Source organism: Hakea prostrata, chromosome 5 (genome assembly GCF_041222555.1).
Source record: "Hakea prostrata isolate BN-2017 chromosome 5, UWA_Hpros_2, whole genome shotgun sequence".
Classification (NCBI taxonomy): domain Eukaryota; kingdom Viridiplantae; phylum Streptophyta; class Magnoliopsida; order Proteales; family Proteaceae; genus Hakea; species Hakea prostrata.
In genome coordinates, this window is record NC_142604.1 from 24,257,318 (window position 1) to 24,401,496 (window position 144,179).

The 144,179-nt window shown below is 40.0% G+C and overlaps 1 protein-coding gene across 1 annotated transcript; it reads right to left on the reverse strand.

Annotated features, from left to right (window-relative positions):
• Positions 1 to 4,834: 4,834 nt before the first annotated feature.
• SMC3 (structural maintenance of chromosome 3) lies at positions 4,835 to 73,438 on the reverse strand. Its single transcript, XM_089155130.1, has 28 exons — positions 72,902 to 73,438; positions 72,735 to 72,824; positions 72,513 to 72,614; positions 72,084 to 72,260; positions 71,874 to 72,004; positions 71,017 to 71,095; positions 70,780 to 70,937; positions 70,626 to 70,701; positions 70,283 to 70,411; positions 70,060 to 70,204; positions 59,697 to 59,827; positions 59,353 to 59,505; positions 59,078 to 59,267; positions 47,436 to 47,569; positions 29,995 to 30,153; positions 8,436 to 8,744; positions 8,170 to 8,346; positions 7,360 to 7,443; positions 7,075 to 7,284; positions 6,908 to 6,997; positions 6,693 to 6,814; positions 6,451 to 6,606; positions 6,225 to 6,332; positions 6,059 to 6,119; positions 5,741 to 5,875; positions 5,526 to 5,613; positions 5,377 to 5,449; positions 4,835 to 5,291 (listed from the first exon to the last, which is right to left on the reverse strand). Exons 1-28 carry the CDS (start codon positions 73,055 to 73,057, stop codon positions 5,171 to 5,173), a joined length of 3,744 nt encoding a protein of 1,247 aa, XP_089011256.1. The 5' UTR covers positions 73,058 to 73,438; the 3' UTR covers positions 4,835 to 5,170.
• Between the last annotated feature and the right edge of the window lie 70,741 nt (positions 73,439 to 144,179).

Below are 144,179 nucleotides of genomic sequence, written 5' to 3' on the forward strand. Positions count from 1 at the left end.
CCATCGTCACTTTGTTGAATCTCTTTGAGAAACTCTCGATCGATTCGTTCTTTCCTTGTTTGACGATAAACAAGGTTTCTTCCGTTTTCTTGACCTGTATCCCACCTGGAATCGCCCTATGAATTGGCGCGCCAATTCGTCAAAGTTTACGATCCTTCCCGAGGGGAGGTTAGAAAACCACTTTTGTGCCGCTCCAGCTAGAGATGAACCAAAAACCCGCATAAAATTTCATCGAATTACCCGAAACGCCATGGTCTTTTGGTAATAGCCGATGTGAGCTGTTGGATCTCCGGAGCCATCGAATGTTGAGAAGGTAGGCAAACGAAAGTTATGGGGAAACCGATATCCCGCAACCGGCTCAAAGCAAAAGGAGTCTTCCGAATGACCGAGTAAATATCCTCGATTATTCTTCCCTTAGCCAACTCGCCCTAACTTCTCATTGATGTTGGCCAATTCTTGACCAATCTGGGTTGGGTGATCTTCAGCAATACGATCACGACCTCGATTAACACGATCATCACATGCTACTCGATCATCACGAACAGCCCGTCCTTCACGAACGTTTCTCTCGTCACGAATCGCTCGATCATCACAAACGGTTCTTCGACGGTGGGTGAGTGAGTTCTTACCCCTGTATCCAACCTTGTATTTGAATCAGTTGTACTCTCTTGCGGTCTGTCGAACCGATCGCCTCGCCTTGGTTGATCATCAATCCTCCGAAGTCCTCGGTCTCCTTCACGGAAATTCTGATCAACATTCCGATCTTCAGCCATTCTCTGGTCACGTGGCAATGCACGTCTCCCTGAATCGAGTTGATCAGGTTCTTGTGGTAAAACCACTCGTCCGGTGAGCACGCGGAGTGCTTGGCTCACCTCCAAGAGTTGAATCTTTACCTGATCCAATTGATCTTGGATTGTATCGGGGAGGAAGATTACGTCCTCCCCGGCCATCATCCACCTCGATAGGATTTTGGCTTTCTGGGGAATATCTGGATTATTCACCCCGGGTATCTGAACACCGGAATTGCGTTGTGCAGCGGCTGCTGCGGCTGCTAATCTAGTCACCATGGCTTTTTCAAGTCTTTCCCACAGACGGCGCCAAATGATGCGTCCAAAATCTGCTCAGCCCTTGGATCTTCACGTGATGTCCTGCAAAACGAAAGCGTCAGATGTGGCCCGACCGGCTGGGGTCGGGAGTCCACCTCCGAAGGCTAAGTCGATTGATGAACTTAATCACAAACGGCTCTGCTAGAAGCACGAGCTAATGAATGAAGAAACGGGAAAGGTGATCTAGATAGCGGGGACGCCGATAGTTTTGATCTATCAGTATGTATCTGAACCAGAGTCTCAGATAGTATTCTTTTTGATCGATTGATCCCTCCCTCACCTTGTATGGTAGTGAGGTTTATATAGAGTGTACCTTCGAATCTCCTTCGTTGGATGCACTCGAGCCTTCTTCGGGTAGTCGTTGGATCTTATGAATGAGATCCGTTGAGCGATAGACTTCTACTAGTTTGGGCTAGTAGAGGACTCCTGAGATAACCGTTAGGTTATGCGATAGTTATCCCTTTGATGATGATTATCCGCAGCCGTCAGTTTGAGTCTGCTGTCATCAGGGTGATTACCCTAATCCATAAGTAAGATTAGGGCACGCTTGCAGCCGAATAATCTTTCTTCTTCAGCAAGCCATCTTCTGGATCCGGTTCGCTCGGGAGCGATTCGGTTTTCTCCGTCTCGACCGGGGTCGAGGGTCGGACCAGGTATGAACCCGGTCTGATCATAAACTCTCCATATCACCAGCATACATATATAGAGTTAGAAGCATACTTGCATATATTGTTTAATATCATTGCATATATGTTGCCTGTGAATGCATGTGAAGATGCTTATTGTGTTTGGATTACTTGTTAAGTTCTTTTGAGCTTACCCTTTAAGGAACTTGTTTTTAGATGACATTGCAGGACCGAAAGAGAACTTGTGCCCCAATTCAGAGGACCTTTCCATATATGGTACAGCTCTGGATGTCCTTGGACAAGGTAATGAACAGCGAGGCAGCCAACACTCAGATTTGGACTGCGTTGATGGCTCCCATTGACGGGCAGCCGCCATCATCTTGTTCGTCGATGGGATCGTGCGCTAGATGCTAATCTGAAGCTTCAAGAGCATAACCCAAAGGTGAAGAAAATGAAGACTGAAGAAGAAGAAGATCCGACTGAAGATGTTGATTAGACTTCTCTTGTTTCTTCTATACTTTTATTTTACTTGTATTAGCTTAGGGCTTTGCTTTAGATTTTGATCTACCTTCTGCATATGTTTGTGGATTATATTTCCACTATACTCTACAGTTGTCTTTTGATTTGGTATCGTGTTATTCCGCACTCTGATATTCTTTAGTGATCCTTCTGAGATCCTTTCTTGACTTTTAGTAATAAATACTTGAATATAATGATTTGTTCTTGCTTTTGATTATGTTATTGTGCTAAATGGATATGATCGTTCCTACACTTGATCTTCGGGGCTGTGGATCACACACTCGGGTATTCCAGATAGGGTACCGGCTGGGTGGATGTGACACCTACAAACATCAAGGATTCCGGGTCAAGGTTAGGGTTATGCTGGGGCTGGATTTCACATTCTCCCCCCCCCCCTTAAAAGAAATTTCGTCTTTAAAATTGAAAGCGTACCTAAGCTTCCAAAAAGATGAGGAAACCTCTCCTTCAAGTCTTCTTCCTTCTCCAATGAAGCTTCTTCAAGGGTGTGATTCTTCCACCAATCTTTACCAAAGGAATGGTACGATTCCGCAACTGTTTGTCCATCTTGTCTAGGATTCCGGCTGCTCTTCATCATAGGAAAGATCAGCACTAAGTCCTTCAGGTGCTTGATGTAGTATGTGTTCCGGATTCTCTATGTACTTCCGAAGCATCGACACATGAAACACATTATGAACTCCAGCAAGAGATGGGGGGTAAGGCCAAATGGTATGCGACGGGTCCAACCTTCTCAAGAATCTCGAAAGGTCCAATGAAGTGAGGGCTCAGCTTTCATTTCACATTGAATCTCATCACACCCTTCATAGGTGATACCTTTAGGAAAACTTTCTCTCCAATATGAACTTCCAAATCGGTCCTTCTTTTATCCGCATAGGATTTTTGTCTTGACTGAGCAGACTTAATCATTTCCCTATTCATATCAACCATCGCACTTGTAGCTTCAATCATTTTCGGACCCAAGATTTTTCTTTCTTTGGTCTTAGTCCAATACAAAGGTGTCCTACAAGTGTTACCATACAAAGCCTTGAATGAAGCCATGGCTATTGTCGCTTGATAACTGTTGTTATAGGCAAACTCAACCAAAGCTAAGTGTTCATCCTAATTGCCACCCATATCCACAACACAAGATCTAAGCATGTCTTCCAAAATTTGGATTGTCTGCTCAAATTGTCCGTCAGACTGTGGATGATGAGCTGTACTCAGATTCAACTGGGTTCCCAAGGCTTTTTGCAAACTATTCCAAAACCTTGAGGTGAACCTAGGATCACGATCAGAAACAATACTTACTGGCACTCCGTGTAGACGCATCACATTGTCCACATAAGGCCTAGCTAGCTTATCCAAAGTATGAGTGATCTTCATAGGAATGAAATGGGCTGAATTGGTCAACCTATCAACGATGACCCATATAGTATCATTGCCTTTACTTGTCCGGGGCAAGCTAGTCAGGAAGTCCATAGAAATATCTTCCCACTTCCAACTAGAAATAGGAAGGGGCTGAAGTAATTCAAACGGAGGTTAACGAACGGCTTTCACACGCTGACAAGTCTTACACTTGGCCACAAAATCTTCCACATTGACTAGGTGTATCAACTCACTGTCTAATTCCCCTTTTACCCACATGAGATCTTCACTATTACGTGAATCCAAATTGTGCTAAAATCAATTGAATAATGGCCAAGTATTTAAAGCATTGAGAACAGGGCAAGGGAACATGAGAAGAAATTAACAAATTGTATTAAAAATAAATAAATTAATCATGAGAACGAGAGGATCCATCTACCCTCTGATAAATGAAAACTAGAACATTTTTATTACATTAAATCAAAATAGGCAAATGCATACAAAAAAGAGAAGAAACTTCCCTAAACAGGATTCTAAGAGGTCGCTCCCCAATCCTTCCATTCTCCGCAGTTCAAACCCCCAAATTGGGCCAAAGTCTTCTTATTTATAGAGTGTTCTAGGGCAATCAGACAAAATATGAGTCAAAAGCCCTAAATTCTAATTTTTGCCCAGTCAACAGGGCTGAATACCATAGGTTCTGGAGTGCACTTTTAAGTGTTGCGGTCAATCCAGGTAACTGCGTGATCGACGAGCCAATGCTGATTACCTAGGCTGCTGTGATGTGTATTTCTACAGGATATTGGCTACGGTTGATGGCTGGTTAAACCAGCCTGGTTTATTTTAATCCCCGATCATTATAAAAGTATAGTCCTCAACTTAGTTGGACTCAGCTTGAGTCCCGATCTCTTCTTCTCTACTTGGCAACAATACCTCTCTCTTCTTGAAATTCTACCAAAGGTATGACAGCTATACCGTTCTACCCAAAATTCAGCATTGATCTTGCTCCCATAGGCTGGCCTACAAGAAACAATCCCTACCATCAACCCCAGACCAGCTGAACAGGTGACCCTTAAAACCATCTCGCTATATACCTGAAAAAACTAGGGAAGCGCATTAGGGGTAATGGTTAAATTGCTCTCAGACAATTTATCAGATATAATCAGCTCATTCCCAAATCTCATGTTTCGAATAACCCCGGCGGCATCATAATGTTTATCCATAAGAAACTGCCTTCTTAAACACGCTTTTAAAAATTGTAAACACAAATACGAGAAACAAGTATATAACTTAATTACTAGAATTAGTTAAAAGGGGCCGCTGATGCTGTTCAACAGCTTACACATCGTCTTTTGGGGTTTTGAGTTGTACAAGTGTTGAGAAGTCCTAGAAATTACAATTTCGTTGAACATAAATTAAGCAGATGTAAGCACATACGCTGCATTAGATGTGCCTGGTTGCTAAATAGCCTCACATTTACATGGCCTAGACAGGTATTTCTCTGGTTCGCATACACCAAGAATATTTATATTGCATGTCACAGCAGTTAAAATTACAAAATCAAGCCACCTTCTCAGAAACCACGAAACTCCCTGGGTTAATGGTGATGCTCTTGGTGCAGTTATCAGTTTTATAAATGCCAACAAGTCGATCCGCCAACTCAAACATATTGTTCCTCAGACTGCAAACAGCACAAAAAGAACTGAAATAATAAGGAAAAATAAACATAAACATCTGTAAGTAATCCATGATTATGGCTCCATTACCTGATAATGATGAATTGTGCATCTTTTGTTCGGTCTCTCACGTAATGGCCTACGATGGAAACATTTTTGAAATCTGCAAGACCGTAAAACAAGTGAACAAAAAGGAAGTGAGCAAATTCAAAAGTAGTAGCTAAAGAGTAATTAAGTACCTAGGGCAGCATCAATCTCATCCATCACATAAAGTGGTGTTGGTTTGTAGTGATGCAGTGCAAACACCAGAGCTAATGAGCTGAGTGTCTACAAAAATAAAATCAGTCAGTCATGCTAAAACCATTAAAAAAAATAGTAATGCATCCCAATATATAGAAACTAAGAGGTACACTAGGTATAAATGAGTATGCTCTTCATTTGATGATTAACAAACCTTCTCCCCACCAGATAGATTTGCAATGTTTTTCCAGCTCTTTTTTGGAGGTCTGACGCTAAAAACAACACCCTCTGAAAAAGGATCCAGAGAGTCAACTAGCTCCAACTCTGCATCCCCTCCTAGTGTGATCATCTGCAGCAATCACATAATTCAAACTCATCAATCCGAACTAAATCATACCAGCAGGAAAATGAATACTCTTCAAAGCACTAATCTTCACAAATGGTAACAAATTCATTTTGGATTGTCAGTGAGCAATTTACCAATGAGAATTAATTAGGCGCATTAACATGCTAGGTAACGCATTTCACAAACCTGATACATTTCCTTCAATTTCAAGGATATAGCGTTGAATCCTGCCATGAACTCGTCCAATCTAAAGTCATGACAAATTTTATGAGATGAGAATTAGTTAAAGAACAGCGACTAGAGCAATGTAAACACGTTAGACATGCTAAAGAATCAATTATAGAGAGGATACCTTATTTTCCTCAATTCATCATATTGCTTCTTTAGATCATCTCGCTGTTGAGTCACTGTATTCAACTCCACAACACGCTCAGTGTACAGAGAAGCTTTTTGCCGGTACCTATGATAATAATAGTATAGGGCATATTCAACCAAAAGGGCAATTAGTTTATGCAATCTGAACAAACTGGAGACAGTATCCTACATGAAAAGAAGCATACAGAAGGGTAAGTGCATACTCTGAGATACAATCAAGATTTGGAGACATTTCCTTAAGTTGTGCTTCAAGCAATGCTACAATTTCCAGGCCCTTTTCCAAGTCACAATCCTCAGTTAATGTCCCATCCATCAGTGTTGCTTGCACAATTTCATGATCTATGCCATCTCTTTGAATTCTGCAACCACAAAATGCTATAAAATACCATTCCTGCAAAATATGGTTCCAACCCTGACATGGAATTCTCCACTCGAGAGTGCTTACTGCTCCAAATGTTTTGTGATTTCACTTTGCAGATCATCAAGCTTTTTCTTGTACCCTTTCCCTTTCATTTCCTGGTCTTTTAGAAGCTTCTTTATATCTTGAAGTTTATAATCAATATCTACCTGGACCATCACCATGATAGGTTACTTGAAAGCAGAAGAGAGAAGTGGCAAGATCAAGAGACGTAAAATGGAAAATCTGCTGGTTATTCAAACCTCTAATGTCCGCAAGTCATCCACAATTTTTTTCAGGTTGTGATAGTCTGTTTTTGCTTTGTCCAGTACATCTTTATGTTGATTGATGAGCTGCATATTATAGAAATCATTAATAGAATAAATAAGCAGCTCAATCATGTAACTCACATTGATGTCTGTTAAGCAACCTCTTGTGTTTTTTTGTAATTCTCTTGTACAGCAAATGCTTTCTGTTCTGTCTCTTTGAAAGTAGCAAGCAGTTTTTCCTTCTCCTCAACTAGTTTTTCTTTTTCTTTTGTTGAATCTTCAATCCCTTTTTTCAACTTCTTCACCATTTTCTGACCTGTAACCATTTGAACTTTGTGACGGTTGATCTCCGTGCTGCTTTTATCAATATCCTGAAGAGTGACACTGTTACTATGAAATTCTTTTTGGAGGGTCTAGAATTGGTTAGGTTGTGTATATATACTTACAGACTGAATTTTGTTGACCTTTAACTTTTGCAATTTCAATCTTTCACCACCGGCATTTTCTATTTTCCTCTGAAGCTCAGAAGCCTGGAAGGCATTATAATACATTTTTGTTAATTATTAAATATTAAGTAAAATTACAAGTAACAAAATACTGTATCTGAAAGGCTGAAGTTCTATATAATCTGTTTAAATAACTGACAAATAGAAAAAGACATCAGTGACTTCGTAATAGTATCACTAGGTTGTATCACTAGGTTGAATCAAGGAAAAAGGTTGGAATGTTTGGTCAGCAGCTAACATTGTGAAAAACACCAACCCAGGTACTTAGAAATAGGGACAATATGCATGTTGGGATGGATGAGTAGTAAAACTAGAAATGATATAATAAAGAACACACATTTGAGGCAAATTCAAAATAGTTACATACATGATAAGTTGCAAGAAGACCATTTTAGGTCACACAGGCATGCAATGAAATAAAACTGAATTAACGACTGAAGAGATATGGTTCAGATTGAGGAACTAAAAGAGGGCAGGACTGTGAGAGAAAACAGATATGGATTGGGGCGGGCTACTCGCATAGATTTCAATCAACTTGAATGGAAAACACGGGATTCAAGTGGTCAACGCCATTCAATTGAAACAAGGTTTCTCAACCTGAATCAGTCAAGCATAAATCATTGTTGTTCATGGTTGAGAAAACAAAGACAACAATAACCCATTACATTCAGTCAGGCATTCTTTACCTGGATTTCATCAAAGCAATCCCAATGCATGATGATGAACTAAATTTTACAGTCACGTACTCACCTTCTCCTTTAGCTGTTTAGATCCCTCAGTAAGTCTCCTAAGCTCCATTTCTTCCATAGATATAATGTTGTTTAGCATCTCAACTCTATCAAGCTCATCCTGTCTTGGTTGTGATGCAGATTTTAGAGATCCTAGTTGCTTTTCTATGTAACTGTATTGAGCATTCAAACTCTCCACCTGTTAAAAATGAAGATTTCAAATTCTCCAAGGTCTAAGTATAAATTTTTTTAACACGAGCATAGTATAAAGCAGTACTTATTTTTCACCTCTTTGTGGCCTTTTGCTAACTCCATTTCCAAATGAGAAGTTGTTTTCTCTGCTTGCCGATACAGCATCACTGCATCAGCAATCCTTTGGCGTATGCTAGATAGCTGATCAACCAGCTCAGCAAGATCCTTCTCAGCATTTGAAATGGCTTCTCCTGAAACACTGACAGCTCGAATAGATGTCCCCATCCTACCACCACGTGGCTTGTTTCCCCCACCACTCATTGTCCCAGACTTTTCAAAGAGAGCACCATCAAGTGTCACCACACGTCGAAACTCATTGTTTCCACCATATGCAATTCTTGTTGCCTGACGAATGAATCAGAAGAAAATTGTTAATACCACCAAATTGTTACTGACGAACAGGCAAGTAAAATAAACTTGAAGCACTGAGGTAGATAGTTCACAGTAAAGTAAAGCAATCAACCTTATAATCACTGAGCACTACATCAATTTGAAGTCAGCAAGTAGATTGAACAGTTGGCACATAAGTAACTGCAGTAGGCAATGTAAAACTAAGATAAAAAATGACAGTCCCATTACCCACAAACAGAGAACTAGAAGCATGGCCAGAATTAGGCACTTAAGTGTCAAAAAGCCAACCAGTATTCAGAAATATGATCAACCTGACTTAGAATGAAGCTTGTAATAGTGACCAATAAAGCTGCAAGTTTCACTCCATTCCAACATCTGGATTGAAAGTTATGGAAGTGGACTGAAAATAGAAAATTGGTGGTTTACGTAGGAATTCAAGTATTGGGGGGATGGTGGATGGATGTTTCAACCAATTAAATTCAGTCGCACCAACCTGTTTTGATGGAGGAGCAGTAGCGTGCATACATCAGTAGCTTGGGAGTGAAATAATCTCAGTTTGATGGTCTCAACAACAGCAGCAGTAACTCAGGAATAGTAGCAGTGGGCTTTGAAAACGAGAATAAAACAAGAATAGGTTGATTTAGCTCCCAACAGGAAGTCTCCTTCAGCCCTAGGATTAAGCAGTCAACTGCAAGGTTTCCTAGATGCTAGATGTTTAGCACTTGCAACAAGGCCCTAGCCCTTCTAAGCACTCATGCAAGAGGCAAGAATATAAAACCAAAGCAAAGATTCAAATAGTCAGTTCATTAAAATCCAGTTGTAGTGGGGGCTGAGTACAGCCTTACATACCATAGAGCTGTGGTACTTGCTCTCTGAGTTTCATAAAATTTACAAATCCTAACAATAGAAACAAACTTTAAAAATAGGATTTATAACTAAGCCACATGCATGAATACTAAAATAGAAACTAACTATATAACCAAGATGCGAAATTTTGGTTATCTAGGACAGTACCGAGATGACAGAAATTCCAAAATTTCAGTGGAAATTTGAGTTAAATTTCAGAATCTTTTATTCAGACCTCGACCTTTTTTATAGAGGGTAAAGACTGCCGCGAAATTTCAGAAATTTCGCCGAGATCAAGTCGATTTTTCAAACTTCTCGATTTCATTGCATATTTTGTTTCACCAAGTACCGATATAGTGAAATTTCGCCAAAATGTTGTATTATGTATATAAAAACTGTTAGGAAATATTCCCAACCAAGATCCCAAGGATTGTGCTGCCATTGACTAGTGCCAGCTTAAGATCCCAAGGGATCTTTCCTTGCCTCTTTTATGTGCTTTATTTTTCGTATTTTTGGCCTTTACAAGGCTGCCTTGTATCTACTTAACAAAATATAGCCTCTCTTCTGGCTGCTTCTTCACTTCTTCTTCTCTCCCTCTCTTTGTCTTCCTATTTCTATTCTCTGCCATTCAATTGACATGGTATGAGAGCCCTCTATAGTGGTCAATCTTAAGCAAATTCCTACTTTTCCAGCCTTTTTTTCATTTCCTTTCCTCTGCTGGTCAAGCCAAGATCCCTATCTACCAACCCACACTGCAGGACTTCAGCAGAAGGGGTGATTTTTCACCCCCCCGGGCCATTGTCTGCATTTGTTGGTCTGTGCACAATGTTGTAAATATGTTCTCAGCAATTAAAGCAGATTCCCATGGTTGTTCATGATGCATTTGATGATGTGATAGCAGGATGATACTATGGATCTTAGAAGATCGGTTTTTGGTGGTTGCATGACTTGTCAGTAGTTCCAAGTTTTTTTTTTTTTTTTGACAGGTACTTTTCAGAGCTTATTCTGATTTTTCTGGTAAAATTTCTGACCACATCTTGAAGAACAGAGTTTGGTTTTGACAGGGGTTGTATCCTCTTCTATAAAATTACTGGCAAAAAACTTGATGGTGTTGATAACTATCAACAGCGACATAGGATTGTAAAACTTAGGCTCACCGGCAGGGATCAGCAGGCCCACCTAAGAGTGATTTTGCGTGTATTACAGTTGATGCCCGTATTGTTGGACAAATATCAAATTCTCCGGAAAATCATATACCCGGGTTTGATGACCCATATTGATACAGTTAAAAAATTATGGACTAATTAGAAGTTTTATATTTTGGCATAATTAGCCCGATTCTAGGTGTCTCGATATTTTTACAGATCTGAGATAAAGGGGGTGATCCAGCATCCAGTACTTTGCTGATTATAAACAAACATATGAATATTTGAATTCCTTGCTGGCCATAAAATGTAATGTGAAAAAGATGCAGCAGCAAAGAGAGCAATTGGCAGTTAATTCCTGTATGGCCTTAATCAGTCTTCATGGGCATGGCTCAGCAGGTTCACTGATGTAGTACTTCACTTTGGGCGATCTCAGTGCAGCAGTGATCACTAAGTGTTCAATCGGCATTCACATGGAAGGAAGATTTTCTTGATCATCTATGTTGATGGCATTATTGCAGGTGCAAATTCTGTTGGAAAGATGCATTGAAGACATATCTCCAACAAAAGTTTCAGATGAAAGATTTCGAAAAAATTGAAATATTTTTTGGGTGTAGAAGTTGCTTAGTCTACAAAGGAGTAATCCTTTCTCAACGAACGTATGTTTTGCATTTACTAACTGAGACCAGAATGCTTGGATTGAAGACTCTAAATTCTCCGAGGGATTAGAATGTGAAGTTTGTTGCTGAGGAGAACAATTTAAGGATCCTCAAAGATATAGAAGATTGGTGGGTAATTGAATTACCTAACAAAGGCTCAGATGGACATTGCTTTCTCCGTTAATGTGATGAGCCAGATTCGTTCCTTTCCCAAGAAATCACACTAGGAGGCAATTACATGTATTCTTCACTATTTCAAGAAAGCACCAAGGAAAAGAATTGTTTATCAAAACCATGGACATAGCACAGTGGAAGGTTTCTCCGATGCTGACTAGGCAGGGTCTCTAGTGGACAAGAGATCAACCTCTGGATACTGTACTTTTCTAGGATGCAATCTGGTCTCCTGGAAAAGCAAAAAATCAGACTGTTGTTACTCATTTCAGTGCAGAATTGCAGTATAGGGCTATGGCACTATTGACTTGTGAGGTGATGTGGTTACGGCAACTTCTCTTTGCATTGCGCTTCAAGGCTTCAACTCCTATGATACTATGGTGTGACAACCAAGTTGCAATTCATATTACTTCTAATACTATGCTTCATAAGAGGATGAAGCATGTTGATGTCAATTGTCATTTTATCAGAGAAAAGATGCAAGGTGAACTGGTTACTCCTAGTCATGGTAGAACTGATGAAGAGACAGCTGATATTTTCACTAAGCCTCTGGGGATTGGGAGAATTGAATATATTTGTAACAAGCTAGGCACTCTCAACATATATGCTCCAATCTAAAGGGGAGCGTTAGAGAATATTCTCGAGATCCCTAGGGATCTCACAAGTTAGTGCCAACTTGATCTCCCCTTAACTCTTTTATGTGCTTTTTTGGTATTTTTGACCTCAATAAGATTGCCTTGTATCCACCTTAATACAATACAATATAGTCTCTTTTCTAGTTGCTGCTTCTCTTCTCTTCCTCTCTTCCATTTCCTATTTCTATTCATTGCCATTCAATGACAACAACTTAGGAATCAATTAGAATAGAAACTAAGTATAATATAATAGACAATGAAAACATGGAGAAAAGAGATGGAGAAGAAGAGAAACAGGGAAGAACACCCAGAATATATATATATATATATATATATATATATAGCCTTTTATAAAGGGAAAGCTACCAACAATAGTATGAAGAATGAGATCCCTTGAGATTCTCGAGATCCCTTAGCGCCAGTGCAATCTTGAGTCAAGAATATTCTTTCTAATACTCCTCCCTCAAGATGGAGTATGTATATTGAGCAAGTTCAGCTTGCTATAAATGTAATAAATTCTCCCAATTCCCAAAGACAGTGAAAATATCAGCTGGTTGTTCACTAGTTTTGACAAGACTAGAAGGACCCAATCCATTTTGTATCCTCTCTCTGACAAAATGACAATTGACCTCACTATGCGTTGTCCTCTCGTGAAACATAGGATTAGAAGCAATATGGATTGTAGCCTGATTATCACAATACAATTGCGAAGGAGTTGGAACCTTCAAACCCAATTTAGAAAGAAGTCATTGTAACCACATCATCTAACAAGTCAAAAGTGTCATGATTTTATACTCTGATACTAGAGCAAGCAAAAATAGCATGCTTTTACTTCTCCAAGAGACAAGAATGCCTCCTACTAAAGTACAATATACAATAGATGGCCTTCTGTCCATTGGAGTTCCAGCCCAGTTAGCATAAAAAGAAATCCTTACGAACCTGCTATGCCCATGGCTCTAATAAACGATTACTTTCCCTGGTACTACTTTCATGAGATAGCGAGGAATACATATAACTACCTCCCAATGTGATGTCTAGGGAAAGGAACTAGCCCACCACACTAACTGGGGAAGCAATGTCTGGCCATGTTAATGTTAAGTACTTCGACTTACCCACCAGTCTTATGATCTTTGAGGATCCTCAAATAGTTCTCCTCCTTCTGAAACTAGCTTCTGATCAATAGGAGAGTCCAAAGGCTTCAATCCAAGCAATCCCATCTCAATGAGTAAATCCAGGACATACTTCCATTGAGAAAGGAACACTCCCTTTTTGGACAGGGCAACTTTGACACAAAATATTTTAATTTTTAGAAGTCCTTAGTCTGAAGCTTTTGTTAGAGAGTGCATCTATTCCAATAGAATCATCACCTGTAATAATGTTGTCATCAACATATACTATCATGAAAATCTTCCCAACATATGAAAGAAACACTTCCTTTAAAACTGGTTAACTTCCACACCTGAAAAATATTTTAATTTTCCCAGTCCAAAGTTTGAAAAATCTGTTGAAAAAGTCTTCAGTTCATCTATTCCAAAAAAATCATCACCTGTAATAATGTTGTCATCAATATATACTATCAAGAAAATCTTCCCTGCACATGAGAACCGATAAAAAGTTGAATGATCATTGTTGCACCTAGATAACCCAACGCTAGGTACTCCCTCACTAAACATGCCTACCCATCCATGTCTATGGAGATTGTTTAAGGCCATTAACTTGCGTACCAGCCCATTAGTCTCCCCCTGAGCAACAAACCTCGGAGGCTCTCCATGTATGCCTCCTGTGGAACGGTACCATGCAAGAAAGTATTCTTAACAACCAATTGCCCCAAGGTCCACTAATAAGTAGCTACTAGAGAAATCAAGAGTCTAACAGAGGAAAGCTTCACCTCAAAGAAAACATATTCAGATAGTTCACTCCATAAGTCTAGGAATTGCCCTTTGCAATCCATCTTGCCTTTAGTCAAGCAAAGGAACCATCAAGATTAACTTTGACAACAAATACCCAGCAACATTGCAGACTCCCCTAGGGGTCATGGAAAAAAGATCCTAGGTCTCATTCTACTTGACAGCAGGCAATTCTTCCATAGTTGTCGTCCATCCAGAATCAAATAATGTTTCTGCTACACTTAAGTAAGGGATGAGTATCAATAGTGAATAAATAGGATTTATAGGTAGGGGAAACAGAAGAATAAGAGACAAAGTAATGGGATGCCGAGTACAACTATGGACACCTTTTTGGGGAGCCATAGGTACATCAAGATCGAAAATGACTAGGGAAGGAGTATATGTAGTCAGATCATCAACCATGTATGACATGTTAGCATCAGTGAGTGTAGAGGAGCAACAATTGCGTGACACTTACTCATATACACCAGCATCTGAGCATCTGGAGCTTGTGTTGAAACTTCTAGTGAGGACTATAGAGATCATGTTTTGAGATCTCACTTAAGATCTCCCTACTTTGAGATAGTGAGTCGAGATCTCATACGTGATCTCCTTTTTAGTAAATATTGACCGAGATCTCGGTCCACTTAACCACTTCTAATGCCATCTCTCGAGCGAGACTTGTCTCGCTCTCTCTCACCTCCCAACTCGCTAAGACCTTCCAAACATCCAATTATGCCTTATTTTTTGTCGGATTGACATCGGATCTTGACCTGCAACAAGGCCATTTGAAGAAGTTCTTCAACCTAGGCCACATGGGCCCAAGCCTAAACTACAAAGAAAATCTTGAGGCCCAATATCATACAAGGCCTCTACAGCCCCAAAGGAGTCAGGGAGGAAGTTCGTCGGCAACAGAATGTGAAGCATGAGCTATACGCAACACTTTTATTATGATGGTTGTATTATTGTACGCTTGAGAGTCAAGAATGTGATGTTGTATCGTACTCATATGGATGGAATTCTATTGCTATTTAAGTTATTTGGTGTATCTTATCACTTGCTTTCATTTATATGTCCTAATGGTTCTATGTTTCATGTTTCATAACCTTGCATGTTCATTCCTACAACATTTCGATTTCAAACTTAGGGTCGAGTTAGAACTCATAACTAAGGTTGTTTACTCACAAATTTAAGCCCACCAACGTGGTCAGAAGGCCTAAATTAGGCTAACTCCCAAGTTTGAGCTCAACCTAAGGCTTAAAACCCCCCGAGATGGGACCTCAAGTATTGTCAAGTTGGTCCATTCAAAAATGCAAGATCTTGCTCGAGATCTCGCCATCTTGAGAGAGGTCACCCTTTTTTGAGGGGGCGAGATGGGTGTTGAGGCAAGTTCTTGAACGATGATGGAGATGACTGAACCATACAAATAGGGAGGTCACCATCAATTCGTTGGAAGAAACATAAGTGGAGAAGAATGGAGTAGAGCTCAAAGAAGGATATATTAGTAGTGACGAAATATTTTTGCAAATCTAGAGAATAACACTGATACCTTTTATGAGTTTGAGAATACCCAAGAAATATGCATTTCAACGCCTTAGGATCCAATTTGGATAACCTAAGATGATTATCCCAAATAAAGCAAGTCAACCCAAAGAGATGGAACAACGACAAATGTGGTATAAGGCAATAAGACAAATTAAGGGATACCTCCTAAAAAAACAGATGAAGCCATACTATAAGAAAGCATATAGTTAAAACAAGGCCATTCATATAGTTAAAACAAAACCATCCACACATTTTAGGAACCTTCATTTCAAAAATCAAGGACCAGATGACCTCCATCAAGTGTTGATTTTCCTCTTTACCAATACCATTTTGTTGTGGTGTGCTAGAACAAGAAGACTTATAAAGCATACATTTTTGCATGGTAAACTCAAAAGAGGGAGTAGAGAAGTACATATTAGCATTATCGCTACGTAGGTTCCCATATTCACATAAATATGAGTTTTGATTTCAAACACAAAAGCATAAATGTAGGAACTCAAAATGATTCTTCAGTAAATATAACCAAGTAACCCTGGAATGGTCACCAAAAAATGTCACAAAATATCCAAAGCCTAACTTTGAAGAAGGACCCGAACCATCAAAGGGTACTAATGCAAAAGGAAAAGCAAACCTATTGTTGACACTAGAGGATAACTCACACGGTGGAGCTTCCTAAACTAATATGACTCACACTCTAAACTCAATAAAGACTGAAAAGTAAAATCTAACTCCCTTAAACTATCCAAGGACGATGACTAAGGCAGCAATAAATTTAATAAGGAGAAGTAACATTGGCATAAACAACAGAAGGAGACTCAATATCCTCAAACAACTACAACCCTCATAACTGACATCCTCTACCAATCCACCTTTAGAATCAAGGGTTAAAGGTTATTGAACAACGAAAAGCATATATAAGCTTACTTACAGACACAAGATTGAATGGAAAATTAAGAAGGTAAAGAAATGATGTCAAGGACAATGTTTGGTCTGGTTGAACTATATTGGTGCCTTCAACTTTCACTAACGAAATATGAATGGAAGAAGCAAGTTGTGAAATATGAAATTTATTGTAGTAAGCAAGTTTTCCTCTGCCATGAATATCATCTTCCCTTCAGAAGGGCTCAACTAAGGTGAAGGCTCATAGTAGTTTGTTAAAACAAACACCACGAAATAGCGAATCAAAGACAAAACAAAAACGAAAACAAACAAAGATCTAACGTGGTTCACACACCGATGTGGTATACTACGTCCATGAGCAAAGAAGAAGAATTTTTACACTATGTAGAAGAAGAACAAAAGGAGATCTCACAACCAATCGCCAAGAACGGTGTTACAAGAAGTCTCACCCAAAACCCTAATCGAAAATCTCAGATCTCTCAATAATGTGGTAGGCGAACATAAGATACATATATATAGACTCCAATTGGGTAAACGGGTCATTCAAGTCGGCCACCAAAATATGTTGGTGCGGGTCCATCTTCCAAATTGGGTACAAGAATTTGGGTCAAAACATAACAAATCTCCACCTTGACCTGAATTCTCCCACAAAGTTAAATAATCTTCATCTTCTCCAAAAGCCTCTTCATGGGCTAAGCTCTAATGCGACCAACTCCAATCAAGTCCAAGCAATGCTTGAACTTGCTAGTACATAATGACTTTGTCAACATATCAGCTGGATTGTCTTCAGTACCAATCTTCAATATCTGGATATGGCCTTCAACAACTACCTCTCTGATATAGTGATATTGAACATCAATATGCTTGGTCCTCTCATGATACATCTGATCTCTAGTCAAGTGAATAGCACTCTGGCTATCACAATGGACAACAGTCACCTCCTGAACCATGTTGAGTTCTTCACACAAGTCTCTAAGCCAAATAGCTTCTTTAATTGCTTCAGTCACCGTTATATACTCTGCTTTTATAGTAGATAATGCAATTGTAGCCTGTAAAGTAGCCTTCCAACTGATCGCACAACCTCTCAAAGTAAACACATACCCTGTGAGTGACCTTCTTTTGTCAAGATCACCTACATAATTTGAGTCAACATAACTTGTCAACCTATCACCAATCCTCCCAAACTCCAAACACACACCAGAGGTCCCCTTCAGACACCTAAATATCCATTTCACTGCTTCCCAATAAGTTTTACGTAAATATGATAAGTATCTACTCACCACACTAACTGCTTGGGAAGTGTTACGTCAAATGCACACCATAGCATACATAATGGAACCAACTGCACTAGAATATGGAACACGTGACATATAATTCACCTCTTCATCTGTCTGAGGAGATAGAGTAACTGAAAGCCTAAAATGAGATGCAATTGGAGTACTAACAGGTTTTGCATCTTTCATAACAAAACGCTCCAAGACCTTCTCCATGTTTTTTTGTTGAGATAACCATAGCTTTCCTGCCTTTCTATCCCTTTTGATTTCCATACCAAGAATCTTTCTTCCTGCCCCCTAAGTCTTTCATCTCAAATGCAGTGCTTAACTATTGCTTCAACTTGATGATCACATCCATATCTTTAGCAGCAATCAACATATCAACAACATATAATAGCAAATATATGGATGAATCATCAAAAAGTCTTCTAAAGTAGACACAACAGTCACACTTGCACCTATTGTAACCCAAAGTAGCCATAACAGAATCAAACCTTTTATACAACTGTCTAGGAGACTGTTTCAAACCATATAACAACTTTTTCAACAGGCAAACGCGATCCTCCTTTCCTTCTATAATAAAACATTCAGGCTATTAGTTCACCATGCAAGAATGAAGTTTTCACATCAAGTTACTCCAATTCCAAATTATGTATAGCAATAAAAGCAAGCAAAACACGAATGGAACTATGCTTAACAACATGTGAAAACACACCATTAAAGCCAACACCTTGTACCTGACTATAACCTTTTGCAACCAATCGTGCCTTGTATCTAGTATCTCCATCACTTGTGGTGGATTCTTTCTTTATGTAGACCCATTTGCAGCCAACAATCTTCTTCCCTCTAAGCGGCTTAACAAGCTCCCGTGTTTGATTTTTATGAAGAGACTCAACCTCCTCATTCATGGCTAACAACCTCTTTGAAGAATCAACTAAAGAAATAGCTTTTGAATATGTTGTAAGTTCACTGTTGTCAATTGTATTTGACTTTCATCACTGTGAATATGGGTTTCTTTTCTAGGATTCAACATAGCAGGCTCATCAAAAGTTACATCTCTACTAATAATAAATGCTACTAATAATAAATTTAAGATTATATGGGTCAAGACACCATAACCTATATCCCTTAATCTCAGATCCATATCTAAGAAAAATACACTTTTTAGCCCTAGGTTCCAACTTTCCATCATTCATACGTGCAAAACCAGGACATCCAAAAACTTTTAAATTACTATAATCAGCAGGTTTACTTGACTATACCTCCTCAAGAGTTTTACACTCAATAATTGTGCAGGGAGACCTGTTCACCAACCATGCTATTGTGTTTACTACTTCCGCCCAAAACTCCTTGCCCAATCCTGCATTTAACAACATGCACTTTGCCTTTTCTAACAAGGTTATGTTCATACACTCTACAATTCCATTTTGTTGAGGTGTCTTCACAACTATATTGTATCTTACAATTCCCTTATTCCTGCAGAACTCATTGAAGTCTCCTTCATAATTGTTTGTTGTCAATCTTTTAATTTGCTTCCTAATCTGATTCTTAATCAAAATTTTCCATTGCTTGAAAGTAACAAATACTTCATTTTTGTGCTTCAAGAAGTAGACCCAAACCTTCCTAAAATAATCATCAATAAGGTAAGTAAATATCTGACACCAGCTCCCTTTAAAAGAACTTTGGATGGTTCCCACAAATCTGAATGGATGAATCCAGAGTTCCTTTGGTCCTGTTAATAGTTGTGAAACCCAGCCTTGACCCTAATCCGGAAACTCTATTTATTGTAGGTCCACTGACCCGAAGTAAGGCAAGAAGTCATCTTTGGGCCATTTCTGTTGAAGACTTGATGGCTGGATTGGAATCCATGAGTGTTGATGCTAGTGTCCCAATGGTGGAAAATGCACCCGGATGAAGATTGGATTAGTTGATGGTCTTGGAGTGGTCTCTGTATTGATTCAAAGGCATTTCTAACTCCTAGGTATGTCACTCTAGAGGTGTGCAAAACCCCTTGATGTTTGGACTTGATCTGAGCCTTCAATTCCCTGTTTTGAAGTTGATGTCTTGATTGGTCGACTCATTGGTCGATTGGACCAATCGACCAATTGATTTTGTTTTTGAAATTTGAATCCTGTCTCTTCTATTTAAGTCTAATCTCGGGAATACTCCGCCTCCTCTGCCTCCTAAGCCTCTGGAACGAGTTAGAACCCTAATCTAACCCATTCCCTTGCATTCTCTGTTGATCTCTTACAAAGACTTGAAGAATTCTTCATCTTTCTACGGCAAAGGTATGATCTCACTCACTCTCTCTTCTATCTCTGATTTTCTTTCTTTTATTCTGTTTTCATTAAGATCAGAAAGGTGATGAAGCATTCTTGTAATCATCAATTCTCTGATCTCACCATATTCTTTAAGACTCATGATCATCATCATGATCTTAACCTCAGCCAGTGGAATCTTTGAAAACCCTAACCCTAATTCTTTGAAACCCTAACCTGTGTGATTGTCTGGAGAACTTTTGGTAACCTACCTTGTGAAAGGGAAATCCTTTTTGGGTGACCTTGTGTTAACCTAAAACTTAATCATCTTTACTTTCCTGTTTTGATTTGTCTTTGTTCATTCAGATCTCACAATTAATTGTCCAGGGAGCCAAAAGGGTGAAACCCTAATTCTCTTGGATTAAACCCAGGAATCCCCTAGTTGATCATGTTAACCCAATTATTATGTTTTCATTACTAGATCTGAATTCTTTCATATCCTAGTTCATTATCTTTAATCTTTTTATTTTCCCCTCCTAACCTATGTTAACCCTAATTAGGTTAACCTCATGATTTCTAGGTTGTAACTTGAGAACTTGTTTTGAGTTATGATTTGATATCCTCTATACCCTAAAATACTACCATGATAATTCCCCTCTTAATTGTACCCTTTTGAACCATCGAATTCGGTTCTGGATTCTCAAAATTCGGATTCTTGCAGCCATTATGCGCATTGGTCGACTGGTCCAGCAGACCAATCAATCGACAAATGAGTACAGCAACCTCAATCTTGGTCTGTTTCGATTGATTTATGATCTTTTCCTTTATGCATCTTTCCTAACATGTTGTGTACACTTGTTTAGGACTGTCTTCTCAGGTTTAGTCAAGATCATACTTGATTCTTTAAGATTCCATTCAAGTTAGAAGGTAAGGACAGTTGATTCCTTAACTACATAGATTGCTTGTTCTCTGGTTTCTACTTTGTGGAACTATGAGATTACTTACTGTTATTATAATTTAATTATGATCTCCTACTGTGGGAACAATAGCACTTGTTTATATCATTTTTTCATTATTTATGTTATATGAATTACTTATTACTGCTTAATCCAATGTTGCTTTTACATTCTCTTTTATATGATGAACTACTGGTTGTGTATGTCATGACTGATCTGAGAATGTGTTTGCTTAAGTTTGGTTTGGGATTGGGAAGTGTCCTTTTGACACTTCTGTCCTTGGACATCGGAGGAAATAGTATGGGATGTTCTCCAAAGATGCCCATCGACGCTTTCCCGAATCAATGATTGTCATACCTAGGGATGTCTAGTGGTGTTTGGCTAGGATACACCCCTGTTATATCAGACCCGATTCGGAAGGGTATTGAGACCGAACGACCCGTGGTAGCAATGGGGATTCACGGGCGCTCAAGACCGGTGAAATGATCCGTGAGAGGACGGGAATCACATTGTGGGGGCCATTCATTGGAGGGTTGCATATGGCTAGACTTGGGCTCATGGGCGTTCAAGACCGGTGAAATGATCCGTGAAGGGACATGAGAGCTTCCCGTTTACCATATGTGGATAACAAATAGGGTTGATGAGTCCGGTGAGTAATATCCGTGACTCTAGTGGAAAGGATACCGGAAAGGATCGCTCGGGCGAGGAATGGAAGTATCCGGACTCGAGTTGATGTAATCGAGTAGATGACTTGCATTGGGCTAGGCTTTTCCCCGACATGCGCCAAGACTTATGCCAAATGGTTGTGAGAGAGTGTGTTGACTTAACCCCCTGCCATGGTTTGTCCTGAGGGATGAAGGACCCATTACCAACCGGCTGCTCAAGACCGGTGAAATGATCCGTGAGAGAATCCAAGATATCTTAAATGGTTGAGGATGTGAGCGGACCTTCCCAAAGAAGTACGGTGCTATGACTTAAAGCATGTCTGCCATAGAGACCAGCATACATAGAGTTAGACGCATACATACATTACTTGTTTCATACTGCATTGCATCATGTTATGTTTTGCCACATGTTATCTATGATGTTATGGATTAACTACTTTACTGAGTTTCTTCGAAACTCATTCTTGTTGTATATTTCTTTTTGTTAGATTATCCTGCAGTCAGAATATTATGATGACGATGCAAGACAAAAGCACAAGGTGATGAAGCGTATTACACGCAAAGTGCTGGCAACGATCAAGATTACTTTGATGATCCCCCGACGGATCAAGCTGCGTACTACTTTTGAGAACGGCATAAAGTTAGAACGGATTCATTGGATTGATGAAGTCCATACCTATGAAGACGTTATCTATAAACTTGAAGACGCTTGATCTTAGTTTATTTCTTAGTACATTTGTTTCAGTTGTAATCCCTTTTGATTTTCATACTACGTTCCGCTATTTTGGTGAAGTGAGTTTCCGCCTCACTTCACTCCTTTTTTATATCATTGGATATCTGGTATCTTTCCGCACTCGATTATAACTGATTGTTCATTTCTTGTTTTGAACCTTGTTTATAATATTAAACCTTGATTTAATTCTGTTTATGATTATGTTATTGTGTATGTGGGAGGATGATTTCCTCGATACTTGATCTTCGGGGCTGTGGATCACACTCTCGGGTATGCCAGTTAGGGTACCGGCTGGGAGGATGTGACAATAGTAGTACTGAAACTAATTCTCTTCTATTTTTTGAACACAAAATCCTCACAGAACTCCATCTTTCCTGTACTCTGACCACACATTAGACACTTTTTGCTTAATACAGCCATCCCTCTTTCACTCCTATGGCCTAGTCTCATGTGCCATAATTTTGTAGTATCTGAATCAGAAATTGATGAAGTTATCGCAATGGATCTAGTTATTGTAGTACCCTGCAAGACATACAAATTACCAACCTTCATAACTCCACCTTCAACTGTGTATTTGCACCCATTTGTATCAAAGGTGCCTAAATTGATGAGATTTTTCTTCAACTAAGGAACATGCCAGACTTCAGTTAGAGTTCTGATAATACCATCATGTTCGGATATTTCCCTTCCCAATTGTATTACAAGGAGAATTATTCCCCATCAACACAACTCTACTTTGAAAAGATTTGTAAGTAAAGAACCACTCACGGTTAAGGCACATATGGTGGGAACACCTAGAATCAAGCTTCTTGTGATCTAACTCTGTCATTAGACACCGGTAGCATCTCAGAATCACTCCCATCTTCAGCAACACTAGCCTCTACAGAGGTTTCTTTCTTTGGTTGGTTTGCACCACCACTTGCTTTCTGGCTTGTTCGAAGCTTGTAGCATTCAGATTTGATATGCCCCTTTTTCTTGTAGTAGTTACGGGTCAAGCTTTAGTTCTTTGATTTTGACCTAGACATTTCTTTTCACTGTCCGAATTCCTCTCAGTAGTTCTACCCCTAACTGTCAAACCAACACCCTTAGATTTGGTTGATGTCAATTCATCATCAATTTTTTGTTTACTTAAAAGATTAGTTTTCACATCAACAATTGAGATTGTCTCTCTACTATAGATCATGGTGTCTCTAAAGTGCTTGTATGACGGACGCAGTGAACCTAACATAGTTGTTGCTACCCAAGTTTCCAATGTAAATTATAGCAGAATTTCTGAATATGGCTCAGCTTACTACAATAAGGACATATATAAGCAGCCCCTTTACCATGTGAGATAGTAATTTTCTAATAGGTTGCTACTGTTTCTGACCTCTTCCTGCCTTGTGGCAACTTCCACAACCAAAATTGCCACCACGACTTCCACTATTCCCAATGTTGGTGTCACTGATCTTATCATGTGATAAATAGGCTGAAATGTCAGTGGATGGTGTACATTAATCATATTCTCAAAACACGAGCAAACATATTAGTGAGGGATGCAATAGTTTCTCTCCACAAAATCTAAGATCCAACTGAGTCATAATTTGGTCTAAAACCACCAAGAAAACCCATAATTGTCAATTACTCTCTCTGTTGTTACATCTTTTCACATTAGATGTAATTGGCAATAGGGCATTCAAATCTTCATATAGGGCGAATGCAATGCCAAAGGCTACTACACAGCAGAGTCTGGAGGGCAATTATCCTATGCAATCTCACCCAAACAATTTTTCTTAGGAGGCTGTTTCGATGCCTTGACCCCAAGGCTACAACTGTGGTCCACCAACCGTTGCGCCAAGGCCTCGCCCCTCGTATTCAAATCTTCATCTGTACACTTCAAACCAAGAAAGTATTGGGTGATGAATCATCCCCTTCTCTCAGATTTGTAGAATTCTTAAGCCAACTCAAACTCAGGTTAAATTATACACCCAAAATACAAGACTTCTAAATAATCGCACAACCTTTTTACTGTATCAATACGAGTAACGAAATCAACAACATGATTTTCCAAAGAATTTAGCATTTGTCCAAGAATATGTGCATCAACATTAATCCATACAGAATCACTCTTAGATGGATCTTTTAGGTGAGCCTGTTGATCCCTACTATTAAGTGTGAGTTTTACAATCTTCTGCCATTAATGATAATTACCAACTCTGTCAAGCTCCTAGTCAGTAATTTTAGATGTTAATTGCCAGATTTTAGAAACTAATGCTAAAATAAAACTGGGTTTGCTTGTTAACTAAGCAACAAAAACAAAACAAAAAGATAACTAAATAAATAGAAACATAAGCCAAAATAGAAACAAATCTCCCAATGTAATATGTAGTTACCAAGGAAATAGAACAAAATTGGGCAGAATGCATTCAGATCTTATCCAATCTGGGGTGGACCCCACACAGTGTGGCTACCACTGAACTAATAAATCACTCATGTCTTAACGCTCCCCCTCAAGCTGGAGTGTACATATCCAAAGTGCTTGGATCTGTTAAAAACTTCATAATCTCGAGCATGAGTAGCAATAGAAAATAGCAATAAACACAGAGAGAACTTCACCTAAGAGATAACCAACAATAACACAAACAATCTTAATGTTGGACGAACCATCCAACAATGAGAATAATAGGCGGCAATAAACATAAACCATATCCACAAGCATAGCAGCAAAAATTATATCAGAGGTACTATCCAAATAATGCCAATAGTAGTTAGTAGCAATTGTCTCAAAAGTGTAGCACCTCCAATGGCTACATTGTGAGAGGTAGGTAGTAAGCAGGATTCTCCACATGAGAAGATAAAAATGGCAGCTCCAATATCCACAAAAGTAGATAAAAGGTGCAGCTCCAATGTCCCACAAGTAGATAAAAGTGCAGCTCCAATGTCCACACATAAGCTCTACGTAAGAAGGCAAGTAGTAGGTAGTCTGTCTCAATTCTGCTCAACTAAAGCCAAAAACAGAGCCTCAAGCAAAGCTCTCTACAAGACAAATATAGGTTACAATGAAACAAAAGGCAGTATAGGTTAGTACAAACCAAGTAGGTAGGTAAAAGGCAATATGAGTTACTATTGACCAAGTAGGTGAAAGGCAGTATCAATTAATACAGCCAAGTAAGTAGTTGTTATAAAATACCATCTTAAGATGAAAGTCTTGAGATAAAGAGTAAATCTTCAATCTCCCCCTCATGTGTAGCATTACACATGGGCATTAATGACCAACTCTCAAAAGAACTGACCAATAAAAGCCTGATATATTTTTAATCAACCCCACATAATGACTGTTGACGAAACTACCTTAGTTGGCCAAGATCTCCATGAAATTTTGGTCAACTAAGGGGTGGAAGTTGCCTAATATAATGTGTGGGCACTTTCTATTTTGGTGATTTCCTATTACTTTCTATTTTTCTTCTTACTTGATTGACAAGAAATCTTCTTAGAACAGTTTCCTTTTTTTGTAGATTTAAGAGATTCTATGCAATATGTATTTCTCTTTTTGCTGCAATCCAGTTTAGGAAAGTTCTCCTAAACTGGGATTGAATCTAGATTATAAATAAAGAAAACAGGGGAGAGCCAGAAACGTGCGTGCCCTCTCCCTCTTTTCCCTTTTTTCTTCGTCTCTCTTTCTAATTTCCCTTCTTCTCCCTGTTTCTAAGTTCCAGGAACTGTTACATGGAATCAGAGCCTTCAGTCTGATCCTGTCTCAGTTTCTGAAACTGCAGTTATGAGTAACCTTTTTTTATTTCCTTGCCTACCCTACTACCTACTGAGTAATGCCTAATCAGGCCATTATGATATAAAGGGATCAACCTTTTTTTTTCCAGTCTGATTAGTAATTATCTATCTCCGATGGAGTATAATTTTATGAAGACCATCCGAAGCCTGCACTTCTCCATGTTTCAGCCAGCTATGCAGCAATACGTGAGGGGTTTATCTACTACTCACAGGGACTATTCGATGCAAAAAGTTTCCTTCTATGATTTCCAGGCACCGGTTCTTCAACTGAGGTAACCTCTTTTATTGTCCTCCTCCACTGATTCAATGCAAAGTCAGGAGATGCCCTTGCTGCCCCTGGATCCCAGTTGATCATTCTAGTAAAGTCCCTGTGTTAGTGAAGTACTGCTTTTTTCCAAGCCTTAACTGCTGTTTTTGTTTTGTCCCTGCTGTTTTGCAAGTATACTGCTAGTTCCTTGCCTGTGTAAAGTTCCTAGTTGGTTCTGAAATTCTTCGGTATCATTCTTTTTTCCAGCTGGGTACTGGGACTATACTACTGTTGACATGTTCTGCTGGTTGCTGCGTTTCATCCCTTGATTTTCTCTGTTCCTTTTACATACTTGGTCAGATCAGCCCTGTAGTTATTAAATCCTACAGGTTCATAGGGTGCTCAGTGTTGCTGCTGATCTGTACTGCTAGCAAAACCCTGTTTCATCATGGCTGAACCTAAACCTACGGATACCCTACAAGTTCAGATCACCACAGTTAAGCTGAGTGGTGTCTCTAACTATTTATTATGGGCTCAGAATGTTGAGGCCTATGTCCACGCCAAGGGCAAACTCAAGTATATCAAGGAAGATCCACCTACACAAGACCTTAAGGATCCTAAATCTGTGGCTGCTTATGATGAATGGATGAGAGAAAATTCTCTTGTTAAAATTTGGTTGTGGAATAGTGTTGAGTCCTACATTGCTGCCGATGTAATGTTTCATACTTAAGCTAAGGGAGTGTGGGACGACCTCTATGAAAGCTACCCACAAGCTAAGAACATCTTTTGTACTTGTGATTGTATGAAAGGAGTTTTCCAGTCCTAAGGGGACAAATCTTTGAATGATGATTTCAGTGCTTTTAAGGGCCATCTTGAGGAACTAAAGGTTTACCAGCCTGTCACCACTAACCTTGAAAAACTTGAGCAATGGAGCAAGGTTTATGTTGCCAAATTTTGGCTGGACTTCATCCTGATTATCTGACAGTCAAAAGTCAATTACTTACTAGAGAGAGGGTGCCGTCACTTAATAACATCTTTTCTCGATTGAACCGGCTGGTCCCTAGCTGTTCTAAATCTTCGACTCCTATCCTTAAGGACTCTGCTATTGTGTCTCTGTAGGGTGTGGTGGACAGCAACTTGATAAGTCCACTAGCCAGTGCACCTTTAGGGGAAAGCCTGATCACACTATGGACACATGTTGGCCAAAGAACAGTAAACCAGACTGGGCTAATGAATCAGCAAACAAAATATTTACAGAGAACACTTGTGAACCCACTGGCATCTCAAGTCCCTCTAAATCTGAAGCAGAGTCTACTAGTTCCCCTGTTTCCCATGTGGATTATGACATGCTTCTTAAGCGACCACAGCAGCATGAAACCAATTCTGCCTCCACGTCAATTGCTACTTTAGCTCATACAGGTAATACTGCTCTTATCACATCTACATGCACTCCATGGATCTTTGATTCCTGTGCTTCCTTCTCTATGACTGATTGACTCGTAAGTCTCATCCAAGGTTGTCAAAGGGACCAAGGCGATGGAGGGCTTCCAAGGCGACAAAGCGCCAATAAAGCGACGACTAAGCAGTCAAAGTGTCTTGCTGTTAGTTTTTAGGCACTCAAGGCATTCTTTAACTTTTGTATTACACAAAATTCCTAGCATTTAAGTATGAAACATTTTGCAAACTTTTTTTATTCCTATAATCAATATATAACATTGAAAAATGAACAGTCATTAACTTCAAACATAACATCAAAGTCACAAATCAAAGTTCAAAGTTTAACAACCAAAGGAGTTCCGTGAGGAAGAAGAAACCTGTGAGAGAGCGAAAGTGATTTAGGTTAGGGTTCTGTTTTGTGAATTAGTGAGGAAGAGTGCTTAAGTTTCCAGGTTTTTTTTTTAACCCTGTCTTACTTTGATTTGATTCCAAGTATCATAGTCCTATAGTCAATGGGCAAAACTAACAAATAAAAACCTTTAGATTAGAATCAAATGCAATTATATTCCATACCATTGATATGGTATATTTTTTATAAAAAGATTTTAAAAAATAGAAACCAATAAAGTAGTTGCCTTGGCGACCAGCCCACCTGGATGCCTAGGCGATGCCTTGGGCAACAAAGTGAGGGTTGCTTTGCCATGGCTAAGACCGCCCAGATGCTTAGGCGCCTTGACAACTGTGGTCCCATTTATTTTCATCATTGACCAAGTGTACTAATTCATCTCCTGTTGTTCTGGCCGATGGCTCCTCCACCAAAGTACTTGGACGTGGAGCAGTCTCTCCTACACCTTCCATGCATTTACCTTCTACAATATTTGACCAAAAATGCCTTTGAACTTGCTTTCCGTTAGTCAACTCACTGAGACCCTTAACTATTCTATTACCCTTTTTCCATCTTATTGTGTTTTTCAGGATCTGGAGATGGGGAGGATGATTGGTGGAGGGCTTGAACAAGGTGGACTGCACTACTTAAACAATGTTGGACCTTCCACTGTGGCTGCTGCTCCACTTTAGTGGCATTTCTATCTTGGCTATCCCTCCTTGTCCAAATTACAACTTACGGTTCTGTTGCCGGTCTAAATCTCTTCAATGCGAAGCATGCAAACTGGGAAAGCATCATAGGGTGGCATTCCCTATTAGTAGTAAAGCTCGTAGCTCATCTTTATTTTCCTTAGAAAATTCTGACATTTGGGTTCCATGTCAAGTCAAAAATATGTTAGGTTTTCATTACTTTGTGAGGATGATCATTCCCATTTGGCATGTGTGTATTTATTAGAGGATCGATCAGTCTTTGTTTCTCTTTTTCAAAGCTTTTATAATGAAATAAAGACTCAATTTGATGCTTCTATTACAATTTTGCAGTCTAATAATGCCCTAGAATATGTACAAACTGAGATATCTGATTTTTGTTCATCCAAGGGCATGATACATCAAACTAGTTATTCCTATACCACCACCACCACCCAAAAAAAAAAATGAGGTGGCTGAATGTAAGAATAGACACCTTTTGGACATTGCTCACTCTCTTAAGTTTTATATCAAGGATTCAAAGAATTTTTGGTGTGATGCAATTCTTACTGCCTGTTTTTTGATTAATCGCATGCCTTCATCTGTGTTGAATAATGGAATACCATTTTCTATCTTGCATCCTAATACCCCTTTATTTTCCTTTCCACCAAGTATGTTTGAATGTATTTGTTTTGTCCATGTTCTACAACCTGGTTTAGATAAACTTTCACCCCGTGAAACAAAATGTATTTTCCATGCTTATTCACGGACTCAAAAAGGTTACGGATATTTTGACCCGATTTTGAACCCGCAGTTTTAAAACGACTTGGATTTCGAACAGATTTTACTACGTTTTTTCCCTTTCATTTTTCAGAACACTACCAGATTTCCAAATGAAATTGTGATTCTCTCATAAACAAGATCTTGCTGAATGTATAGAAAGTGCAGTCCAAAAACATGAACGAACTTGGATATAATTTAACAAACATGGTGTATATTTCAAGGAATAGCAGTGAATATTAAGTAATATCAAGAGATTCTAACCCACCTGATCCAGGTCTTTAGCCACAACTGTGTTCCCCATTGCAGCAAAGAATGCCAGCTTCATCCGATCATCCTGAACTTTGACCAGATCAAAAAGGCGTGGAACTCCCTCAGGTGTAGTAACTTTCTCCTTCAACTTGGATACATGATTCATTTGTTTTTCCTGGAAACGAAACAGAAATGAAGGTTTTAGCTCCGTGGGCACATCAATAGAAATATGAATGCCTCTAGGAAAATATTAGTTTACTGCTAATCGGCTCGCATTTGATGAAAGGTAGCATAATGCGCATGGTAGCAATTAGCACTAAGACAGCATATTCTTATTTTGAGCCACATGGGCAGGAGAAGTAGCCAATTAGAATTCAAATCCATTGGGTAGTAAATAAAGTCACCCTCTGATTCAGCCAAATGTTACATTTAGTACTCCAACTAAATATTGGCTGACATTCTATCTCACTTTCACCAATTACTCAGCTCTTAAACTGTTCTGCCTTATCTTGAGTTTTAAGCTACTTGTTCATGTTTCTTTCTGCCAATTTAAACTTTATTTACCTTAATTTTGACAGGTGACAGAGGGGCCCACTTGTATGCAAAACATGGGTGCCAATCAAGCTGCCATACCATAAATGTGTTTCTTCTACTGATGGCACAACAGCCAATGCTCTGTAAAAATCACCATTCAAACACACCCAGTTTGCTCTAGTTTTCAAGTGAAACGAATCAGTCATTTTCTTTTCTGGAGTTAATCAATTGCTAATTAGTGTCTTCTGGCTGTTAAAACTGGCACTCCTACATCCCCACACTCCTGCTCTCCACCCAACCCAGAAGAACCCCACCCCACCCCCCACCCCAAAAAAAAAGGGCCAGACTTTGACAAGCTTCTATTTATTATAAGCCACCAGAGTTTTGCTATATATCTTTCACATCTATTCAGAGTCTTTAGAATACATAATGCACATCTTGGAGCAGCCACAAAATACAGTAGCACCAAGCTTTATAATGTTGATTAACGATTACAATGGTCACCGACTCACAGAAACTAAGATATCAAGATTAAATACTATATTAATTCCTCTTCCCTCCTAAATAATACCTCAAATACAGAAATTCCCAACTTCAAACTTACATGAAAATTTTTAAAAAGAAAGAAAAACATTTATACCAAAAAACTTATATTAATCGTTTAATTGCCAAACTCCCTTCTGTGCATAAATAGTAACCAATAATCAACCAACTCTTAGCCGTTAAGTCTCTTAGAGCAGAATGTAAGAAGTACTACTGCATCTGGACAGAAAATGAAACAATATTCCAGTCACACTACGGTACTTACAAGCATAACTCGAAACTCAGTGAGATAGTATCTCAAGAATCTTGACCTTCTTGAGACAATATAATACAAGACACAGAAAATGCACAGTTTCGAATAACTTGCTAAATTTTCAAATATTTGTGGACTGTCAGTGAATCTTGAATATTTCAAGAATCTCGACCTTCTATACCATCATATTGTATTGTTGGACTCATGGTGGGAGATCTCGCGAGATCTCGACAAATGTAGTCCATCCACATCCTTTAAAACCCCCTATCTCGTGCGAGAGAGGCAGATCTCGCTTCTCTCTCACTGCAACTCTCAAAAATCAACCGAAAATTGATTTTTGGCTAGAATTTTTTGGGGATTCAACTAGACTTCAACTTCTAAAATCCTTAACACATCTACAACATCAGATTATCATCATTCAAGCCTATTTCAACTAGATCTTCAAAAAAGGTAAGATTTTTCACCAAATTTGAATTTTTTTCAAATAAAATGTTCTACAATGGGTGTGAGAGTCTAGTATAAATATATGTTGATCTACTAGCTTCGATCTACACTTTCATGGAAACAAATTTAATTTTCTGCTATTAATTTATTTTTAAAATTTTCGTATTTAAAATATATAATATCTAAAAAATTAAAAAATATAAAAAACTACTTATGATATGAATCTGATTATCACTTATGTTAAACTACATTGAGAGGGCTACAACCCCATGTAGTCATATTTTGATTATCATGCTTGCTGTATTTTTTTTATTTAAATAATTAAATAAACTAATTATGATGAAAAATAATATTTTATTAAAAATTTATCTTTTTTTTTAAATGATGCTCATAAGCCTCATATTATGTAGTTTATTTTAAAAATACAAGCATGTCTGTTTGAGCATTGTATATATGTTATCTTAGAACAAAGTGTGCATTTTGTTGTTTTATAAATTGTTTTTACATGTTTTTAATTATCTAAAAATTATTCTAATGATTATTCATCTATGTATTTTAGTGTTGTAGACTTGTGGCTTAAATGACAACTAGTGGGAGTGGTGGCACTGGCAGTGGGACTCAGGAAATTGCTTGGCAACATGGCGATCCACTAACTGCCGACAAGAAAAAATCCCTATGCAAGTATTGCCTCAAGACCTTGAATTCTGGTGGTTCAACAAGATTAAAACAACATTTGGTTGGTGGCTACAAAGATGTTGCCAAGTGTCCCAAGGTTCCTTATGAACTGCAAAAAGTAATTGCAGCAACTCTGAAGGGAGGGAGATGAGATGGCACAAAAGCAAATGGAATTTGAGGATACAGTGTTGTGTAGACCTTTTGTTGATGTTGATGAGGAGTCAGACGACAATAAGGAGAGGAGGAGGGTATGGGTATTAAGTCACAAGCCGAGTGGAGACAAATGAAGGCTGCAATGGAAGCTAGCAGACAATCCTTACAATTTGAGAATGTGAGGCAATATGAACAGACAAGAGGAGCAGGTGGTTCGGGGTCAAGGGCATCCATGCCACCTAGAAATAGCTTTCATGGAAGTGTGAGGACTGAAAGGAGGAGGAAGACTACATATTATGATGCCACATTTGACCAAGACCCCTCCCTCTTCAAGCATCAAGACACTTATCAAAGAAGCATTCCATATATGTTTGCTAGAGGTAAAGAAGGCAATAGGGGGAAGGAAGCTAGGCTGGCAATCAAAAAATTCATGCTTTACAACAACATTGCAGCCAATGTAGCCAAAACATCATATTATCAGGGGATGATCAATGCAGTTGCTAGGGTAAGTGTAGGGGTTTAAGGCTCAAAGGCTTGGAAAGTAATGAATAAATATTTACCAAAGGTGAAGTAGGAGATGGAGGAATAAATTGGTTCATTGAAGGAAAGATGGACAACATATGGTGTTACTGTGACGGCTAATGGATGCATTGGTCCTACTAGACAGTCTATCATTAATTTCATGTTGAGCTGCAATGGAAAGACATCCTTCCTTAAGTCAGTGGATGCCTCAAATAAAATCAAAGATGCTAACTACATTTACAAGCTTCCTAGGCAGGTGATCCTTGAGGTAGGGCCAAGCAATGTTGTCCAAATTGGCATAGATAACAGTGCTAACTTCAAGAAAGCTATTGAAATGTTGATGAAGAAGAAGAACAGCAAGATCCACTTCTTTTGGACACCATGTGCAGCACACTCGATTGATCTTATGTTGAAGGACTTGGGGAAGAGAAAGTCAATCAATGTTGTAGTTGAAAGGGTAGAAGGGTCAGTTATTTTATTTATAACCATTGTTATGTGCTAAAAATGATGAGGAACCATTGTAAGGGTGATCTAATCAGACCTGAATTGACTAGATTCGCCACCAACTATGTAGCTCTGAAAAGCTTCCAGAAGAAAGTGGTGGGTCTACGGCACATGTTTGCAAGTGAGGAGTGGTTTAATTGGCGTGGATCTAGCCATCCTGATGCAATAGTAGCCAAACAAACCATTGCTGATGATTCCTTTTGGAGGCAACTAAATAGGACAGTGGGCATTTTAGAGCCTATTGTGTTTGTTTTGAGGATGGTGGATTCAGAGAAGAATCACACAATGCCACACATATATGCTGCCCTCCAGCAAATGAAAGAGTTGGTTAGAGTTGCTGCCCCTAGCTCCTACAAATCCTATGAGAGGATCATCAATGATAAATGGGAGATGCACTTTATGCATCCTTTACACTTGGCTGGTGAGTCACTTTTCAGTCTTTAAGTTTTTGTTGTATACTTTGATTTACATTATTAATTTGTTATAAGTTATCTCATAATTTATAAACAAGTAAACAACCAAATCACTAACCAAATTTTTATTTCCACAATACAAGCTTACTACCTCAACCCAAAGTACCATTACAAGAATGATCTAGGCGTAATGTAAGGTTGATGAATGCGGAGCAAGACATGGTGGAGAAGCTTGTGCCAAATCCCATCATGCAAGGGACAATTAATGGAGAGGTGAGAACTTATTCAATTGTTTCTTCAACTTCTTGCATTAGTGCATATAAAGTATTAAAAGTACAATAATTGAAACACCTCTATCTCATTTGTTTACTAAATGTGGTCCGTTATAGACTAGAAACCATGCATGCAAACACTGACAAGTCAATTGGTGTACAGATCAGGGAGTTCAGGGATGCCTCTAGGAGTTTTGGAAAGCTTTATGTGGTTGTAACTAGGCAAAAAAATGATCCTGGTAAATAGTCCATTACTATAACTCTATAGGTGACAACTGATAAGTCCGTAAGACTATAACCTATAAGTTATATAAGTATTAAGATTTACTTGCTTAATGGATTATTATATTTGGTTATGCAGCTGACTGATGGGTTTTATATGGAACTAGTTCACCAACTCTCAGGGACATAACAATTAAAGTACTCTCACAGACTTGCTCATCCTCTGGTTGCGAGAGGAACTGGAGCACCTTCTCGCTCATCCATAGTAAGGTACAGAACATATTGGGGCATAAAAGGCTTGAGGACTTAGTGTATGTGCATTACAACATGAGGTTGAGAGTAGGGCACATACAAGATGATATAAAGGACGAAAATTGGGAACCGATTGAGTTAACTAATATGTTCCACAAGCCCCCCGCAGAGGATGAGGAAGATGATGTCATATATCAATGGGTTAGGGATCGAGGTGGCCCAGTGTTGGATGGGCCAGGAGGGCAGCTGGATTTTACCATTGCTGCTGCCATAGGCCCAGATGTTGTAGCTGACCACATGTCTTCTGATGAGGGTCAGGTTGTTGTAGTAGCATTAGCAGGACCAAGTGTACCATTTGTGGAACCACCTGGTCAACTTGAAACAGCTGCAGTGATGTCTAGTAGTGGGAATTCAGATGATGCCGATGATACCATCCCTCCAAGTTAGCCATCGAGTCATGGAGGCAGTCAAGTTGGTGGTGTTGCTGGTGAAAGTCAGGGTCAACAAAGGGAGTCACCTCCACCAGGTCCAAGTCATCTAACACATGTGAGCCACGGTTCCCCTGTTGCCCGGACTTATACTAGGAGTAGGAAGAGCAGATCAAACCAGGGACAAACGAATGATGGTGCAAGCATCATGGATCTTGAATTGAATATGGAAAGCATGAGCCTAAATCATGGTCACAGTGGTTCACAACAGCAGAGTTTGGCCAGTTGGCAATCATCGGAGTACATATACGGGGATCACAACACCTGTTCAGATTACGCTGGGTATTCTTCTTAAGGAGATCATGTTATTCCTCAAGACCTTGCACTTGGAGAGTACACATATGGGAGTGAAGGTGAGCTATTAACTGAAGGGTTTAGAAACCCCTACCTATATATTCAACAGCAACACGAACATCAAGAGCAACAATGGCTCTTTCACCCACCCACGATTGACGGTTACCCCAGATTGTTGTTCCTCCAGTATTCTAACATTAAGACATATCGATCCCATATAAACCAATATGTGACATGCTACAGTTGTAATGCCCCGCTTCTTTTTATATTATTATTTTATCATTGTGTTGGAATGTTTCAATCTTTAAGATTATTAAAGGATCATGGTGGTTGGATTATATGTCAACATGGTTTGTTTAATGGTTTAACCGATTGGTTCAAGTGTAATTAAACGATAGCTTAACTGGAACCGGATTTCAATATTTTGGGTGAGATCCGACATCACTTGTGGGTCCCACAACAGTAGAATTATACTAAACTGAAAACAAGAAAATGATCAACATAATTTTCTAAACCTGGAGGTATTAATATTTGCATCCCAAAATGGGCCCTGCATAAGAAAATAGAGCGGGCACGCAAACCTATAAACTAGGCCCATTAGTTAAGTGTGTGTGCGTGTGTGTATATATATTATATTATCCTATACGTAGAAAGAGAGAGGAGGAGGTGACACCTCCCTCTCTCTCTCTCCCACCTAACGTGGGTATTAAAAGAGAGAGATGTCACTTTAATAAAGAAAAGAGAGAGAGAAAAGAAGTGAGGTGTTAAAAGGAAAAAAAGAGAGAGAAAAAGAGAATAAGGGAAATGAATTAAAGAGAGGAGAGAGAGAATCTTAGAGTTAAATGTTACCTGTGTGTGTGGAAGTGAAGTGGAGAGTACAAAGTCAGAGAGAAGTGGAGTGGAGAGAGAAGAGCAAGAGAAGAGAGGAGAGAGAGTACAAAAGAAGTTAAAAGGAGAAAGACATAGGAATGAAATGCAAGAGGAATATTGAAATGGACAGGGTATTGTAATGCAATACTGAAATTGAATATAATAAAAAAAGAAATAAAATGTTAATGGCTTTTGTAAGTCCTAGTACTTAATGTACCCAAATGGGAAGGCATGAAGCAAAACTGAAAGTGGAAAGATAGATTAGACCGATGATGGCCTCCTGTGGAATGAGAACCTCTAAGACTAAGAATGAGACTAATGCCACTAGTGTGGTTTAGATTGAAGGGGTCCTCTCTACAGGCAGCGCTTAAGTCTGGTTTAATAAAGAAAAAGGAAAAGGAAAATGAAAAGAAAATTGGATTGCATAATGCTATATGACTTTGATGTGATAATGGATACATGATGAATTGTCTGACTTACTTACATGGTTGTCTATATTGCTTACTGGGCCGCAAAGCTCACTATTGTAAATGTTGACAAGTCCTCAGATATATAACAAGGGCAAGGGTGCTGCCACCCAACAACACCTTTAAAGTTGAAGATGAAAACACTTTTTCTTTTTGTGGCAACTGATGTTTGTTTAACTGAATTGTGGATGTATATATTTCCTTTGAGGCTGTATGTACTTAACTAGATACTGTTGAAAACTCAAAAGTAAACATAATAGGACTTTGGACTGTACACATATGTTTATGAGTCAAACTGTCAAACAGGTTGTCTGTTTTCGTCCTTGTAAATGTTTAATTTAGCATTGTTTTTAGTGGTTATAAACAGGTTGATAAAGAGAGGACTATCACATGCCCTAGTTAAATGTTCGTAAGGTGTGCCCCACCAAGCATATGAAAACTGGGATTGTGACAACAATGATGAGTTGACTTGGGAGTCATAGTGTCCACCGTTCAGAATCAGTTGATGCAGAATGTTGAGTGATACTATTGCAGTCTTGTGAACTTATGGATTATGATTTATGACTTACTAAAACTTCTTATGGTTGTAAAATTTTGAAAAATTTAAGTTCTTTGATAGTTTGATGTGTAATGTATTTGATACTTGATAGTTGACAACTTGAATCACTTAATATCTCATATCTCTACATTACATGTTGTTTAACATTGCATTTCACAGCATTTCGGTTTTACACATAGGGTTGGCTTAGAAGACTTAGGGTTATTTTCTCACAAATCCAAGGCCACCAATGTGTTCAAAAGGCCTTAAATAGGCTAAATACTAAGTTTCTGCCCAACCGGGGCCCTAAAACCCACCGAGATGGGCCACCGAGTTTATGCCAAAAAATTTGTATATCTCGACCGAGATCTCACCATCTTGGTAGAGATCTCGGTTTGAGATCTCGATTTTTTTAAGTGGCAAGATCTCGCTCTCCAGTGAGATCTCCCACCATGGCTAGACTTGGGAGTCGAGATGTGGAAGAGTACCATAATAAGGTTTCTAACTAATGTAGTTGTCCACTGTACTCAACCCACCATTTCAATCCAGGCAATTCCAATTAATTCCCTGGCTCCAATTAATACCCCAAACTCGTCTCTTCCTTCTTCTTCCCTCACCCAGCCCAACATTTCAACCCATTTTATACTTCTTACCCTCTGGCCCATTAAATTCTCAAAACCCACTTCAACCCACTGCTTTAACCCAAACCAACCCTCTTAATTCCAAAAACCCATCCCAGCCAATGATCTCCCCCCCTCTCCGTCCGTCCCTCTTATCCCTACATCTCAGCCTCCCTCCTTCTTTCCCCCCTTCAAACCCATTATATTCCCTCATACTCTTGCCTCCCTTTCTCCCCACTCCCTCCCAACCTCGCAGGAAATCCCACTCTTGTCTATTCTAAAGAAAGGCATCCTAGATTCTCCCCCCCCCCCCAAGGTTTAAAGTATCGATATCGAGTATCATATCTGTCAAGTGATTTTAACAGACGTATCGTCTTGTATCGAGTATTGTATCACTCTGGCTAATGTATTTTAGTGTAATTCAATGGAGAGACATATCAAGATGAATCGTATTAGTCTAGTCAAATATGGATATGTATCGGCTAGTATCGTATGGTATCATGGGATACTTTAAACCTTTCCCCCCTCTTTCCCATTGTTAGTGGTCTCATCTGGAATGCCATGTCCAAATTCTTTTGCTAAGAAAGTTGAAGTCAAGAATCTCCTTTAATCTTCCAAAGTTGGATTCTATGCTTTACTTAAAACCAAGATTGCCAAGGAAAAAATGGCAGAATTTGGTTCCTTCGGGATCCCTCCCTCCTCTCCATCTATCCCTGCTCAAACTTTCAATTCCTACAACTCGACATCTCACTTCCAAACTCTCAACCCCCTCACCCTTTCCATCATTTATGCCTTCAACCGCCCCTTTGAGTGGTTACCCCTCTAGAATCTCATCTCCTCCCTCTCTACCAATTTTGGGTCCCTCACTTGTGGTCTTGGAGGAGATTTCAATGTGATATACTCAAGCCTCGAGAAAGTGGGAGTAAACTCCCTCAATCTCCCCTCTGTAAATGCCCTTAATGATTGCCTTGATATGGGGAGGTCTAAAAAAAATGGGGGGGGGGGGGGGGGGAAGATTCTTGGATGAAACAAAAGATAAGGAAAATTTAGGGTTTTAGGATGGATCTTGGGTAGGATTTTGAAGATCTTGGCAACCTTTCTCAATTCTTTCTTTTTTTCTTTTTCTTCTTTCTTTTTTTTCTTTCTTCTCTTTTCTTTCTTTTATGTTTTCTTTTTTATTTTCCTTGCTGTTTTCTGGTTGCTGCAAAAAAAGGGAGAGAGGAGCCAAGAGAGAAATGAGGGACAGGGGGTGCTGCAAGGTTGTGGGGAGGTGGGAAAGGGAATCTAGGGGCCTATGAGGAGTGGGGGAGGAGAATTAGGGGGCTGCAATGGGAGGGGGTGGGGTTTCCTAGGTTGCACAAGAGAGGGAAAGGGAGGGGGAGGGTTGCGATGGAGGTAGGAGGTTAGGGAAGGGGCTGGTGGTGCTGGACTAACTTGGTGGAGCTGCTTTTGAAAGAGATGGCTGCTAATTCTTGAGGTAGATTGCTGCAATTGAAGGCAAGAAGCTTAACAATCCCCCTATGGCCCTCCCAAGAGAACCACGACTTGTTTCCCATAAGAATTCTTCAATCTTTATTCAACACAGACTGAATTTACAATGAAGAGAATGGCTTATTTATAGCCTTACATCAAGAAAGAAAGAACTTGACTCAAATTGGGAAATAGAATTCGATTCAACTAGGGACTTAGAAACTAACTCAACTAGGGTTTCTTTTATAAGTTAGGAGACCTCTTAGAATTAAAAAAAAACAGCCACATAAATAAAAACTTAAACTAAAAGACAATTATCCATAAAGAGTCCTACTTAAAAGAAAGACTCCCTATGACACAAGGACTCAAGAACTAACTCAAACTAGGACTTCAAGATTGAATCGAACTCAGACAAATAAAATAAGAATTCTGAAAATAAAATAATCATCTAATTAGGATTGGATAATGACTACATTGCCCCTACAGGGGTACCGCCAGCCCCAGATCTACCATCTTGGTTGGGCCTTGTTTCCCAAACCAAGGTTTGGCTAGGGGAGGGCCCTTCTTCACATCGTTGGTAGCCACCACATAGATAATAAACTTGACCATTTTCTAATTAATGATATTTGGCTATCCCTCTTTCATAACTTTGATGCTATAAACTCCAAATTATCCCTTTCATCTCCTTCAGCCCCAAGCTCTTCAAATTCTTTAGCATGGGAACCACCCACCACCTCTTCTCTCCCGCTGTCATCTCTACTTCCGCTAGACCCCTCTCCACCCCCACCCCCACCCCCTTGCCTTTGTTGCCAAGTCAAATCAGAACTTAAAGGTTGGAACTAATCCTCCTTTGGCAATATCTACTCCCAAAACCATTCTACCTGCACCACTCTCTCTCGCATCCAATTCAAACTTCATTCCAACATCTATGATCCCCTCCTTGCCATCGAGGAGACAAGGCTCACAGCCAAGTTGACCTACCTCCTTTATAAAGGGGAAAGCTTTTTGCCTATTTACAACGCTTGATCAAGGTTCAAACTAATTTCAAGTCCTCCAATCTTATCCACAAATCCCATTGTTGTCACCGACTCTATCCAAAGGATAAATGTAGACAGTCTCCCACTTCTTCCCTCTTTAATCCCTTCTTAACGTCCCCCACCGTACCCCCATCCCAATAAATATTTGCCCTCCTGCCCTCGGGAAACCCCTCCACGCCACTGATGTATCCAGCCCCCAGCCAGCCCAAAAGAGCCAAGAATGGGGCCAAGCCTATTTGGAAACTGGGCCAAACCAAGGGGGCCGAATTCTGTCCAGGGGTAGAACGGCCATTTTCCTACCCCTGGATCGAACTAATATTAGTTTGACCGATAACCAAACAGTTAATTTTATGAATTATGACTCCATAGATTTGAAATCTATAGATTTAAAATTTATAGATATTTGAAATCTCCAAACTCATGTAACTAAACAGGCCCTTAAAAAGTCCAGCTTCAGTAAATAGTTCCTATTTTAGTAGGGAATTCATTAGTTGAGTCATAAATAGGTAAGTCTGGGTTACTTGGGAACCAAGTTTCATTGTTTGAGTTTATCTAGGTTAAGTGGCTATAAATTGCCTTCAGATTGATTGAGCTCATGAAATCATGAATTGAAGAAAGACTTGATATAGTCATTGGGATCCCTGGGAGGGTGACCTATGCCGGGTTTTGAGCTTTGTTTCTACAATTTTCAAGTTCATTCTTCTTCAAGCACTCAAACAGCAATCCCAGCAACTACTACAAGCATTCCACTTCAGATCACTACAAGCTTTCATCCACAAGCAAGTTCAAAAGCTTCCCAAACCTTTTCCCTACATCTCCAGCCAATCCCCACCCCAACCTCAAGCCAACCTTAGCCCTTTCCCCTTCTCCTTCTTCTTTCCATCCTTTCAGATCCCACCCCAACTAGGATTCCCTCATTCCCTGCCCTAAAACCCTTCATTATACCTTTCTAGAGTCACCCAAACCTATAGAACCTAGCCCTAATCTTAAAATCCCCAAAGCAGCCCTAAAAGTGTTGAATCTCTGCACTTCATCTTCTACCTTGGGAAGTTACAAAATTTTAAAATTCCAGAAAACCCTAATTCCTTCACACCTCAACCCTTCTTTCCCTAAATCACTTACTAAACTGCAGATTATAGGCAATACTGGTTGTAAACTGCAGAGCACTGCCCCATTCCCCCAAACCCTAACCCTAGCCAAATCTCATACCAACTAGGATTTGAATTTTTGAATTTAAGTTTCAGACCTCAATTGACACTCCTAGCAGCTTTATTGGCCCCAATCCCCTTGGCCGAACCATCTAGAGGCCCTAATTGTGTGTTGGTTCTACTTTAAAAGATCCTGAAATCCAACCCTAAACCCTAGGCTGCATCAATTGTATCAGAGCTACAAGAACCGGCGGCAGACAGTACCATGGAAAACTTCTATGGCAGTCCCTCCGTCAATGTTATCTCAAAAGTCTTTTCAACAGACCAAGAAGAAGAAGATTGGAGGTGCCCCTTCTACACTAGAGTCCAATCAGGTGGTGCAAAGCATTGATAATGGTTGATAGTGGTAGTAGCTTTTATGTGGTGTATAAAGAATTTGTACCGAGGCTGATTTAAAAAGTGAGAGGCATCCCCAACCCCATAGAGTCACCCTTGTAAATAGTGAGGAATTAGAAGTCACTCAGGTGTCTCGTTCCCATCAGTCTCCATTCTTACTCAGAGGAGATATGGTGTGATGTAGTGTACATTGTCAAAGGTCAGAAGATTGTACTCTTACCCTTGAACCTACCCAAGAGATCAAGAAGAAGCAAACCCTCAAAACTATTCAAAAGGACTTCAATACCAGAATGCAACACTTCGTGGATCCTAAACCTAAAGGACCCAGTCAAGAGATCAACCAAGACACCACCACCAACTCCAAAGCCCCACAACTAGATGGTGAACCTTCTTCACCAATCCAACAGTTTCCTAAAGAAGAGGTTATAGAAGAGTCTCACAAGGTCATAGCATCTAAAGAAAGAGCTAAGGCACCCATTCCTCTAAGGGTTTCTTTACAGTATAGGAAGAGCAGTGCTGCCCACAGATATCAAGTCCATACCAGCACCACTCCCACGTGAGACCAAACCTCCCTTGGGCTTCATCTTCTTTCTTCAGAAGGATACTGCGAACCTCCTATGGGCTATAGCAGAGGTGATGATCAAAGTGCAAACAGAAAAGGGCTCCAAAGGCATCACCAATCATTCCACCCTTCCTCCTAGGGCTCCTAATACTCAGGCCTCTAGGATCGAAGACTATATTACCACTAGCCCAAGTAAACAAAGGTACTGTCAAAGAAAGGTGCAGGCAACAACACACCTATAGCTTCCTCCCCACTGTAAGATGCAAGGAAGGGTTCACACCAAAGACTTCCAGGTCATTAATCCATGAGAGCTAGAGAAGCACATTCATCAGGAGATGAATGTTTTTAAAAAGGGGAGAGTTGATACATTCAACCCCTAGCCAACCCAAAAGAGCAAAGAAGGGGGCCAAGCCCATTCAAAAGTTGGGCCAAAACAGGGGGCCTGAATTTTGTCCAGGGGTAGAACGGTCATTTTCCCACCCTGGATTGAACTAATATTAGTTTGACCGAGTCCATGTTATTTTTGAATTTTAATTGTTTTTATTTCCTTATTGGGAGTCTTAGTAGTAAAGTAATTTTGGTATTTGTCTGTTAGTGTGATAGGGATTTTATCCTAGAAAATCCAATTTTAGTAAGGATTCCTATTTAGTAGGGAATCCATTAGTTGAGTCCTAAATATGTAAGTCTTGTTTTTTTAGATTGATTGAGTTAATGAAATCATGAAGTGAAGAAAGACTTGATATAGTCATGGGATCTATGGGAGGGTGACCTGCAGCTGGATTTTGAGCTTTGTTTCTACAATTTTCAAGTTCCTTCTTTTTCTTCAAGCACTCAAACAGAAATCCCGACAACTATTACAAGCATTCCACTTCAAATCACTGCAAACTTTCATCCACAAGCAGTGTTATCAGAGTGTCCACCTAGGCGCGCCTAGGTGGCAAAGCGGTTTTTCAACCGTCTTGTTTTGAACCGCTTAGTTGACGTGCTGTTTTTTTCCCACTTTGTTGCCTTGTGCACCTTATTACCGCCTAGATGCTAAAGCAGCCACTTTTTTTACATTTTGTACATAATATTTTTTTCTTAACTTTTTTTTAAATCAAAATTTATTTTACAAAGCTGTATATAAATTTAATAGCTTAGTCATTCAATAATCGAGGCCCAAATTGCGAAGGACCCTCGTGCCCGTCAGCAACAGAATGTGAAGCATAAGTCATTCTCAACATCGAGAATCAATGAATCATTAACCGGACAATGGCTTGGAAATCGGAATAACGAGATCTATTAATTTATCGTGTAGGCTCTGTCAGTACATAATCATTGTTATGATGCTTGATGAGATGAACTTATGTTTGTGTTCTTTTTTGGATAATTTTTCATAATTATGATTCTTGAATGCTTTCCTTTTTGGATGAATGTGACAATTGAATGTTTGTTTAGTTTATTATAAAAAGTAGTTTAAAAGTAGTTGTATCGAAAAATTTTGACCCAACCGCTTTTGTTGCCTTATTGCTGCCTAGGCGGAGCCCCAATTGCTTTGGTCGCCTTGCCGCATTGACAACCTTGTCCACAAGTAAGTTCAAAATCTTCCTAAACATTCCCCCCCCCCATCTCCAGCCACTCCCCACCCCAACCTCAAGCCAACCTTAGCCCTTTCCCCTTCTCCTTCTTCCCACACTTTCAAATCCCACCCCAACTAGAATTGCCCAAACCTATAGAACCTAGTCCTATCTTAAAATCCCCAAAGCAGCCCTAAATTCTGGTGATCTGAATCTCTACACTTCATCTTCTTCCTTGGGATGTTACAGAATTTTGAAATTCCAGAAAACCCTAATCCCTTCACAACCCAACCCTTCTTTCCCTAAATCAGTTACTAAACTGCAGATTAGAGGCAATATCGGTTCAAAACTGGAGGGCACTGCCCCATTCCTCCAAACCCTAACCCTAGTCGAATCCCAGACCAACTAGGATTTGAATTTTTGAATTTGAGTTTGAAATCCTATTAAGTTTCAGATCTGAATTGACATTCCCAGAAGCTTTATTGGCTCCAATCCCCTTGGCCAAAACACCTAGAAACCCTAATCAGTGCTCATTCTTATTAAAGAGGATCCTAGATATCCAAACTTAAACCCTAGGTTGCATCAGCCACCCTCTCGAATGAGGAAATTCTTATTGTCATTCGCTCACCCAAGCCTAACAGAACCCTCGGCCCCGACGGTTTATTAAAGGTTTCTTCCTCACCTACAAGGACACCATCAAAGAGGACCAACCCATCGTAATCCAAAGCTTCTTCCTAAATCAAAATCAACTCTCACACATCAACCAAACCTTCCTCCATCTTCTCCACAAATTTTCTCGGGCATCCTTTATGATTGACTTTGTACCCATCTCCCTCTTCAACGAAAAAGGGCAAACCTCATGCTAAAGGCTTCTGCACAAGTAGAGTCCAAGGGAAATTTTCCTACATAGCCTTAGCTCAGCAAATTTTTGCTGACAGGCATTTTTGATGCCTTGACCTCAGGCTACAATTATGGTCAACCAACCAGTGCACCAAGACCCACCAATCATCTCCCTCAACTATCTCCTTTATAAATTCATGGCAAAAGTCTTTGCCAATTGGCTTCAGCTTCTCATCCCTCATCTTGTCAACCCAAATCAATTTGCTTCCATTTCTAGGAGAAGCATCTTTGACAACATTCTCCTCTACATTGAGATTCTGAAATGCTTCGAACTAAGGACAACTTTCCTACAACCTCCTCAAAATCGACCTTCACAAGCGCTCAACTCACTCTAATGGGACTTCCTTGTCAATGTCCTTAACTTTATGCATTATACACCCCCATTTTCTCTTACTGGATCCTCACGTACATATCCAACCCCACTTTATCTATCCCTATCAATGGTTACACTGTTGGCTTCTTTATTTCTAAAGGTGGCATCCGCCAAGGCTACTTGATCTCCTCCTATCTCTTCTCTCTTGCTATGGAAGTCATGTCCTTCAGCCTTCAAGCTAAAACTGAACTCCACCTAATTTCTCTGCTTCCTAAGTGCAAATTAACGAACCTCACCCACTTGGGCTTTATTGATGACCTCATGTATCTTCTATTAAGGAAAAAGCCTCCTCCATGTCCAAAATTTTGTCCTCCACACATCTCTTTAAATCTCTTTGAACCATGAAACCATAGATTTGAAATTCCATTTAATTTCAAACCCCTGGATTCATGTAACCAAACAGGCCCTTAACATCCACAAAATCAAAGAATCTAATATAGATGCCTTGTTTAAACTGATCTGGAGAATCTCCACAAAAGAAAACTCCATTTGGGTCAATTAGGTCCACTCTCGCCTCTTTAAGAGTGACTCTTTCTGGACCACATCCAGCCCCCCAATTCTTCCTAGACTCGAAGAGAACTCCTCTCTTCGCCCTCTAGCTATTCCCAAATATGCCTTCGAAATCATGGACGGATCCAACATATCCTTTGGGGTTGACCCTTGGGACCCTCTAAGTATCCTCTACTATGTGATAAGAGCTAAATAGGTATACACCTTGGGTATTCCTAAGCTATGCCTTCTCTCCCACTTCATCAATTCCGGATCCCCGTCCTCCGTGCCCCGTCTCTCATAAGCAAGACCTCATCTGGCCTTTCCTTCCCCCCACCCTCCTATAGACTAACTTATCTAGTTCCCTTCTAGGAATTTATCTTTCTTCACTTCTACCGCTTGGAACAATTTTTGCTCCCCCTCCCCCAGCCCTCTGGGCTAAGATTGCTTGGTTTGAAGGAAACATCCCCCATAAATCCTTCACTATATAGAAAACTTTCTCCAAATGCCTTTCCACCCAATCCATTCTTCTCCATCTCATCCTATATTTTTTGCAAGGATGCCAGAACCACTCCCCCACATCTTCTTTGCCCGATTGTTTTTAACCCATTTGGCTCCCTACTCTCACCTCCATTTGGCACAAAACCAGACATCCCTAGCCCTTTACTACTAAGAGTTGTGCTTTTGCCTCCACTTTTAGGGGATCTACAGTTAGTAATAGTATAGGAAAACTTTTGCTTGGAGCTTGTATCTCCCACATCTTGATGCAGCGCAACCTTTGCAGATGGACTCCCAATACCCATATCCTTATATCGATTTAGAAGCCATCTACAAGGATGTAACATCCAAACTCTTTCTCTTGTCTCCCAAACGTCTTGTAGATAACCCGAGGAACAAGCACATTGTTGTTACCTGGGGACTAGATACTTCTCTCTTGTATTCTCGTAAGTTTTCTTAGCTTGGGCCGTCCTCCCCCCTCTCCTCCCTCAGTTTCTCTTCGAGGTGTTTATATATATTATTTATTCGCCCAAAAAAATATACATTATGAACACTTCAATGTATCTTGTGGTTTGAAGTAAAATGTCCTTAACTATTTCTTAAGGAACTATATGCCTTTATAGATTTATTACAGGGTAATGCCTCATAGCACTCAAAGAAAGTGTAGAATAGGTAATTTTACTTTCAAAGTTCAACATTTATTACTAACCACAGATGTAAACCATCTAAATTAGATGCTTATTCTAGAATTGAATATTAAAATAAGTTTATTAAGCATCAACAGTCTTCCATTAGAGTTTCTAAGCCACCTTGGCCATTTGGCCACCAAAATATCATTCTAAAACCTAAAAAATCACAAAGAGATCTCAATTAACTTGAGCTTGTCGAGATGGCTGTTCAAGACACTTAAATGTTGCTAATCAATTCTTCTAATAACTGAAACTCTGAAATATATGATAGTTACCAATATCATGAAAGTTGCAACACCAAGATTCTTCCTCCGCAGTAGCTCCACGCATGCTTGTGCCGCACCAGTTGTTTGTACCACAACATAATCAAGTCCTGGGCATGCTGTTGATATAGCGGTATCATATTTGGCTGCATCAGAGGAGATCTCCAAATAGTAAGGCAACTAAAATACAAGATAATTTTGAAAGCCTACTTAACGTCAAAGAACAAACTAAGAAGACCATGATGAATCCACAAGAAACAGAGAAAGCTATCTAAGTTTCTTCAAATGCACAGAGTAAGAAGAAATACTTTGAATAAAGCTAATCAGCAGACAAAAAGATTATGTGAAATTTTGTATGCATTTTTTTGTCAAAGAATTAGAAAAAAAGAAAAGGACAAAAAGAGTTATGAATGGGAGATTCATTGCACAAAATGACTCTAGGGTTCCCATGTTATGTTTAGGATTTGCACACTAGAAGTGGTTAACACAATATTATTAAACCTAAACATGCATTTGTGTTTCAAATGTACAATAAACACCATTTTATTTCATAAAATGCAATTCAATGAACCATGAGATAGTCCAAATTCTTTTAAAATGAGAACTCAATCCCCACCACATGCTATAATGTCTCTAAAGTCAATGCTAGCAAAAACAAAGTTCCACTATATATATATATACACACACACACACACACACACATAACACAGAAATCACACTCGGAAAGGGTGGACAATTAGCTAGAGCAGCGGCTGCTGTAGCGAAAATGATTGCAAAAGAGGGTAAATCGGCCACATTAAAACTACCTTCTGGGGAGGTCCGTTTGATATCCAAAAACTGCTCAGCAACATTCGGACAGGTGGCTAATGTTGGGGTAAACCAGAAAAGTTTGGGTAGAGTCGGATCTAAGTGTTGGCTAGGCAAGCGTCCTGTAATAAGAGGAGTAGTTATGAACCCCGTAGACCATCCCCATGGGGGTGGTGAAAGGAGGGCCCCAATTGGTAGTAAAAAAACCACAACCCGTTGGGGTTTGCTATGGGGGGCTCAGAAATGGTTGAAGTAGTTGAATAGGAGGATCACTATGACTATAGCCCCTGGTAGATTTACCAAAGACGAAAAAGATTTATTTGATATTATTGATGACTGGTTGCGGAAGGACCGTTTCGTTTTTGTAGGTTGGTCCGGTCTATTGCTATTTCCTTGTACCTATTTCGCTTTAGGAGGTTGGTTCACAGGTACAACCTTTGTAACTTCATGGTATACGCATGGATTGGCCAGTTCCTACTTGGAAGGTTGCAATTTCTTAATCGCCGTAGTTTCTACTCCTGTTAATAGTTTAGCACATTCTCTATTGTTACTATGGGGTCCTGAAGCACAAGGGGATTTTACTCGTTGGTGTCAATTAGGTATATATGTATATATATATATATACACGCACTTGTGTGTGTGTGTGTGTGATTATTGTTGGCAACATCCCCAAAAGTAAGCAGGTCTTGGAATCAACTAGTATAGTTATGTTTCACTGTACAGATAGTAAGTTCCAAGTTGTGATAGACTTTACGCCTAAAATGGTTCTACAGTTTATTCTCCTACTGATCCTATTGGACACATTGATTTCCATCAACTATATGTGATGAGATCATTTCTAGAAAAACTTACAATTACATATTATGTGTTCATTATATTGCTCTTTTATTTGCAAATGCCTATAAGTACTACGATGCAGCCTCAACAGGATTGAGGAGCAATTCCAAGATTCCAAGTCAAAACCAGTGTAACAGGTCCCTTTCAAGTTCATTTCACATAATAGAAAAAAAATCGATCGAAATGGTCGAAATATTGGGCCGAAACAATACTTGCGCAGGTTATAAAATAACCTATTTCGACTCATTTTCAACCTACCGACCCATTTTCAACCTATCAAGCGATATCGCTAAGTATATTTCGACACCTTTTTGAGTTTTTTTTTTATTTCTCTTGCTTTCATCCCTCTTTACACCTAATTCTACAACTCTATTTCCTTCAAACACTAGATTTGATCCTCCATTTGTGAATTTTCTCAAATCTTGCAAGGTGAGTAATCAAATCCTCATTTTTTAATTTTTGTTTCATTTGTGCCTTAAATCATCTTAGATTGCTTCTAAATTTATGTATGTTTACTTTAGAGTGTTGATCTATGAATTTGTAGTGTCAAAATTAGTTTTTTATTCTTCCTACTATTTTTTTATTTTTCTGTTATTAAAAATTATTTACTAAATTATGTATATTGCTAAAAATGTATACGTATAGTACATGTATAAGCTTCAAATTAATGTATATGAGACTTGAGACACCATATTGTTGTGATGGTGTTGAATTAATTTTTTTTCTGTTAATTATGTAATTTTACTGTATTTAATATATATTTAAATAATTAAAAAATATTCAAATATTTAAATAAAAAAAACTAATTAATTTTTGTTTTAAATTTAAAAATAGCAGAGTATTAGTGGAAGCATGTATGCAATTTTTGGAGCATGTTGTGGATATTTTTAAGATAGTTAGTGTGTATTTTATATATTTTTAGATTATTTATATATTAAAAAAAATACTTATATGCTTATATACTTATATATATATTAAATTTAAAAATAGGAGGTTATTATTAGAAGCATGTATGTCATTTTTGTAGCATATTATGGAGCTTTTCAAGATAATTAGTGTGTATTTCTTATATCAAGCACTCTCTTTCAAAGATGTCAGACATAGCTTGGCAACACAGGAGGTCACTGACAGCTGATAGAAGGAAGGGCGAGTGTAATTATTGCAAGAAACAAATAGGAGGAGGTGGGGCCACTAGACTGAAGGTGCATCTAGATGCTGGAAATAGGGATGCAGTACGGTGCCCAAAGGTGCCCGTAGAGGTCAAGAGGGCAATGGCCTCATATATTAGTGGGGGAAAGCAAAAGAGAAAAGATAAGAGAACACAGAGGGAGGAGTTCGAGGATGCATGCTTAGATGACCTTCCAAATCCCGAGGATTATGGTCTAGATGAGCCAGGAGAGTATAGATGTGACCCTGATCCAGAGGCCGATCAAATCAGGAGGGCGATGATGATGAGTAGGGAGCAACAAGAGGGTTGATGACATGGGGAGGCAACAGAGGGTTGATGACATGAGGGTCTAGGTTGTGGGTCCTCTAGAGAGCCAGTAGGTATGAGAGGCACAGGCGGCTCCCAAGTTCCTATAAAGAGGACTCAGAGTGTGAGGCAAGAGGTTCCTATCCCACGGGCCCCTACAAGGAGTCCAGTTTCATCAGCACATTCTACATATCCGGATCTTGAGATTCTTCGCAATGATCCGGCCCTATTTGCGAGGCTTGGGCATAAATAGAGAAAGCTAAAGCACTTATATGGGAGTGTGAAGGAAAAAGTGGGGATGGCTTTCTCCAAATGGGCTTATTACCATAGTATTCCAGCACATACAGCCCAAGGGCCCTACTATAGAGATATGATTAAGGAGATAGGCTGGGAGTGGTGTACAGGGCCCCACTCCATATGAGATATATAATGTCTATTCGCCTAAGGATAAAGAAGACTTAAATGAGTATATTAAGGGATTAAAGCCCATGTGGAATCATTATGGAGTGACTGTGATGGCTGATGGTTGGATTGGTCCCATTAGATAGTCCATCATCAATTTTATGTTGAATTGTGATGGGAAGACAGTGTTCCTCAAGTCAGTAGATGCATCCAGTGATAAGAAGGATGCAAAATATATTCATAAATTATTAAAGTGGTGAAGGAGGTTGGAGTGGAAAATGTGATCCAAATTGTGACTAATAATGGCTCCAACTACAAGAAAGTTGGGTTGAAGATGCAGGAGAACTCCAGGTATCTAAACATATAGTATTAATTTTCATTTTTAAATACATATATTTACATTACATGTACACTTTATAACTTTGTATTGAACTATTGATACCTTGATGGATGGACAAATATAAGCTCTTTGAACTCCATGTGCTGCTCACTGCATTGACTTAATGTTGAAGGACATCGAAAAAGTCAAACTTGTGAAGAAGACCGTGGAGCAAGCCCGACATGTTAGTACCTTCATCTATAACCACACATATACATTAAGGATGATGAGGGACAAGTGTTAGGGTGAGTTAGTGAGGCCAGGCATAACCAGATTTGCTACTAATTGGATAGCACTACAGAGCTTTGAGAATAGGAAGACTGGCCTTAGGAGCATGTTTGCATCAGAGGAGTGGTTTAGCTGGGAGGGTTCTTCATCCATGGGAGGAAGGAGAGCACAGTTGACCATACTCGATGAGACTTTCTGGCATAATGTGAGGATAGTGGTGAAGGTGCTTGAGCCTGTGGTGCATGTGTTAAGGATGGTAGATCAGCAGAGAAAACCTACTCTACCACACATATTTGCTGCAGCAGAGAGGATGAAGCAACAAGTTGCTCAGGTCCACCCACACGGCAATAAGAGAGTGCTCGGAATCATCGAACTTAGATGCCAGTCTACGTTGCAACATCCACTGCATAAGGCTGGTGAGTTGTTAAGTCTAGTATTTAATTTAATTTTCATTATGTTATCACACTATTAAGCATTAACTATTCCCTTTTATGACATACTTTTTCTTACACAACATACTATTTAAATCCCAAGTACCATTACAAGGACAATCTTGGGATGAGGCAAGATTTGATGGATGTCGTCCAAATTGTAGTGGAGAAGTTGGAACCGGATCCATCTAAACAAACAGTCATCCTTATAGAGGTGAGATAGTGATTTGAATCATTTGATATTCACAATTCATAGTTTTATACTAAGTCATTAACCTAGTAACTAGTTATTGTTTTTTCTCTTTATATATTAGATAAAGGCATTTAGGGATGCCACTAGGACTTCGGTCGTTTCGTGGCCGTATCGGGACGAGAATCCACCCTTGGGGGTAAATTCATTCATTTATTTCATTATATATTTAATTATTATATTCTATCTTTAATTTAGTTATTTAAGTATTAAAATGACTTGGAGTCTATGTTTGTTGTAGCTGAGTGGTGGTTGTAATTTGGACATGACTCACCCCACTTGAGTGTGATTGCAAGCAAAGTGATCTCCCAGACATGTTCTACCAGTGGTTGTGAGCGAAATTGGAGCACCTTCAGCCTCATTCACTCGAAGAGGCACAACCGATTGGGTGTGAAGCATCTAGAGGACCTTGTATACATACACTATAATATGAGACTGAAAGAGGATCATATTAGACAAGGGACAGACAAAGAGAGTAACAAATATCGAGTTGGCCGACATATTTGAGATGGATGATGATGATAACCCAGTAGTTGACTGGATCAGGGACAGTGGAGAGCCATTGTTGGATGAGGAGGGAGGTCGTCCCAATAGACAGATTGCAGAGGAGATGGGGGCTGATGTGGAGGACTTTATGGCCCAGGAGGGGAGTGCACATGCAGCGCCCGCCCGTCCCTTCGTGCCACACCTTAGTGCATCCACCCAGAGTGAGGATTTGATTGTCTGGTCCAACACTAAGGATGAGGTGACTCAGGCCTCCGGAGATGACGACAATGGTGGTGATGATGACGATGCGGTGATGATGGAGGGGATGAGGAGGGTGTTGGACCTTGTGATCAGGATTCAGCTGGTCCTAAGGACAAACCACCACCACCAGTACATGAGAGTTAAGGGTGGGGAGGAAGACCACCGATATTCACAGGCAAGAGTCAGTTCACCCACGCAACACAGGATTCAAACCACACTGGAATTGCATCTCGAGGCCAAAAAGTTTCATCTACATATTCGAGGAAGGGGAAGGGGAGACAGCACGGCTATAGCACAAAGGACACGACATCATATGGGTCCTACCGTCCGGCTGATGCCGAGAGCTTGGTGGGATCTATGAGATAGATGAGCATTGATAATTCTAGAGACTCCTCAACCTCGAAAGGATCCGGATGGCATTGGCCTGCAGAGTCCTCATATAATATTGCTGTGGAGAGTATTGGTTCTACTGGGTCGACTTATGGAGCTTATGGTTATGGACCATATGGTGTCCCTCCTAGCTATCAGATTCAGGGTCAAGCCAGTAAGCCACTAGTGGAGCCTTATGGTTATGGAGCAGCTTATGGAGCTTATAGTGTCCCTCCCACTGTCACCTATTGGAGTCAGCCACTGGGACCCTTATTGTTACTATGGATATAATCCTTCTGCTGACAACCAGGGTGCTCCTTCATTTGTTGAGCAGATCTTCCACTCTATTCCACAACCAGTTCCTTATTTGGAGATTCACAACTTCCCACCGTCAGTAAATCTTATGCATGTGGATGAAGCCACGTACAGAGCTGTAGTTGCTGACTACATCGAGAACTATATGGGGCGAACATCATGGGACTTGTATTGTCATTTGTATGGGGTGCAAATGAAAGAGGGAGACATTAAATAGAATAGACTTGCAATTAGTAACATACTAAGTTACTAACATTCTCGCTTCTTCTCATATGTAGTGTATACTTGGATGTTACATTTTCAATGGTTGTTTTAGTAAACTAGTAGTTATATAGTGTTTATTATGCTTGGAATAGGTAGTATGCAAGAATCCAAATCAATTTGAGCCCATATGAGGCCCGAAATTGAGGTTACAAGTGTGCAAAAAAAAGTGTCCAGTTTTGGTCGAAATTTCGACTAAAACATGGGAATGTCGGCCTTTTGCAAGTTCAAAATTCCCACTTCGACCGAAATTTGTTCCTTGGGAGCATAGTAGTATTATGCCTGTAACATCCTCTCCTCCAACCAACCAGCATAGACATCCGATGACATTTTATGCTTATGGTTGTCAAGGTAATCGACAACTATAACTTTATAAGTCTGGTCATTAAAATCCTAGTCTGAGGGAATACGCAATTTGGACAGGGAAGTCCCGATGGAAGGGGTATTTGTCGTGGTATTTGGGGAAACATGAAGAAACAAAAAAATTGAAAATTTGGGAGCTACAAAACTTGCAAGAAAAAGTCCTAGGTTTCCAGGAAATTTCCCAGGTTTCCGCGAAATTTCCCAATTTTCTACAAAATTTCCCATGTTTCCCACAAAATTTGGGAATTTATTCTCATTAACACCAGTTGGGTTGAACGAGGTTTTGACAAATTTCAACAGGTTTCAATGTTTCAACGAAATTTCGACTGTTTCGATCGAAACTTGGGATTTTTTTTTTGTCCCCTAGTTTTTTGTTTCGAGATTTCCAAAATGGGAAATTTCGGTGAAAAATTCGCAAGTTTCATTGGAATTTTGTTCTATGGATGTAACAAAGATCAAATAAAGGGGTTGCTTTAGGGATGATATCCTCCAAATATATAAGGATTCCTAAAAGGTAGGGCAGTTGAAAAGAAGTAGGGGTTGAAAGTGATGCAAGTTAGGGTTTAGGGTTGGATATCCAAGATTATCTTTAATAAGAACCAACACTAATTAGGGCCTCTAGGTCTTTCGGCCAAGGAGACTGGGGCCAATAAAGTTGCTGGGAAGGTCAATTCAGGTCTGAAATTTAACAGAATTTCAAACTCAAATTCGAAAATTTAAATCCTAGTTGGTCTGGGATTTGGCTAGGGTTAGGGTTTGAAGAACGGGGTGAGACTCTGCAGTTTAGAACTGGTATTACCGCTAATCTACAGTTTAGTCACTGATTTAGGGAAAGAAGGATGGGCTGTGAAGGTATTAGGGTTTTCTGGAATTTTGAGATTCTGCAATTTTTCAAGGAAGAATGTGAAGTGCAGAAATTCAGAACACCAGAATTTAGGGCTGCTTTGGAGATTTTAAGATTGGGACTAGCTTCTATAGGTTAGGACGACACTAGGAAGGTATAATGAAGGGTTTTAGCACAGGGAATGAGGGGGTCCTAGTTGTGGTGGGATCTGAAAAAGTGGGAAGAAGGAGAAGGGGAAAAGGCTACAGTTGGCTTGAGGTTAGGGTGGGGAGTGGCTGGAAATGTAGGGGAAAGGTTTGGGAAGCTTCTGAACTTACTTGCGGATGAAAGCTTGCAATGATCTAAAGTGAAATGCTTGTAGTAGTTGCTGGGATTGCTGCTTGAGTCCTTGAAGAAGAAGAAACAACTTGAAAATTGCAGAAACAAAGCCCAAAACCCAGCCACAGGTCACCCTCCCAGGGTTCCCACTATTATACAAGTCTTTCTTCAATTCATGATTTCATTACCCCAAAACTGAAAAATACATTGAAATCTTGGCTACTTATAGCCACCTAACCCAAATAGACTCAAACAATGAAACTTGGTTCCAAGCAACCAAGACTTACCTATTTAGTACTCAACTAATGAACTCCCTACTAAATAGGAATCCAATTACTTACCAAAACTGGACTTTTCAAAATTAAAACCCTATCACACCAACTAACAAATACCAAAATTATTCAAACTACTAAGACTCCACATTAGGAAATAAAAACAGAATTAAAATTCAGAAATGAAAAGTGGACTCGGTCAACTAGTTAAGCTCAATCCAGGGGTAGGAAAATGACTGGTTTGGCCCAACTTCCAAATGGGCTTGGGCCCCTTTCTTGGCTCTTTTAGGCTGGCTGGGGGCTGAATACATCAGAAAGTCAATAAGCTCCCAATGGAAGGTTGGGGTTGGATTTTGGATTGAGTATGGAGACTATAATAGGATTTCTGTCCCCCAACGCTGAAAAGTCCTAATGGTTACAAGGGCCGAGAATCAGAATTATCTGATCTACGGTTAGGTTTTCTTATGGGCAGCTTTAATTTCAACTTTCCAGCAAAACTGCTTGTGGCGCTTCAAAAGTAGGACCAGGCAGCTTTTCTTGCAGGGCGCGAGCGACGTTGCTTCTTTATAGATAGATAGCCCATTTATTTGAGATTTGAGTCGAGTGCGGAAGCGAGCCATTAGGTTGGCGCGTGACAAATTAAGGAGGGAGAGGAAAGGATTGCAGAGCATCAGACCTCCTAAGTTTCCAAAGCCAGTAGCTTGTAGGGCAGACCTTTTTAGAAGACTGTTCCACTGTAACATGAGGAACTCAGGTTCCAAACTGCTACCATTGACATTCCTCCAAGACTTTGACCATTAAGGGAATCACTTCTTGGATATTCAAACACCAAGCACAAAATTCTCACAAAGAAGAAGGCAGCAGCCAGCAATTGCACAATGCAAGGATTTAGTCACCCAGTATGATTTACACTCCCACATTCAAGGGTTTGAATAGGGACTAACAGCATTGTCAAGTATGGTTATAATGTAACTAGAACATAATTGGTCCTACGAGAAAAGGAAAACTAGTTAACTAAGGCATCATTTGTTTGTTGAATCTGAAGTGGGGTTGGAAAAAGTAAACTTTTCCATGAAATTCTTAAGTATGGCTTGTTTAGTTCAATGGGATGGAAAATTGGACAGACAAGCTTCCTTAAATTAAGGAAGTTTGCCAGCTGATGTGGCATGTTACTTTTCCCACCCCATCCCTTTTCAAAGTCCCACACATTCAGTGGGACTTTTTGGAAAAATGAGGGAAACAACAAAAGTGAGACCCACACTTGAAATTTTTTCACAAAATCCTTTCCTTTCCTATTCCCCCATCCCAGTTCTCCAAACAAACGATATGGCAAATTAACCAACTCATAACAAAGCATAAATGATGCATCCAGCCCCCAGTCAGCCCAAAAGAGCCAAGAAAGGGCCCAAGCCCATTCAGAAGTTGGGCCAAACCAAAGGGGGCTGAATTCTATCCAGGGGTAGAATGGCCATTTTCCTACCCCTAGAACAAGCTTAACCAGTTGACCAAGTCCACTTTTATTCCTGAATTTTAATTCTGTTTTTATTTCCTAATTTGGAGTCTTAGTAGTTGAGTTATTTTGGTATTTGTTTGTTGGTGTGATAGGGTTTTAACTTTAGAAAGTTCAGCTTTGGTAAGTCGTTGCATCCCTATTTAGTAGGGAGTTCATTAGTTGAGTCCTAAATAGGTAAGTCTTGGTTACTTGGGAACCAAATTTCATTGTTTGAGTCTGGATGGGTTAGTGGCTATAAATAGCCTAGTCCTATTGTAATTTTTCAGACTTGATTGAATAAAGTGAGTTTGAAGAAAGTCTTGGTATAGTCATGGGATCCCTGGGAGAGTGACCTGCGGCTTTGAGCTATTATTGTTTGCAAAATTTTTTAAGTTCATTTTTCTTCAAGCACTCAAGCATTCATTCCAGCATTCATGCGAACTAGCAATCAAGTTTTGAAGCATCCATTATCAAGTCCAACAGCATTCTTCAAGTTCCAACCAACCAAGTAAGTTACAGCCCCTATCCCAAACCCTAGAAGCCATCCCACATCTCCTTCTTCCCATGTTTTCAGATCCCACCCCAAGGTCCCCAACTAGGACTCCCTCGTTCCAGCCCCAGAACACCCCATTATACCCTCTTTAGGATCGTCCAAGCCTGTTGAACAGAGATCTAATCTTATTTTCCGCAAAACCTGCCTTGGTTAGTGACTTCTAAAAATTCTGCAAAAAAATTTTGCACTTCATCTTCTACAGTGGGAAGTGGCAAAATTTTCAGAGTTGCTGAATCTGGTGTTTCTGAGTCCTTAGCCCTCTACATTGGTTCAGGTTGTTGAAGTATCAATAGGAAACAGCTCTGGAACTTAATAGCAACCACCCTAGTCCATCCCCAACCCAACAGAACCCTAGTCTTGACCTAGAATTCAAATTTTAAGTTCTGAATTTTAAGTTCTTAAATTTCAGACCTGTTTTCAGCATCCAAGCAACCTTTTAAGCCGTTTAAAACCTTGCCAAAACCTCTAAGAGCCCTAAATAGCTGCTGCAACCTTACTAGAAGATCCTGGATATCCACCCCTTAAACCTGGGTTGCATCATTAAATCCCCACATGCATGGAGGCTTACTTGTGGCCCTATTAAATACTAACTAAAGGTGCAAAAAAACTTAATGGTCCCTAACTTAGACTAGACCAGAAATTATAACAATCGAACTGCTTAAACCATTTTTCAATTAAAAACAAATAAACTGACTAATTATTTCATATGCAGCCTAGATCTCCTTCCTAAAGGCCCATAAGGGAGGCTTATCACACTTTAATTCCATAGGAATAGGAACAAAGGCCAAATACTTATATAACCCAACCCACAGCTTCTTCAAAGGAACACAGGTCTAAATTGGGGTTGGATCTGAATCCTACTACTTCGTTCACAACTATGGATAAACTTGGGCATTCTTAATGTAAAACCAGATTAAGGTTAACCTAGTCCCAAATAACACACAAATTGGTAAGTCAGTGTTTAAAGGTCTCTGTTTTTGGGTGTTGGAGGAATTTGATCTAAACTAATCCTACTTGAACTAGGACCAAATAAAATTACTAGGTTGACTACAGATCCCATGAGCTGAAACAAAAGCTAGCAGGCTCAAACGTCAAGAACCTGGTCCTTTGTCCCTGCTATCGCTTTGTCCTTGCGACTGAAATTAAGCACTAAAGATTTATCTATACCAGACCAGACATCTTTCATATGCATCATGCTGGTTAGTTTAACAGGATTCTTTCAAGTATTTGATAAGAAAATCTCTCAAAATAATTCTTGCTAAATCAAAATAATAATTTAACTCAATTTGAGTAATTTATGGAACATACTAACCATCAATAGCACCAAGGTCCCCCATTCGTCCATAGATTCCCTCTATCTGGTTTGATTCTTTAGCTTGCAAAACAGCTTTCAAAACAGATCCTTGACTCTTTTCTAATTCCATGGTAGACAAAAGCTCTGTGACTTTTTGTCTTGCAGATTGTTCTCTGGGAACAAGTAATTCTTGCTCTCTCAAGCAATCCTGTGAACATTTAAATTAGTCATATGTTACCCCAATTTGGCAGATGGATGATAAAAGTATCCAAAATAGACAAAACAACATTTACCTGCTCCACTTTACGAGCCTCTGATGCTTCATGTTTGTATTTCTCTGAATTACTTTGCAATTCAACAATGGTTGCACTCTTTACTTTAATTTTATCCATTATCTCATTCATCTGTTTCTGAGCATCCTCAAAAGCTACCGAGCCAGCTTTATGCTGAAACAGACAAGTACCATGTTCATCAAACCTTTTAAAAGTTGATGCTATCGCCTATCCAGTCCACTATCTACCATACGCAGTATCAAAAAATAAACTGAGCATATGTAGCCTACCAAAATGTGAGAACTAAAAATATAGCCATCTCACCTTCTCATTACTGACCAATCAAACAAAGATAGCTAACTCACCTTCTCCTTTAAAAGTTGTCTTTCATTTGAAGCAACATCAAGTTTCCCTTTATGATCAATCAATAGTTTTTCCCATGGTTCCAGCTCAGCACGGACCTCCACAAGCTCTGAACGGTAGCTCTCTGTCTTAACTGACCAAAAGAAGGTAGCAATTAAGTTTAATAGTATACTAGTATGATAAGGTAAGGAAAATTATTTATGAAAAGATTGAAAAAATGAGTCAAGATTTAGCATCACTGTGAGCATGCCTCTAGTCAATATCAGCACAGAAAAATATATATTTATCTACTTTTGGCAAAGGATCAAGTTCCAGAAGAACCTTAATCTGTGAAATATTGGTTAAAGACACCCATGTTGCCCTTTAGAATGCAAGGAATTCATATAATTCACTAATTAACAAGGTCAGCACTCCAAGATTTTCACATGCCAAACCTTCCAAGTGTAATAAATATAAAGCTACTATCAGCTTAGCCCCATATAACCCACAAATCAAAGAATCACAAATAGGGACAGCAATTAGTAACTTAGTGCCTGAAACAAACCAATCAAAAAGTATGTGTTTGGTAACAATACCGATTTGGGAGACCAATTTTTGTGTAAAACCATTTTTTTCATTTTTACTGTGTTAAGAGACTGTCTTTGCCCTCAAAACAAAAGCTAACTTGCCCCCCTCGACCCCTCATCCCCTTCTTCTAGCTCATCCATAGACCCTGATATCTTTGAAACCCCTTCACCTCTCAACTCCCCCCTGTGTGAGATTCCCTCTCCTTGCCCCTACCCCTACCCCCTATAGCAATTGTGATGCCCCCCCCCCTTGTGTTTATAATGTCTGATTTCTTTATTTGGAATGTCAGGGGCCTAAACTCCCTTGCAAAACAAGCAGATGTTAGAAACACCATCAAAACAGCTAAGATTTCCTTTCGTGCCCTACTTGAAACTCATGTCAATATGGATAATGCCCATCGGATTGCTCGGTCTATTACCCCCTCCTAATCTTTCATCTTTAACTCCTCCCCCTCTATCAATGGTCATATCTGGATTCTTTGAGACCCCTCAAGATTCCAAATCTCCCTCCTTAGGTCCTCTCCCCAGCTCATGCATCTTAGTATCCTAAACAATCTCTCCTCTCCTTTCCTTCTCACCGTAATCTACGGTTTCAACCGCTCCGCCGATCGCACCCCCCTTTGGGATGATATTAGAGCCATCTCTTCATCCTCCCTTGATCTCCCTTGGGGTATTAGTGGCAACGTTAATATCATTAGATTCTCCCACGAGCGTGTCGAGGGCTCCTCTCCAGATCCTGGAGTTGTGGGAGACTTTAATGCTTGCATTGATGACTTGGGAATTACCGACCTCCGTTGGTCGGGTCATCCCCTTTCCTGGCATAATCATCGCTCTGGTCCGGCCAAAATTACCTCAAAGTTGGATCGCTTCCTAGCAAATCCTTCTTGGCTCTCCTCCTTCCCCTTTTCACATGCTTCTTTCACTAACTCCAATCTTTCTGATCACTCACCTTGCTTCATCCAGCTTTCACCTCCCTCCTCCTTTGGCCCTAAGCTGTTCAAATTCTTTGATACGTGGACCACTAACCCTTCCTTTATTCCCACCATTTGCGAAGCCTGGTCCAAGCTGGTCCACTGCCACTCTCTCCCTCTTATAGCCTTTGCCCGCAAGCTTCGCAACACTAAGGAAGCCCTTAAATCTTGGAACTCCTCCTTCAGCAATATTACCTCTAGGGTCACCTCTTGCAAATCTAACCTTCATATCACTCAATCCCTTCTCCAAAATGACCTTGCAAACCCCACCTTGGCTGAGGATGAGAAAGCCTTTTCCTCTGATCTCTCTCTCCTCACTGTTGAAGAAAGCTTCCTCTGTCAGAAAGCCAGAATCAAATGGCTTGACCTTGGAGATTTCAATTCAGCCTATTTCCACCATTCTCTCAAAGCCCGAAATAATTTCAACTCCATCCCTTCCCTCATTTCCGATCCAGCTAGCATCAAGGCTGAGATCGTCTCCTTCTTTTCCAATCTTCTCTCTCCCACTTCCTCCCCGCCTCCCCATTCCTCCCAATCTCATTAATAAAGTCATTGATCCTTCTATTATCCCCTCTCTTTGCACAATCCCGTCCACGGAAGAAATTCTTATTGCCATCCACTCCCACAAGGCCAATAAGGCCCCAGGGCTTGATGGCTTTAGTATGGGTTTCTTCCTTGCCTCATGGGACTTCATTGAGAATGATCTTATTCATGCCATCCGCGGCTTCTTTTTTAACCCCTCCCAACCAAGGAAGAAATTTCGATCTATATGAACATTTCGACCTTGGAAAAGGTTGAAATTTCGAGGTTTCGGTCAAAATTTCGACCGAAACTGGATGCTTTTTTCCTGATTCTTGAAAACTCAATTTCGAGCCTCAAATGCACTCAAATTGATTTGGATTTTTGCATACTAGCTATTTCAAGTATAATAAACACTATAAAACTACTAGTTTACTAAAAACTACTTGAAAATGTAACATCCAAGTATCCAACATTCCAAGTATATAGTACATGAATCAAAGAAGAAGCGGGAATGTTATTACTTACAAGTATATTCTATTCAAGCCTCAAGGTCTACCTCTTCCGTCTGCACCCCATACAAATGACAATATAACTCCCATGATGTTTGCCCCCGCCCCATATAGTTTTGGACATAGTCAAGAATTGCATCTCTGTATGTGGCCTCATCCACATGCATAAGATTTCCTAACGGTGGGGTGTTGTGAATCTCCAAAGGAACTGGTGGTGGTGGGCCTTGTGGCTGTCTAATAGTGTGGAAGATCAGCTCAACAAATGAAAGAGCACCCTGCCCCTGGCTCTCAGGAGAAGGATAAGGATACTGATAAGGTCCCAGTGGCTGATTCCGATAATCGACAGTGGGAGGGACACCATAAGCTCCATAGGCCGCTCCATACTCCATAACCATAAATATTTTTTAATTATTTAAATATATATTATATACAGTAAAATTACATAATTAACAGAAAAAAAAATTAATTCAACACCATCACAACAATATGGTGTCTCAATTCTCACATACATTCATTTGAAGCTTATACATGTACTATACATATACATTTTTAGCAATATACATAATTTAGAAAATAATTTTTAATAACAGAAAAATACAAAAATAGTAGGAAGAATAAAAAATAATTTTGACACTACAAATTCATAGATCAACACTCTAAAGTAAACATATATAAATTTGGAAACAATCTAACATGGTTTAAGGCACAAATGAAACAAAAATCAAAAAATGAGGAAGTTGGTTACTCACCTTGCAAGATTTGAGAAAATGCACAAATGGAGGAGCAAATCAAGTGTTTGATGGAAATGGGATACTAGAAATTAGGTGTAGAAGGGGATGAAAACAAGAGAAATCAGCAAAAAATTCAAACACAGCTCGAAATGGCTCTGACGATATGGCTCGGTAGGTCGAAATTCCATCGGTATGTCGAAACTGGGTTGAAACAAGGTATTTTATAACTTACGCAGGTATCATTTCGGCCCGATATGGTATCGGGCCGAAATATCGACTCGAATCGACCGAAATATCGGTCGATACGAAACGATACAGGATACATTTCATGCCTATAGCTGTATTTCGTTTCGATTTGGAATTTTGCAGGCATTTCGGTCGAAATTTCGACCATTTCCGATCGAATTTTTTCCATGCTCCCAACTCTCTTCCATCAATCAAACCTTCCTTTGTCCCATCCCCAAGAAGCAAGGAGCCTCTTCCCTCTCTGACTTCTGCCCTATCTCCCTCTATAATCTCATCTACAAATTCATCTCCAAAATCCTAGCGAATAGGCTCAAAGCGGTTCTCCCTTCTCTTGTGAGTCCGAATCAATCGGCTTTTATCTCGGGCCGTAGCATTGCAGATAACATTCTCCTATGCGCAGAAATTGTCTGCGGCTTCGATAGATCTTCCCATTCCCAAGTTGCTCTCCTTAAGGTTGATCTCCACAAAGCCTTTGACTCCATTTGCTGGGATTTCATCAATGAGGTTCTTCCTTTCCATGGGTTTCCCTATCCCTTTCATCCACTGGATCGATGCATGTATCTTCACCCCTCACTTCTCCGTCATCACCAATGGTTCCCCGGCGGGTTTCTTCCCCTCCCAAGTTGGCATCCGCCAAGGTTATCCCCTTTCCCCTTACCTCTTCTCTCTTACCTTGGAGGTCCTCTCCCGTATCCTCCAATCCAAAACTGATCAGCTCCTCATTTCCCCCATCTCCAAATGCAAGTCCCTTAATCTCACCCATCTTACTTTTGCTGACGATCTTATAATCTTCTCTAAAGCGGACCATCTCTCCATCTCCTCTATCCTCTCGGCTCTCTCGCAATTTGAATCCCTCTCTAGTCTTTGGGTCAATCTTGACAAGTCCACCATCTTCCTCTCCGGTATCCCTAATCTACTACGGGCCTCTCTCATCCGGCTCTTGAGTTTCTCCCCGAATCCTTCCCAGTGGTTTATCTAGGTCTCCCCCTCATTCCCGGTCGGCTCACTCGCCACCACTGCCTCCCAATGCTTGAATATTCGTAAGAAATTGCAGCTTTGGAAGGGTAAGCTTTTGTCTTTTGTCGGTCGGGTCTCTCATTCGCTCTGTTCTCCAATCCACCTATCTCTATTGATGCGGAATCTTTTCCATTCCCAAATCCACCATCCATGCAATGGAATCTTTATTTTGTGCCTTCCTTTGGAAAGGGCAGGAAGCCTCGCGGCTTCATCCACCCGGTCAGTTGGTCTTCCATCTATCGCCCTACCTCCGAGGGTGGCCTGGGAATCTGCCGGATCTCTAATGTTAACTTGGTCTGCCTTCTCAAGCTCATCTGGAAGATTGCCTCAAAGCATGACTCTATTTGGGTTAGGTGGGTCTATTCTTCCCTCCTCCGGTTGGATTCCTTCTGAACTGTTCCTATGTCTGCCAACCCTTCTTAGGTCTGGAGGAAAATCCTTTTACTCCGCCCCCGTGCCATCTCTGCCATCTCTATCTCCATCTCTACTGGCTCCTCCACATCCTTTTGGGCTAGACCCTTGGCATCCGATGGGCATTCTTTATAACTATTTTGGTCCCTATACTGTCTATGATACCCGCATTCCCAAATCCACCGCCTTGTAGGCCTTCATTTCTTATGGCTCATGGACCCCCTACCCCTACCCATTCTCTCTCAGGTTTGGGAATCTCTTCCCCCTATCTCTAGCTCCTCTTGTGACCTTCCCATCTAGCTCTCCTCCCTCACCAAATCCTTCACCTCCTCTTCGGCTTGGAACCTCCTCAGATCCCACAACCCCAAACCCCCTTGGCCCCCTTTGGTTTGGTTCAAAGACTACATTCCCCGCCACTCCCTCACCCTTTGGAGAGCTCTCAACCTTGCCCTCCCCACCCAATCGTTCCTTTCTAGCCGCCACATCCCTATTAACCCAAACTGCATCCTCTGCTGGTCTGGTGTGGAAAACCTTGAGCACCTATTCTTTTATTGCCCTTTCTCCGGATCCATCTGGAGAAAAGCCCTTACCTCCATGTGGCCTTGTTTGAGGCGTTCACTCGGGTTTGGTCGAGATTGGTCTTGGATTTTGAGAAACTTTTCAGGATCTTCCATCTACGATTGGATTGGTAAGCTAGTGTTCAGTGCCTTGGTCCACCACCTTTGGTGGGAGCGCAATCTCCGAAGATGGACTTCCAAATCTCGCTCTATAGACAAGATTTGGAATGCCATCCATTTTGATGTTTTTTCGAGACTGGTGTCTATCCCCCATCCCCCTGTTGATGATACCCCAAGGAACAGGCTTATCGTTGTCTCTTGGGGTCTTAGTTCCTCTTTCCGGTCTTCTGCTTAAAAACCTTATTCGCTTGTTCCTTTCTCTTTAATATATTTATTTATTCATCCAAAAAAAACAAGAGACTGTCTTTTGATTGGAAATGGGTGTTTAATATACGTGTTCCATTTCCCAATTGGGCCCACAATATGAACAATCTTGTTTCCAAGCAAGGACTTGGGGCAAGAGATCAAGGTGGAAGGGGTTTATGAGTAGGGGTGGGTCTTGGAAGACCTTCAGTATCAAGACCATTTTATCAACTTTTTGTTCCCCCAAAAAAAGGTCTTTCATGTTCTACATAAGCCGTTCTCCAAACTACTTTTGTCACCAGTCCATTATTATAAAACAAAAGAATTAATCATTCTAACAAACACCTATTCTTCCATTCTTGGAGAACAAAATAAGGTAGAACTAATCTTCAAGAATGTTACCAAATGCATCATAGAAGTATAATCAACCTGATTTAGAATGAACCTTGCATGGTGATGAAAAGTTGTTGCAAGTTTCACTTGATTCCAGCAGGCAAATTGGAAGATATGGCCATTATCACAAAAGTACAAGCTTAGTCCAGAATTAGAATATTTAAACTAACCAGCTGATTATGTAGGTAAACCGAAAATCTGAATGTGGACTTCAATCAACAGCATAACAGTGATGTCTCCAGTACAGCTCAAACGAGGGAGGCAGCAGTGAAACTGCTTGGAAAACTAAGGGATAAAAGTAATTCAGCACTTCAGCTCTTAGCTATTTAGCTCTCAGCTAGGCCCTAGACCTTATAACTAAAGCAAAAGATAGGGGAATAACTTAAAGCAAAGCTTCAATATTCAGTTAATTATTACAAAAAAAAAATGTGGGAGGGGCGCTGAGAATTGCCTTGCATATTTACAAAGCAAAGGTTTGCTCAACAAAAATTAGAAACTCTTAGACAGTAGACACTAAGATAGGAACTATGGTTTGCTGAGTTACTTTAGCCAATATTCTCAACAATGACAAAATAGAAACTTCCCAATCTGAAATTAGAAACTTAAGAGACATAGAAACTACTAGTCTACTATGCTTTATAATTCAGCTACATGCATGAATACTAACTGTTAAAAACTCACGAAATAACTACAATAGAAACTAAATAAAACCTAAAAGAATCTTCAATCTTCCAAAGCTGCAAATGAAAGTAGTCTTGTCAAATCTTCTTGTGTGAACCCAATTCTAGGGTAGTAGGGTTAGGGTTTCTAGGATAATTTCCCCAAGAATTAAGGATTTTCAAGAATCTTCCAGCAAATAAGGGTAAAATAGTATGGGAAGGGTTTGTGTTGTTTGTGGATTTCAAAGAAACTATGGGAAAACCTTAGTGACAAGTTAGGACTGTTGACAAATCACCCAAGGGAAGGTTTGAGATACCCGAGAAAAATATGGATGACACAAACATGAGTGGAAGGGAAATTAGGGTTTCTAAATAGAATTGGGTTTAAGAAGATAGGGGTTGATGGGAAAGATAGGGAAACTTTGGAGGGAAAACAACTCAATGCATGGGATGGGTTGGGATAAGGGTTTGAAGGTCTTGGGCACTCTCCCTTTTTCTTTCTTTTCTTTCTTTCTTCTTTTCTTTTCTTTTCCTTCTTTTCTTTCTCTGCCTTCTTCTTTTCTTTTCTTTTCCTTCTTTTCTTTTTCTGCCTTTTTCCTTTCTGTTTCAAGTCTGCCGCAGGCCAAAACAATGGGGGGTGGGGGGTGTTGCAATGAAGGGAAGAGAGGGAAAGAAGGGGCAGTAGGGTAGGGTAGGGGTGGGGGAGTGACCACGCAGAATCACAGGGTGGTGGGGGAGGGAACTAGGGTCTGATGGGGGTTTAGGTCAAGGTTGCGACAGCAGGGGGGTTGGGTTTTAGGGTTGCACAGACACGGGAGGGGCAGGGGAGGGGTTAGGGTTATCGTAGGGATGAGAGGGAGGGTTTTAGGCGGTCGTAGGGACCTGGGGAGATGCGCCAGTGGTGGTAGCAGGGGAAGTGTACTTCTAGGGTTTCTCAGGCTAGGAGAGAGAAGGAAGAAGAGAAGTGGGGCAGAGGTTGGAGAGGGGATTTACTCACTGGTTTTAAGAAAATTCTTGAAGGATGCTTCCTGGAATTGTTGATTGGCTAGTGTAGTCTTGCTGGACTGTTTGCTGGATCGCAGGAAAGAGGGGGGGAATTGAGAGAACAAAACAACCACAAGGTCCTATCCAAATAGGACCCTGCTGCACCTTCCTTGGCTGCAATATCAATAATTTTTATTCATCTAGACTTAAGAATTACAATGAGCAATGGGCCTTTTTTATAGCCTTTACAAAAATATTCTAGACTTAATTGGAAATCCATATTAGATTAGGAACTCCTCACCTTAGTGAATCATATCCACCAATAATGTCTTAAGTCTAATAAAAAAACATACTCCTAAAAGATAGGAACTCTTCTTGTATAAAACTTATCTTAACTACTCTTATAACAACTTAACTAAGGAAACCAACACAATCACAACTCAAATAAGAAATTTAAAATGGACAGTGACTCTACTAATAAAGCAAGAATTATGGAATTGGACTCTATCAATGAAATAGGGCCTAAAATGCCCAAAATACCCCTGGAGTAGGGTTTGGCCAGCTTGCTTGGGTGGCCCTTGGAGCCCACTTTAGGTTTCGGCAGGGGGGTCTATCCGTGTTCACATCACTTCTAATAGAATTCTCATTAAAACCCAAAAAGGGGGCTGTAGCACTGTTCGTGTGAGCAATGTTTTTGGCCTTTTTCTGCTTCTTTTAGAAGATCCGATGGGCTTATTTGTCCTGATCCAATGTGTCCAGTTGAAGCTGGTATGTTCCACCCAAGCTCTACATCAATAGTTAGAACATAATACAATAACTAGCTCTCCAGATCAATACCGACCTGCGAAAATGAAGTGCTAGATATGAATCATTGACTAGTCAGTTGGCAAAAACCAACCAACCACTGATTCATTCCAAAAACAAGGTCATCTATTTTGCATACACTTCAATTGGAGGAATTAGTGTTCATGTTATTATGCATATATACTGATGCAGTGATGCTCTTGTTGGGGGTATTAACTATTTGCATGTCCAGTCAATAGAGGCAGTGAAATATTGAGACATTTAACACAAAACAAAAAGTATTTTGACATCCCATATTGGTTTCTGTTTTCTTGCATGAATTTATTTTTTTTTTGGATGAATACTCATATTGGTTTGTTCTCTCCTTGCCAATCCCAAAGAAGTTTTTTTCCCCCTTTACAAGCATGGCATTCTTTCTCCTAATCTCCCTAAAGAAGCCAAAAAAATTCAGTATGAATTCTGCAATACATGTCGCTCAAATTCAACCATTTTCGGGTGAAATACACATCAGAGTTTGTCCCACCCTGATGCTTATTTCAATCGCCAAGTGTTAGGGCTGGTAAGGAAAAGGAAGTATTTTCATGCAGCATTACGATGATGCCAGTCAGACAGTGAAGCAGGTTTTAAAACATGACCGGGCGAAGTAAAAGGCACCTAACTCAGGGTATCCGTAGTACCGAGACAAAACTATGGTTAAGCCTGGGCATTCTCAAGCTTAGGCCTTATTAAGATTCTTGACCAGGCTTTATGATTTTTATGACGACCTGGGTAACTCACCACCCAAGTCAAGACCTGTTTTTTCCAGATATGGGTTGACCATAAAAGGAGCTGGAAAATTGAATAAGATTAAAGTTGCAGGTCAACAAATAATAATTTGAGAAATAAGTTTACCTTTTTCGATGAAATCTGAACAGCAATTTCTTCTTTCCGACTAGGAAGTAGACTAGAATAGGGAGACTAAGAAATCTTGTTTTGCAGTTTTTGTAATGAATTTTAGGATCACTATTGTACTTCCATTTAAGTGACAACCTGAACGCTACAAGGTAATTTGTTCTCTAATCATTACTTAGTATCAACCGTTGTGATTCTTGCATGTGCTTGGTAGTTTCTAATACCTGACTAAACACTTGTATCTAGTCTATAGGTTACATCAGAATATAGGTTGAGCTGACTACTTCTTGAGTCAACCAGCTTAAATGTTCCTGGTTTGGCAAGCATTCTATACGGTTTGCAGGGAGAAGCTGATTATAGCGTTTCCTCATTTGTTGTTTGAAAACTTATATATATTAGTCAACCAAATCTCTGCACAAGAAGAGAAACCGGTCAGCAATTTACACCCTAAATCAATAGATTTACCTTGAGCAAGCACCCTATAGTAGCTCTAGATTTTCACCAACCATATAATTTGGTGCAGAATATCCACCTTCTAGTTTGATTCCCCCATCAAGTCAAACTGACACAAACGATAACCTTTATACACACAACGCAAGAATTTGGGGGCCAGCCATCTCAAATTTGCTGGCATCGACATCTTGAGAATATAAGAAATAAGTTGCATCTCCATGCATAGCTTAGCATACATTGAAACGTCACAGTTTAGAAAATAGATGAACACACAGAAAAAGGCCTGACCTTTAGCAACCTCCTTAATTTCTTCCAGGATTTTCTCCTCATCCAAAAGGCGTTGCTGCAGCTTGGGTACATCTTCTTCAAGTTTTGGAATTAAATTTGTTGAATCCTCACATTCCTTTAGGATCTCTTCAATCTTGGATGAATCCTACAATATGAGGGGAAAAAAGAAGAAAAAATTAGATGCATTGATGTTTTAAAAGAAGAATAGAAGGTTCCCACACACCTTTTCAAGCTTGTCCTCTAGTTTTTTAATTTTCAGTTTTGTGTGCTTTAGATCTTCTCGATACTTGACATCCTGCCTCTCGAACTCTTTAAACTCATCCTTACAGGTTCGAAGATTATCATCAAGTTCCTAATTTACACCATACAATCAACAAAAGATTCAGTATGCATTAACACGAAAAGCACCTCAGAATAGGAAAAATGCTTGCTTTGATCACATGCTATTTTTAACATATAGAAACCACTTAATTACTTCTCTTACTACGAAAAACAGTCTGGTGTCAAAAAAATTACAATTTGACCAATAATAGAATCTAGAAACATCAGATGAAAGTATAGCACACCTCCTGTTTCTTCATATATTTGCTATGTACCCCTTCAAGATCCATCAGTGTCTTAACATTTTCTTTGATCTTCTCCCTGAAAAAATACACCACATTCAACTAAGACCTTGCATTCATGCTTAAACAAGGTATTTTGATATGTGGTAATAGCTACCTTTCGTTCTTTAGATTTTCTTCCAAGTTTATTATATTTGCTTTCAGTTCAACTACACGAGAAGTAGAATCCTCAGAGGCCAGCGTGGTAGCTTTCTCTCGCCATTTCAAAAGGGATAACTCCTTCAACATGTAAGCCTCAGCTTCATTCTTAACATTCTGCACCATAGCATTATGAAGAAATAGGTAGTCAATGGTTAACAATGAGGAAGTATTGCCTCAAAAAATCAACAATTACCTCCAAGCTATCTCTTTCTTTCTCAGCTAGTTTTACCATTTGTACCACTCCCGACCTTTTCTCATTGAGGATCTCCAACCTTAGAACCAAAGCAACCAATTTATTTGAGTTATCATGAAACTATCAAATATAAGAAAGAACAATCTCTTCAAGGGGATTGCTTCTTCAAGAGTTGATTCTAGTTGCAATAACAAATAGACAAAGAAAAGATTGACCCCAGGTTTTTAAGATTGTCATTTAAGTCAGTTGGCTAAACAAGTTCTTAACCACAGGATAAGGAATCTAAGTGCTATTAGTTACAGTGCCACTTGAATAGGCTAAACCATACATAATGATAGATGCAGACATCAAGGGACGTGAGGTGGTTGGCATCCTGCTTTGAAAGGTCAAAGAGAAACTGGGATTCACTTTTACACACTGGCTTGTGTATTATTTGGCTGAAGAATCAATTTGAAGAAGGAAAATGTATCAAGCTCTGGTATAAATCTCCTTAGCATGTAGATGGAACAAAGGTCGGCTGTCCTTGTTGGTAGAAGAGCTTTCCTAAACTGAGAAACACTATTAAGAAATTTATATGAAGACAAAAGGAAAATCTACAATCAGATCATAGGATTCTCAAGGAACATGCCTCTTTGCATCGCTCTTTTCACCATAAACCTTATACCCAAAATTAGCAGCTTAAAATATTGAGATTATATATATAGGAATCTTTATGAGTTGATTTGCTTAAATTACAAACAAGAATTTCATATGATGCCACATGGATGTAAGGTTAGACCTAAGTAAGAATCTGACAACTTAAACACAAGGCATTATGGACTTCACAAACACAAATGTTAATAGATGAAGGAACTCACTGCTTATAGGATTCGTCAATTTGTTCCACATATTTGTTAGTTCCAATAATATCCTCAAGATATTCAAGAAAACCTTCATCATGAGGTCCTTGACCCTTTGGCTTCATCAATGATATTTGCTCAACTTCACCCTGAATAAAGTAAAAGAAGGGTTTAATACTATATCACAAACAGTTTCTGGACTTGAAGTGCCAATCAAACATTTCAAACCTGGAGAATTAAAAACCGGTTATTGTCCAGGTCCACCCCCTTTCCTTTCAATTTCTTAGTGACCTCAGTAAAATTACTCCCACAGTCATTTATATAGTATTTTGAGGAGTTGTCTCGAAATGCAACTCTTGTAATGACAAAATCACTTCCTGGGACAACCTCATAATTTCCATCATCCTGCAACCAAGAGAAAAGAAGTAATTGGTAAACCACAAATGCAACTTTCCCTTTGCATCTTAATTTTTTTTTTTTTAATTTAATTTTCTCTCTTTTCTTCATTTTCTCATGTGGAAGTCACAAAAAACAAGAAGTGGAATCATCACTAGATCAATAACTTTTCCTTTGCATCTTTTCTTTTATTTACTTTTCTTTTTCTTATCTTCGTTTTCTCATGTGGAATTGAAGACAAACAGGGAGTGGGATTAGTACTAGATCAATAATCTCCTGGAAGTAAACAGAGACACCAGCGCTGTCCAGGTTCTGGTGATTAGTAGAATTATGGATGAGCTCTGAAACTTTGTTCAAGCGCATCTGCATCCATGCAGAAACACACATTACAAGGCCAATCAGTAAAAGGGCACAAGAATATATTTTCATCCTTGACACCGCACAGGAGAAACGTTTCTCAATTGGTTAGAAGTTAAGTCAAACCTGCTTAGCTCTCTTCCCAAACACAAATAACATCGCATCTATCACATTACTCTTCCCACTACCATTAGGACCGACCACCGCCGAAAAACTCTGCGCATGACAGATGAATCAACAGAAACTAAACAAAAGAACTGTAGAAAAGAAAGGAACACCCTCAGAACCCTAACCTTGTGAAATGGTCCGACTCTCTGCTCCCCAGCGTAAGATTTGAAATTTCTCATCACCATCTCTTTGATGAACAACCTGGGCCTGCTGAATCGTCTTCGATTAGATCCAGAATCGTCAGTCACGAATTCCTCAGAGAAGTCCCTGGGTGCTCCCATGCCGGTGTCGAGCAGAAGATTCAAACACAAGGAATAAAAAGGAACTCCACGATTCTTTTTTTCTTTTTTCTTTTTTGAGTAATCAAACTCCACGATTCGATAATGGAAGAAAAAGCAGATGATTCAGAGATGAGTAGCCGCTGCACAGACCCTAAATGGAATTCTCTCTACCGCGCTTCGGAGGCGGGAATTTGGAAAGAACGGATTTCAAAAGGAACGGAGCGAAAAAATTCAGGGCCTCATGACAACGATGCGTCCTTGAGGTCGCGGTAACACTGTAGACAACTATATGTGAAAGGGCCAGTTTTAGCTGGGCCCATGAAGACCAAACCCAGCCCCGAATAGTGAACGTCTCACTAGCCCGCTAGCAGAGTAGCAAGGGTGCGGTAGGCTTGGCCCAAATTCGGTGAGGCTGAATTCGCTTAGGTCTGAAGAGTGAGACCAAAACCATGACAATGTTTTATCAAAGGGAACAGACCTAATAAAATGGTTTCCATAGTTAGTCTCCCATGGCCACCACCCCCTTCCCCACTTTTGCTCACAAATCACTTCCACTTGCTCTCCCGCCTCACACCCTTACCCAAAAGCTAGATTTTTTAGATTGTGGGCCCATTTAGGAGATATTTCTATTATGAATTTATACTGTCCATTTTAATGAACAAAAAATATCTCCTAGCATAAAAACATGTAAAAATGGTTTTACACAGAGCTAGTTCCCATAATAGAAACATTACCAAATGCATACATGCATCTGACAATGGGCTAAGAAACTATTTTTTGCATTCAATTGTTCTCGAAAAAATAAGGATGACCAAAATGCATTAGGCAAATCAGATTGTTCTTTCATTCTTATGAAATGAACGTGTTTGATTTTCATGCTTGAGATTGTAGTTTGTAAGCAAGCTCAAAATCAAAAAGCAAGTCTCAAAATTAGAAAAGAAAAGGGAAAACAAGACTATAACCATAAATCTTTATCTTATGTCTCTTGTCTTTTGATCTGCTCTCCTTTCCCATATCTAATTATATTATTATTTTAATATTGTGCTGGTATACCCAATACTCTAGATTAGTAGTGACGTTTGTATAACTAGGTCAAAACATATTTTCATCTGTCGGTCTCCCGTATGGCGATTTAGACTTGAATCAATGACCATCGTAATTTTATGCACTCAGATATACTAAGAGGTTAACCTCAAAGTATACCAAATAGGTGGACCATAAGGTGGTCTCGCAACTGTCTAACTAAGGTCTATTATTCTAATTACAAATTTTATTATATAAATGATATTATATGTGTGTTGACTAATGATTTAGATGATGAAATGTGGCAAAAGAAGAGAATGTAGAAATGAGGTGTAATCAAGAGGTTGAAATTGGAAGACTATGGTCATTACAACTGTCATGGATAGGTGTCACCATGAAGAAAGATAGAAATTGAAGTATTAAGAAAATAGGAAAAGTAATTGTATTTGTGTCACCAAAGTATTATTAATAAAGTGATAAAGTAATAATGAGAAAGAAAATTGAGGGGGGGGGGGGACACCTATGTCACATCCACCCAGCCGGTACCCTATTTGGCATACCCGAGTGTGTGATACATAATCCCAAAGATCCAGTATTCGAGGAAATCATCCTCCCACATTTACAATAATATAATTGAGTACAATATTTAAATCGAAGTTAACTATATTAATCAAAAGATCAAGATAAGGTTCAAGAATACAATCGAGTGCCAGAAAATGATACCAATATAATAAATCAAAATGTAAAGTGTATCGCAAAATTACTCTACAGTAGCAGCGAAAAAGTAGATCAAAAGAAAGATTACAACCGGTTCCAAACTGAAAGGAAAAGAAAAGAAGTAATCAAAACTAAACTACGGTCTCATCAAATCTATATAAGATCAAAAAGAGAAGAGACGATGTCCCATCGTTGGCACACAAGTGCAAGAGTTGGACTAATCCTGATAAGCTCCAGTTTCGTACTAGTAGTCTTCACCGTCATAGTCACCGTAGCCAGTAGCTTGAGTACCGTAAGAATCATCTACTTGGTCTTCATAGTATTGACCATTATATTCATCAGTTCCTGCAGATAAGTCTAACAAAGATGTTGCAAAAAGGAATGAGTTCAAAAGAATTCAGCAAAGCAGTTCATTCAATAATAACATAATAACACATGATAGCAAATCATACCGAATGCAATATGATATGAAACAGACAATGTAGATATGCTTCTAACTCTATGTATACTGGTCTCTATTGGCAGACATGCTTTAAGTCATAGCACCATACTCCTCTAGGTAAGGTCAAAAATTGCTCTCCCTCAACCATTTCAGTATCTTGGGTTCTCTGCTTAGCAATGGGTCCTGCATCCCTCTCGGATATTCCTTGGCTGGGGTTTAGGTCAACACTCTCTCACGCCTCCGTTTGGTCTGAGTACTAGCGCATGTCAAGGTTAAGCCTAGCCAAATGCAAGTCTTCTACTTAGTTATATCAACTTATATCCAAATACTTCCATTCCTCCCCTCTCAGGATCCTTTCTGGTATCCCTTTTCCCTAGAGTCAGCGTATCTTATGGCTACAACCAACTCGGACTACAAACTCATCAACCCTATTGGCCAGCCACATCTAGTTAACAGGTAGTTCCCATGTCCTCTCACGGGTTGGATACCGGTCTTGAGCGCCTATGGGCCCATGTTCCACTACTGCAACTCTACTAATGTGTCACACCCCACCCAGCCAGATCAAGCCATACCCGAATACCCATGGGGGTGATACACTGCAAGACCTAGGTTCAGTGACAATTCCATACAACACATGATATAGCATAATTAAAAGGACAATAATAAATCAAGTTCAAGTATACAGTTATCAAATCCGAATTATAAAGAGGTTACAATCATCCGTCATCTAAAGTTAATCAAAATGGACATCAGAGTTTGAAGAAAGAATAGATTGTCGCAGCGGAAATTAAACTAAACTGATTCCCTAATGGAATCCAACCTCGTAAGAACAGTCTTTGCAAGGGCATGAAGCTCCACGTGAATCTACATCTCTTCAGTCACTCCTTTAACAAGGTTTACCGATGACGAATCCTCCACTTGGAAGGAGTCCTCATAACCTGCATAATATTCTAATAGAAACAGACATATAAAAATGAATGAGTTCAATAGAACTCAGTGAGGTCAACTCAACATCATATCATGCATTCATTCACAAGATTCACATCATGTCATGTATTTAGTTCACAAGATTCCACACCACACATATAGCATGAATATCGATAATGTAATTAATGACAATGATAGGATATATGAATAATTATGATATTATGCTCCTAACTCTATCATGGTCTCTATGGTAGACACATTAAGTTTAAACACCAATGTCCTTTGGGCAGTCTTAGTCACTCTCCCTCAACAAGAGACGTCTATTAGGTTCTCTGCGGTTGTTGGGTAAAGTCTTGTCAAACCATGGTTGGGGTATAGGTCACCACTCTCTCACATCATCGTTTGGTATGAGATTGGTGCATGTCAAGGATAATCTTAGCCCAGTGCAAAGTCATACAATCTCGTACTACATATGGTCCGGATATCTCCCCTCATGCCTAGTGCCCTTTTGGTTCGATACCTTCCCACCTATGAATGGAATCCTCAACGAGAGGCATCTGTTGGATCTCATTCTTTAACCCAGTGGTCATCCACATATAATGGACAGGATGCTCTCCATGTCCTCTCATGGATCATTTCACCGGTCTTGAGCGCCCAGGAGCCCTTATCTATTATATGCAACCCTACCTCTCTATGATGATAGTGGGTCTGCTTAACACTCATGACCCAACCACTAACATCTCGGGTTAACCGGCTTCAATACCCCTGCCGGAAGGGTAGTAGTACTCATGAAGTTACCTAGCCAACCACTTCTAGACACCTAGCATTCATATACTTAAGTCTAGATGATTCATGCATGTTTACTAAGGTAATGGGCGAACCCACAACCCTAATTTGCAACATAAAAATAAAAGGAGTAATTTAATTCAACATCATCCATATGTTTTCATATCAATAATTTAGGATTTAAAACTAAAAGAAAAACTCAAACCATCCACTCTCATATATTTTCATATTGTTTTCAAAGAATATTGAAATGGAAGCAACATACTTTCTTACCTTTCATTCGTCCAAAGTCCCACACATAATCACAAGCATAATAAATACTAAACCAAGGCAATATATCAATAATGAAATTTAATTAATATAATTAAACATGCAAGATAAGGTTGAGTATATTCCTCACCTTTCAATTCGATTTCCTTCTTAAATTCACAAATTTCGGTTCACAAGAGTCGGCGATTAACTCACAAAAATCCCTAATCACATAAGAAGATTAATAGACACATATTAGAAATCAAATGGGTTTCAAAAGAGTCCCTAAGATTACCCAACAAAACCCAGTCTGACAATTATGCTCAAACCCGCCGTTTTAAACTAGTTTCGGCGAAAATTCAATATTTCGTTATCGATTCGAAGTCGAATCGAAACGAAACTTTGGGAATGCCTAAATGAAAGAAATAGGGTTCTAATGGTACCTTCAATTTGACCCAATTATATCTCAATAAAAAAGCCCCAAATTTTGGCTCTCGTGAGTGCTCCAGGCAAGTTTGAGAGCCAAAACGCAAATCATTTGCAACGATTCGCACAAACCACTCAAAAACTAAAGGCAAACATAAATAAGACTATTTGCAAGCATTCATTACACCTATGATGCTTCAACTACCGAAATTCATCATTTATTGCGAAGAACTACTCAAAAACCAAGCCCAAAGAAGAGGGTTTGATGATTCTTACCTTTCCTAACGATTCTGCGATGATTCGGGTGTTGGCACGCTTCCGAATGGATAGGAACCTTCCTCTCCCTTGGTTTCTCCTCCTCCTTGAGCCTTAGCCTCGTACTAGGAACATAAAATGCGAGTATAAGTGAAAGAGAGCTTAAAAATAGGGTTTTAAAGGGTAAAACCCGATTCTGCCCCGAACTGGGCTTGGGGCGGTCGACTAGCCGTTTAACTGGCCCGACTGACCAGCCCTGGTTGAGGGGTCAAATGAAGTCCAAATTGGGAGATCTTTGGCTTGTTAGAAATATCTGTCAAAGACCTAATCATGGGTGAAAATACCTCGTCATTTGGATTTCCCATCATCGTTTTACGGACGTGCCAAAATTGCCTTTTAAAACCTTCATGACTAAACTTTTCTCTCCTCTTAAATTCTATAATAGGTGTCAAGTCATCACTAGGGTCATCCACTTGCATTGGGTCCACTCCCGAACCATCGGGTTCAACTCGGATGGCCCACAGTTGTCGTTGACTCGAGGCCCGGGTTCGCGGTCCTGAAAACATACATGGGTTAAAGGGTTAGAAATCCGGGGGATTTCACATAATGAATGGCCCCCACAATGTGATTCATGTCCTCTCACGGGTTGGTTACCGATCTTGAGCGCCCACAAATCCCCATTGCTGCCATGGGTTGCTCGGTCTCAATTCCCTTTCGATCGAGCCTGATATAACAAGGACATCCTAGCCAAACACTTCTAGACGTGCCCTAGGTATGTCAACTACTAATCAAGGAAAGCGCCAAGGGGCACCATAAGAATGCGTTCCATACCACCTCCACTGGTGTCCAATGACAGAAACGCCGAAAGGGCATTCCCCATCCCCCAATCACAACCTAGGCAATCATATTCCCAAATCAGTCATTCACAAGCACAACTGATAATACAAAACATAAGTAAGTAATCATTCACACATAACTGAAATAATAATTGAATAATATATACAAGTACTACTGTAGTTGAAGAAACTACAGCAGCAATATAATTATAAGAAAATTAATACAACAATAGTATGATCATATAATCCATTCCAATTATAAGTAGACATGTATATTAGGTTATTAGGGATCAACCGTCCTTACCTTAAACAGTTTTCGAAAAATTTCGGAGAATAAGAGGAGAGGTCCAAGACTAGCAAATAAACCCTAAACAAGCATATAAAAATCATTAGGAATAAGCTCTAGAAGATTAGAAGTCAAATGGATCAATTCGAACGAAGAAACAAGCTGCTGTCACTATTGGCAGCTTGGTTGGTTGATTGGGTCAGCAGACCAACCAGTAGACCAATTGGCATAAAACCCTAATTTGGTCATAACTTTTTCGTTTGAAGTCCGATTGCTCCGAAATTCGAAAGGCAGTTTCCCAACAGCATACTAAGACTATATATGAAGGTCTAAGCATCAAACATGATAAGAAAGTAGAATCCTAATTGAACCATAGGATTAGGGTTTCATTGTATATAGTACCATGGGTGTGAAATCCAGCCCAAACCTAGCTAGGACAACCTATCTGTTTTGGGTGAAGAAAGGTTAGTTTAATGTTACACCTTGAAGTTGGACCTTGATTTCAGTGTTCTATCTCCTTCTTCTCTCTTTTCTTCTTCTTACTGTTCTATCTTGATGTTTTGATTGTGGAGAAGGTGTTACACTACTGTAACTACCTATTCTCTAATCTCCTTATGTCTCAGAGTGAACCCCTAATCACACTATGCATTCCTTGAAACCACATGGTGAATCTCCTCAATATTTCACTGATTTTGATTGAATTTTGGACAGCATGACCATTCTACTGTAGCTTCTTTTCTAATTAATGTTTAACATGTTTAATCTTAGCCTATACTGCTGTTCTAATGTATTTCATCTATTCGAATCAATTCCCCTTTCTTTCTAGCCATTTTAGCCTTCTATGTTGACCATTGATATAAGCATTCTAGTAAGTTTCTATTTTTGATTTCCTCTCATTCTAGGATTAGTTCTTTTGATTTTCTATTTAGTTATTCTTGCTTCTGATATGTTCTTGATATTCCATTAGAGTGAAGCCTTGTTCTCTCTAATTCTTCCCTTGAATCCATGGTGAGTTTGCTATGAGAACCATGTTGTTTCCAATTTAGAAACTCATGTTCCCAATTTATAAAGTACTGATTTTTGGACCATGGATGATGTCCAATTCATGCTACATAGTCTTAGTATGTTTGTGTGAAGTTCCCTTTCGAATCTCGGATCAATCGGACTTCAAACGAAGAAGTTATGACCAAAACAGTGGATTTCTGTACTTTGCTGTCTCCATTGGTCGACTGATTGGTCGATTGGGGCCAGTAGACCAATCAATCAACCAATGAGATCTATTTTGCTGATTAGGTCTTTGCTTGCTCTATTTAAGTCTAATCTCGAGTCTACTTCGTATTTTCTGCCTCCTAAGCCTCTGGAACGAGCCAAAGCTCCATTTCAACTATTTCTTTTGCATCCAAGGTTGGATTCTTGCAAGGACTCTTACGTTTCTTCTCTTCTTGCATCGAAAGGTATGTTACGCTCTCTTCTTCTTCTCCATCTCTGATTTTCTTTCCTTTTTGGGCTGAGACAGTAGAGAAGATGCTGCATTCTTTGTTGCAAGCATCCCTCTACTCGTCTCTCATGATTTCCTAATGATTAATGGCTAATGCAATGATCTTAATCATGATCATTGCAAGCTTTTGAAGGAATCATGATCTAAATCATGATCTTGTCTTCGTTCATCTTTTGATTCAAATTCTGATCTTCTTAGATCTGTTTTATTGATCATATTAGTAGTCAATTTGTGTGTTTTCTTTACAAGAGTTGTAACCTATCAATCTCTAGTTCTTTCTTCTTGATCATACCATGCTTTCTTCGAAAACCATGACTGATACATTTATGGTAAGTTTTGTTTCCTTATTTGTGTCTTTAGATTTTTGATCAATGATAGTGTTAGGTTTGTTCCTTAGCCCTATAATACTATCATGATAATTCCTTTCTTGTTTGGTGGCGATTCGAATCATAAAATTCGAATTTCGGATAAAAAAAATCCTTGTTTTTGTCTGTCACTGACCCTGTTGGTCGACTGGGTTAGTAGACCAATCAATCGACCAATGAGGACAGCAACCTCATATTTGGTTTGTTTTGGATGATTTGATCTCTTACCTTCTAGGTTTCTTTCCTAATATGATATATATACTTGTTTAGGACCTTCTTGCCAACTTTGGCTTCTCCTTGATTCTTGGGATTCCCTTCAAGTTATATAAGGTAAGGATAGTTATTTCTTTAATTACATAGGTTGCATGATTTAGTTTCCATATTTGAATCTTTTTGACTTATTTCCATAAATAGATTCTTATATTGATGTACTACTGATGCAACTACTCTAATCACAGTAGCATTACTTGTTTACATTATTTAGTTTATGTATAACATTACTTGCCAATTATATATGAGTTGGATCATGTTCTTGATTACTTTCCATATGGGGAGTTACTATACTTGTGATATGATTGATTGATGATTGTGACTGTTTAGGTATGGTTTGGAAAGGAGAGGTGTCATTTTGACACTTCTGTCCTTGGACATCAATGGGAATATTATGGGATGTTTCCGGAGATGCCCTTTGATACCTTCCTGAACTATTGATTTTCATACCTAGGGCTATCTACACTACAACAAAAACCCCTTATAGCTACAGATAATTAGCTACAGTTTTTTTAACCGTAGCTATTAGTCTCTTCTAACTACAATTTTTCCATATATAGTAATATAAAATAGTTATTGCTGCAATATGTAGCACCTGCACTAACAAATATATTTATAGATGTATTTGTAAAAGTGTAACTAAAAAGTGTAGTAATATGAACCACTTTTTACTACAGTATTCAAAACCGCATTAATATATTACCTATAATTGCAAAAATATAATTACATATATCTATTATAGTAATTTAAAATATTTTTAACTACGATATTCAAAACTATATGAAAAAAAAGACACTGTAACTACGGAAACAAAACTACAACTAAAAAGTGTAGTAATATATGGAACTTATTACTATGGAACTAAAAGTGTAACAATGTCAACATTTTTTGCTACTAAAACATAACTACAGTTATTTATTGTAGTATTTTAAAATATTTTTAATTACGATATTCAAAACCATAGTAATAAAAAAAACATTATAACTATGGAAACAAAACTACAACTAAAAATTGTAGTAGTATATGAAACTTATTACTATGGAATTAAAAGTGTAACAATATCAACTTTTTTAGCTACTAAAAAACAGAGCTACATTTTGGAATCGTAGTAATATAGTTTATATAATAGTTGTAATATTTAAATATGTAGTAACAATTTCTTTTTAGTTGCGGAAATAGCTGCGGTTAAAAATCGTAGTAAGCATATTTTTTTGAAATGTCGCTCCATGTCGCCCAATTTTTTGCAGTGGTTCGATGAAAAATCGACCACCTGTTTCGAAGGGTTTTTGGGGTTATTTTGATTTGAAATTTGACGTGTAGTCTAATTAGAGTCCAATAAACACATTGAGAGTATTATTTTGACATAAAACATCACCTAATCTAAAGTTTCTAATTGGCACATGTCCGACTATATGCGGGCAAAACTGAAAGTTTGGAAAATTCATATAAACTAATGTAAATATGTAAAGAGAACACAAATACACAACTAGTAAAGAGATGTACTAAAGTTTACAATTATGTTGAGTATGTGGCTCATGCTTCACATATTGTTGCCGACAGACACGGGGTCCCGCTCCTCGGTGAGCGGGCGGGGGTCCGGGGAGGCCGCCCCAGCAGGGGTGCGGGGCCGCGCCCCCAAAGCTTGTAGAGGTCCTATGTCACTTTGGTAAAAATTTAACAAAAAATCAGCAAAAAACGAATAAAATACTGTTATATATGGCGAATGTAGTGATATATTGACTTTTCGGCGATATATCACCGACGTATAGTAAATATCGTGTCGCTGGTACCATGATTGTACCATGCTTTTACCAAAGATGATATTTAAACAATGGGCATAAATCAATAAATAAATTCATAAAGGATAATCCTTTTCCTATCCTAGAATACTTCTAAATAAAAGAATTCCCGCGTGCTATAGGTTTGATGTTCCCGCTAAAGTCCCTCTCACTCCCACTCCTCCGCTATACACTAATCCTCTCTCTCAAACCTAAACCCATAAATCCTAGCTAAAGTCCGTCTCACGCACTTTTCTTAAGGAAGTTCGGGCTGGCGATGGGATCTCTTTCATGGCTATGAAATGGTAGAAGTGGAAGAACAAGAAGAAAGTTCGGGTTTGTTGCTGTTCCTGCACCATCTTCTCAATCGCTGCTGGTGCCTCATCTTCTCAATCCATCGGTATGTTTGAATCTGGTCCATTAGACAGCAATAAGTTTTTACATCTTCAATCGAATCGAAGGGTTTTTTCCTCTTCAATCGAATGGGGGGTTTTTGGGGTTTTTTCCTCTTCAATCGAATGGGGGTTTTTTCCTCTTCAATCGAATGGGGTTTTGGGGGTTTTTTCCTCTTCAATCGAATGGGGTTTTTTGGGTTTTTTCCTCTTCAATCGAATGGGGTTTTTTTCCTCTTCAATCGAATGGGGTTTTTTCCTTTCAGTCAAATTGTTTTTTGCTTTCAATCGAATGTGTTTTTTCCTCTTCAACCCAAGTGTTTTTTGCTTTCAATCGAATATGTTATTTCCTCTTCAATCGACATGATTTTTTTTTTATAATCGTTGTTGGTTAATCCAGAATTGTTCTCTGTTCATTTTTTTTTCTTTCTGAACTGATGAATCAACACAACTCTGATGTGTTGTTTTTTTTTTTCATGTTCGATCGCAGAGTCAGAATCTCATCGGTGGTTCCTCCATTTTTTGTAGATAGGATTGATCTACCAATTCCAAATTTTGCAAGGTGAGTACCAATGGCTTCTACTGCTAGATGACTTAGTTTATGGACCTTGATTGGTCGTATATCTTGCTGGTTTGTAGTTCTCTGTGGTATTTAATCCCTGATTTCAAATCTGATTTTGTATTTAGGGATTGGATTATGTTTTGAACAAACCCACAGTTCTAAAACCTTATCTTTGTGTTATTTCACATAGTTCCTTCAAGACCCACCAATCTGATTTTGTATTTAGGGATTGTGATTTCTTGCTTCGTCTTTAAACCCCCTAATTGCTTTGAGGACTTATAATTTGAGTCAATAATAACTGTGGTTGAGAGACAGGGGAAGGAGCAAACACCATTAACAGTGACTCGACTCCTTAAGTCAACGGAAGACCTTTCTATTAGTAATGTAGCAGTGACTTGACTCTTATAAGACCTTTCCATTACTAAAGAAGCCAAGGGTCTATCCTCCATTGATAAAGAAAGTGATTTTTCTAGGGAATCCCAAGGCATTCCCTAGCCCTTTCCTTCTTACCTAAATCAACCCCAACCTAGTCGCAATTCACCCTAGCACCTTCCCTTCCTGATTCTGAAACTCCAGCCCCTCTCCCTCATCAATCATAGATAATCCCCTTCGTCCTCTGTTTCTACACAAGCAGCAGCACCTCTCCTTGATTAAGCCCACCTCACCAGCCCTTCTTGAACCCTTGTCTCCAAATTCATAACCAATAAGAAATAAATTCATAACCATGTCTCCCTTTCCACCACTACAAACCCCAACCCTTGTCTGTAGCTTGTGTTTCTTGGATCGATCACATCTCCACGTGAGAACCTGCATTTGTCAAATGTCACTTTTAATTTTGTATTCTTCTACATTTAAATCTAGTTAATTAAGCCCTATCAAGAGCTTCCAGTTTAGGAGTTTTTAAATTAACAGAGAGGACCACAAAGGTAGCAAGACTCATAGCATGTCTTGGTTGACTTAAACCAATGTAATCTGAGTCAACCCTTGTAATGTTCAACTCCCACTTTTGTTTGGTGAATGGGTTTTGAATTATGAAAGTTTAATACTTTCTGTAGTTAGTCAAACACCAGGAATATAACTTTAGATTTGTTAAGATAATGCAGATATATTAACAATCATAACTGTAGCAATCTCAAGTGGTGGAGAGGCAAATATTCATTTCTCCATGATAAGCCATCATGTTCTTGCTGTCAGATCAACCAACAAACCTGGAAACCAGCCGGCCTTGGCCTTTAGTCATCATTTTCAGAGAATTTTAATGAAAGTCTCCAAATGTCAAATCTAGTTGTTACTTCTCCTTTGGAAGTTCCCTGTAAAAAGAAAACGTCCTTTGCCAACCATTACTATCTTCAATCATAACTTACAACTATTCTTAATCAATGCTATATGTCATCATCAGAATTATATTTAACATGTGACTTTGACAATCAGAAGATCCCAAGTTAGATTGCCTTTCTTCTTTTGGAAAAAAATTAAGCTGTCTCTCATAGGCTTCTTTGATAATAACATTTGAGGGAATGCTTCAACTCTTTGTAGATTATATTGACAGCAGAACCAAACACTTAGCATAAATCAGAAACAAAATTAAAGCTTAGGTGATTATGTTATAATAGAAACTACCACAGCCAGGCCTCAGGATATTAAACAGGGACAAGAATAAGATCAATGAGGAATATCATAACGATTACTACATTACCATGGAGGACTGGATAAAGAAGAGAGGAAACTTTGAGATAGAGCATTGGAATTGCAGGAGAGGGACAGAATCATGAAGCACACACTCAAGTCAGTAACCCAAAATTATTTTGTAATTTAAAACCTCCTTTCCAACGTTGGGTAGGTTCAATTATCTAAAGAAAAACAAAACAAACTAGATTCTAACACACAAACTAGATTTCAATACTCAAACTAATTTCTCATCATCATCATCAACAAGAAGCACAACAAGCCCTGTCCCAAATAAGTGAGATTGACTAAATGGATTTTTGACTTCCAATCAGCTCTATTTGAGTCACTTATATGAATCACTCATAAGTATTAAAAGCCTGACCAACTCAACCATCCAGCAACACAATAAATGGGAAATAAGAACAAAAAGAGTGAACAAACCATCGATCAAGATTAGCAGAAGGAAACATGAACATATATGAACTAAATAAAATACAAGAAGAAGACTCACCCCACAACTTTTCCAGCTGGAATAACCAGACCAAGTTCACTAACATTCACCTGCAGAATGGCAAAAATTTTCACAATATGACTATAATAGAAATTCTGATTAACATTCCGCAAAAAACTGACAATAAATATATTAGATATAAAAATGTAGCTCATTCCATTGCCAATGAGCAAGAGGTCTAGCTCTGGAATTGCCCGACATTTCAGCAATGTAAAAATGTAAGATATACTTTATAGATGCATGGACACAATATATTAGATATATTTCAATGTAGAGAGAATACTAAACACTGATCTTATGTCTGATAATAACTACATCAACAGTCTGATACATACAATCTTACCTTGTTTCCAGGAAATTCTAGTCCTCGAAAAGCTACTCTGTTTTAGTCATGGATGCATAATTTTGTAGCCACCAAGAAGTCTACCCATGTGCCTCAAGCTAACTCGAATTCGGGCATGCAAGGCTTTCAAGTTATAGGCTACAAATGTCTTATTAGGGTTGCAATACTTAGGCAGTATTAGAGGGTAGATCCACGGTTTATAGTTGAGTTGACATTTTGAAATCCTGACTTACAATAGAAGCTAGAGCAAATAAAGTCTTAAAACTATACTGCAAGAAACAAAGAAATCCTGCTGTTACTCTTGAATCTTGCCTCTTAAAGCAGTACCAAGACCATCAATTTGGATGGGGCACCTGGGGCACTATCAATTTGGATAGTCATATTAGCTGATCTCAATCATGAATGTTAGTTGAGAAATTCATGACAGTCATATTAGCTTTAACATGCCGCAGAAAACTGACAATAAATAATAGAAATTCCATTGCACAATTTGAAATAAAATGAGGAATTAATTTTATTTTATTTTATTTTATTATTTTTTTTTTTTTTTTTTTAAGAATTGAAAGCTTATACCTTGTTGGGGGTTTCCAAATCGATATCAGGGGATCCTATTTGAAAGCTTCTTTTAATAGATCGAATAAAAAGAAGAGAAAAGCATACCCTTAGCTTGCCTCAAAAGAACAGGCAGCAGTAGTCTGCTCCATTAAGCTCGGTCTCTGAACATCTTTATGATGTAGATGGCTATCACCACGAACCTTTTCCTTGGCTTCAATGGCTCCAACACCCAGTTCCTTGACTTCCAGTTGATGAGATTGCACAAAAAACAATTGTATGTTTTCCTTCAATTTTTATTTATGTTTAAATCAAAATATGAGTCAGCTAATTTTTTTTTCCAAATAAAATCAAGCATAATAAATGTGTATGATATGCATATTTTATATGTTAACTACAGGAAAAAATCAAGGAAAAGAAAGCAGAAATTGATGCCTCTCAAGGTAATGGCGAGAGTAATAATTGGGACACCGACATCTTTTCTCAAGTGTTAAAGAAAGATAAACGTAGACGCATTCAAGGGCTAGGATTGGGAGCTAGGCTTACCTCTAAGGAAAACAGAAGAGAAGATGATCCTGAACAAGTTACTTTTCTGAAAAATAAAGTTAATATGTTAGAAGCTCAAGTCAACAGGATTTTTTCGATTTTTAAGCAATCAAATTCAGATTGCCAGATGGAAGATTTTTCAATTGAGGAACAGGTAATGTTACTAAAATTTTATCTATCTCTAAAGCTTATTTTATTCCTTAAAGTTTATGATTCTTGTTGTTATTAATTTTGCAAATATTGTATTCCTATGATAGGGGCTTAATCATTTCAATAGTCATGAAGAAAATCACTCTTCTAGGAGCAATGATGCATTTTGTTCTCATGAAGGTAATTGATACTCTAAGCTATGGGTTTCTTATGAATTTTTGTTACAATATTATTAATTGTTATTTATTTATTTATTTATTTTTATATTGATTGCAGGATAATTTATTAAGAAGTTGATTCAACCACTGCAGAGTTGCACATAGCATAAAGCACAGAGGCTTGGATCGACTAGTTGATTCTAGTGTTTTTTTTTAAAGTATACTTTGAACTTTAGCATAGACCCTTTATCTAGAATTAAGTTTTAATTTGCAGTTATTCTCGTTTGAGTCAGTTGAATGACAAGTAACTTTCTTTTTATTTTTAAGTTATGTGTATGGATTTCAGATGACAATGAATTCAGTAAATATATATTTGTTGCGAAGAAATGTATATCTACTAATTTGTGTCTATATATGTTATAGCATTTATAAAGAGTTATCAACTTTATAAAACAATCCACATTAATATTGGTACCTAGATGACCTGTGAATCCATTTATAGAATAAAATCTGTAGCCACATCTTCATTGTGGATGAAATACCTACAAATAAATTTCTACACTTGAAGCATTGTAGCAGAAACATTCGTAATTAATATACTATAGATTAGCCACGGAAATGTCAGTCGCTACAATGTGTATATCAAGAAGTGAGATGCAAAAACATCCGCAGCTAAAAGATATATAGACACGGAAACATCTGGCGCTACAATATGTGTAGTTAGACGTTAGCCGTAGAATATCCACAGATTAATAGTTTTCGTAGCTATAGGGTAGCCGCGATAACATATGTAGTTATACTTTCCGCAGCTAGAGGATATATAATTGTGGAATTATCTGTCGCTACAATATGTGTAGGTAGAAGTTAGTTGCGGAAACGTCCACGGTTATATTTTTCGTAGCTATAGGGTAACCGCGGAAACATCTGCAGCTAAATGATATATAACCACGAAAATATCCATCACTTCAATATGTATAGCTAGAAGTTGGGTGTGGAAACATCTGTAACTAAAAATCTATAGCTATAGATATAGCTACAGAATTACCTGTCACTAAAAAACCATAGCTATGGACAACCTTGTACATGCAGTATTTTATATGTAGCTACTGCGTTTGCGACGGAGCCTGTTGCGACAGATAATAAACCGCATGTAATCTGTAGCTATAGGCTATTACTACGGATTTTGGTACATTTTACTGCGGAACATTCCGCGGTAATATGCCCTTTTTGTTGTAGTGCTAGCAGTGTTTGGCTAGGATGTTCCAGTTGTATCAGACCCTAGTCGGAAGGGTGTTGAGACCGAACAACCAGTGGTAGCAATGGGGATTCATGGGCGCTCAAGACCGGTAACCAACCCGTGAGAGGACAGGAATCACATTGTGGGGGCCATTCATTGGTAGGGTTGCATATGGATAGACCTGGGCTCATGGGCGCTCAAGATCAGTGACCAACCCGTGAGAGGACGTGAGAGCTTCCTGTTTACCATATGTGGATGACCAATAGGGTTGATGAGTCCGTAGTCAGGGACTATGAGGACTCTAGTGTGAAGGATACCGGAAAGGATCGCCAGGGGTGAGGAATGGACGTATCTGGAACTGAGTTGATATAACTAAGTAGAAGACTGCGCCAATACTTAGACCAATGGTGATGTGAGAGAGAGGTGACCTAAACCCCAGCCATGGAATGTCCCGAGGGATGCCGGACCCACTACCAAACGGCGTTGTGTGATGAGACCTTCCCAAAGAAGTCTGATGCTATGACTTTAAAGCATGTCTGCCAATAGAGACCAGCATACCTAGAGTTAGATTCATACATTCATTGTTTGTCTCATACCATATTGCATTCATGTTTTGCTTTGAAATCCTGCCATTTATGTTATTATGGATTTAACTACCTTACTGGGTTTCTTTCGAAACTCACTCCTTTTGTACCATATCTTTTGTTAGATTTCTCTACAGGTTCGGATTACTATGCGGTACGTATGAGGAAGCGCAAGGTGAAGAAGATGAAGAAGAGCTGACTGAAGATGTGGATTAGATTTCTCTTGTTTCTTCTAGACTTATCTTTTACTTTACTTGTATTAGCTTAGAGCTTTACTTAGATTTCGATCTACCTTCCGCATATGTTGTGGAGTATATTTCCGCTATACTTTACAGTTGTCTTTTGATTTGGTATCTTGTTAATTCGCACTGATATTCTTAGTGATCCTTCTGAGATCTTTTCTTGAATTTTAGTATTAACTTATTAGAATACAATGATTTGTTCTTGCTTTTGATTATGTTATTGTGCTAAATGGATATGATCGTTCCTAAACTTGATCTTTTGGGCTGTGGATCACTCCCCGGGTAACCCCAGATAGGGTATAGGCTGGGTGTATTTGGGCGGGATGTGACAATGGGTCTCATGGAAAAATTAGGGAGAATAAAGATTCACCCTAGGTCAAAAGAAGTAGAAATTTGTAATCAAGAAAGGTGTTGGGGAGGATCCAACGAATTAAAAGAGGATTAGGGTTCCCCAATTTGGATACCTTCTCATGAGGGTTACCCAAGGGTTTCCTTCCAAAATCAACCACTTTGGATTCCCATGGTAAAAAGAAAAATAGGGATCAACCCAACAATCATGGGGATAGAAGGAAAGATTGTAACTGGTGTGAGACCTTTCCCACAATCACCAAGATAGGTAGAAAAATAATGAAGGAGTAACCAAGATCTCAGGTAAGATCAATTTTAAGAAACAACTCCATATGACTTCAAGAACTTCAAGAACATAGAGTGAATTAGGGAATTCACTCTAAGGCTAAGAGAATCAGAGAAGAGGCCATTACAGTAGTGTAATACCTTTCTCATGATCAAGAGATTAGAATAATAGAAGAGAGAATAGATCAAAGAAACAATTCGATTATTAACCTTTGTAGAAGAAGAACCGATGAAGAAACTTTAACGGATGCTTGGGGATCTTCCTTGGCTTCTAAGAGGAAGTCCTAGGGTTCTTCCCACGTTCTCCAGAGGTTTAGAATTGATTATGAGTGAAAAACACGAAGTTCCCTTTTAAATAGAACAAAAACCCTTAAAAAAATCAGAGTTTTACCAATTTGACCTTACTGTCACTGTTGGTTGATTGGTTGGTCGACAGGCCAGTCAACCAACCATGTTAGCAACTCCAATTTAGGGAATTATTGGTCCAAACCTTAATATCTTTGGATGGGCTTCTCACAACTCTTCAAACAACTTACCTAGCATTAAGGGATGCCTTCAAACCATGTCCAAATAGGCTTTAGGTCCAACAACCAGGCTCTCCTTCATCAATGTGTAGTTTCTTCTCCAACTCAGACAAGGTTTCTAAGTAGGGAACACCATCATCAATCTCCATGGGTTCTGGGTCAAACACCATGTCTTCCATTGAGATGGCCCATAGTTGCCTTTTACCTTCACTTCGGCTCTTCGGACCTAAAAACAACAGGGTTTCCGGGTTAGGGTTAGGGCTGGATTTCACAACCTAAATATATATGTGTCACCCAAATATCATTAGTAAGGTGATAAAGTGATAATGAGATAGAAAGAGATGACACTTAAGTGTATATGTGTCACCCAACTATCATTAGTAAAGTGATAAAATAATAAAATACAGGAGAAAAGGTGTGCGTGTTGACACCTAGCAAAGAGGACATCAGTAGTCAACTTTAGGTGTCGACAACAAAGATAAGCTTGAAGAAGAAAGTAGGAACTTCAAGAAGAAAGAAGAAGTTTGCAGAAGAAAGTAGGAACTTAGAGAAGAAAGTAGAAACTTGAAGAAAAAATAAGAAGTTTGAAGAAATTGGTAGAAACTTGAAGAAATTATTATTTTGTCAGTTTTTCATCTTTATATATAAGAATGAATCTCCTCATTTGTAGCGAAATTTTTGGATATAGATATAAAATGGGAGTTGCGTAGAGAGAAATTTGAAAAGAGAGAGGAGAGAGAAAGAGAATTAAAGAGATAAATAAGGGAGTTCGTTTGAGAAAGGAGGAAGAGAGGATTAGAATGGTAATTTAGTGAAGGAGCGCATTCTATTTAAAAGACAAGATTAAACCAGCACATCTGTGAGTGTTATGATTCAATTCATGCTATTTACAATTTTACCGTATTTCCAACTATCATGAGTCGTTTGAAAGATTTATATATTATGATGCATATGACATATACAATAATATTTTATTGAATAATCAATTGTTTTAGTGTGAAATTCAGCCCTAACCTTAACCCGGAAACCCTATTGTTTGTAGGTCCGAAGACCTGAAGTGAAGGAAGAAGGCAATTATGGGCCATCTCAATGGAAGACATGGTGTTTGACCCAGAACCCATGGAAATTGATGATGATGTTCCATACTTGGAAACTTTGGCAAAGTTGGAAAAGAAGCTGCACCTTGATGGAGAAGAGCTTGGTTGATTGACCTAAAGCATAGTTGGACATGATTGGAAGGCATCCCTCTATGCTAGGTGAGCTACTTGTTGAGTTGGGAGAAGCCCCTTTGAATTTGATGAAGATTGGACTTTTATGTCCCAGACTTAGGCTTGCTGTTAGCCTGGGTTGACTGGTGGGTCAACTGGGCCAATCGACCCACAGTGATAGAATCTGGCTAAGATCTTCTGTTTAGGGTTTTGATGCTCTATTTAATGAGGACTACATGATTTTCAGCCACTTTAGTTTCTAAAACCTTTGGTGAACGTGGAAGCCTCTCTCAAAGCCTCTCCTTGGAGTTGTTGAAGAACTCTTGCAATTTCTCAAGTTCTTCATTGATTGCTGTTCAATTCAGGTATTGTAATCTCTTAATTTACTCTTTTGATTTACTCTTGCTATGATCTCCTCTCATATCTGTGATTGTGAAGATGGTTATGCATCCTTGCAAACACCTCTTTTTCAATCTCTACAGTTGTGAATGAATCTCCATTCATCCAATGTTTCTATGATCTCTACAATTGACTTTAGAAGAGATCATTGATATCTTCATGAATGTATGATTAGTCTTATTGTTTTTGTGAAATCCGGCCCAAACCTAGCCAGGGCACCCTATTTGTTTTGGAATAAAGACTTGTTTAATGTTAGACCTTGAAGTCGGACCTTGATTTCAATGTTGTTATCCTTGAAAGCCTTAGGAGGCCATGTCCGACCTTTTCCTTAGGGTAGATCCTGTGAAATCCGGCCTTATCCTTACCCTGACCCGGTCCGGAATTTGTATTGTCTATAGATCTAATGACCCGAAGTGGTGGGAGAAGTCCTTGTGGGCCCTCATTATGGAAGACATGGTGTTTGACCCGAAACCCATGGATTTTGATGATGGTGCTCCATACTTGGAAGCATTGTCAGTGTGTTGTGATAATCTGTGCAGCAAAGAAGGTGAGCTTAGTTGGTGGACCTAATGAACTCCCGTGCCCATTCCGAAGATATCTCTGGAAACTAGACTTCTTTATTGACTTGTAGGAGAAAACCGCACTCAATTTGACCTTGTATAGCCCTCCAAATCCACATCCGAAGTTGCTGAACTATTTCTGAAAATTCTGTTGAAATTACCTTGGGTCAATACTGCTGGTCGATTCCATCAACCAAGAGAATCGACCCAACAAGCCCAGATTCGAATAAAAAGGTGCTTTTTGGATATTCCTTCCTCCTTTTAAGTGAAACCTCGAACCTAAAATATTATTTCACTCATTTCAACATCTGAGAATGTGGGAAAGCTCCTCTAAGCCTCCTCCTTGGCTTGGGTGTTGATCTTCTTCAAGAATCCTTTGTCTCTCTTCTCTAATCTCTTCTACAAGGTATGTAATATAAAATCCAGCTTTTACCTAACCTTGACCCGACCCGGACATTGTTGTGTTTGTAGGTCCGAAGACCCAAAGTAGTAGTAGAAGGGACTTATGGACCCTGCTAGTTGATGACGTGGTGTCGGAACTCCAGTCTATGGACATTGATGATGCTGCTCCTTCCTTGAGCACATTATCAGTGTTAAGGTAGAATCTGCGCACTGATGAAGAGTGAGACAGTTGAGAAATCAAACGGACTCCTGTGCACAATCCAAAGGTACTCCCTGAAACTAGACCTCTTAAGTGAACTGTAGGAGAAAACCCCATGCAATTTGACCTTGTATTGCCCTCCAAGTCCACACCTAAAATTGCTGAACTATTCTATAAAATTCTGCAGAAAAATGTTTTGGTCGATACTATTGGTCGATACTATCAACCAAATGTATCGACCAACAGGATTGCTGAACCCAAGTTAAAGATTCTCTGGAATATTCTTCTCTATTTATTTATTCCTCGAGACTGGAGCCCTATTCCAACGATTGCAACATTTGAGAATGTGGAAAAGCCTCTCAAGAACTCCTCCTTGGCAATGGTGAAGCATCTTCCCCATTAATCATTGCCAACCACTCACTTCCACTCTCTTGCTCTACTCTCAAGGTATGACTCTCTCTCCTAATCACTTTCTCACTCATCTTTTCTCTTATTTTACTGTTGGGACCATGGCCAAGGTGCTGCAACCTTGCAAACACCTTGCCATGAGCCTTCTATACCTTATACATTGATGTCTTCTCCAATCTTGCTATGATTTACTTACCTCTTGATCATTAACCATGCATTTCCATGATTTGTTACTCACCAACTTGCTTTATTTACCAAAACTGAGGTGAAGCCTATGATTAACCTAATCTATACCTTGCATATGAGTTCAATGTTGCTTCTAAGTGATTACCTACCTAATCCACTATGTTTTCCCCCAATTTACATTTAGATATAGCCAATGCCATGATTAGCAACTCTTGACCTTGATATACCAATTTGGGGATTTCTAAATGGACCATTGGATTATGTTAATTCCTTGACAATTAGTGTCCCTATATTGTTCTTAGACTATCCACCAAGTTTCGTATCGATCTGAGACTCGGAAGACCAAATTTGGACCAAAACCCAAAAAGCCAGCTTGTTGTCCGAAATCCTTTTGGTCGATGCTTGTTGGTCGATACTATCGACCAAATGTATCGACCAACAGAGTTGCTGTCAGCAACTTTTGCCTAGTTTTGATTCGCTCGATCTCCGATTGTTCTGATTTCTTCTCTAACCTTTCATATATGCTTGTTTAGGGTTTTAAGACTATTTGGGCCACTTGCTTGTGATCTTGAACCATTCTCTTCTCCAATTCAAGGTAAGGATAGTTATCGATATAATTACATAGGACATGAGATTTTGACTTGGTGTTCCTAACCTGGTGAACATAGTTTCTATTTCATATTATTATCATGTTAGACTTGCTACATATGTCTTTCAACAGTAGCTTTGTGTTTACATTAGTTTTATTTCAATGTCTTATTATGCTTATCAATTTCAATATATGATGAATTATGACAATATCATGAATCGAATGTTTACTATGATGTTGTATCTTGTGAATTGATATGATGAACTTGGGCATGTGATTGCTTAAGTATAACTTGGGATTGAGGGGTACCTTACTGGTGCTTCTGTCCTTGGACATCGGAGGGAATAGTATGGGATGTTCTCCGAAGGTGTCCATTGACCCTTTCCCGGGTTATTGGATGACATGCATAGGATTTGTCTAGTGGCGTTTGGCTAGGTGTCCCTATCATATCAGACCCGAATCGGAAGGGCATTGAGACCGAACAACCCGTGGTAGTAGTGTGGTTTTGTGGGCGCTCAAGACCGATAACCACCCCGTGAGAGGACATAAATTGCATTGCGGTTACCCGAAAGGGGCCATTTATTGGTAGGGTTGCAAATGGCTAGACTTGGGCTCACGGGCACTCAAGACCGGTGAAATGATCCGTGAGGGGGACGTGAGAGCTTCCCGTTTACCATTTGTGGATGACCAATAGGGTTGATGAGTCCGGTGAGTAATATCCGTGACTCTAGTGTGAAGGATACCAGAAAGGATCCCGAGAGGGGAGGAATGGAAGTATCTGGAACTGGCATGATATGATTAAGTAGATGACTTGCATTGGGCTAGGCTATACCCTGACATGCGCCAATACTTAGACCAAACGGTGATGTGAGAGAGCGGTGACCGAAACCCCCAACCATGGATTTGTCCGAGAGGGATGCAGGACCCAATTCCCCCCGGTGTTGAGTGACTGAGACTACCTAAAGAAGTATGGTGCTATGACTTAAAGAATGTCTACCCTAGATGACCAGCATACTTAGAGTTAGAATCATATCACATCATATGTCTCATATCATTTGCATCATTTTATGATTATCTTGTGGCTTATGTATTGTGGAATAACTACCTTGCTGAGTTCTGTTGAACTCATTTCTTTTCTGTTGCAATATTTGCTAGGTTACTCTACAGGTGATTACTCTGATGGCACGTTCCCTGAGACGGACCCGGATACCTCATACTACTATCCGGAGGCTAGCTACAATGAAGACTTCGGTGACGGTACCGAAGCAGATCCTCTGGCGTATCAGGGTTAGCCCTCGGATAGCTTGGGAGCAGCCATATTGGGTCTCTTTGGTCTTCACTTTTGAAGAGAACATATTTATTGTGGAGGAGACTTATGTGTAGCTGCCCACCCCCCCTCTTTTGTGACAATTAAACTTGGGAGAATTGTAATAACTTTAACTTAAGTTCATAATTTGGGATTAGTATGTTATCAGTTTTGACCTCACTTCCGCTTAAATGGAGGAGTGGATTCCGCACACTGCCTTTCTTAATTTATCTGATAAGATATTTACTTCTGCACTCTGATTATCTTTGGTATCTCATTTCTGAATTCTATTATTATCAATTGTTAGTTTAATATTAATTGTTCATAATTGTGTTATCGTCAATGTGGATGATGTGCTCCCTGGACTATGGATCTTCGGGGCTGTGGATCACATCCCGGGTATGCCAGATAGGGTACCGGCTGGGTGGATGTGACATGTAATCTCTCACTCTCTCTCTAATCTACTTCTACCTCACCTTATTCTTGTTGTTGGGGCTATGAAGGAGGTGTTGCAACCTTGCAACCACCTCTTCTAATGTCTCTTGTGATTCCTATAAACCCCCATTCATTCCATCAATGCTATGTATCTCATATCGATTCTTAACATTGTCTTTCTTATGAAATTCCTCCATGGCAACATGATTTCATCTCCTAAACTGATTCCTATAGTATGCTAAGTCTAATTATATGTTAATTATCATTCCTATTCTATTGCTTATCATTCTCTTGATTGAATCCTTGATCTCCCTTGCAATTGCATTGATTTCATTATGAAACTTGATGTTCTTGCTCTCTTACTTTGATTCCTCTTCATGGCAACATGAGTTCATTTTCTTATTCTGATTTTCTTTAGCAATGAGGTCTGATTATTTGTTAGTAATTGTCTATATTCTGCTGCTCATCATTCTATTGATTAAATTCCTAAGCCCTCTTGCATTTGCAATTGATTCCATTAAAGACCATGAATTCCAACTCTTGAACTTGATATGTCAATTTGGGGTTTTCTAAATTGACCATTGGATCATGTTAATTCCTTGATAATTAATGTCTCTATATTGTGTTTGAACTATTCCCCAAGTTTCGTATCAATCCGAGACCTAGAAGACCGATTTTGAGCCAAAACCCAAAAATCCAACTTGCTGTCCGAGACACTTTGGGTTGATACTGTTGGTTGATACCATCAACCCAATGTATCGACCAACAAGGTTGCTGTCAGCAATTTTTGCCCAATTTTGATCTATTTGATCTCTGATTGTTTTGATTTCTTCTCTGATCCTTCATGTATGTTTGTTTAGGGCTTTAAGACTATAATTGGACCATTCTCTTGTGACTTCAGATACAATTTGAGGTAAGGACGATTATTGCCATATAACATAGACTGTATGACTTTTACACTGTTGTTGGTAACTTAGTAGACTTAACTTATTAGTTGATTTTAGACATCATATGACTACTGTAGTTACCTTATGACAGTAGCACCATGCTTAATTACTTGGTTTATCATGTTTACTTATTCTTGTCATTTATTTATACACTGTATTATGAGATGTTATGACATGTTTTCAATATGATAATTATTGTTGATATGTAATGGATGGAAATAAGCATGTGATTGCTTAGGTATGATTTGGGATTGGGGAGTGCCCTACTGGTACTTCTGTCCTTGGACATCGGAGGGAATAGTATGGGATGTTCTCCGAAGATGCCCATTGACGCTTTCTTGGATCATTGGATGACATACATAGGACTTGTCTAGTGGTGTTTGGCTAGGATGTCCTTGTCATATCAAACCCGAATCGGAAGGGCATTGAGACCGAACGACCTGTGGTAGGGTATGGTTTGATGGGCACTCAAGACCGGTAGCCACTCCGTGAGAGGACATAAACCATACTACGGATACCCGAAAGGGGCCGTTTATTGGTAGGGTTGCATATGGATAGACTTGGGCTCATGGGCGCTCAAGACCGGTGAAATGACCCTTGAGAGGACATGAGACCTTCCCGTTTACTATATGTGGATGACCAATAGGGTTGATGAGTCCGTAGTCAGGGACTATTAGGACTCTAGTGTGAAGGATACCAGAAAGGATCGTTAGGGATGAGGAATGGACGTATCTGGATCTGACATGATATGACTAAGTAGATGACTTGCATTGGGCTAGGTTTTACCTTGACATGCGCCAATAGATAGACCAAATGGTGATGTGAGAGAGCGGTGACCGAAACCCCAGCCATGGATTGTCCCGAGGGATGCAGGACCCAATTCCCTCGGGGATGAGTGATTGAGACTACCTAAAGAAGTATGGTGCTATGACTTAAAGCATGTCTACCATAGAGACCAGCATACTTAGAGTTAGATTTATGTTTGCATCATATGTCTCGTATCATATTGCATCATGCTATGCTGTGCATCATATGATTTATGTTATTATGGAATAACTTTCCTTGCTGAGTTCTTTTGAACTCACTCCTTTTTGCAACATATTTTGTTAGACTTTTCTGTAGGTACTACTATAATTGACTGTGACGGTCAACACTTTGAGGACTAGGTTGGTGACTCATACCACTTTGGCTACGGTGACTACGTCGGTGAAGGCTATCAGTTCAAGACTCATATTTGTCAGGAGTAGATCTGGCCTGGCTTAGTTTCTCATGATTATGTTATTGAGGAGACATTGTATAAGGTAGAAGAAACTGTAACTTAGTTGCTTACCTTTTTATTTCCCTTCTTTGGAGATCTGGTTGTAACCTTTACCTTATTTCGATCTACCTTCCGCACACGTTTGTAGAGTATATTTCCGCTATACTCTATAGTTGTCTTTTGATTTGGTACTTGTTATTCCGCACTCTGATGTTCTTTGTGATCCTTCTGTGTCATTTCTTAACTTTTATTATTAGATTACTTGAATACCATAATTTGTTCTTGCTTTTGATTATATTATTGTGCTAAGTGGATAGGATCGTTCCAAAACTGGATCTGTTGGGCTGTGGATCACTCCCAAGTAACCCCAGATAGGGTACCCCCGGGTGGATTTTGGGCGGAATGTGACAGTTTTGATTTCTCTAGCATGTTAGATCCATTCTCATGTTAGTTCTTATCTCTAATCTACTCATATTCATCTAGAGTGAGACCTTATTCTCTCTAGTCTCTCCATTGAAATCTATGGATGGTTTTCTATAAAAATCCTATTTTTGATTGATTTAGGAAGTCATGATTTTGATCATTGTTGGTGTCTAATCTATGCTAGTTAGTCTTAGGTTATTGTTCCTAATATTCCTTTGAATTTTCGGAGTGTTTTGAATCCCGGAAGATGAGTTTCGGATCAAAATTTTGATTTCTGTTGCATACCGTTCACTGGGTCGATTGGTGGATCGATTGGACCAAGCTGCCCACCAAGCTGCTCAAGCTGATAATAAGGGATTTCTTCATCCGATTTGATCCGTTTGACCTCTAATCTTCTAGGTCTTATTCCTAATGTTGTATTTATGCTTGTTTAGGGTTTGTTTGCTAACCTTGAACTTATTCTCTTGTTCCTCCGGATTTTCTTCGAAGCTATTTATGGTAAGGACAGTTATTTTCATAATAACCTAGATTGCATGATCTTAGTTTCTAATTTGGGAATTGCATGAGATTACTGCTGTTCTTACATCTTCTTATTATGATATTACAGCTCTAAGTACCTTAAGTACAGTAGGTCTTGATCATGTGGTTTTCTCATTTAATTGATCATGTATATGAGTGATTATCTTTCTATATATTGAAATATCAGTTGTGTATTTTGTGACTGAATTTGGAATGTGATTGTATAGGTATGATTTGGGAATGGGGAATGTCATTTTGACGTTTCTGTCCTTGGACATTAGTGGAAGTGGTATGGGACATTTCCTATGGTGCCCTTTGACTCTTTCCCGGATTATTGGTTGTCATACCTAGGGCTTGTCTAGCGGTGTTTGGCTAGGATGCCCTTGTTATATCAGACCTAATTCGGAAGGGTATTGAGACCGATTAACCCGTGGTAGCAATGTGGGTGCTCAAGACAAGTAGCCAACCCGTGAGAGAACATGGATCACATTGTGGGGGCCATTCATTGGTAGGGTTGCAGTAGTAGACTTGGGCTCTTGGGCGTTCAAGACTGGTATCCAACCCGTGAGAAGACATGAGAGCTTCCCGTTTACTATTTGTGGATGACCAATAGGGTTGATGAGTCCGTAGTCTGAGTTGGTTGTATCCATAGGATACGCTGATTTTAGTGAGAAAGATACTAGAAAGGATCGCGAGAGGTGACCAATGGAAGTATCTAACTCTGACTTGATATAACTAAGTAAAAGACTTGCATTAGGCTAGGATTAACCTTGACATGCGCCAATACTCAGACCAATGGTGATGTGAGAGAGCGGTGACCTAAACCCCAGCCATGGATTGTCTGAGAGGGATGTAGGACCCAATTACCATCGGAGAACCCAAGATACCGAGATGGTTGAGGGAGATTGATTTGAGACCTACCCTGTCACGCCCTCCCAGCCGGTACCCTATCTGGCATACCCGAGAGTGTGATCCACAGCCCGAAGATCAGGTATCGAGTGATCAACCTCCCACATAAGCAATAACATAATCACGAACAACCATAACAAGAGTGCGGAAGATAAATCATAGATTCAATAAAGAAAGAATGAATCATAAACGAAACGGAATAATAGATATATAATCAGAGTGTCAAACAGATAAGTAAAGTGAAGCAAAAATCCCACTTTACATCCAGCGGAAAAGTAGCTCGAAAGAATAAACTAGATAAAAGCTAATCCCAGAGCAAGTACATTGGGTAACTAAATTATTCTCCACTTTGTAGACGACATCCTTGTAGGTGTAGATCTCATAAAAGCACAAGGCGCTCCACTCAATGGTCGGACTAAGCATTGTACGGAGCATAACCACCGCGGAATCTTCGAGTAATTGTGGTAACCGCAATCACCTTCCTGGAGATATGCCTCTTCGCCTTGCGCTTCCTCGTAGGGACCGTCATAGTATTCCGTACCTGCAGGATAGTCTAACAACATTGTACAATAAAGGAATGAGTTTCGAAGAAACTCAGTAAGGCAGTTAAAATCCATAATAACATATATGGCGAATTCCGAACAATCATAAATGCAATATGATATGAGACAAACAATGAATGAATGATTCTAACTCTATGTATGCTGGTCTCTATTGCGCGACATGCTTTAAGTCATAGCACCGACTTCGTAGGAAAGTCTCAATCACTCATCATCGGTTGGTAATGGGTCCGGCATCCCTCGGGACAAACCTTGGCAGGGGGTCAAGTCAACACACTCTCTCACAACCATTTGGTATAAGTCGGCGCATGTCGGGGTAATACCTAGCCAAATGCAAGTCTTCTACTTGGTTACATCAAGTCGATCCGGATACTTCCATTCCCGTCCCGACGATCCTTTCCGGTATCCTTCACACTAGAGTCCTCATAGTCCCCGACTACGGACTCACCAACCCTATTGATCATCCACATATGGTAAACGGGAAGCTCTCACGTCCTTTCACGGGTTGGTTACCGGTCTTAAGCGCCCGTGAGCCCAAGTCTAACCATATGCAACCCTACCAATAAATGGCCCCCACAATGTGATTCCTGTCCTCTCACGGGTTGGTTACCGGTCTTGAGCGCCCATGAATCCCCATTGCTACCACGGGCGTTCGGTCTCAATACCCCTCCGATTAGGGTCGACATAACAGGACATCCTAGCCAAACACTACTAGACAATCCTAGATATGTCATCCAACAGCTTTAGGAAGGTGTCCAGAGGGCATCTCCGGAAACATCCCATAATATTCCCGTAGTAGTCCAAGGACAGAAATGTCAAAAGGACACCTCTCCTTCCCAAACCATACGTAAGCATACACATGCATCAATTCATATCATCACATATATGGTAACTCCATATATGGAAAGAAATCAATATTTACAAACATTTGTATAACATTGGTAAGTAAATCATACATGAATCAATTCAATATGAATAAGTAATGCTACTGTAATCAAAGTTATGCAACAGTAGTATATCATTGTAAGAATCTAATTTAGGAAACATATTAATGATATTCAAATATAGAAACTAGATTCATGCTATCTATGTAATTAAGGAAATAACCATCCTTACCTTTTATAACTCGCAAAGAATCCTAAGAAATCAAGTAAGATCTTGGCAAACTTGAGAAGAAGGTCCTAAACAAGTATATACACATATTAGGAAAGATCCCTAACAGAAAATATAGCAAAGCATCCGAAACGGACCAATTCTGGAGTTGCTGTACTCATTGGTCGAGTGGATTGGTCGAGTGGTCCAGTCGACCAATCAGTCGACCAATGCAGACGATAGCTTAGAAAATCAGAGTTTTGAGATATGAAATCCGAATTTGGTGGTTCAAGAGGGTACTAATCAAGGGGTAGACTACATCAGTAGTATTCTAGCATATAGGGGACCTCAAAACACTAATCAAATCAAGGTATCAAGACCCAAATTAGGAAACAAAAAGTTACCATAAATAAATCAAACATGGATCTTGATGAAGTTTGAAATAGAAAACAAGGACAAGAACAATAGGAAGATGGATCATTGCTTTCGGTAATGAAAACATGAAAACATGCATAGGTCTTCATGGTATAAGGCTTAGAAGCATAAATCTAAATAAGGAAATAAAACCTACCATATATGTACTATCATGCATCATGAAGAACACATAGCAAGGTAGAAGAGAACAACTAGAATTCTATGGATTATGGATCAAAGAAAGAAAACACAACCATTAACCACTAACATGATCAATGAAAGAAGATCCAAAGAGATCGGAATTCAGATTAGGAAATTAACAGAGATTAAACAGGTGACAGAACCCAAAGCGAAGACATGGTTAAGACATGTAGCCTTAACCAGGATGACAGAGAACATGAGAGATGTTGCAACAGAGGATGAGATCTCTCACGTCTCAACTCAAAAAGGAAAGAAAAACAAAGATGTAGGAGAAGAAGAGAGAGTAGACATACCTGATGCAAAAAGAAGAGTGGAAGAAAGAAAACAAGGATGCAAGAGAGATGAGGAGGCGCGTCAGAGGGTTTGGAGGAGAAAAGAAGGGAGAGGTAGGAAAAGAGCAAGAACAACCAAGCCAAAGAAAGACCAGGGAGGGATGGGAGGCAGGAAAGAAAGGAAAGAAGGCCAAAACAGGGAATGAAGGGGACAAACCAAACCAAAGGGACAAAGTCAAGTGACTACCAGTAGGAGAAAGAAACCAAGATAGAGACACCAAGTCCACAAAAAGACAGGAGTTCCAAAAAGCACCCACAAACCAGGAAGAACAAGTCCCCGGATCAAGCTGACTCACTACGGCAGGACCACAAAAACAAGGTTTCCGGGTCAAGGTTAGGGGGAACTAAAGAAAGGAAAGAAAGAGCCCAAAGAGGTAAGGAAACCCCAGTCTCTCTCCCAAGAAGCCCAGGGGTATGGCCCACGAATCCACCAAAGGAATGGGAAGGCCTCCACAGGAGGGTACAAGGCAAACAGCACTAAGCGGGGGAAAAGGGGATCAGAGGAGCAGAAAATGGAACACAGGAACAGAAGAGGGGAGGTAAGAACGAAGAAAGGTCCAACCAAAACCGAAAGGCAATGAAGAGGGCAAGCAACATGAATCCACACACCCATGGTGAGACCTTGAAAGACTTCTCCCAACGAAACCAAAGGTCCAAAAGAGAAGAAACTACAACACCAAGAGAGCAATCACCAGGACCAAGACTACGCAGGAAAAGGGCACAAGTACACAACAAAGCCGAAGGAGCATGCCATTGTGCTGATAATGTTGTTAAGGAAAAACAAAGCTAGGTGTCATCCCAATTACCACCCAACCACACACAAGAGAGCAGCTCCAAGCCGAATGCGGATGTCCAGAGTGGATGATGAGCTGTACCAAGTTCAATTGGGTTCCAAGGAAGTCAAAAAGGGAACCAGGACACGACGAGAAATACCAATGGCACACCAGAGAACCACATACCACAAAAGGCAGAGAGAGAGGATCTCAAGGAAGAAATGGGCGAGGCAACCACAACAACACCAAAGGAGCACGGAGAAGCAGCACAAAGCAGGAAAACCCACCCAACAGGAAAGAAGGGAAGAACAGAGGAGGGGAAGGCACAGTGGAAGCACACGCAAAAAAGCAAAGAGACCAACCACAAAAAGTCTAAGTCCTGTACATCTGGGCGGGGAAAGAAAGAGAGGTGGCCCTAATATACAACCAGGAAAAGTCTAAACAACAAGCACCACAGGAATACCAAAGTCGGGGCGAGAGAAGAAATCTTCAACTGGTCAAAAAGAGAAGGAGCAACAACACCAAGAGACGCAGGGAAAGAATAAAACGAACCGAAGATCAAACAAAACCCAAAGAAGACAAAGGAAAAAAGATCAAACCAAAGCCGGTTCTCCAAAGAGCAAACAACATGCAGGATGAAGAAACAAATCATAACGGAGAGAGTCCAACCACCTTGTCATGTAACTCCGGAAAGAAGTACCAAACCTAGATCGTGAAAATGGCAACTCCAGTAAAGATAAGTAAAAAAGAAAGAAAGGAAGTTCTAGATCGTGAGGGGGAAGAAACAAGGAGAAGCAAGGCAGACCGCCAGTGCAAGAACAAAAAAAGAGAGGAAAAGAACAGGAACAGGATAGTCAAAACGGCAGAATCTATCCTAACGAAATTCGAGGGGACAAACAAACTTCTCCGGAACTAGTCATAGGAGAGCAAGAGAAAAGTCCAAAAACCGGAGAACGCCAATCCAAGAAAACATGGACGGCTCTCCCAAAGCAAGCGGACCGGATGAAGAATACCGGGAAAACAGACCAAGGAAAACACAAGGAAATCACACGCAAACAGCAAACAACTCGCAACCGAAAGGAAAAGAGAGCATGCTCTGCTGAATAGATCAAGATGTCATCAAGAAAACAACACAAACTATCAAGCACACAGAAAACGGCAGAGGCAGAAAGAGGAGCAGGCAAGAAAGGAGACAAAGAGGACCAAGGGGAAAGTGCGAAGATATCAAGACTCACCAATGGGATACGGACCTAAGTCAATCGAGAAAAAGCACAACGAGAAGAGATCAGATGGAGGGATATCATCGATAGTCAACTATCAACCACGGAGTCAAGCACAAGGCAAAGCTCAGAACAAGAGAGCTCCCCAAGGAAAAGGGGAAACCCACAAGAGCAAAGAGCAACAACTGAGGAGCCACCAAGGAGCAGAAAGAGGCAAGAGAGAAAAGAGAAGACAGGGAGGCACGAAGATCAGAAGAACAACAAAGGAAAGACAGACTCTTCTCCAAACGCGAGAAGCATCATCCACAGGGCAAGAGCAGGGAGAACCTACAAACCTTACCGAAAAAAGACCGGACCCACAAATAGGAAGAATCTCTGAGGAACAAAGGAACAAGCGGGGCGTCAAAGTAATCCCAAAAAACAGAAGTCCAGAAGAACACAAAATGGCTCAAGTTCTCACCAATCAACAAGGACATAGATAACCCCATCTAGTTCACAACAGACCAGAGGTGTACAATCAATAAACAACTAGACAACTCGGGGATTAGGTAGTCTTGATGAATGAGATGACATGAAGAAGAGATGCACCCGTATCAAAAAGAAAAGGAAATAGAAGGACAACAATGTAGAATCACATCAGGCTGGACGAGAGAAAAGAAAACTCTAGAGGGAGGGAGCGAGCACTCTTCACCACGCGGGGGGGGGGAAGAGAGCAAAAGACCAGCGCGGAGAAGCAAAAGATTCGGATCCAAAGGGGGGCGCAAAGAGGACGAACAAAAGGCCGCACGCACGCACACAGCAGGGGAGGTTGCCAAGAAAGGCGGGCGAAAACGGGACACACCAGCCGAAAGGTAGGAGGGGGTAGGGTGTAGGTCTCACAAAGACGGTCATGGATCCACAAAAGAACCTGAGCCAAGGCCACAGAGCACCCTCCGTTTTTCCAACTCTGAGTTCTGCACCACGAGCATAGCCACAAAGGCTGGACGTGAGGTAAGCTTTAATGGAGGGGCAGTCCTTTGAAGAACTTTTGCTTTGGCGAGGTCTTCCTTCAAAGAATGGAGCAAAGAAATGAAGCTCCTCGAACCGTTGGTACTCCAACAGGACAAAGTTCCTGAGTGGAATCATAAACTGCTCCTGCACCCACGCCTCGAAAGTAGTTCATACAAAAGCCTCTTTGAATAACTCCCAAGTTACAACTCCGCATGCAAACCTTCCAAAACAGGACGAGTGGAGATCCACCATGCACGCTTCTTGTTGCAACCACGCTAGCAAACAAAATCTCCGAGCTTCCGAGCATTGCAGATGGGAAAGCCTTCTCCAACTCAGAAGCCACTTGTTAGGAAACAAGGGGTCCTGAACTCCAGAAAAGTGGGTACTGCATCTTGAAAACTCTCCATCGGCGAGTATGAGGAGTTAGTAAACCTCCCGCATTGGAATGCGGCATGAGGATTCACATTAGCACCAGCCCGGGTCTCATTATGCAGAGTCATGAAACCCACCAACATCTGGTTGAACCGAGGGCGCGCATCATATTGCCCATGATATTGGCAATATCTCGAAACTTCCAACATGGGGCACCAGGGATTCATGAGTACCCCGATCAGCATTTGGTATCTCACCACCTCCATGAGGTACTTCACCACCTCCGAGGTACTTCACCACCACCATGACCACTGGATTCACCACGCCCACTTCTCGGAGTAACCATTCCGCAAAACCGAGAACATCAAAATACCGAATTTCGAAGATTCAACATAAACCACAAGTCCAAATGATTTGAAAACTTAAATCATGATCAAATATATCCATATAGTCATCAAACAATATTCCATAAGGCAAAAATCACAATTTCCAAAAATTCAACGAAGAGGGGACATGGAGGGGAGAGAAAAAGAGAGAAAGAAAAGCACAACCCATCACTCTCCAGGTGGAGCCAGGAAAAACCAAGGTACAGTGTCTGAGGTGATTAGTGCCAACAACACACAAAAGAAATCTCACACCCCAAAAAAACCATGCTACGTATCCAAGCGAAACAGGAAGGAAACATACCGGAAAAAGAAGCAGGAAGGCAGAAGCGGGCAACTCATGCTGTGTGAGAGGTCCAAGTAACAAAATCAAAGAAAGAAAAAACGAAGGAGATATCAAAACAACAGAGAAAAAGGAGAGCAAAAAATTCAAGAATCAAAGAAAAAAAGGGGAGAGAGGAAGGGACCGAACACGAGGGGGAGAAAGAGATGAAAGAGCCGGAAAGGGAAGGGACACGGGGAAGGAGAGTGAGGGCACCCAGGAGCGAACAACGTCAGGGGAGAGCAGAAAGGAGAGGGCACACCAAGAAGGGAGAGAGAGGAGAGAGGGGAAGGGCGGAAGGGAGAGGGGAGAAGGGCAAGGGGAAAAAGGAGGGACAACACGGGTCAGGGATGGAGGCCTGGAAGATCTACATGGGCGAGACGACCACACAGGGCAGGGACTAGTCTGGCCGCAGAACCGCATGGAGGCGAGATCTTGGCATGGGGAGTGAGGATACCCGATGGACACAGATCAGGGAACAGGGACGGACAGAGGAGAGAACAGGAGAGACGGAGGTGAGGAGATGAGAAAGGATGAGGATGAGGGAGAGGATGGAGGAGAGGAACGGGAAGGAGACAGGGAGAGAGAAGGAGGAGCGGCACAGAGTTCCTACACAGAGGGGGGCCCAAGGGGGAGACGGATCGGGCAGGATGAGATCGAGACAGCAGAGAGGAGGAGGGGAAGAGAGATGAGAGAGGATGGAGTCTGAAGAGGATAGAGCACGGGGAGCAGCGAGAGGAGTGAGCATAAGAGATGAGTAGATCACAGAAGAGACCTTAGGATTTCCAAGCTCAGATGTAATCATGTAAAAAGAAATAATGAAGTCATTTGTTTTAATTATGTAGTACACTTTCTTTCCTGCAAGGTCATTGTCAAGTATAATTATGGTATGTTATTCGAAATGCGAGCCTCAAAGTCAAGTTCAATCGGGTCATTATTCACCTAAGAGTAGAAGAGTCACCGGATCAAGACGGGAATGTAGTGTGCCGTGGTTAGGATCTCCGAACCGAGCGAAAAGCAGCCGGTAAGGAAAGAGTGGACAGGAAGATCGGTATGAGTGATCAACCTCCACAAAGAAAACAAACAGAACAACCATAACAAGAGGGGAAGATAAACATAGATCAATAAAGAAAGAAGAACAAAAGAAAGGAATAATAGAATAAAGAGTGTCAAAGATAAGAAAGTGAAGCAAAATCCCACACATCAGGGAAAAGTAGCTCGAAAGAAAAACTAGATAAAAGCAATCAGAGAAGACATTGGGTAACTAAATATTCCCACGAGAGACATCCTTGTAGGTGAGATCCAAAAAGCACAAGGGCACAATGGGGACAAGATGAGGAGCAAACAGGGAACGAGAAGGGAAAACACCGAGAAGCCGGCCTCCCGAGGGAGAAGAGAGAGGAAGTTAACAACATTGTAAATAAAGGAATGAGTTTAAGAAACAGAAGGGTAAAATCCATAATAACAAATGGGAAGAACAATCATAAAGCAATATGATATGAGACAAACAATGAATGAATGATCAACCATGAGGGCTCATGGGGAATGCAAGCAAGAGACGAGGAAAGTCAACACCATCATCAGTTGGTAATGGGTCCGGCATCCTGGACAAACCTTGGCAGGGGAAGTCAACACACTCCCACAACCAGGTAAAACGCGCAGTGGGGTAAACAGCAAAGAAGTCTCACTGGTTACATCAAGTCGACGAACTCCATCCCGCGAGATCCTGTATCTACACTAGAGTCCAAGTGATAGGACCACAACCAGACATCACATATGGTAAAGGGAAGCTCCAGCTCAGGTTGGTTAGGCTAAGGGTGAGCCCAAGTAACCAAGCAACCCACAATAAATGGCCCACAATGGATCCGTCCTCTCACGGGTTGGTTACGGCTTGAGCGCCCAGAACCCCAGCTACCACGGGCGTGGTCTCAATACCCCTGATTAGGGTCGACATAACAGGACATCCTAGCAAACACACTAGACAATCCTAGATATGTCATCCAACAGTTTAGGAAGGTGTCAGAGGGCATCTCGGAAACATCCCATAATATTCCCGTAGTAGTCCAAGGACAGAAATGTCAAAAGGACACCTCTCCTTCCCAAACCAACGTAAGCATACACATGCATCAATTCATATCATCACATATATGGTAACTCCATATATGGAAAGAAATCAATATTTACAAACATTTGTATAACATTGGTAAGTAAATCATACATGAATCAATTCAATATGAATAAGTAATGCTACTGTAATCAAAGTTATGCAACAGTAGTATATCATTGTAAGAATCTAATTTAGGAAACATATTAATGATATTCAAATATAGAAACTAGATTCATGCTATCTATGTAATTAAGGAAATAACCATCCTTACCTTTTATAACTCGCAAAGAATCCTAAGAAATCAAGTAAGATCTTGGCAAACTTGAGAAGAAGGTCCTAAACAAGTATATACACATATTAGGAAAGATCCCTAACAGAAAATATAGCAAAGCATCCAAAGCAGACCAACCGGAGTTGCTGTACTCATTGGTCGAGTGGATTGGTCGAGTGGTCCACGACCAATCGATCGACCAATGCAGACGATAGCTTAGAAAATCAGAGTTTTGAGATATGAAATCCGAATTTGGTGGTTCAAGAGGGTACTAATCAAGGGGTAGACTACATCAGTAGTATTCTAGCATATAGGGGACCTCAAAACACTAATCAAATCAAGGTATCAAGACCCAAATTAGGAAACAAAAAGTTACCATAAATAAATCAAACATGGATCTTGATGAAGTTTGAAATAGAAAACAAGGACAAGAACAATAGGAAGATGGATCATTGCTTTCGGTAATGAAAACATGAAAACATGCATAGGTCTTCATGGTATAAGGCTTAGAAGCATAAATCTAAATAAGGAAATAAAACCTACCATATATGTACTATCATGCATCATGAAGAACACATAGCAAGGTAGAAGAGAACAACTAGAATTCTATGGATTATGGATCAAAGAAAGAAAACACAACCATTAACCACTAACATGATCAATGAAAGAAGATCCAAAGAGATCAGAATTCAGATTAGGAAATTAACAGAGATTAAATCATGGTTTGATCATGAATCCTTCAAAAGCTTGCAATGATCATGGTTAAGATCATTGTTCTAGCCTTTAATCCTTAGGATGATCATGAGAACACGTTCAGAGATGTTTGCAACAGAGGATGCAGCATCTCTTCTACTGTCTCAACTCAAAAAGGAAAGAAAAACAAAGATGTAGGAGAAGAAGAGAGAGTAGACATACCTTTTGATGCAAAAAGAAGAGTTCCGACGAAGATCCGCCAAGAAAACTCCAAGGATGCAAGAGAGATGACTTGCAGAGGTCTTTGGTTCGTTCCAGAGGGTTTGGAGGCAGCAAATACGAAGTGGACTCGAGGTTAGGCTTAAATAGAGCAAGAATCAACCTAATTGCCAAAGACAGCACCCATTGGTCGAGTGGATTGGTCGATGGCCCACCGATCGACCAATCACGACCAATGCGACCAGCAAGGCCAAAACGAGGGAATTGAAGGCCCAGATCAAATCCAAACCTAAAGGGGTTTTGCACACAAGTCAAGTGACTTACCTAGTAGGTAGAAATGCCTTCAAACCAAGATAGAGATCACTCCAAGTCCATCAACTAATTAGATCTTCATCAGGATTCTGTTTCCATAAATAGCACCTCATCATCAACCTTCATGGATTCAAAGCCAGACACCAAGTCCTCCTTGGGATGGCCCAAAGCTGACTTCTTACTTTACTTCGGGTCATCGGACCTACAAATAACAAGGTTTCCGGGTCAAGGTTAGGGCTGGGTTTCACATACCCAGAGGAGTATGGTGCTATGACTTAAAGTATGTCTGCCAATAGAGACCATCATACATAGAGTTAGAATCATACATGCATTGTCTATTTCATATCATATTGCATATGTTATGTTTTGCTATCATGTTTACTATGTTGTTATGAAAAAAATTGGCCTTGCTGAGTTCTTTTGAACTCACTCCTTTGTTTGCAAATATCTTTTTTAGACTATCCTGCAGGTACTGACGACTATGAAGGCCAGTACTATGAAGCACAAACGGATGACGCATACTACTCTCAAAGTGGTGGCTACGGTGACTATGAAGGTGAAGATTCATGGGTGAAGACGTATCGCGTTAGGATTAGTTTTACCCACGTGCTTATTATGCGTTATCTGGATTTTGAGTCTTTTACTTTTAGAAGTTGTATTTATAAGATAGAAGAGAGCTTAGTTAAGTTTTGATTACTTCTTTTCTATTCCTTTCATTTTTGGGAACAAGTTGTAATCTTTCTTTTGACTTTCGATCTACTTTTCTGCTGTGACTGTGGAGTGACTTTTCCGCTACACTCTACAATGATTATTATATTGGAATCATTTTCCGCACTCTGATTATATGCTTATTCTTTTGATCTTATCTTGATCTCTCTGTTAATGTAATAGAACACTGATTTAGTCTTGTTCTTGATTATGTTATTGTAAATGTGGGAGGTTGGTTTCCTCGATACTGATCTTCGGGGCTGTGGATCACACACTCAGGTATTGCCAGATAGCGTACTGGCTGGGTGGATGTGACATTTAGCATATGATTATTCTTTGCATGATTTATGTGCTTCTATGCATGATTTTATGTGCATACATGCTGTTGCATCCCCCCAGCCGGTACCTTGTTTGGAATACCCAGAGGTGTGATCCATGTCCCCGAAGATTAAGTTTAGGGTGATCATATACCCACATAGCACAATAATATAATCAAAAGTAAGAACAAATCATTGTATTAAAGTAATTTAAGAAACAATCAATTATGGATCTCAAAAGGTTCACAAAAGAATATCAGAGTGCGGAATAAACAAGATCAGAGTAAAGAGTATAGTGGACATATACCCTACAATCAATGCGGAAGGTAAATCGAATCTCTAAGTATTACAACTGAAAGAAATAAAGGAAACTAAGAATCATTCTAACACAAAAAAAAAAAATGAGTATCTATGTCTATCAAACAAGGTCTAGACTTAGATGTCTCCATCTATAGTACGGCACACTCAAGCTTTAAGATCCGGTTAATTCTGGTTCGCTTCGCCATCACACGGGTATGCTTCATTGTATTGCTCGTAGTCGCCAAAATCTTGGAAACCATACGAGTCACATGCCGTGGCCTCGTAGTTCGAAATCTTGCAGTCATCAGTACCCACAATACAATCTAAAGAAAACATGCCCCCCCCGAAGGGTGAGCTCAAAAGAACCCAACAAGCAATTCAAACACAATTAACAATTATAAACATTCACAATCTCAATAACAGGAATAAGATACAAAAGCAAAACAAGTATAATGCAATTGTCACATCCCGCCCTAATCCACTCCGGGGGTACCCTATCTGGATTACTCGGGGAAGTGATCCACAGTCCCGCCAATCAAGTTTAGGAACGATCATAGTCACTTAGATCAATAATATAATCAAAAGCAAGAACAATTATTTGTATTCAAATAATTTAATAATAAAAGTCAATAAAGGATCTCAGAAGGATCACATGAACATCAGAGTGCGGAAATGATACAAATAGGACAAATAGTCAAAGTGTGAAAAGGAAGGGGGAAACCCATCCTATAATAATAGAGGAAAGTAGATCGACTAAAAATAAGGGTTACAACCGGTTCCCAAAATGACAAGGGAACAAACTAAACTACGGTCTTGACAAATCAAGTAAAAAGGTTAAAAAGGGAATGAGACAATATCCCATCCGTAGCACCCAAGTGCAAAACCGGACTACTCCAAATAAGTCTTAGTCTCAGACTACTAGTCTTTATCAGCCTGTACACCGTGACCCGTGGGGTACGAGTCATCAACTTGGTCTTCAGAGTGTTGATTGTCAAAGTCGACAGTAGTAGTACCTGCAATAGAGTCTAACAAAAGATGTTGCAAAAAGGGGTGAGTTCAAAAGAACTCAACAAGGCAGTTATTCCATAAAACATAAGCCATATGATACAAACCATAACATGATGCAATATGATATGAGACACATGATGCAAATATGATTCTAACTCTATGAATGCTAGTCTTTAAGGTAGACATGCTTTAAGTCATAGCACCACACTTCTTTAGATAAGTCTCAGTCACTCAATCACCGGGGGGAATTGGGTTCTGCATCCCTCTCGGACAAATCCATGGTTGGGGTTTCGGTCACCGCTCTCTCACATCACCATTTGGTCTAAGTATTGGCGCATGTCACGGTAAAGCCTAGCCCAATGCAAGTCATCTACTTAGTCATATCATGCCAGATCTAGATACGTCCATTCCTCCCATCCCAGGATCCTTTCCGGTATCCTTCACACTAGAGTCATGGATATTACCCACCAGACTCATCAACCCTATTGGTCATCCACAAATAGAAGACGTGAAGCTCTCACGTCCCCTCACGGATATGACAAACCGATCCTTGAGTGCTCGTGAGTCCAAGTATATCCATTTGCAACCCTACCAATAAATGGCTCCCACAATGAGATTTATGACCTCTCACGGATCATTTCACCGGTCTTGAGTGCCCACAAATCCCCACTGCTACCACGGGTCGTTTGGTCTCAATGCCCTTCCAATTCTGGTCTGATACGACAGGGACATCCTAGCCAAACAGCTAGACAATCCTATGTATGTCATCCAATAACCCGGGAAAGTGTCGATAGGCATCTTTGGAGAACATCCCATACTATTCCCTCCGATGCCCAAGGACAGAAGCGTCAATAGGACACTCCCCAATCCCAAGTTATACCTAAGCAATCACATACTCAAGTCCATCATATCGCATGCATTTGACACATCATCGTGATAGAAGTTAAATTATAACATCGAAATGATCCATCATATATACAAGTAGCAAGAATAATAAGTCATTATAACAAGAGTATATGAAATCACAATACTACTGTTCTAAAACATGTATAGCAGTCCTATGATATTCAAAAGCAATTAAGAGGTTATGTTCACTAAGTTATGAGCATCAAGACATAAGTACATAGCCTATGTATTTATGGCGATAACCATCCTTACCATTAGTTGAGTTGATGACGATCCAAGAGTCACAAAGGAATGATCCAATAATAGTGTTAAGACCCTAGACAAACATAAATAAGAGATTAGAGAAGAAATCAGGAAGATCGGAGGTCGAATGGGTCAAAACGGAGCAAGGTTGCTGTTAGCAGCATGTTTGGTCGATGCCCTTTGGTCGATGGGATCGACCAAGAAGGATCAACCAAAAGTGGTTTTGGACAGCAAGTTGGATTTTGGTGATTTTGTCCGAAATCAGTCTTCCAGGGCTTGGATCGATCCGAAACTTGGAGGGATGATTAATAACAATGTAAGAACAATACCTAGAAATTATTATCATAATCCAATGGTCCAAATGAAAAACCCTCAAATTGAGGTCCTATGTTCTGTAGACAAGAATCCTAGCATTCATGAGAAACTGATGTAATTGAAAGGGAAGCTAGAGAATTAGTTGGGGGAATGGGTTAGGAACAAGATTACAATCATTTGCAAGCCAGCAATTAGACTAATCATACTCCACATCTCAGTCTAGTATAGGAAATCAAGTTGCTAAGCAAGGATCAAGATGCAAGTGAGGCATAGCAAGAATGAAGGAAACTCAATGTAAATGGGAAGAGACATTCATGGCAAGGTGTTTGCAAGGTTGCAGCACCTTGGCCATGATCTCATCAGTAAAAGAAGAAGGGAAGTGAGTAGAATAGAGAGCAAGAGAGAGAATCATACCTTAGAAGATGATAATTAGAGAAGAGAGACAATGATTGCAATGATTGGGGGCAAGAATCCTTCACAAATACCAAGAGAGTGCCTTGGGAAGCTCCACTCTCTTTCTAAGTGGTCTAAATGAGTGTAATAGGGCTCAAAACACGAGGATAGTATATATAGATGAGAGAATATTCCAAAATGCATCTTTTACTCGAATTTGGGCAGCTTTGGTCGATGTTCCTTGGTCGATGGCATCAACCAAAGAGGATCGACCAAACAAGTTTCAGCAGAAAAGTCAGCAATAGTTTAGCAACTTCGGACAGGGATTCGGAGGGCTATATGGGGTCAAATTGAGTGGGGTTTCTCCTACAAGTCCATCAAGAAGTCTAGTTTTGGGAAATATCTTCGGATTGTGCATGGGAGTCCATTAGGTACTTCAAATAGTTCACCCCTCTTCGATGCGCAGGTTTTCACTAAACACTGACAATGTACTCAAGTAAGGGGTATCATCGTCAATGTCCATGGGTTTCGGGTCAAACACCATATCTTCCATAAAGAGGGCCGACAAGGACTTCTTCCTTCACTTCGGGACATTGGATCTACTCCAAGGAAAAGATCAGACATAACCTCCTAAGGCTTTCAAAGATAAAAACACTGAAATCATGGTATAACATTTAGGTCTAACATTGAACAAGCCTTTCTTTAACCCAAGACAAATAGGATGTCCTGGTTAGGTTTGGGCTGGATTTCACAGCAATGATATGAAACAATGAATGCAAGCATGCTTCTAACTCCAAGTATGTTGGTCTCTATTGGCAGACACGCATTAAGATAAATCGCCATACTCCTCTGGGTATGTCTCAAATCACGCTCCCTCAACCTTCCTAGTCTATTAGGTTCTCCATTGGTATTTGGGTCAGGGCATCCTTCTCAGACATTCCATGGCTGGGGTTTAGGTCAACACTATCTCTTACCACCATTGGTCTGAGTATTGGTGCGTGTCAGGGTTAATCTTAGCCCAATGCAAGTCATCTACTGAGTCACATCTACTTTAGAGTCGGATACATCCATTCCTCGCTTCCCATGATCCTTTCCGGTATCTTTCCCCCTAGAGTCACCATCTCCTTCCGAGCTACGTAGACTCTTAACCCTATCGGTCATCCACATATAATAAACGGGAAGCTCTCGCGTCCCCTCATGCTTCTCGCCTTCTTGGGTGCCCACGAGCCCAAGCTTATTATGTGCGACCCTACAATGTGATTGCGTCATCTCACGGGTTGGCTACCGGTCTTGAGTGCCCACCAATCCCCATTGCTGCCATGGGTTACTCGGTTCCAATACTCCTTTCGATAGGGTCAGATATGACAAGGTTTCCTAGCCAAACACTTCTAGACCAAACCTAGGTATGTCAACCAGTAGTTGAGAAAAGCGCCAAGCGGCACCATAGGAATGCGTCCCATACCACCTCCATTGGTGTCCAATGACAGAAACGCCAAAGGGCATTCCCCACCACAACCACAACTTAGGCAATCACGTCACATCATGAATCCATACATATCACAATATAGTCCAATTCACAATTCTATCATGCATAATCAATTCAAGTGTGTAAATCACATCATGAATAGCCTATTGTAATCACAGAAGTAAAACAATATAAAAAAGTCCTAAAATAGTAGCTAACATATGCATACAAGTTCTAACAACATATAGAATGCAATAATGTCAATTGTGAGTGAACGTACTCACCTTGTGTTCGATTCGTAAACTCTAAGTAAGAGATCAAAGAGAAATCCAATATCACCAAAATAACCTAAACAAACATTTATAGAACATAAGGAACAAACCCTAAGGATTGGAGACGAAACGGAGTTCAAACGGAGCAAAGTTGCTATCAGGCACACCCTTGGTTGATGGCCTTGGTTGATGGTATCGACCAAGCATTCTTTGTATGGACAGAAACTTCCAACTTTGGTCAGAAACTCTTCGAATCACATCGGAACACTCCAAAATTAATAGGAAAATTCTAAGATAACATATAGAGACTATCTATGATGATCTAAACATCAAACAAGATCATTGGAATATAATCCTAATAAATCACCAAATAGGCTTAATCCATGGATTCTCACGGAAAGGCTAGAATGAATGGGGATTCATTCTAAAGGTAAGAGAACATTATATCATGCATAGAAAACAACTTAGGAATAGATCTAACATAGGTTAAAATAAAATAACTACAGTAAGAGTAAATCATAGTCTCATGCTAGATCAAAACATAGAATACCACCATATGGCTTAAGGAAAACATAGAGTGAATGGGGATTCACTCTAAAGCTATGAGGATCAGAGATTAGGTCATTAAAATAGTATAAAACCTTCCTCACAATCAAAACAAGTAGTAAATACAGTAGAGAGAATAGATCAATGAAGTATAGGATTGAATACTAACCATGTAGAAGAAGATCAATGGAGGAACTTTGCTTGGATGCTTGGGGATCTTCCTTAGGCTTTAGGAGGAGGCTCTAGGGTTCTTCTCGCATTCTCCAAAAGTTAAGGGGCAAAGTGTTTAGGTTTAGTCCAAAGCTACATATATATATAGGACTCCAAAACCCAAAACTTCCAAAAATAGGCAATTCTACCCGAAGGATGCCTTGGTCGATGGTATCAACCAAAGGGATCGACCAAGCAATGCCAAGGTGTAAAATTGCTAAAGTTTGGTCTTCGACAGCCTCAAGATTCACTTGGTTCATTCACCAACTTAAGAAAGGGTCTTATCTGGTTCTATAGGAGCTTCTAAAGGTGTCAACACTGTACTCTCCAATCAAACTTCATTCAAGTCAACTCTTCTTCCAAAACTCACTCGGGGTTTCCATACTTGAATCTACATTTACAACCACCAAGGGTTCTAGGTCAGACCTAATAGCTTCAAATTTGGATGGTTCTCAGCTGTCTTCTACTTGATCTCGGACTTTCGGATCTACACTATGGATTCTCAGATTGGGATTTTTTTGCGAGATTTCACACATGCAAGTGTTTTACAATTTTGGTTATGATTTAATAATCCAATGGATTTCTTTAATTATGGAATATTCATTATTTTTGCATTTTTAATGATTAAATAAAAGGTTTAATAATGCAAGATTGAAATTGAATAAAAGATATTGCTGATGAGCACTGTCCTTGTAAGTCATGTCAGGCATTGTGGCCAGAGTTAAAGTGGAAAGATTAAGTCTAAGCCAATGATAGTAGACTGTGAGGTGTACATGGCCTTGTGCCCCAAGAATGAAATCACTTCAGTGGTGAAGTAGTCACTCAGTGGTGTAGATATAGCTACTTCGGTGGTGTAGAGTAACCACTTCAGTAGTATTGCTACTTTGGTGGTTTAGAGAGATGTACATCCTTCATGATCTACTTAGGCTTATGACTGTAATAAAAGAGAAAGGGAAAAAAGAATATTTTAAAGAGTTTGAATATTTTATTTTGAAAATGTTTTTCAAAACATATATTATGAGACTGAATGTTTTATGGCACATGCATTGACATGTATTTGAAAAGAGACGGAATATTTTATTTTGAAAATCTATATGCCATGTTTTATTCTTGTATGTAGCATGATTGTTTAAATATTCACTATGCTAATTTAGCTCATACCCCATTATCATGTATAGATAGATAGCCAAAGAACAAGGGTAAAGGCATAGTGATCTATGAGTAGGATTGAGAGCCAAAATCTCTTTTGATTATGCTAGCTATTTGTGTTCATAAAGGACAATTATATTTAAGTATTTTAAAGGTTTGTATAAGACAACAAATGTTCAATTTAGTGGTTGATGTCATTTGGAATAGGGATGTGTCACATCCCCCTAGCAGGTATCCATTTACCTGAATACATGAGGGAGTGATCCACAACTACAAAACCATCTTTCAATCACATCACACACCATTCCACATAATAACATAATAATGAGCAAGAATAAATCAAATGTTTTAATATTAAAGAATAAGATCAAAGTAAACAAGGATCTCAAAAGAATCACAAATAACAAATAAGTGGAAGCGAAGTCTATTTTAATAATACTAAACCCCCAAAAGGGAACATGTTCCAAAAAGAATCCACTAAAACAAAATCTATTATTTTTTTAATGTTTCGCCTTCTTCTCCAAGCTTTTATACACTCGTAACTTTGGATCGACGTCTAGCTCGTAGTCCCAATGGTGAATGAGGCGTCTCCTCTCACTATTGATCGGGCCGTAACAGTACTCCACACTGTTACTTGGATTGTACCACGAGCCACAATCATTTCCCATTGTTTCCTTAGTTGTATAATCAATGGGAAGTATCTTCGATTCACCTATAAAGACATCTAAAACAACAAGCCACAAAGGGATGAGCTCCGAAAAACTCAATGAGTAATTCATATAGTGATGCATATCCTTCATTCAAACATAAAGTAGATCAATAGTATGCTGATATGATATGAAGTAGTATGATTATGCAAATGCAGTGTAATAATGTTCTTATACTCTAACCAATGCCAACCTCTATCTAGGTAGACATGCATTAAGGTCTACATCAACTTCCTTTGGGTAGTCTCACACAGACCTCTCACGGAGTCTCACAGATCTTGAGTGTCACGACTGGGGATAACAGTCCAATCATCGACCATGGGTGGGGATTATGGCCACGCTCTCTCACCAAGACCATTGGCACGAGAAGTGGCGTGTGTCAGGGTATTACCTAGCCCAATGCAAAGTCTTCTACTTAGTCACATAATTATAGGTTCGGATACCTCCCCTCATGCTTCTCGCCTTCTTGGTTTAGTATCCTTCCCTATCTAGAGTCTATGTATCCTATGGCTCCAACTGTGAAATCCCTCACAAACTCTAACCCGAAAATCTATGTTGTACGTCTGAAGACTCGAAGTCAAGGAAGAAGATAGCTGTGGGTCATCTCATTTGAACTCATTGGATCTGACCTAGAACCAAAGGAGGTTGATGATGAAGATCCTATTATAGAAACCCTGTCTGACTTTGGAAGAAGATGCAATTTGAATGATGACGGACTTGGAAGATGGACCATGAGTACACTGTTGACACCCTTGGAAGGTCCTATAGAACCAGGTAAGACTCTTTCTTAAGTTGGAAAAGGACCCAAGTGGAGCTTGTGGCTTTTGGAGACCAAAAATCAGATTTTGACCAAAAGGCATTGGTTGGTCAATTGCCTTGGTTGCCCCAAGTGACCAAACCATCATTCGAGACAGATTTGGTATTTTTGGAAAATTAGGTTTCGAAGGCCCTGTATATTCAAACTTCGATCTTGTCACACCCCACCCACCGGTCTCGGTTACTTGCCCGACAACCTGTGGGAGTGATCCGTCATAGGATCCATGGTTTTAGTTTATCAATAATAATAAGTAAAGACAATCATGAGCAAGAATAAGTTCAATAATTAAATAAAAGGATTACAGGAGTCCAAATACTCCAATAAAATAATCAAGGAAAGAATAAATAATCAAAAAGAATATAAGTTCAGTGGAAGCAATCAAAAAGAGTTATATGATTTTCTTTCCAGTTTCTTTCTCTAAAGCTAGATAATGTTTTTCATGAATTTCTAGAAAGGGGGGGGGGGTCCTCCAGTTCTTCTCCATACGGTGAGCAAACTGGCTGGCAACTTGTCTCCTCCGTCCATCAATGGGTGCTATAAGCGCATTCCATGCACTCGCAGGAGCTCCCGCACAGGCAATCTCCATTTCCTATTGCCGGTGCCACATCTTCTTCATACGGGAAGGTTCCTTCATAGGAAACCAATCCATCTTCCGGCGTATATCCTCCATCTGTACAAGCTAATAAAACATAGACAAATAAAGGAATGAGTTCTGGAGAATTCAGTAAGAACAACAATAATTCCCATCCACATATCAAACCATCAGAAATGCATATATGATATGTATGAGTGCAAAGTATGAATACCGCTAAGATCTAACTATGCAAGTCTCTAATAGTTGACATGCTTTAAGATATAACACCAGCCCTCCATTGGGTAGGTCTAGTCACTGTGATCTGGCAAGGACTGGTTACCTCTGTAGGGATCCTGGGTAAAATGGAAAGTCCACACCTGGCTCTCAAACCATGGCTTGGGTTAAGTCAACACTCTCTCACCACGACCATTGGCATGAGTACTGGCGCATGTCGGAGTTTCTAATCCAATGCAAGTCATAATGGTAACATACTACATGGAGTCCAGATACATCCCCTATGGCACCAACCAACTCGATTCAGTATCCTTCGCAACCTAGGATGAGAACCCTCTCGGATTGGCTACCACTATTGGACTCCATTCTATAACCCTATGGTCATCCACATATTGTTGGGGCGGAATGCTCTCATGACTCCTCACGACACCCAATCCGTTCCTTGGATGTCCATGAGCCCAACCCTAACATATGCAACCCTCCATTTATATGACCAACAGTGGACCATCGTCACATCACTGCCGTCATGGGTCATCCGACTTCAATTCCCCTACCGAAAGGGTAGTAGCATGTGGGGTACCTAGCCATGCAACTCTAGACTCTACCTAGGTATGTCATCCAGGAGTTATGACAGTGCTGGAGACAACAGTGAGCATGTGTCCCATACCACAGCCCTCTGATATCTCAAGCAAGATATCCCAACGGAATACCCCTTCTGTCAGAACCACAAACTATCATCCATCATCATATCACATTCATAATTGACAAAGTATATGTAAAGACAGTACAAACAACAAGAATATAATAAGATCAACATACTAAACAAAGTTATAGCAGTATATGAAATGAAAGAACAATATTAACAGACATTGGACTAGCATGTTCAAGTCATTACATAAAGATAGGATTGTATGTCCTTACCTGTAAATAAGTAGAATTCCTCTGAATTGCAAACCAGAAACAAGTATAAGACTTTTATTTGAAATAGAGAACACCTATATACAGGGTTACAATAAGGTATAAGTCAAATGAATCAAATCAGTCAAAATCCAGAAGTCATTTGGTCACTGGAAACCAGCCGGTCGCTTGGGTTGAGCGACCGCCACTAGTGACTGCCCCAAAAACAGAGAGTTTCAATCCGAAACTCAGGCTTCTGATCATCCGATTTCAATCCAAATTTTGAATGATCATAGTCCAAATTTCAAATCTATTACTCCCATAACCAAGGGTGATACTAAACCTAACCAATGACATCAATATGGTTATCCAGAATCCTCCCTCTTGATTAGATCATCCCTTTTTACGAAAGCAGGGTTAGAGGAACACTAATCTGCCTTTATCATAGTTAAAAGTGAAGTATGAGTGAACAGGGAATCACTTACCTCAACCAGATCAGCTATGAAGGATAGTAGAACCTTCTAGAACACTAACAACACTTTAGATCACCTTCCAGCACGTCTCCACAGCCGTCTTACCTCCAAAAACAGCAATCCCGAATATAATATTCGTAAAATAGGCGAGGGTTGCTATTTATAGAAGTTCGGGGGCAAAATAGGGCAAAACCCCACAACCAGGACCAGGCGGTTACTTGGGGCGGTCGCTTGGTCTAATCAACCGCCACTAGCAACCACCCCCAATTATATTGCTATACAAGGGTGCTTTGCTCAGGGGTTGATGTCCAAGTACAATCTAACCCTAATGGACACACGGGGGAGGTCTTACCTTCATTCCGGACATCTCCAGACATCACTTGCTTTCCGAAAATCCAACTACCAAGCAAGGCAGGCTCTTCAACAAGAGAATCCAGATCCATGGGTTCAGGGTATGGATCATGGACTTCTATTCGGACACTCCACAAATTTACCCGACTAGACCTTCGGGTTCTCGGACCTGCAATACGGATCCACGGTTAGTAATACGGGGGTTGTTACAGATCTAATTCGAGCCACCTTGCCTCCAAGCTTTTGGAGATAATGAGAAGAACCCTAGAGCACCCTCTCCAAGGCCAAGGAAGATCCCCAAGCATCCGTGAGGGATTCCTTCATCGAATCTTCTTCTTCAAGGTTAGTAATCGCTCTCATTCTCTCTAGATCTATTTTCTCTTCAGTTTCTACCCATTGTTGTGATTGTGAGAAGGTTCTTATGTTACTGTTGTCACATCCACCCAGCCGGTACCCTATTTGGAATACCCGAGTGTGTGATCCATAGTCCTGACGATCTAGTATTCGAGGAAATCATCGTCCCACATTCACAATAATATAATCTAGAACAAGATTAAATCAAATGTTAACTTTATTAATCAATATCAAGATAAGGTTCAAGAATACAATCAGAGTGCGGAAAATGATACCAATAGAATAAATAAAAATGTAGAATGATGTGGAAACTCACTCCACAGCTGCAGTGGAAAGTAGATAAAAAAGGAAGATTACAACCGGTTTCCAAAATAAAAAGGGGAACAAACAACTAAGGTCTCAACTAATCTAATAAAAGTCAAAAAGAGGATGGAACGATATTCCGTCACTGGCACACAAGTGCTAAAGCTGAACTACTCCTGATAAGCATCAGTCTCGTACAGATAGTCTTCACCAACGTAGTCACCATAGTTAGTATTGTATGGGTCATCAACTTGGTCTTCATAGTACCGACCATCATAGTCAACAGTAGTAGTATTACATGCAGAGAAGTCTAACAGAAGATATTGAAAAAAGGAGTGAGTTCAAAAGAACTTAGCAAGGCAGTTCAATCCATAATAACATAATAACACATGATAGCAACTTATACAGAATGCAATATGATATGAAACAGACAATGTAGATATGCTTCTAACTCTATGTATGCTGGTCTCTATTGGCAGACATGCTTTAAGTCATAGCACCATACTTCTTTGGGTAAGTCTCAATCACTCCCCCTCAACCATCTCGGTATCTTGGGTTTGCCAGTGGTAGTTGGGTCAAGGCATCCCTCTCGGACATTACATGGCTGGGGTTTAGGTCACTGCTCCTCACATCACCATTGGTCTAAGTATTGGCCCATGTCAAGGTTAAGCCTAGCCAAATGCAAGTCTTCTACTTAGTTATATCAACTTAGATCCAGATACTTCCATTCCTCTCCTCAGGCAATCCTTTTCAGTATCCTTTGTCACATCCACCCAGCCGGTACCCCATCTGGCATACCCGGGAATGTGATCCACAGTCCAAGGATCAAGAATCGAGGGACCATTCCTCCCACATGCACGATAACATAATCATGAACAATAATAATCAAGGTAAAAGCAACTAATACTAAATATCATTAATAAGATAAGATTCAATAAATCAGAATGCCGAAAAAGCAGATAATGTCAAAGTATAAATGTGATCATAAAGGTGAGAGAATGTATGATAATCACCCTCTCAGAGTAGCGGAAATGAAGTATGATTAAGTTAAATACAATTCCAAGTATCAAAAGATTATCCAAAACAAGTTAATTACATGTCCAATGGTTCCATAAATGGACCAGGGAAATGGGGCACTAGGCTAGGGTTTCTTCTGTCCTAGTGATGGTCTCCTCAATGGTGTGGATGAAGAAAGCCCAGCTTTGCCGCTCCCGCACTATCGTGGGGCTAACCCTGGTGCAAATTGTCACATCCACCAAGCCGGTACCCTATCTGGCATACCCGGGATGTGATCCACAGCCCCAAGATCCATAGTTCAGGGACCACATAATCCACATCGACGATAATACAATCATGAACAGATAATAATCATAAACTAACAATGAATGATCATGGAATTCAGAAATAAGGTGTCAGACATAATCAGAGTGCGGAAATAAATATCAAATCAGATAAATTAAGAAGGCAGTGGGCGGAATCCACTCCTTCACCAAACGGAAGTGAGGTCAAAATTTAGTTAAGTACAAGTCTCAAGTTATAAAGGTAAGTTAAAGTTATTACAATTCTTCTAAGTATACTGTCACAAAAGAAGGGGTAACTACTCATAAGTCTCCTCCATAATAAATATATCTTCTTCAAAGTTGAGGACCATGGAGACCCAACATGACTGCTCCCATACAACTCCGGGGCTAACCCTGGTACGCCTGGTAATCTTCTTCGGTATGGTCACCGAAATCTTCAACGTAGCCAGCCTCCGGATGGTAGTATGAGGTATCCGGGTCCGCCTCGGGGAGGGTGCCATCGAGTAATCACCTGTAGAATAGCCTAACAAAATATTGCAACAGAAAAGGAATGAGTTCAAAAGAACTCAGCAAGGAAGTTATCCCACCACACATAAACCACAAGATAATCATAAAATGATGCAGATGATATGAGGCATATAATGCAATATGACTTTATTCTAAGTATGCTGGTCATCTATGGTAGACATGCTTTAAGTCATAGCACCATACTTCTTTAGGTAGTCTCGGTCACTCATCACCGGGGAAATTGGGTCCTGCATCCCTCTCGGACAAATCCATGGTTGGGGTTTCGGTCACCGCTCTCTCACATCACCGTTTGGTCTAAGTATTGGCGCATGTCAGGGTATAGCCTAGCCCAATGCAAGTCATCTACTTAATCATATCATGCCAGTTCCGAGATACTTCCATTCCTCCCCTCTCGGGATCCTTTCCGGTATCCTTCACACTAGAGTCACGGATATTACTCACCGGACTCATCAACCCTATTGGTCATCCACAAATGGTAAACGGGAAGCTCTCACGTCCCTCTCACGGATCATTTCACCGGTCTTGAGTGCCCGTGAGCCCAAGTCTAGCCATTTGTAACCCTACCAATAAATGGCCCCTTTCGGGTAACCGTAATGCAATTTATGTCCTCTCACGGAGTGGATACCGGTCTTGAGCGCCCACAAATCCACACTACTACCATGGGTTGTTCGGTCTCAATGCCCTTCCGAATCGGGTCTGATATGATAGGGACATCCTAGCCATACATCTAGACAAATCCTATGCATGTCATTCAATAACCCGGGAAAGCGTCAATGGACACCTTCGGAGAACATCCCATACTATTCCCTTCGATGTCCAAGGACAGAAGCACCAGTAGGGTACCCCTCAATCCCAAGTTATACTTAAGCAATCACATGCCCAAGTTCATCATATCAGTTCACAAGATACAACGTCATAATAAACATTCAATTCATCATTCAATTCATGATAATTAGTCATCATATATTGAAATTGATAAACATGATAAAACATTGAAGTAATATAATGTAAACACAAAGCTACTGTTAAAAGACATATGTAGCAAGTCTAACACGATAAGAATATAAAATAGAAACTATATTTACTAGGTTAGGAATACCAAGTCAAGATTTCCATATCCTAGGTAATTACATCGATAACTATCCTTACCTTGAATCGGAGAAGAGAATGGTCCAAGATCACAAGCAGTGGCCCAAATAGTCTTAAAGTCCTAAACAAGCATATATGAAAGGTTAGAGAAGAAATCAGAACAATCGGAGATCAAACGAATCAGAACTGGGCAAAAGTTGCTGACAGCAACTCTATTGGTCGATACATTTGGTCGATAGTATCGACCAATAGTATCGACCAAATCAATTCCAAGACAGCAAGCTGGCTTTTCGGATTCTTGCCCAGATTTGGTCTTCCGGGTCTCGGATTGACATGAAACTTGGAGGATAGTCTAAGCACAACATGGGGACACTAATTATCAAGAAACTTTCATAATCCAATGGTCCATTTGGAAATCCCCAAATTGACATATTAAGGTTAAGAGTTGTAGATCATGGCATTGGCTATATCTCAATGCAAATTAGGGGAAAACATGGGGGATTAGGTAGGGAATCGTTTAGAAGTAACATGGAGCACATATGCAAGGTATATATTAGGTTAATCATGAGCTTCATCTCAGTTTTGGTAAATAAAGCAAGTTGGTAAGCAATAAATCATGGAAATGTGTAGTCAATGATCATGAGGTGAATCAATCATAGTCATATCGGTGAAAACATCATTGTATGGGGTTTAGAAGGTTCATGGCAAGGTGTATGCAAGGTTGCAGCACCTTGGCCATGGTCCCAACAATAAAATAGAGAAAAGATGAGTGAGAAAGTGATTAGGAGAGAGAGTCATACCTTTAAAGTGGAACAAGAAAGTAGGAATGAGTGGTTGGCAATGATTGATGAAGAAGATGCTTCACCACTACCAAGGAGGAGTTCTTGGGAGGCTCTCTCACGTTCCCAGATGTTAAAAACGCGAGAATAGGGCTCCAGTCTCGAGGAATAAATAAATAGAAAAGAATATTCCAAGAATCTTTAAATCTGGGCTCAGCAGACTTGTTGGTCGATACCTTTGGTCGATGGTATCGACCAATAGTATCGACCAAAACAATGTCTGCAGAAATTTTACAGAATAGTTCAGCAACTTTAGGTGCGGACTTGGAGGGCTATACAAGGTCAAATTGCATGGGGTTTTCTCCTACAGTTCACTCAAGAGGTCTAGTTTCAAGGAGTACCTTCGGATTATGCACAGGAGTCCGTTTGCTATTTCAACTGTCTCGCTCTTCATCAGTGCGCAAATTCTAACTTAGCACTGGTAATGTGCTCAAGGAAGGAGCAGCATCATCAATGTCCATAAACTGGAATCCCGACATTACGTCATCAACCAGTAGGGCCCATAAGTCCCTCCTACCACCACTTCGGGTCTTCGGACCTACAAACATAACAATGACCGGGTCGGGTCAAGGTTAGGTAAAAGCTGGATTTTACATTCTTCCCCCCTTAAAAGAATTTTGTCCTCGAAATTGAAAGCGTACCTGTGCTCCCAAAAAGATGAGGAAACTTCTCCTTCATTTCTTCTTCCTTTTCCCATGAAGCTTCTTCCGGGGTATGGTTCTTCCACCGAATCTTCACCAAAGGGATGGTGCGATTCCGCAGCTGCTTGTCCTTTTTAACTAGGATTTCAGCTGGTCCTTCATCGTAAGAAAGATCAGCACTAAGTCCTTCAGGTTCTTGCTGTAGTATGTGTTCCGGGTTCTCTATGTACTTCCGAAGCATCGAAACATGGAACACATTGTGAACTCCAGCAAGAGATGGAGGCAAGGCCAAGCGATAAGCAACAGGTCCAACCCTTTCCAAGATTTCAAAAGGTCCGATGAAGCGGGGGCTAAGCTTTCCTCTCACATTGAATCTCATCACACCTTTCATAGGTGATACCTTAAGGAAAACTTTCTCTCCAATAGGAAACTCCAGATCGGTCCTTCTCTTGTCGGCATAGGATTTCTGTCTTGACTGAGCAGACTTAATCCTCTCTCTAATCATGTCGACCATAGCACTTGTAGCTTCAATCTTTTCTAGGCCTAAGACTTTTCTTTCACCTGTCTCAGTCCAATACAAAGGCGTTCTACAAGTGTTACCGTACAAAGCTTTAAAAGGAGCCATGCCTATTGTTGATTGATAACTGTTGTTATAGGCAAACTCCACTAAAGCTAAGTGTTCATCCCAATTTCCACCCATGTCCACCACACAAGATCTAAGCATATCTTCTAAAATTTGAATCGTCCGCTCAGATTGTCCATCAGACTGGGGATGATGAGCTGTACTCAGGTTTAATTGGGTTCCCAGGGCTTTCTGCAATCCATTCCAAAACCTTGAGGTGAACCTAGGATCACGGTAAGACACAATACTCACCGGCACACCGTGTAGACAAACCACGTTGTCCACATAGAGTCTAGCTAGCTTGTCCAAAGTGTAGGTGATCTTCATAGGTATGAAATGGGCTGATTTAGTCAACCTATCTACAACCACCCACACAGTGTCATTTCCTTTACTTGTCCGCGGCAAGCTAGTCACGAAGTCCATGGATATATCTTCCCACTTCCAACTAGGAACGGGAAGGGGCTGAAGCAATCCGGACGGAGGTTGGCGAACGGCTTTAACACGCTGACAAGTCTCGCACTTGGCAACAAAGTCTTCCACATCCGCCTTCAAGCTATTCCACCAAAAATGTTCCCTTAAGTCTTTATACATTTTGGTACCCCCAGGGTGTATTGTAAAGATCGACTGGTGTGCTTCTTTCAATATTTCCTTCTTGATTTCATCAACAGTAGGCACCACGAGTCTACCTCTAAACAATAAGGCACCATCTAAAGATGTACTAAAAGCAGGGTCCATCTCTGAATTCGTGGCAACCTTCCCAATCTTCTCTCTCAGTTCAGGGTCAGAACTTTGCAAAGCGACGATCCGGTCTCTAAGGGTGGATCTTGCCGTCATGGCAAAAAGAATACAATCCGAACCCTCAGGAACCACTTCTAAGCCAAACCTTTCCATTGACAGCAACAAAGGTTGACTCAAAGCACACAAGTTCAAATCTTTCTTCTGACTCTTCCTACTAAGAGCATCCGCAACTACATTTGCTTTACCTGGGTGATATTGGATGTCACAATCATAGTCAGAAACCAACTCCAGCCATCTTCTTTGTCTCATATTCATTGTTAGTTTATGATTATTATCTGTTCATGATTGTATTATCGTCGATGTGGATTATGTGGTCCCTGAACTATGGATCTTCGGGGCTGTGGATCACATCCCGGGTATGCCAGATAGGGTACCGGCTGGGTGGATGTGACACGAATAGTAATCCTCCTCGGCACCAACACTCTGATCTTCACCGAAGATACCACCCGGAGGGTAGTATGCGGGATCAAAGTCCGTCTCGAAGGGGGTGCCATCATAATCTTCGGTACTTGTAGGATAATCTAAAAACATTTGTACAAAAGGAATGAGTTCGAAGAACTCAGCAAGGTAGTTATTCCATAATTAAAATCATACATATACAAAACATAACATAATGCAATGTGTTATGGAACATATGATGCAAATATGATTCTAACTCTATGAATGCTAGTCTCTATGGTAGACATGCTTTAAGTCATAGCACCATACTTCTTTGGGTTGTCAGTCACTCCCCCTCAATCATACAAGATATCTTGGGTCTGCCAGGGAAATTAGGTAAAGTCATCTCAAAACCATGGTAAGGGAATCGGTCACCGCTCTCTCACATCACCGTTTGGTATAAGTACTGGCGCATGTCACAGAAAAGCCTACCCAATGCAAGTCATCTACTCAGTCGTATCAAGTCAGATCTAGATACGTCCATTCCTCGCCCCTGGCGATCCTTTCCGGTATCCTTCACACTAGAGTCAGCGTAATCCCAGATTACGAACTCATCAACCCTATTGGTCATCCACAAATAGTAAACGGGAAGCTCTCATGTCCTCTCACGGATTGGTTACCGGTCTTGAGTGCCCGTGAGCCCAAGTCTAGCTATTTGCAACCCTACCAATAAATGGCCCCTTTCAGGTATCCGTAGCATGGTTTATGTCCCCTACCGGATTGGTTACCGGCCTAGAGCACCCATCAAACCATACACTACCACGGGTTATTCGGTCTCAATACCCTTCTGATTCGGGTCTAAAACGACAAGGACAATCCTAGCCACCCAACTAGACAATCCTATGTATGTCATCCAATAACCCGGGAAAGTGTCGATAGGCACCTTCGGAGAACATCCCATACTATTCCCTCCAATGCCCAAGGACAGAAGTGTCAATAGGACACTCCCCAATCCCAAGTTATACGTAGGCAATCACATATTCAAGTTCCTCATTTTTCATGCATCCAATACATCTTCATAATAAAAGTTAAATCATGATATTAAAATGAATCATCATAGACATAAGTAATCAAGAATAATAATTTAACATGACAAGAGTATAAGAATTTCAATACTACTGTCCTAACACATGTATAATAGTCTTATAATAATTAAAAGTAATCAAGAGATTCTATTCTTTAAGTAAGAACACAAATTATAAGTTGATGACCTATATGTTTATGGAGATAACCATCCTTACCTTAGGTTGAGTTGATGATGAATTGAGAATACCAAGAAACGGTCCAAAAGAATTGTTTAGACCCTAAACAAACATCAATAATAAGTTAGAGAAGAAATCGGGAAGATCGGATGTGAAACGGGTCAAAACTGGCTAAGGTTGCTGTCAGCCACAACTTTGGTTGATGGTCTTTGGTCGATGGCATCGACCAAGGAGGATCGACCAAAATCTCTTCGGGACAGAATAGTGGATTTTGGGGGTTTTGATCCGAAATTGGTTTTCCGGTGTTCGGATCAATCTGAAACTTGGAGGAATGTTTAAGAACAGTATGAGGACACTATAAATCAAGAAAATAACATAATCCAATGGTCTAAATAGAATGCCGCAAATTGAGCTATCAAGATCAAGTGACAAGCATCATGGCATGAATTGGGATTGATTGCATTGACATAGAAATGGCATGCAATAGCTAGGGGAACTTATGGAAATTCGATTGGAATCATAAAATAGTGATAAACATGAACATAGCATACCATACAACTCAGTTTTGTACAAAATGGCATGATGTTAAGAGGAAAATCAAGGAATACATATGCTAGGCTTGAGATGGGGGCATAGCATCAATAGATGGCTAAGAAGATCATAGGTTAAGCATGAGTTGACACTTGGAGTGATGGTTGCAAGTTGCAGCACCATCTCCAATGTCTCAACAGCAAGAGAGTGATAGAAAAGAATAGAAAAAGGTAGAATAGAGAGTGGAATGATGATTCATACCTTTTTGTTGAAGATGGAGGCAAGAATCAATGATAAACAATGAGTTTTTGGTGGAGTATCCTTCACATATGCCTAGGAGTTGTTTTGGGAAGCTCCCCCCACGTTTTCAGGAGTGAAAATGATTACAATAGGGCTCAAGGCTCGAGGCTAGTATAAATAGATTAGGGAATATTCCATAGAATCATTAACTTGGCTGACTGGGAAACTTTGGTCGATGGTCCTTGGTCGATGGCATCGACCAAAGAGGATCGACCAAAATATTTCTCAGTAAAAAAACAAGTTTAGTTTAGCAACTTCACATACGGTTTTTAAAGGCTATACAAGGTCAAATTGAGTGAGGTTTTCTTCTACAATTCAATCAAGAAGTCTAGTTTCGGGGAATACCTTCGGATTGTGCACGGGAGGTCATTAATTACTTCAACTAATTCAATCTTCTTCGATGCGCAGACTTTTATTAAACACCGACAATGTACTCAAGCAAGGGGTATTCCATGGACATCGTCAATGTCCATGGGCTTGGTCTCCGTGTCACACCCCACCTGTCGGTCTTGGTTACCTGCCCGACAACCCGTGGGTGCGATCCATCACAAGATCCAAGGTTTTAGTCTATCAACAATATTTAAGACAAATAAAGATAATCAAGAGCAAAGAATATTCAATAACTGAATTAAATGAATTACAGGAGTCCAAAATACTCCAATATCAAAGGAAAGAAATAAAGAATAAAGAATAAAACAAAAATGAGGGCAGCGGAATAATTCAAAAGTGTTTATATCAGTTTCTTTTCAGTTTGCTTTTCTAAGTCAATGAACTTAGACACAAGTTTAATAAAGTGAGGGGTCCTCCAATTCTTCTCCAGTCTTCTTGCGAACTTCCTGACCACCTTTTGCCTCTGACCATCAACCGGTGCGATAAGCACACTCCATGCACCCGCAGGAACTCCAGCACATGCATCTCCATCTCCCACTGGCGGTGCCACATCCTCTTCATACGGGATGGTTCCTTCATAGGAAACCAGCCCATCTTCAAATATAATTCCTTCTTCTGTGTAGGCTATAAACATACAAAGAATAAAGGAATGAGTTCTAAAGAACTCAGTAAGAAACAGTCATAAATCTCATCCATCATCCAATAATGCCATGATACAAAAGTAATATGAATGAATGCAAAATATGAATGATACTATGATTTCTAACTATGCAAGTCTCTAACAGTTGACATGCTTTAAGATAAACACCAGCCCTCCTCCGGGTAAGTCTCATCACTCTGATCCGGCAAGGACTGGTTACCTCTGTAGGGATCCAGGGAAAAAGGGAAAGTCCACACCTGGCTCACAAACCATGGTTAGGCGTTAAGTCAACACTCCCTCACCACGACCATTGGTAATGAGTACTGGCGCATGTCGGGGTTTCTAATCCAATGCAAGGTCATAATGGTTACATGTCTACATGAAGTCCAGATACATCCCCTATGGCACCAACCAACTCAGTTCAGTATCCTTCGCAACCTAGGAGTAAGAATCCTCACGGACTGGCTACCTCTGTTGGACTCCACTCCTTAACCCTATGGTCATCCACATATTATTGGGGCGGATGCTCTCATGATTCCTCACGACACCCGGTCCGATCCTTGAACATCCATGAGCCCAACCCTAACATATGCAACCCTACCATTTACATGATCTCCAGTGGACCACTGTCCTCACACTGTCCTCACTATCATCACGGGTCACTCGGTTTCAATTCCCCTACCGAAAGGGTAGTAGCATGTGGGGTACCTAGCCATGCAATCTAGACTCATCCTAATAATGTCATCAATTAGTCATGATAGTGCTGAAGGCATCAACAGGCATGTGTCCCATTCCACAGCCTTCTGATATCCCTAGCCAAGATATCACAAAAGGAACACCTCAACTATCAGAACCATATACCAATTACCATCATCATATAACATTCACAATTCACCAGGTAATTATGAAATCAAGGCAAACAGCAGTAGTATATCAGAATTAAATACAACTACAGTAACATATAATAATAGAAATTAAGACTAACAACTATCAGATTAACATGTTCAAGTATATGTAGATAGATAAGATAGATTGTCCTTACTTGCATATAATTGAAATGTCCGTAAAATGGAATCCAGTAACTATTAGAAGACTTTTCTTTCAAACAGTAAGCTTGTTAGGGAACAATGTATCTGACGAAATACCAGTAAAATCAGGGATCTGAAGCTTCAAGAAATGCTCCATCAACCTTGCATGCGGACCAGGGGCAAAACCGTCCACAAAAGTACCTGCTGCAGAAGTACCAACTCCATTAGGATTAAGAGCTTCCTGGGCATTCTGCTGAGTAGTCGCAAATCCTTGCATCATAGTAGTAAACTGATTCTGCTGCTGATGCATCATATTTCCCAGAATGTTCATCACATCCTGAATAGAGACTACTTGCGGTGCTAGCGAGGATTTCCACCAGTGGAAGGAATTTCAACTCGGGGAGGCTCAGTTCCAGTGTTTACTGTAGGTATCTCAACACGGTTCTGATTCTCACCACCTTCTTCTCCATCTTGACCATTAACAGCATGATTCCTTAATTGAACCATTCTGCAAAAGAATTCCAAGGATTAGCAACACTCAATGATCAAGTCCGGAAAAGATTTCACAAGTCAAAATAACTCCACAACACGGCCAACATTCACAAACATAAGCAGCAACAAGCACAAATTCCAAAAATCAACAAAACAGAGCCAAAATCCAAAATTCTGTGCAACAGTAACTGGACCGGTCGCTTGAGCCGGTCGCTCAAATCAATCGACTGCCAGTAGCGACAGCCCCAAAATACGCGCGACAGCAATGCTTCAAATACAGTTTTTGGGTCCCATTTCACTTCTACACTTCTCAAAACACATTTTGGGCTCTGGGGATTTTGTGCAAAGGGTTAGGAAAGTATTTTGGAGACTCCGTTGGCTTCGGATCTACTTCCCACGCGACGCATACACACTAAACAGGTAATCTTCTCATAAAACCCTTCATTTCTATGGTTTGCATGATAGAACTACAATGTGTAACTATTTTTAGGTTTTCTTTTGTGCAAAATTTTTTCTTTTACTTCACATAACATGTCTAGGCATAGATCTACTGTTCACTATGCATTTTTACACAAATAGGTAATTATTAGACATCTCATGGCTTCTCATTTTGCATCTTTTTCGCCTAAAAACATATTTTCTCACTAGATGGCTGCCCGCGGAGGTAGGAGAGTACCCATTCGCGGCCGAGGTCATGGTCGAGGTAGAGGTGACGCACATGACCCACTCCATCCAGACTACTTTAGATCACTAGAAGCACAGGAGCTGTACTTTGGCCACTTCAGTCATCGTACGATCGAGCATGGTCGACCAGTAGTGACTTCAGAGGTAGCACAGTTCTAGATCGAGAGTAGATTTGCGGCTGTGGGCTGGAGAAGTACCTTGTTTTTGAACGAGGATGCCTATCCCAAGCTAGTCATGTCACATCCACCCAGCCGGTACCCCGTTTGGAATACCCGGGATGTGATCCACAGTCCAAGGATCAATGATCTGAGGTCCATGCCTCCCACATACACGGTAACACAATCATGAACAGTAATAATCAATGGTAAAAACAGCTAATACCAAGTATCATGAATAAGACAAGATTAACTAAATCAGAGTGCGGAACATAGATAATAATAAAGTATGATCAAAATCATAAAGGGTGAGAAGGTGTGGTAGCCACCCTCTCAGAGCAGCGGAAAAGTATTAAATCAAGTTAGTTACATATCCAAGTGTCACCGGAATAATTCAAAGACAAGTTAATTACAAAATCCAAGGTTCCACAAATACACCAGGGGAATGGGGCACTATGCTAGGGTTTTTCTTTACTAATGGTAGTCTCCTCAACAGTACGGATGAAGTAAACCCAGCGCTGCCGCTCCCGCACAACTGTGGGGCTAACCCTGGTGCGGATAATAATCCTCCTTGGCTCCAATATACGAATCCTCACCGACGCCACTACCCGGAGGGTAGTATATGGAATCATAGTCCGCCTCATAGGAGGTGCCATCGTAATCTTTAGTACCTGGAATGTAATCTAAAACATTTGCACAAAAGGAATGAGTTCGAAGAACTCAGCAAGGAAGTTATTCCATAATTAGAAATCATACACATTCAAAACATATAATAATGCAATGTGATATGGAACATATGATGCAGATATGAGCCTAACTCTATGAATGCTGGTCTCTAAGGTAGACATGCTTTAAGTCATAGCATCGTACTTCTCTGGGTCGTCAGTCACTCTCCCATTTCCATATCTTGGGAATGCCCGGGGAAGATCGGTAAAGTCATCAAAAAGCCGTGGTAAGGGGATCGGTCACCGCTCTCTCACATCATCATTTGGTCATGTACTGGCGCATGTCATAGTAAAGCCTAGCCCAATGCAAGTCATCTACTCAGTCGGTCAAGTCAGATTCAGATACGTCCATTCCTCGCCCCCGGCGATCCTTTCCGGTATCCTTCACACTAGAGTCAGCGAAATCCCGGATTTCGGACTCATCAACCCTATTGGTCATCCACATATAGTAAACGGGAAGCTCTCACGTCCTCTCACGGATTGGTTACCGGTCTTGAGTGCCCGTGAGCCCAAGTCTATCCATATGCAACTCTACCAATAAATGGCCCCTTTCAGGTATCCGTAGCATGGTTTATGTACCCTACCGGATTGGCTACCGGCCTAGAGCGCCCATCCAACCATACACTACCATGGGTTGTTCGGTCTCAATGCCCTTCCGATTCGGGTCTGACACGACAAGGATGAACCTAGCCACACAACTAGACAATCCTATGTATGTCATCCAATAACTCGGGAGAGTGTCGATAGGCACCATCGGAGAACATCCCATACTATTCCCTCCGATGCCCAAGGACAGAAGTGTCAGTAGGACACCCTCCAATCCCAAGTCATACGTAAGCAATCACACATCAAATCTCATCATTTCTCATGCATCCAATGCATATTCATAATAGTAATCAAATCACGATATTGAAACGAATCATTATAAACATAAGCAAATCAAAATGATAAAGTAACACAACCAATGTATAAAGATTTAAATGTTACTGTTCTAACACATATGTAACAGTATCATAATGATTGAAAGAAATTTAGGGATTTCATTCTTTGAATAAGGCACAGTTCAATATTTGATGACTTATATGTTTATGGATATAACCATCCTTACCTTGGATGAGTTGATGATGAATTGAGAATACCAAGAATAGTTCAATAGAAGTGTTAAGGCCCTAAACAAACATCAATAATAAGTTAGAAAAGAAGTCGGGAAGATCGGATGTCATTTGAGTCAAAACTGACCAAGGTTGCTGTCAGCAACAACTTTGGTCGATGGTCTTGGTCGATGGTATCGACCAAAAGTATCGACCAAAATTGTCCTCGGGCAGAATAGTGGATTTTGGTCCAAAATGAGTCTTCCGGTGTTTGGATCAATCTGAAACTTGGAGGCATACTTAACAACAGTAGTAGGACACTATAAATCAAGGAATTAACCCAATCCAATGGTCTAATTAAAAAGCCCCAATTTGAGCTATCAAGTTCAAGTGATAAACATCATGGCATGAGTTGGAATTGATTGCATTGATGAGGAATAGCATGCAATAGCTAGAGGAACTAATAGAAATTCGATTGGAATCATATGGCAATGTTAAACATGAACATAATACACTCTATAGCTCAGTTTGATATCAAATGGTATGATGTTAATAGGTAAATCATGGAATACATATGCTAGGCATGAGATATAAGCATTAGCATCAATGAATGGCTAAGGGAATCATTGATTGAGCATGAGTAGGCACTTGGAGTGGTGGTTGCAAGGTTGCAGCACCATTCCAAATGTCCCATCAGCCAGATGACAATAGAAAAAGAGTAGAAAATGGTAGGGTAGAGAGTGGAATGAAGAGTCATACCTTAGTGTGGAAGATGAAGACAAGAATCAATGATAAACTAAGTGTCTTTGATGAGATACCCTTCACACTAACCAACGAGCTGCTTTGGGAAGCTCTCCCCACGTTCCCAGGTGAGAAAAATGATTGCAAAAGGCTCAAGGCTCGAGGTCATATTAAATAGAAAAGGAATATTCCATGGAATCATTAACTTGGATCAGTTCGAGCAGGAGGAGGTAGAGATGAGGGGCTAGATAGCAGATAGCCTCGACATACTCCGCCAGATGAGACTAGCTCCACCACCACCACCACCACAGCAGTAGATAGGTTTAGGTTTTGATTCATTTTGATTCAGTACTGACTTTAGGGTTTAGATATGTTTATTGTAGTTTTTATTCAGCACATGTTCATTTCCTAACATTTTGTAAAGCGTAGAGTACGCTCCAAGTTATGTAAAGCTTTATCTTATTAATGAAATACAATTATGTTTATTGCACTTGTATTATTGTCTCTTATGCACTTTCTTGATAATTACAATGTGAGAATGTATTTCACTTGACTTATTGTAAGTTATTCAAAAGATCATTCACTTACGTTCTCAGTTTGTTTCTAACGAAGATGTTCTATTATTCATTCTAATTCTTTTGAGTCACTTCTGGATCTATGACATAGATTGCTCATCTAACACTTGTATTAAATATTATTGACTTTGTAAAAACCAAGGCTCTGATACCACTCTGTCACACCCCACCCGTCGGTCTCGGTTACCCGCCCGACAACCCGTGGGTGCGATCCGTCACAAGATCCAAGGTTTTAGTCTATCAACAATATTTAAGACAAATAAAGATAATCAAGAGCAAAGAATATTCAATAACTGAATTAAATGAATTACAGGAGTCCAAAATACTCCAATATCAAAGGAAAGAAATAAAGAATAAAGAATAAAACAAAAATGAGGGCAGCGGAATAATTCAAAAGTGTTTATATCAGTTTCTTTCCAGTTTGCTTTTCTAAGTCAATGAACTTAGACTCAAGTTTAATAAAGTGAGGGGTCCTCCAATTCTTCTCCAGTCTCTGTGCGAACTGCCTGACCACCTTTCACCTCTGACCATCAACCGGTGCGATAAGCGCACTCCATGCACCAGCAGGAACTCCCGCACATGCTATTTCCATCTCCCACTGGTGGTGCCACATCCTCTTCATACGGGATGGTTCCTTCATAGGAAACCAGCCCATCTTCAAATATAATTCCTTCTTCTGTGCAGGCTATAAACATACAAAGAATAAAGGAATGAGTTCTAAAGAACTCAGTAAGAAACAATCATAAATCTCATCCATCATCCAATAATGCCATGATACAAAAGTAATATGAATGAATGCAAAATATGAATGATACTATGATTTCTAACTATGCAAGTCTCTAACAGTTGACATGCTTTAAGATAAACACCAGCCCTCCTCTGGGTAGGTTTCATCACTCTGATCCGGCAAGGACTGGTTACCTCTGTAGGGATCTAGGGAAAAAGGGAAAGTCCACACCTGGATCACAAACCATGGTTAGGGGTTAAGTCAACACTCCCTCACCACGACCATTGGTAATGAGTACTGGCGCATGTCGGGGTTTCTAATCCAATGCAAGGTCATAATGGTTACATGTCTACATGAAGTCCAGATACATCCCCTATGGCACCAACCAACTCGGTTCAGTATCCTTCGCAACCTAGGAGTAAGAATCCTCACGGACTGGCTATGTAAAATCCAGCTTTTACCTAACCTTGACCCGACCCGGTCATTGTTATGTTTGTAGGTCCAAAGACCCGAAGTGGTGGTAGGAGGGACTTATGGGCCCTACTGGTTGATGACGTAATGTCGGGATTCCAGTTTATGGACATTGATGATGCTGCTCCCTCCTTGAGCACATTACCAGTGTTAAGTTAGAATCTGCGCACTGATGAAGAGCGAGACAGTTGAAATAGCAAACGGACTCCTGTGCATAATCCGAAGGTACTCCCTGAAACTAGACCTCTTGAGTGAACTGTAGGAGAAAACCCCATGCAATTTGACCTTGTATAGCCCTCCAAGTCCGCACCTAAAGTTGCTAAACTATTCTGTAAAAATTCTGCAGAGTTTGTTTTGGTCGATACTATTGGTCGATACCATCGACCAAAGGTATCGACCAACAAGTCTGCTGAGCCCAGATTTAAAGATTCTTAGAATATTCTTTTCTATTTATTTATTCCTCGAGACTGGAGCCCTATTCTCGCGTCTTTAACATCTGGGAACGTGAGAGAGCCTCCCAAGAACTCCTCCTTGGTAGTGGTGAAGCATCTTCTTCATCAATCATTGCCAACCACTTATTCTTACTTTCTTGTTCCACTTTAAAGGTATGACTCTCTCTCCTAATCACTTTCTCACTCATCTTTTCTCTATTATACTGTTGGGACCATGGTCAAGGTGCTGCAACCTTGCATACACCTTGCCATGAACCTTCTAAACCCCATACAATGATGTTTTCACCGATATGACTATGATTGATTCACCTCATGATCATTGACTACACATTTCCATGATTTATTGCTTACCAACTTGCTTTATTTACCAAAACTGAGATGAAGCTCGTGATTTACTTAATCTATACCTTGCATATGTGCTCCATGTTACTTCTAAACGATTCCCTACCTAATCCCCCATGTTTTCCCCTAATTTGCATTGAGTTATAGCCAATGCTATGATCTACAACTCTTAACCTTAATATGTCAATTTGGGGATTTCCAAATGGACCATTGGATTATGAAAGTTTCTTGATAATTAGTGTCCCCATGTTGTGCTTAGACTATCCTCCAAGTTTCATGTCAATCTGAGACTAGGAAGACCAAATCCGGGCAAGAATCCGAAAAGCCAGCTTGCTGTCTCGGAATTGATTTGGTCGATACTATTGGTCGATACTATCGACCAAATGTATCGACCAATAGATGCCCAGTTCTGATTTGTTTGATCTCCGATTGTTCTGATTTCTTCTCTAACCTTTCATATATGCTTGTTTAGGACTTTAAGACTAATTGGGCCACTGCTTGTGATCTTGGACCATTCTCTTCTCCGATTCAAGGTAAGGATAGTTATCGATGTAATTACCTAGGATATGGAAATCTTGACTTGGTATTCCTAACCTAGTAAATATAGTTTCTATTTTATATTCTTATCATGTTAGACTTGCTACATATGTCTTTTAACAGTAGCTTTGTGTTTACATTATATTACTTCAATGTTTCATCATGTTTATCAATTTCAATATATGATGACTTATGACAATGTCATGAATTGAATGTTTATTATGACGTTGTATCTTGTGAACTGATATGATGAACTTGGGCATGTGATTGCTTAAGTATTACTTGGGATTGAGGGGTACCTTACTGGTGCTTCTGTCCTTGGACATCGGAGGGAATAGTATGGGATGTTCTCCGAAGGTGTCCATTGACGCTTTCCCGGGTTATTGAATGACATGCATAGGATTTGTCTAGATGTATGGCTAGGATGTCCCTATCATATCAGACCCGATTCGGAAGGGCATTGAGACCGAACAACCCGTGGTAGTAGTGTGGATTTGTGGGCACTCAAGACCGGTATCCACTCCGTGAGAGGACATAAATTGCATTACGGTTACCCGAAAGGGGCCATTTATTGGTAGGGTTACAAATGGCTAGACTTGGGCTCACGGGCACTCAAGACCGGTGAAATGATCCGTGAGAGGGACGTGAGAGCTTCCCGTTTACCATTTGTGGATGACCAATAGGGTTGATGAGTCCGGTGAGTAATATCCGTGACTCTAGTGTGAAGGATACCAGAAAGGATCCCGAGAGGGGAGGAATGGAAGTATCTGGAACTGGCATGATATGATTAAGTAGATGACTTGCATTGGGCTAGGCTATACCCGACATGCGCCAATACTTAGACCAAACGGTGATGTGAGAGAGCGGTGACCGAAACCCCCAACCATGGATTTGTCCGAGAGGGATGCGGGACCCAATTCCCCCGGTGATGAGTGACCGAGACTACCTAAAGAAGTATGGTGCTATGACTTAAAGCATGTCTACCATAGATGACCAGCATACTTAGAATAAAGTCATATTGCATTATATGCCTCATATCATCTCGCATCATTTTATGATTATCTTGTGGTTTATGTGTGGTGGGATAACTTCCTTGCTGAGTTCTTTTGAACTCATTCCTTTTCTCGTTGCAATATTTTGTTAGGCTATTCTACGGGTGATTACTCCGATGGCACCCTCCCCGAGGCGGACCCGGATACCTCATACTACCATCCGGAGGCTGGCTACGTTGAAGACTTCGGTGACCATACCGAAGAAGATTACCAGGCATACCAGGGTTAGCCCCGGAGTCGTATGGGAGCAGTCATGTTGGGTCTCCATGATCCTCAACTTTGAAGAAGATATATTTATTATGGAGGAGACTTATGAGTAGTTACCCCTTCTTTTGTGACAGTATACTTAGAGAAATTGTAATAACTTTAACTTCCCTTTATAACTTGAGATGTGTACTTAACTAAATTTTGACCTCACTTCCGTTTGGTGAAGGAGTGGATTCCGCCCACTGCCTTCTTAAGTTATCTGATTTGATATTTATTTTCGCACTCTGATTATGTCTGACACCTTATTTTTGAATTCCATGATCATTCATTGTTAGTTTATGATTATTATCTGTTCATGATTGTATTATCGTCGATGTGGATTATGTGGTCCCTGAACTATGGATCTTCGGGGCTGTGGATCACATCCCGGGTATGCCAGATAGGGTACCGGCTGGGTGGATGTGACAGGCTACCTCTGTTGGAATCCACTCCTTAACCCTATGGTCATCCACATATTATTGGGGCGGATGCTCTCATGATTCCTCATGACACCCGGTCCGATCCTTGAACATCCATGAGCCCAACCCTAATTTCAATCATATCATACACAACCGATATTTTGTCATATAGAAAGATATATAATAACATGATCAATTGCATACGTAAATAACAAAATGAATATTCATGATCACAAAAGAATACATAAGTATGGCATTATTGTACTTGAAGTACTTACAGCAGTCATACAATGCTAAGAAATACAATAATGAAGTGAATCTAAGAAGTTCCCGAAATAGAAACAAGATTCAAGTAGTCTATGTAATTATGGTAACAACCGTCTTTACCTTAACTCGAATCGAAGATAGTCCGGATATCAAAGAGAATGGTCCCAAGGTTAGTACTTGAACCCTAGACAATCATAGGTGCAATATCAGAAGAAAAATCAAGCAAATCGGAGGTCAAATGGATCAAAACAGCCTAATACACGAAGCTATATTCAGCTGGCTGACTGGCTTGGTCGACTGAGTTAGTCAACCAAGTAGTTGACCAGATGAATAGTATCGGGGCTGAAAATGGATTTTTGATCCGAAACCTAGCTTTCGAGACTCGGATCACTCTGAAATTTGAAAGGAATGTTAGGAACAATATACTAAGACTATCTAATGAAGATTTAACATATAACAAGGATCAAATCAAGATTCCCCAATTTGAAACCCTACCTAACTTTCTAATTGCTAAAATCATGTTCTTCAATGAAATCAATCGCAATGCAAAGGGAAATCAGGGATTCAATATGATGAGCAATAGATTAGAGACAATTACTAACATGTAATCAGACTAAGTATGCTAGAGAAATCAATTTAGTAGATGAAATCATGTTGTTATGAAGAAAATCATAGGAATGCAAGGTTAAGAATCTTGTATAAGGGACATAGCATTGATAGAATAGGAAGGGGGTTTATACAAATCAAAAGAGACAATAGAAGAGGTGGTTGCAAGGTTGCAGCACCTTCTTCATAGTCCCAACAGCAAGAATAAGATGAGACAAGACTAGATTAGAGAGAGAATGAGAGATTACATACCTTGTAGAAGAAATTTGAGAAGACAAACTGAGAATCTTGTAGTAGTTCTTCACCAATACCAAGGAGAGGCCTAAGAGGAGTCTTCCCACGTTCTCAGGAGGTTTTAGCAATAATAGGGTCCTAACTACGAAGTCCACTTAAGTAGAGCATAAAATAACCTAAAAATCAGATTTTCTCGGATTTAATAATCAGCTGGCTGACTGGCTTGGTCGACCGGGGTCGACCAAGGGAGTCGACCAAGCTAGGACAACAACTAAGAATAGGGAAATGGAAGGCCAGATCAACTCAAATTCAAAGGGGCTTCTTCCTACATCTCAAATGAATAGTCTAGGTTAGAGAATTACCTTCGAATCATGTCCGGGAGTGCATTAGGTCCATCAACTAAACTCCCCTTCTTCAAGGTGCAGTTTCTTATCAAACACTGACAATG

Excerpts from the sequence above, each read along its gene's own strand:
- SMC3 (XM_089155130.1), bottom strand. The coding sequence starts at position 73,057 with ATGGGAGCACCCAGGGACTTCTCTGAGGAATTCGTGACTGACGATTCT. Across the intron at positions 70,205-70,282 it reads TAGAGGACAAGCTTGAAAAG|GATTCATCCAAGATTGAAGA; the intron begins GTGTGTGGGAAC and ends CTCATATTGTAG. Across the intron at positions 59,506-59,696 it reads GACAACTTTTAAAGGAGAAG|CATAAAGCTGGCTCGGTAGC; the intron begins GTGAGTTAGCTA and ends TGTCTGTTTCAG.